Here is a 142,189-nt window from a genome sequence, read left to right as displayed (position 1 = left end):
AGCAGTAATGTGTCCTGCAATGTTACATGCACATTAGTCATACATATAATTTGGATTTTTTTTGTTTTAAAAAGCATGCGTTGTTGTATTAATAATTTTCATGACCTACAGCAGCTTGATGCTTAAAATAATATGATTAACCTTTTTAACGCATTTATACTATAAGTGTCACATTTCAGGGATAAAAACACCTCAAAACAACAATATCCAGTGAACTTCTGCGTCTGACACCAATAGTGAATTAAAGTTGACACACAGTAATCCATTAAGGCATTTCTGTGTTTAAAAACAATCATTTTCAAGTCAGTTTTGTTGTCAGAGATCTGATTTTATTTTTTAATCAGGTAACCTGAATTAGACTGATATTCAGTCATAGAGCAAATGATTATTGGTAGACAGTGACACTCGATGGAGATCAGATTAAAAAAAAAGATCTATTTTATTAAATAAATGAAATGAAAGCTGGGACATATACTGCTTGTAAATCAAACAATTTAAGACTCTTACTTTTAAAACCTTACACACATGTAGACACATATAGGAATTACAGATTAATGCATGGAAATGCAGTGATAACATCTATAATGTATATAGCAAGGGAGCTTTAAAAAGGAAAATTATCACATCACATGGCTTTTCTGTCATTGTACATAAGCAGACTGCATAGTAGCTATAATAGAAAAACAAAAACAAATAGTCAACATTTCCTTTAGTTTAGTCAGGCTGTCGCATCAAATAAAATGCTAAAAGGCGGATCTTTAAAACAGGCATCACTTGCTGCTCTCTTCGGGTTTGTTTGGAACAGACTTCTCAGGATGAACGCCAACAGCCTCATCCCAAGCTTTCCGACAAGTCCGCACAATCCACTCATGCTCCGAGTCATCTGTAGGAGGAAAAAAAACCTGACATTAGTGAGTGTTTTTTTTTTTTTTAGGGGAAATGCGGAGTAAAAGTTTTACGTTTGGCCTGTACGCAGATATACAAACCGTATTTGAAAGGAGCTGTTTTGTTTAAACTCTCTTAAAGCGTTCAAATCAAATCTCTAATAACACGTAGGCTGCATAATTAAACCACAGGTCATTCTGCATGTGAGGCTGCAGCAGTGAAGTGCCATTCAGGTCTCGGGTAAATTTGTCAAATCAAGATAAGCCTCACAATTAAGAGAAAATAACTTCTCAGAGCCACTTCAGACACCAATAAATAATAACCCCAAAAATGGACGCCATTTTTTTAAACCGAAACGACTGCCAGAGGAGCTGAGAATAAACCAGTTTTTCATTGTTAAAACTGAAACGAGTAGCTAATTGCAGGGGAAGTGAGCCGTCTCTGGAGCGCCCGCAGCTGCACGCACTTGAGCAGCACGCGGGCCTCACCCGCAGGTTCCACGGCACGCGGGACTCCTTTTGTACCGAGGAGCAGGTCTGTGGCTCTCCCGAGTGATTGTAGGTAATTGCCAGCGATGGGCGTCAACACTAACAGCCACTTCAAGTATAAAAAAACACCTCCTCCTGCTTTCTTGTCTCTCCTTTCTACCTGTTCTGAGCGCGAGGTCAATTTACCACTTCGGGCACGCGGACAGCTGCCATGCAAACATCTCAACCAGTCTTTGTGACGCAGTTGTTAGCGGAGAAGGTAATTATTGAAGCCTAGCTTACGTCGCTGCGCCATTACGTTCAACTGACCTCAATTAGCCACAAACGACAACTTGTCTTAATGATAACTAGATTGGGATATTTTCCTCTTGAGGTTGTAGCGTGTAATTCAGGATATAAGTCATAGTAATTGGCACAGGTGGCTGCTATATTCTGGAAATTTCCCTCAAAGTACAGAGAGAAAGACATGTTTGAGATTAAAGGTTTTACAATACATTTAACATAAAGACCCACCTAATGAATCTTATGATAATTTCTAACGTAATATTGCAGTTTAACTAATAAAAACAGAAATAAATAAATCAAGCAATATTGTTAATGGTTCTATTAATAAAATTAGGATATTGTCACATTTGTAAGGCATGTTTCAGGGAAAAAAATCCCAGTATCATCACCTTAATATTCAGTGAAGTGCAGCTACTACCACACTTTTTTATGAAACTGTTTTCTGGTTGACAACATCTCAAACCTGCATGGACAACCTGTACACAGGAGAGAGAGAGTGTGGAAGCGATAATGGCACCTTGTTAAAGTCTGTTTACCTTAATCCTTAAAATACACTCAGAGGGGAAAGTGTTTCCTTCCAGGCTAATGGCTGTGAACTAACACACTCACACACATGCACAGAAAAACACACACACCCACATATGAAGACAGACACTGTGGCAATAATAATTAGCGAAAGCAAAAAGCTGTTTTCTTGTATCAAAGGGATGACTGCATTCTGCTCTGTATTAAAAGAAACACTAAATCGATGACTCCCTGTGAGGATGTGACAAACTGTAAACCTGGTCCAGTGACAACCAGCCCTTTTTACATGGTGACACCAAGCTTGACTTATTCAGCTTGGGATCATATGTGCTAATATTATATAATTGTGTGGGTTTCAAGTGGAGGAAATCAAAGTTGCCTTAATTTGAAGCTGAAATAAACATTCATAAATTCATGCTTAAGTCATCTGTCTCCAATTCAGTGCAAACCGAACACCCTTGGTTTTGTTTCCTGATGACATCACAGAAAAACAGCGGGTTTCCTGTTTCTAGCTTTGAAATAGAGATAATGATCTTTGAAAATTATTAATCCATCTGTCACAGATCAAAGGATTAACATGTGAATCCTGGTTTTGTTTTTTGTCTCAAAGATGTTTAAAAAAAATGAGAGTTTCAGGAAAGGCACAGTGAGGATACATTCCACTCCCCAGGGCCCCCCGGGCTGATTTTATCTGTCTGTGAAACACCTCGGCTGGACGGGGACAAAGGGAGGGGCCGCGGTTCGGTCACCAGAGGTGTTTTCCTTGGCCCAGGAATGTTTTCAGTGTGGAGCTCTTTCTGCGCCGAGTTTCAAAGGGAAGCGGTTAGTCCAGAAACAGGAAAGTGCTACAAACAATATGGCAGCACATGGATCCTGCTGCTGCTGCTGCTGCTGCAGAGTGTTGCTGTCTGTTGCCATGAGAGAATATACACAACTGACCATGTGTGTGTTTGTTTTCACCAGAACACGCTCAATCAGTCAGTGGTGGAGATTTGATTGTGCAGATGTGGCCTATGTATCCCGCTCCTCATTCTTTTTAATTACAACTTTATAGAGTGATGCACATGTTTTACGTTTTACCTTCAATCTTAAGTAACAATCTTGATCAGGATACCAAATGAGGTCCAATTATGCGTCTGTGGAAGTTTGTGGACAGGCGGACGCAGAGTTATTTGTTGAGTATGTGATTTGTGTTTCAGATTTAACAGTAATCATCTCATTGTGTCGCAGTCTGTTGGCTTTATTTAAGCCATGCTGGTTGACTGTCACACAGTGACGGGGCAGTAAGTCGAAGCACATGTTTGTTGTAATGACCTCTCGTCACAATAAAAATGAAAATCATTGAACTTTATTTTTTAACAAGCTTTTTTTTTTGCTGTAAAAAGGAACTTAATGAAATTCAGTTCTATTTACTAGTTGAGTTTATCGTGCATTGATCGTGCTTGTGATTTTAATTCAGCAGATGTTCCTTCCTTTTTTTAACAAAGCATCAGAATCAAACTTTGTACCTGTAAGCCATCCTAATTCAATCCAAACCAGATGTAAAACCACATCTGATGCATTGACATTTTGCCTCAAAATACTGCAAAAGTTTAGCGAGCCACATCGGCTGCACAGGCCATCTTTAAAATCAGAGCGCAGCATCCTGTATGCTACTTAACAATGTCTTGTTCTTCCTCTCAGATTCCCTGGTTTACCCACCCGAGAGATGATCTAAGGAGAACCAGCAAAACCTAGTGATTAACTGCAGTCGGAATAAAGTAGAGATTCGTCTCTTACAAAGAAGGTTGGAAAGAACATCATTGAGAAACAAAGGCCCTGAATGCTCCTCAACGCGCAGCCACACACACTCAGAGAGTCCTTTCTTTCCATCGTCTGTGCATTGCATTTTTATACAAATCACCTGTCTGACTAACACACCTGAATAATTTCAAATCATAAACAATAAATCCCCCAAATATAGGTTTGGTTGATGATGTCACTCCATGCCCCTCAAAGGCGGCAAATCCTGTAAATCAGCAACAGCTTAAAGTTGGAATTCTAGATATGAAATAAAGCATGACTATGTAAATAACTGGTATTTCTTATGTTTGATTAAATAAAACAAATGTGTCAGAAAACTTCCTGGTCTTTCCCAAAAACCTCTGAGTAAAGTGAAATGTTCATGCGTGTATGCAGGACTTGCTAGTGTTGATGTGCATTAGTTCCTAAAGCGCACAGGAAGCCATTAAGAGGGTAAGCCAGTCAATTGTTATTATTCTTTGCATTACATTTATTTGGCAAGCACTTTAATCCAAGCTGGGTTTCATGTCTTGCAGTATGGATCACTGTAGAGCTGCAGGGATGTCATGAGGTGGGCGGCTCCCACTTAATAATCCCAAAGGACACACTCACTCTCACCACCTTCCATTCCCTCCTACATTTCTACACGGTGCACCAGCACTTCTGACATATCCCCGCACACACGCAGCTGACAAGAAATCGGTTCTACTCCAGAAATAATCTTTAACCTCTCGGGGAATATTAGCAACAGATCCCATTGTTTTGCTGCATGGCGCTACGCCAAGATGGATTGTTTGTCAGAGTTAGAAACGGTAACTAAGGAGGCCAGGACTTTGCAATAAGCCTGTTTTGGTTTAGCATGATGCGTATTAGCAATAATGTTCAGTTCAAGGGGGGTAAAACTTGAATCATGTGCAGTTTAAACCAGCTCCATACGCATCACTTCTGCGACGTTTCCAGATATGTGTCTCAGCTCTATCTTGTCTTACAGCCAGCAGTTGTGACTACGGCTACATGGGGAGCTCCTTCCTCTTCCCTTGCTGCAGCAAACGTCCCCTCTGGGGAGGGAGGGTCTTCCCTGTGTCCCCTAATCCTTGTGGTCCTCATCCTGGGCGGAAGCCATGAGGCAATAAATTCTGTCTTCACACCCAGTCTGACAAATGTGCCTTCACCTCCCGGGGATTGAGAAATAAATCCACACAGGATACAGGAGCATTCTTCTTGAGGAGTGTACACCAAGACGAGGGGGAGCACACATACAGGATTTAGCTACATATGCAGCATACGTCCCCATATACCTGTACATAAAGGGGAACACATCAATTAAAGAGTTCCTATTTGACCCCATATCTACTAAAATCAAAACAGTCAGAGTACTGCTGGAAAACCCCCTCTTCCTCCCTTGTTCTCTTCCTGTGTGTGTCTTTCAATTAGCTGATCAGTACCAGAGCTATTATGATGATGAACGACCTGCATCAAGGCAAAAACATATTTCTATCCTCCTCAAACACATGCTGATGACATGTGGGGAGGATGTGGATCTCCACATATGTAAATGAGATGTGTGTGCCAGTGGAACTAATCTGTGTTGTGTTGCAAGTAGCTCATCTGAATACAGATATTCTGCCCTTAAGGAGCTTGTTAGTCATACCTTATACTTCTGCCAGGAATCATATCTTGACACATGTCTGCGTTTGTAAGGTTAAAAGAGGTCAATCGAATTCACATGCACACTAGAATAGATTCAGGAATCATCAGATGAGAATCCAGCGCACTGTGCCTGATTCCTTAAAGATGAAAGAAGACAAAAGTAGCGTGATGTGATTGCTTCCTGCTTTTCCGCAAAGTTACAAGACTCCTGCAAGATTGCACAACATTGTCATGCACGGACTTCTGATTAAAGTTGTGTTTATGTACTGTGAAGCACGTGTAAAACACCCTAATGCACTGCAATAACAGAGGACTAAACCTAAGCTAGCTATGTATTCAGAACCTGCAGAGAGTCTGCTGATGTAAAATCACAGGAGACATGACGAGCAGAGGATGTCAGAATTTGGGAATTCCTATCCGGACACCTGACAGACTGCATTCGCTTCAAATCGGGAATTGGAAAAATAGACACTCGCTCAGTGGAAAAATGTGTCTTGAATTTTCCAGTTGTTTTTTTTTTTTTACCAATAACAGAAAGAAAACCTGACCGCAGCAGGCTATGGAAGCGAGCTTATCAGATGACTTGTAGCAATGATCTTCCGTCAGAGAATCCAGGGATAATCCATTTAACATCCCTCCGTAACTTCACTGTTATTAAATCCTTCCCATATGGACAAACTGTATGCGTTCAGAGATGCAGTTTTTATTAAATAGAAAAGATAAAGGCCTTTAAAAAACAATAGGCTACAAAAGCTTTGGCGTGTTTTAGTCAGGCTTTTTTTCACAACTAAGAAATGATTTTACACAGAGCTAGCATCCTGTATAACAAGTCAACAGCAGTGACTCATTCAGGACTTATTCAGCTGATTGTAAGGCTTTTCAGTCTTGAATAATGCTGATGAACAGGCCTGATTCAGTATTAAAATAAATAACACAGTGACATCTTTGATAACAGTAATTCCAACATCTACATTAACAAGGACTGAACTCGTGTTCATCGCTATATATGGAAGCACACAAACAAACCACCAGCTTGGCCATAGCTGCAATTTCATGTTCTCTGTAAATACACTGAAGCAGGCTCTGAAAACATCCTAAATAAAAAGCGGAATGATTCCTGGAACCTTTGAACAATATTGCAAAAAAGCCTGCGCTGCCTATTTTAGGCACTGCATAAATAAATTCAACATTCGGCCATCTATCAACGTCTGGGTGCGTCATTGGACGTGAAAATTTGTACCCCTAATTTGAAATGAAAATGTGTGTTTGCTCTTGACTTTCATCTTTCTAATTTGCTTTGGCAGAACAGGCTAAGATGCCTGGATATTACTCAACACTCAGATGGAGCCAATCTGGCATCAAGTGAGCAGAAACTGAAGAGAAATAGAGGAAAGATTCTGATATGATGTTATAGTTTTGTTGCTTCATATTTGGATTGTGGACTGCAGCAAATAATATCTATTTATTCACCTCACAGTAAGGACATAGTTTGCAGAATATGTCCAGGTTAGAAGCTCTCCAATATTTAGCAGCAAAGGATCACCCTTATGAAAGAAATGGGCCGGTAATATTGAGTGTCGCAGGGCTACAACAGTGAAAATAACAGGATATTTCCTGTCTCACCTGCATTCCTGATGAATCTGCCAGTGTAGGAAGTGATGACTCGGGTATTTGGGTCGTAGAAACCATCTCCACAATCGTAGCATCCATCAGGAAGGACACGTGGCGGATGCAGATCAGTGAGCTGAGATTCTCCTGTATGAACAAAACAAATGTTTAGTATCAAAGGGCAATCTTCCTGTGGTTTACAACGACTTACACAAGGCATTGTTATAAGCTAGAGGAAAGGCTATTGAACTCCAAGTGTGTGTACAAATGTTAGCCTTTTATACTACCTAAAGTCCCCTAAGTGGTGTGTCTAAATCATTTTTTCAGCTTAGCCTTTTTAAATCAGGGAGATGGATTGCAATATTTTAAAGCTAATTGATATTAGGGTGTTTGTCTGCGAGTGGGAAAGAGATGAAACCACTGGAACCCAACCAAATGAGCGAACACATCATGTGTTCCAACCTGCAGGTCTGAGTCCGTTGCACCGTTCGCTGTAGAAGCGCCTGTCGTAACCATCGCAGTAGTCCCAGCCCGTCTCCTGGTACTGCAGGCCGTCAGCAAAGGTAAACGAGCCCTTGAGAGAAAGCAAAACGATAAAACTCACTTTACAATCAAAGTTGCGAATGGCTCAATTCAGACAAATTACAAAAAACAACAACATTCTTTTCCACTAACTTCTACTGTTGTCTCTTTTACTGCTCTGACTCGTGCTCGTCAAAGCAGTAAAAGAAAAACACATTTGAAAAAACTCAATGGAAGGAATAATGCTGCTCAAGAAAATCCTCACTGTTTTCCTGACAGTTTTCCTCGGGGATATTTCTTTGGCAGAAAGTAGCTCTAGTGAAAACTGTTGAAAGCGAGGTCTCGGGGTTATGCTACTATGTATCCCAGACATGGTTTCTTGGATAGATAAGTTGCTGTTGAGGTTTTCAAATGTCGCTCTTCAGTGCTTTAAGCACCACAAAAACTTTTTAAATTATCTTCCATTGTCTTTGGGTAAAGGCAGAAGTCTTAGAGATGGAAATCTCTAAACCTCAGCAGATAAAACCAAAGATGTCTGCACAGATTTATAAACCACTGGAGGAAAGTGGAAAAATGTGCCTTTTGTATTTTGAAGTGACTCTGTGTGTGTTTGTGTGTGTGTGTGTGTGTGTGTGTGTGTGTGTGCTTCTAAGCACTGATACAAAAAAAAAAAAGCATACATCTTACAACATGTTCACTTCGGTTCTAATGATAAATGCAGAAATTATAATTTAAATAATTAAAGGGGAGGATTTCCAATTGGGACTGGTGTAATAACACGTCTTGTCTTCTTTATGGAGCAAACAAATAATTCTTTAGCTACTTAAAAATTTCCCATAAGCCCCTGCATTTAGTGCAGAAAGCACAGTATTAGAACACGTCTGGAATGCAGCCTTGTTAATGTTTTTACTTAAAGATATAATCTCGAAGATTTTCATTTAAATAAATGTCTGTTAAGTCACTATCTATCGCCGAATGAGGTAACACAATGGTGATTGAGCCTATGGCCCACTGATGAAAGCCTTTGCATTTGCAGTATTACAGACTGGGTGTCACAAGCGGTGCCCAGTTAGTGACGCGTTTTCCATCACCCAGCAGTGGTTGGTCTGCCAGAGAGGGTAGGCGGAGCTAAGCAACTGCTTTTCCGGTCTCTGCAAGTGTTGCGAGTGAACAGTAATCAACTATGGCTGAACAAACAAAGAAAAGATTGATGACTACAGATACAACTTCAAAAAGAAGTGAAAATCCAAATAAAAAGAAACAAATACGACGCTTAGATGAAGGCAAACAGTCTAAAAAGGAAAGCGACCGTCAGCGAGGAATATCAAGAGTTACAACCGTAAGGGCCATAGGTGCCGCCAAAGACAACAAAAGATCTTCAAGATTATCACTTTAAAGCTCCTTTGAGGAGTTTTTCGCTGGTTATAAAACAGACTAAAATTAATTCTGATGTCTTTGTATGACCTACAAAAGCAAACAGACCATCAGCGACAAAATTGATTATTTCTATAGAGATATTCTTAATGCCTGAAACTGCTGCCGGGGGGTAGGTGTCAGACGAAGTGATTGACTGCATGCTGCCTTTGTTTACATTTTCCAGGGCAAAAATGTAAAGTGAGTTATGCATATGACTGTTAAAGAAAGCAGGATGAGATTTTTTGTTAAAAACCACCACTTAAGCATGAACAGGACAGAATCAGCAAAGAGATAAGAATTACGGCTTTGTCCACAGGGGGCGCCAGAATCATTACAAACCAAAAGTTCCTAACAGCAGCTTTAAGTCTGCAGTAAAAACTTTTAATTTAATGTTTGTTGTTTTCAGTATCACTATATATCTCTTTTTGAAGTTTAAATATAGCAGAGCATTGAGATTAAATATATGAATGCAACATTTACTCGTAAAACATTTTCTAACACAATATTTTCTACAGTTTCTTATACATTAATTTACTTATTACTTATATTTATTAAAGCGGACTGGGAAAAACCAAGTCTTAGAGTTTAAAGGGAGAGGTGTAAGTACCAGATATTATTTCCAGAGTTTGAATTTCTGACTTTATTGGATGGTTCAGGTCTGTTTTCAATGGAAACCGTTTGTCAAGGCCTGGCATGGATGCAGGTGCAGTGTAGCCTGGCCGAGTTTAGTCATGGCTTAGAGCTGCTATCATTTCAAATGAACCGCAGCTCAAATGATGATAATAATTGGGAGTGATCGCTGTTGTGGCAAAAGCCCGTGAAAAATTGAGCATCAGAGCAGGAGAGGGTGTAGTTTCATGCAGGGAAAAAGAGAGAAACCTAATAACTGCCCCAATATTGCTGAGTGATTGCTAAAAGACACCAGATGTAATATCAGCTATAACCAATATGAAACACACAGAGTCATAAAGGTGGATGCATATATTCTGACATGCATGCAGGAACATGCCTACATACACGCAACAGATCACCTGTTTAGCTTTGCCGTTTTCCCAGGTGGCCTCATATTTACTTCCATTTGGAAAGTGTAGCACTCCTTTGCCATGGAACATCCCGTCTTTCATTTCTCCCACATACTTAGTCTCTGTGGGAAAGGTGTACTCTCCTTCTCCATCCATTCTGAATGCGAGAAAAGTCACACAGCTTGAATCAGTGGGATTTACTTACTTTTATCTTGTTATCTTTGGGATCATAAAACATACATATTCAATTACCTGCCATTTTTTCGGCCTCCTTTGTAACTACTTTCCCCGATATCCATTCTTTTCAAAATAATGGGAAAAAGCGTAAAATCATGGGTTTAATATCGACTGGGCAGCAAAATAGCAATGGCTCAGTGTACAGTCACCATGGCAACGTGGCAACACAGAGTCAAACCAGAAGCTACAACTTAAATTGTGAATTGAATTGTCAGCATAAAACGCCATGGGTCGTTCGTCGCCGTTTTGTCATTTCAAAAGTTTAAAAATAAAACGTAGTAAATCAATTAACTTCAGACTTTATAGCCCTTTAATTGCGCATGCGTCAGTGGCACCGGCTGTGGTCGCTCTACCGGCTGCGTCATCAGAACGCGCCTCCCGGCTGACAGCAGCAGGCGCAGTAAACTGACCTTCTACGCGGCCTCGTCGCTCGTCCTAGAGACGAGGACCTTGAATGTTTTTCAGCAACGGTTTTTGATTCTCTGCGTTTGTTTTATTGTACATACTCACAACCATGCCAACGCTGGAGGTTCCTACTCTGCAGGAGCTGAGTGTGGATGAGGTGAGCATCGGTTATTGTTTAACAATGAATATCATAGCCAGATAGAACATGCTTGCTAACAGCTACATGCTAGCTGCTGTTTGGTAGAAGATATCCATTCTTAGCAGTTTACTGGTTTCGGAGTGATGAAACTAAGCGAGACATACGTTGACTCCACATCCACCGGCAAATAGTTTTGAATGGAATTAAAGGGTGTGATTATTCTGGCGTTGTGATATCCGTCTTAACAAAATTAAATATCGATAGAGGAATCACAACATGTAGGATATCATCGTTTAAGTTTAAACGCTGTCTTTATAGTTCATATTACTTCCTTCATTTACCTCTGCAGTGACAGTAACTACACATTAGCTGCCACTAAAACCAGTTTATGTCAGCAGTAGTGTTATTTGGCACACTGAACTTGTCCTTGGTGTTAGCTGGCATAAGCTTGTGTCTTTCCAAAGCAAATATGTAAGCATCAATAAGCTCATTATCGAAATGCGTTCAGGTACTAGTTTTATTCTTAAAGTAGTAGCCTAATTTGAGTGTTTTTACATAATGCCTTCACCTCATAATACCAACTTGGTACCTTTGTGTGTTTGTTTGTTTATTTGTTTGGTTTTTTTATATTTCAAGTACACCTGTTTTTGTACTGCTTTTAGAAATTATGCAGGAAAACATCTAAGTATATCAATTATAATTTATGTTATTCACACATGCTCAATATTGATTGTGTGTTAGACTAGTATTTGCTTTAATGATATTTGTGAAACAATCCACGCAGTGGTAACACTCCTGTAGTTGATTATTCAAGGAATGGCAAAAAGTAAACCAAAGATAAAAAGTTGTGTTCCAAGAAAGAGCTTTGACCTCATAGATGCCTCCTAACAATCCATTTTTATTGTGTCTTTTAAGTACACAAGTTTCGTGTTCATTATGTTTCTCTCTCTTCACTTTAAATTGATCCCCAACATTTAATAAAACAAAATATTTCGCCCCTTTTAATGGAGCAAAAGTGTGTCAGGCATCACAAACATTATCATCGCCTGTACCACAAAATTAATGTTATTATAGCTTGGTTAATATATTACTTGGTAGTTAATTCTCATTGTTTACAAGTGTCTACCTCTGTCTTTTTCCAGGTCAATGTGTCATCTGCAGTTCTGAAGGCTGCTGCTCACCATTATGGCTCCCAGTGTGACAAACCCAACAAGGAGTTCATGCTCTGCCGTTGGGAGGAAAAAGACCCCAGGAAGTGTCTAGAAGAAGGAAGGAAAGTTAACGAGTGTGCACTCAACTTCTTCAGGTAACTCACATCTGGGTTTACAATATTTCTGATGCTAAATACTGCTGTTGTAAGTCGACACGACGTCTGAAACAACCATCCAAGAAGAGGTTACAAATTGTGTTTTTTTTAACAATAGAAACATTAAGGTCAGAACTTATTTGTTCTAAGAGGAAGGATGTCAAAGTCTTGCCGTTATTAAAAATAAATCCATGCGGTCAGCAGAGAGAGAAAAATTTGGGGTGAAGGTGAGTGACCATATGCATAGAAGAAGAGTGGGGTGCAAGATAACCTGTTGATTCTGGTCCAGACTTAGAAGAGTTGTTTATAATACATTAATCTGAAATGACTCTCCATGAACAATTTCTACTGAATGCACTAAACTATTGGCTCTGAGAATGAATGGAAATGTTGCATATAGTGCTCTTAATATACCAAAGTGTATCTTAATAATGGGAACACCTGAGTGACAACTAAAAGGTTTTTGAACACAAGAAGAAGGGCTTTTCTTCATGCATGAACACTCTAGTCATCGGGGTATCTAAGGACAGAACCAGACATTTATCAGTGTGATTGTTAAGCATGGTAAAGGGATGTACGGATCCAATGTCTTCATCCCCAATGCTACACAAAACCTGGGCTTTGAGTATTAGTGGTAGACAAAGTACAAAACTTCATCACTTGAGTCAAAGTATAGATACTCCTGGTCAAATATTACTTCAATACAAGTGAAAGTTGCTCAGTCAAATTATTACTTAAGTTAAAGCGCTGGAGTACTTGCTTTTAAAAATACTTAAGTATTCAATCTACTTTTTTTGTAGGCCGTGATGAAGTTTGTGCGCGGTAAACGGAGAACATTTAAAAAGATACGAATCATTCTTCATTTAAAAAACCTCAACCATGGGCTAAAGATATGGCCGTGGGTGCTCAGGTGGTGAATCGTCTTCCTTCTCTGCCGTTGCCGTCGTTACCAGCACTAAATGAACTGCTTGATGTGAGTGACGTTTGCTCTGCGTTTGCTCTACGTTCAACCATGGAGACGCGTGAGGTACAGGTACGGCAACACCACTTAGACAAACCGCACGCAAAACTACACGAACACAGTTTAATGTCTTTCGGATTTTAGAAAAGAAGAGAAAATTCATCAGCTGACTTCAGAGCAAAAGAAGCGAGTAACGAGAACATTCATAGAAATGAGTCAAAAGTACAATATTTGTCTTTCAAATGTAGTGGAGTAAAAGTGACAATACTCAAGTAAAGTACAGATACTCAAAACTTCGTTACCCCTGGTTTTAGACAATACGAAGAACCAATCCAATTTCAGTGTTTAAGTTATAAGCTGTATTCCTCTGTGTAGACCTCGGTCATTCTTGTATGTGTATGGCAACATCAGGCTTGGCTTAAACATGGCTTTCCCCTCAAAAAAAAACAACAACTTGCAGGTTGTTCAGGAATTTAAATGTCAGTTTTAAACAATGCAAGTGCATAAAATGATAAACAAAATGTAAACCACGAAGAACAAATAAGCCACAAACTAGTGCAAAGTTTAAGTTGGTTATGTTATTATTTTACAATGCAACTGGAACTCCTCAAAACATTGGCTATGCAGATACTGCACGTAGCTGTACAACTCCATGCAGATGGGGTAGCTCTCTCCTTCTTTCATCCAGTATGGCATGATTGTCATGATACCTGATCCAGCTATTGCATCAGTGCATCACAATATAAGACAACCCCTGCACTTTTTATAAGAGTTTGTGCTTTATGAGATAAAAGAGTGGATTGTAAAGGAAGTAAAAATAGCCACAACACATTACTGGTCTAACTTTGATCACATTCGCCTCTCTGGGAGGATGCTGATGTCGCATAAGCTATTTACCATCATGAAAGTCAGTTTTGTTAGAGTACTTGTCTTACAGCTGAGGGTATTTTGGGGTAATTGGTATCTTGTCAAATAAATATTTTACCCACAATGATTAGCCCCTGATGCAAATTCTTGGTAAACGCTTGTTATCTTGAAGTTGTGATTCATAAAACATGATGTTGAAAACATTTTAATATTGTTTGTTTGTGCTCCTTTAAAAAAAAAAAACTTAATGAGGACTAGAAACGGGGCTTGTTAACTTTTAACACAAATAAGGTACAGAGGCTATTGTGTCTGTGAACTTGCCCTTGGGGGCTATTTTAGGAAGTGGTCTGGGGTTTGTCACTCCTAACTGCTGCGTCTGTGTTTACTGAACGTGTTAGACCGAGCTTTGGTTGCCCATCCAGCAACTGAGGTGCTTTTGTGTGTGTTTCAAACAGATTGTGTTTCTGGACCTCTAATTCTCACGCTGACACAAACAACCAGCACGCTCGCCCCAAAGATAAACTGAGACGCATTGTGAAAAAGCAACACCTGTAATTATTCTAATGAGGAGAGATTTGAGCAAAGCTGTAATTACAGCCGGGACCTGGTTTGATTCTGAGGCGCTTGTGGCAACTGCCAGACACCTTTTAGGGAAACTTAATTGAAATGACCTGTTCGGATACTTCTGTTTATGGGAACATCAGAAAACTTTTGACTGCGTATTTTAAGTTCATATAATAAACTGTTAAAAAATTAAGTATTTCAGCTCCTGGGATTTTTAAATGTTGGCTCTATTTCCTCTCACTATTTCAAAGAGGAAGAATTCCAGCTCTTGCATACACAACCGATTTCTCTGTCCAATTTAATCTTGCTCTTGAATATTTCATTTGCACCTTGCAGGCAAATCAAGGGAAACTGTGCCGAGTCCTTCACCGAGTACTGGACCTGTCTGGATTACTCCAACTTGACGGAGCTGCGCCGGTGCCGCACACAGCAGCAGGCCTTCGACAGCTGCGTCCTTGATAAGCTCGGGTGGGAGAGACCTGAGCTGGGAGACCTGTCTAAGGTGAGGCTTGTGACGGAGCGACTGTGCGTTCACAATGTGTGCTGCTCGGTTGATGGGCTCTATTCTTGCTGATTGTGGGCTGTGCAAGAGGCTTTGATTGCATCTGCATAGAAGTCTCACTCAGCTGCGGCTTTGAGTAGAAAAATCATGTTTTTTTTGTTGCTTTTCTTTCATTAAATGTTTAAGGGGCTTTTATAACTTGCTAGCAAGCACTAATAGGGCAGCAGCAATCAAAATAAGACAAATCTTGACAATAGCATTTTGGACGTATATTTCTGTAGTCTTTCAACAGACACTTCAGAATATTTGAATCAACTCTCTGACCATTTTGCGGTCACAGGGCAGAACTGCTAATCATGGATTTAAGTCAGAGGAGCAAGGAGACAAAAGATCAGAAATCTGAATTCAGATTACAATGAAAAATGTCCTTGGTTGAGTTTCTCTCGTTGCTGAGCTCCCGAAAAATAAAGAATTTAGTTTGAGATGGAAGTACATTTTGAAAGGTGTTAAAGTTATAATCTTGAAGTTCTCTGTTTCGTTCAATTTGGCAGCACCTTATGGCGATAAAAGGCAGTTGCGGGCGCAAACGTCCCAGATAAGCAGACGTCCACGGTTGGCTCTCGTTGTAACTCTTGATTTTCCTCGCTGACGGTCGCTTTCCTTTTTAGACTGTTTGCCTTCATCTGAGCGTCGAATTTGTTTCTTTTTCTTTGGATTTTCCCTTATTTTTGAAGTTGTATCTGTAGTCATCCATCTTTTCTTTATTTGTTCAGCCATAGTAGATTACTGTTTACTCGCAACACTTGCAGAGACCGGAAAAGCAGCCGCTTAGCTCCGCCTCCCCTCTCTGGCAGACCAACCACTGCTGGCTGATGGAAAACACGTCACTAACTGGGCGCTGCTTGTGATTTTTTTTTTTCGTGAATGTCGCCGCAAACACCCAGTCTGTAATAACACTATATACTGCAAAAGCAAAGGCTTTCATCAGTACGCCATAGGCTCAATCACCATTGTGTTAGCTCATTCGGCGATAGATGGTGACTTAACAGACATTTATTTAAATGAATATCTTTGAGATTATATCTTGAAGAGGAGAGAGCCTTACATGTTCAGGCTAAGAAATATAGAGAAACAAGCATGTAAGGGACAGAGGAAGAGAATGAACCCAGAAGTCATACAGAAACAGCCAAGGAGGGAAGAAGCAGGGGAGAGGATGTGAGATCAGGTGGCTTAAGAAATACAGAGACAATGTAAGTCATGATGTAAGGGAGGGTATGCAAGAGTTAGAGGGGAATAGAGAGGAGAAATTTCATTTGTCAGGTTTCATGTCCGCTCTATTAATTTAAAGCTCAAGACGAATCAAGCCCCTTTTAAATGTTGCATCACTTAGACTGAACAGTGTGCTAAAATGCCCCTGCATGTCTGCAAATTATGTCACTGATGTTCCTTCTCCTTCGTAGGTGACCAAAGTGTCGACCCCCCGGCCGATCCCTGACAACCCCTACCACTCAAGGCCCCGTCCTGAGCCCAACCCGGCCATCGAGGGTAAACTTGAGCCTGCCAAACACGGCAGCAGGTTATTCTTCTGGACCTGGTGAGGCTGCTCCAGAAAGTCAGTCACCTTCCAAAGCCATGAGCTCTGTCCAAAACCAGTTCGACCACTTGGGTGTAAACTTTCATGTGCGCACAGGAGCATTAAGGAGGCCGGCTTCATCGCCTTTCTGTAAAGTCTGAGGGTTGTTTTTTTTGGGCAGGGCTCATGTGCTAACAGTCTCTTCATCAGCCATACCTCCAGCATCATCAAACAGCTTGATTAGGGAGGGAAGGATGGATGATTGTGTGAACAAAGTCCATAAATCCATACAGCCTTCCTGACCACTTCTGTAAATGTAACGAGTGAACAAATGCAACATACTGTTATTATTGTTGTCAAATAATAAAAAAATAAATTATACTTCTGGATTTTTATGTCTTTATTTACATCCATCAAAGTCTTCAAGCAGTTTCTTCTATATCAGCAAAGTGTTGGCAACACCAGCGTGTTTGCACATCTGTGTTTTGTCAGCGTGCGTATTGTCAGACTGATGGAGGCTGAGGTCAGAGGTCAAGGTCGAGGGTCACTACCTGCAGCCAGAGAGAGCTGCTTCTGCTTCCTCCTTTTCTCCCTGCTCACTTCCTGCCTCTGACCTGGACTGGAAGAAGACTGGAGGAGTCATTGCAGGGAGATGCACAGCAAAGTATGTTATTGCTGCCTGCACACACACACACACATACATGCTTATGAACTCGAGTGGAAGGAGATGAGGAGCCAATTGAAAGGCATGCTGGCCTGTGGAACATGGGGGACTGTGCCAATGCAAGCACAGGCACACTCACGTACCAGCGAGATCAAAGCTGAACTATCATGTGGGTGATGCATTCAAGTTACCGGGAAAGCTCAGGGAATTTTCAAGCTGTTTAAAAACTTTATCCTCCTCAACATGCTGTATTTCCATTGATGTAACAGAGACGATATTGCAAAAGCATCAAGCGGAAACTAAACCAGTAGTCCTGATTTGACTCTCTCCTCTATAACCCCTGTCATGTGTTGGATTTCTTTTAGCAATAGCAATGCAGTGATTTGACAGCTTTCTCAGACTCCAAAGCAGAGATTTGGCCCTTGGATGTTTGCATATGATGTAAAAATATCTTGTTTAAATGCACAAAAACACAGACGTGACCTATAAGTGAGGTCAACAGCTGACGATCACTATGATTAATAGATTTCTAGATGAAGCGTTGATACAATTCCAGTCGCATTTGTTTTCTATTCTGCATTTTTTCAACATTTTTCCCACAATTTTCTGCTTATCCCGCGGCATGTCGCAGCTAATTGCCAAAAACAACCATATATTTTCAGTGTGTTCAGAAGCAGACGTGAGGGTGCTTGTCTCCTTGTTTCTGAAGGGCGTCACTGACAGCAGTTGCAGAAATCCCCTTCACAAGGTGTGGTCTGGACCTGCGGCTCGCACAGGAAACGCCTGACGGACCCTCTTCTGACCTGGATGGTGGGACAAAAGGGGGGGGAGGGAAGGAGGTGTGGATGGAGGGAAACATTGAGGAGAAGAGGGTGAGGATAGACGGGAGGTGGTGAAGATGAAAATACTGAAGAAGGGCGAAGAAGGGAGAGAAATTAGAGAAGAGGTAAGGAGAAAGTGAGTTCTAAAAATGCAAGGTGAGGATTTACTTAAATGCAGACAGGGAGTGGGGGCTTTGAGGTTGTTCAGTGGCTGGCGGTGAGGCCCCCGGGCTCGTGGCAGGCCCGTCTCCATGCGACTTTCAGGAAGCAGAGGGTCATCGTTTGACACGGCACCGCCACAGGAAAACGGGCTCTGGCACAGGAAAGAAATACAATACAGTGCTTTCACAAAGCTACAGCCCGCCTGGGAGCCCGATGCGGTAAAATACTCAAACAACCCGGCTTGTTCATAACACACGACTGTCAATATTCCCATTGTTCAGTGTCAGGTTTGAGATAATAAAATGAATGTTTGAAGTAGGGATGAGCACGAGCTGTCAAAGCTGGTAGATGTTTTTTTCCATCAGTTCACGAAAGGTTGAGAGTCAACATCCAACAGTTTCAGCTTAAATTTAAGTTTTGTGGCAAAATGCATCTTTTTTAATTACAAATATATTAAAAATTACTGTCTGAAATCTCCAGAAAATGGACATTAAATTTCCACTTTCTTGAATACATTACCTGTGCATTACCTTTTAAAAGTAGCACCACAGTGCGCTTCTCCCCCACGAGACGTCTGCTGCATCCAAACATGTGGGTGCACTTGCTTTAACAAAATGTAGTGTTTGTTTTGTTTACGTTGGTGTACCTTCTTTGCCATTTCGCTCTGTGATCTTTAGACTGTACATGTCGTTGAGTGCCGCTTTCATGTCTCCTCTTATCCCCTCATACTGCACAGGGTGGCTTTGAACTGCCATGCAGGTTGCTCTATGTATAAAACACACAGCCACAAGTACCATCACCACGTCCGCAGCCACCACTCTTGGAGATTAATAATCGGAGAGCTTCAAAAGGGTAACACACTCACACACATGCATATGTTGCTTACACAGGAGACATTTGTAATATTTGTGTTTTTTGAGAAGAGCTATGGAGGCACACTTACTGAGACAGAACATCTCAGCAGAGTGAGATTTCATGGAGGCCTGTCAGGTTTTCTTATGCAAACTTTAGGTTTTATTCGGGCCCACTAACCCCCACATTTGTACATTTTGGACCCAAATTATTTTCAATTGGAAAGCATTTAAATGCTGCTTTTTCAGGAGTTGAGCGCCGGTGAAATTTGACACCTGATTTCTCGTATCAATCTTGCAAAATTTTGAGCGAACAGACAGTCTAAGTGGAATTTTGAGAAAGCAAACATATGTGTTGTACCGTGCAAATTTATGCTTTTATTGAATGTAAACTCGTCATAGAAGAGATCCAGCAGCGCATGTGTTGAATCACATATGATTGTTAAAAAAAAGTCTCTTGAATTAAGGTTTTAATTTACTGTCCTGTCCTTGAGGATATGCAACATCTCACTTTTTTCCAAAAGTTAGGGAGGATAATGACAGAAAAAAGAAATAAGGAAATAATCTTTCATTAGCATATTTATGTCTTTGAAGCTAATTTCAGCATTGCTATTACATATTTTAACCATAGACTGTATAAAAAGATGGACGACATGACAGCTCCCTTAAAGTGAAGCCAAAACATTTAGAGCGCCCCCTGCTGACTGGCTGCTGTATAAGTCATAAAACCCGCCTCCTCCATGTTAACAGATGGGACATGAGTCAAACTATAAAATCAAAATACACACCCAATACATTTTTCTCAAACATGGTTTCTGTCATTATAGCTAGTTATTATCATGCTGATTTACGTCCAGGTGTTCATTTTTCAAGTTCAAGTTTATTTTTAATTAGTGATTTGATGCTGTCAAAATGATGATTGACAGCTCTGTTGACAAATTAGGCTCCTGCAGCCAATCAGTTCTGGGTGAGCAGAGCGGAGGACGATCCGCGAGTGGAGACGTAACTAAAACAATCACTACAGTCATTGAAGTTTCCGTACCTGTGAACGTTAACCTCAGACCAACACAGAGAAGCTATTCTGCTGTTCAACACGCCGGCGTGCGGGATCCTTGCTGTGTTTTTTGGTAAGTTAAGTGTGTGTGTGTGTGTGTGTGTGTTTGGGTTAGCGGAAGTGGTTGCGGCCGCTTCACTCGCCGATCTCTACTGCGCAGACTCTGACTCCGTATGACCTAGCCATCGCAGGATGGCAGCGCCTATCACAGGGGCTATTTTGGCATCTATTTCGTACAAGGGGAGCAGATGGAGACGCGTTGTCGATCTATATATACAGTCATTGATTTTAACCAAACGTGCAGTTAAACATTTTTGTACCTCGGGGGAAGTAGTAGCAAGTTGTGAACATCTACTTTTACATAGCTAACAGTGTTAGCAAACCACATTCAACAGATACTGAGCTTTTTTAGCCCGTTTCAGTCATGTTTCTACAACTTTAAATCTAATATTCACTTTCCTTTGTTCTGTTTTTAGTTTCAGTATCTTTAAAGAGAAATATCTTACTCTGCGCCTTCTAAATGTTGGACAACAGTTCATAGCAGTACCTAACTAGCATGTTGCTAATTGTGTGTCCAGTGTTTGGCATTGGGCAGGTGACATACAGCCTTCTTTTAGAGCTTTTGCTCTGAAAACAGCCGTCTGCTTTGGCTGGAGACAATGTTAATAAGAGCACTGAGAGTGAACTAAAACATTAAAGATGATCCAGGACCACTTTACCAATTAGCTAGCTAAACAATTCGTTAGCTTGCTAAACAGGTGTACGTTAGCTGAGCTAAACAAGGCAAGCAGATAGTTAGCGAGCTAAACAAGCGCTATGTGGAGAACCTTGGTAGTGAGGTCTTGGGCAGGGCACTAGCTCACCTCCAGATTGGTAGGTAAATCGCTATCAAGGGACCTACTGTAATCAGGTTTTTGTGAGGTGAAGTGCAAAAACATTGAAGAGCAGAGACTGTGCAGTGTTTTTTGTAGTCTCAGTGTAAGGTGGGAAGTCCCTTACCTGCGACGGCCTCATTGGTCTTTACAGGCATTTTGATAAAGGTTCTCTAGGTTGTTCTGGCAAGGGCGCATTCCCATATTTATGTGTTGTACCGAATATCCCGACCGTTTGATCATTGATCGATCATTACAAACATTTAGATTTTAAAAACCCTAATATTTACATTCTTTTGTTGGGGATGGGATTTTTTTAACAATAACTCTGCTTCAAAACTTCACACACACACACACACACACACACATGGATCCTAGGTCCTCAAAGCGTGGATCTGCATGGTGACAGAGTGATGACCGTGACTTGTGTTTTGCATTCCAGCCGGACACGCTTCACAGCCGCTCTTTCACGCCGCAGTTTTGCCAAACGCCTCTGAATGCGGCGCTAAAGATAACATTTGGCAAATTTTTAAGATTTCACTCAAGGTGTTAGCTGGTCAAAGACAAGACAGAGCAGGAGAGCTCTCGCTTCATAGCACGCTAATGAAGCTCAGTCACACAATGACACACACTGACACATGTGCATGCACGTAAACACACACGGGAACACACTTGAACAAATGCATAACAAAAAACACACTTTTTATTTGAAAATTCAAAGACAGAACAATGAGTTTCTATTGTTAGATTTTGAGTTTAAATGGCTCTACCGAGACACAAAGCGGGATTTTCCGAGCTCAGCTAACTCTTCAGTCTGTTTATTCTAAGTGTTTCAAAATAAAAGTCCAGTCATTTCTTTTCGCTGCGTGTTTATTCTGTGGTATCTGAGCGAATGGACTAATGTGAAGTATGTGATGAAAAGAGACGTCTAAATGACAGCTCAGGCTGTTGTCACACAGCTTAACACTCGAGAAGTTGCGGTCTGGGAGCCTTACAGTGCACTGTTTATTCGCCTGCAGGTGTGTGTGTGCACGCATGAGTGTATATGTCTTCATTGCGGGTGTATGATGAATATAAAGTGCCTGCAGCTTTAAGTGTTTGTATGTTTGTGCGTTTGAACATGTATGTGTGAGTAAAGTGCATGCATGTGTGTGTGTATTTGGGTGTGTGTGTGTGTGTGTGTGCGGTGCTGCAGCTCCTTCTGGGCTGGCCTGTGTTTATCTTGGCCTGATCCCAGACCTTCATCACTTCTCCGCTGATAGCTCCATTCCTCCATCCCTCTGTCCCTCCGGCTATTTACAAGTCTACCGCAGACTGCCTTTCCCTGCGTGCCAACATCCAATCCTTTTTCTTCTCCTCTCTCTGCTTTCACACTGTCGTCATTTGCTTTATCTCACGCTGTGTGTAAGTGTTTCTCCTTCAAAATCCCTTCCCTGTCTTACTCTTCTTCTTCTCAGCCAAATAGACCAAATCTAGCCAAATTGGAACTTATGTGCACATCCACCCTTTACTCATTCTCTCCTCTGATTCAGTTGTTTGTGCAGGACAGTGTGTGGATTTGTCTTACCCCATGTAGAGACAAAAATTTGGCAAGCATTGTTAGAGAGAATTAATATCCTTTCATGTAACCAATTAAATACTGTATATGCCACAACACAGTTCCCATATTTAAATGATAATGTTTTGAATGATAATGTCTCAAAGAACATATTCTTTTTCCAAATTGGCAAAGAATGCACTTTTTCACTACTTTAATGCAAGTATTAGGAGTTAGGTCATTGAGTTGAGCAATAGTAGGCGCTGCCATGATATCACTGCAGGAGAAGAGGGATTGATGAGGTAATAAAATGTGGGCCAATCAAATTTCTTAAGGGGAAAAATTAATATAGAAAAAATGATGGAAATATGGCCTTTATGTTTGGTAAAAGTATTTATCTGTGGAAGGTCACAGTCTCCTCATCCCCTAACACAGATATGCGGGTTCCAGTGGAAAAATAAGTCGTATTTTGTTGTATTTTCTTTTTGTTAGTTTACCAATTTTTCCACTTCACCAAAGAATTTAAACTTTTTTTGGCAATATTTTAAATAACAGCATTTCTACTTAGTTTATTTCATGCACATTTTAAAGACAGCCATAATAGTATAGTGTGACAGTGAGCCAGCATGTACAAAAGGAGCCTCAAAGTGAAGTCGCAAGTTAAAATGCCTTCCATAAAGCATACTGATGTTAAGTAGTCGTTTTATTATGTTATTTTGAAATCCAAACTTTATTATTAATAAATCCTTATCATGGTAAAAATAAAAGATGATTGATACTTCTTGGAGTTCAGTTTGCACTAGGGCTCCAAGACTTACTCGAGCAAAACAAAGCCGCTTTCCCACTGGTCAAAAAACACGCTAACATCTGGCTTTTTTTCTTGATGGGAAAGGTTACAATCAGCCTTCAGACCCGGGTCAAATGACTCTGCAGTAGGAACACAAAACCCGCGTCAACACGCTAATCTCCGCCCCTTTTCCGGCGTGATGCTTTGCTCCGTCAGTAACTTCTGCAACTCCTTTTCGTCTCAGATAAATTTCCGCCCGTCTCCGTCCGAGCAGCGCTCGAACATCGTTAAAAATTTGTTGGCGTCGAGTTTAATACACAGACTGAATGAGTAATAGATACAAAAAGACATAACCACCGTATCATCTTCACTGTTTACTCACCCTGCCCAGGCCCGTTTGTGACGTCAGACGGTGACGCAGCAGAAAAGAGACCGACAGGAGGATACTTCACTGGCAATGGGAAAAGAGACAATCGGCATCTATAAGCGGGTCTTCCCGGGTCTGAAAAACCTGCATTAACGTGCTAATTTCTGTGGGACAAGTCTTCCCAAGGAAATTGCAAGCTCAGATGAAATTGTGATGTGGCATTAGAATGGTTCATTGTGTTAATAGGACTTTTTTTTTTACATATTACTCTTATTATTTATCATTTTTAATATGCATTGGCTTGACTCCTTAATTTTCAGGCTGTGATAGGTTGCAATGCCCTTCTGACTTTGTCTTATATACAAGGTCTTTTGCTTGTAAGGCTCGAGTCAAATCAAGCCTTTTTGGCCTCCATGTCCAAGTCTTATTTCTTCAGCTAAGGGGGAATGGTGATGCCTCTGTGCTTTATGTCTGGTAATGTACTTTTACTTTGAATTTCTAACTTCCTGAATAAAGGACGGTGATTAGATCAAGGCTCATTGTTCCCTAAATTAAACACTTTCCTTTAGAATAATGTCATAACATAACTAATATGACCCAACACGTCCAAAGAGTCACTTTTCAATTGTCACCTCTTATCTGTCTAACAGCATCAAAGAGACTTTCACTACAGTTTAATGAGCACACTCACAGTTTACACACTGAACTGCAGCCAGCAGTTAAACTCCTGCCAGTAGCCAGAGTTGACTTATTCCCATGCGCTGGGAAAGCCGCTGTCGCCCTAACGCTGTTGTGCTTGTGGTTTCTCGAGGTATACTGAAGCATTCCTCGGCCGTGCGCTCATCTAAACAAAGCTAGTTAAAGAGGACACACGGGGGCTCGGGCTGCACAGTCGTGGCGGGGCTCCTCTGGGTGGCTCCTATCTGACAGAGGGCTCACAGAGTTTTGGGTTTCCTACGCATGTCAAGGTAGGTTAGCTGTTCCCGATGTCGGGCTGCTCTGAGGCCCTGGTGGGCTATCACTCAGACTCTTTTCCTCTCCCTCCACGCCCTCCACCCACCCACCAGCTCGCCTTCGCTGACGCACAGGCCGTCTCCTGGCTGTCGTCCCGGGTTTACATGTCAGGTTTTGCCCTTTTCCCTTGTCTGTGTGTCTCAGACCTTACATCCCCTCTTTTCTTTCCACTCAGATCATGGTGTGTCAGAGTGCTCGCTTGTCATCTTTAATTTTTCTCTCCATCCTCTGCTGCATTAAAGCAAACTCCTGCTGTTCCCTAATTGTCTGCATTTCAAAATAAGAGCTGATTTTTATAGCTGTAGGTGAGGAGGCCTCATTGATTTAAGTTCTGTTTTTTTCCTGGAAACATCTTGCTTGCAGCCCAAGTTTATCTTTTCAGACTCTTGCTGTCTCCTCGTTGTCTGCATTTCAAAATAAGAGCTGTTATCATTGTCTGCATTTCAAATTAAGAGCTGATTTTATAGCTGTTGGTTTTGAGGCCTTATTGAATGATGTTTTGTTTTCTCATGGAAACATCTTTCTTGCTGCCCAGGTGTTTATGTCAGATTCTTGCTGTTCCCTAAATGTCTGCATTTCAAAATAAGAGCTTTTTTTCCCCACTGTCTGGATTTCAATTATGAGCTGACTTTATAGTTGCAGGTGCCTTGAGACCTTAATGAATAATATGTAGTTTTTTTCATGGAAACATCTTGCCTGAAGCCCTGGTCTATGTTTTCAGGCTCTTACTACTCCTTAATTGTCGGCATTTCAAAATAATATCTATTATTGTCTGCATTTCAAATTAAGAGCTGTTTTTATTGTCTGCATTTCAAAATAAGAGCTGATTTCATAACAGTGTGGAGGCCACGTTGAATTAGGTTCTTTTTTTTCCAGTGCCAACAAACAGCTTCAAGTGAGATTGGAAACAGGTGGCGACAGATTTTTTAATCATCATCAACAAGGTCAATATAGTCGTCATCATCATCATGACTGTCCAAATCAACATTGTCAACATCATCCATGTCAACATCATCAATAGCATCAATATCATCTTGCTGTTGCTTAATTGTCTGCATTCCAAAATAAGAGATGACTTCAAAGCCATCTGGTGCTGAGGCCTTACCGAGTCAAGTTTTGTTTTTTTCTTGAAACCTTCTTGCCGCCCAAGTTGATCCTTTCAGACACTTGCTGTCCCCTAATTGTCTGCATTTCAAAATAAGAGCTTCTTTCACTGTGCTTTTCAAATTAAGAGCTGACTTTATAGCCACACGTGTTGAGGCCTTATTGAATCATGTTTAGTTTTTCCTGGAAACATCTTGTTTGAAGCCCGACTATATCCGTTCAGACTCTTGCTGTTCTCTAATTGTCTGCATTTCAAAGTAAAAGCTGTTATTATTGTCTAAAATTTCAAATTAAGAGCAGATTTCATAGCAAAGGGTGTGGAGGCCATATTGAATGTTTTCATTTTTTCTTGAAACATCTTTCTTGCCACCCAGGTTTACCTTTTTAGTCTATTGCTGTTCCCTTATTGCTGCGTTTCCAAATGAGAGCTGTTTTTATTGTCTGCATTTCAAAATAAGAGCTGATTTCATAGCAATAGGTGTGGAGGCCACACAGGTTCTGTTTTTTCAGGGAAACATCTTGCTTGTTGCCCAAGTTTACCTTTTCAGACCTTTGCGGTTCCCTGTTTGTCTTTATTTCAAAATAAGAGCCATTTTCATTGTCTGCATTTCAAAATAAGAGCTGATTTCATAGCAATCAGTGTGGAGGCCATACTGAATCAGGTTCTGTTTTTTCACAGAAACATATTTAAGTTTTTTCTTTTCAGTCTCTTGCTGTCCCCAGTTGTCTGCATTTCAAAATAAGAGTCGTTTTCATTGTTTTCAAGGGCTGATTTTATAGCAATAAGCGTGGGTGCAGCCCAAGAATATATTCTCAGGGACGGTAGATCACATCGTGTATCTTGGATAAGTTTTAAAGTTAGCTTAGCTGAGGCAGCTAAAATAAAGGAAACGCCTCCTTTTCTCACCCTTCAGCCGTCTGCAGAGTTGTTTTGTTTGGGTCGCTGTGAGGTAGCGAGAAAGAGACAGTCCAGTCCTTAAATCTCACACGTCTACGCCTCAACACATAAATAATCACACCACTTCCAGGTTTACCGAGCCTGTTAGTGTCCTTCACTAAACACGCCGTGTTACAACACTGTTGCTTAATTGTGAATGCAGGCCGTTTGTGAGTCCAAACTAAAATAACTTTTTGCAGAAGGAAAATAAACGGACAGGGATTTTTCCTGAGAGGAAACCTTTAGTTTACTATATGACATGTTTCTTAATAGTGCTAAAGTGTTCAGTGTTCTTTAAATAAACAATGTGGAGTTTTGCATAGCGGGGCATGAAAGAATGCAGGAGTCTCGCTGCCCCGCTCACACATGTCAGCAATTTGGCCGCCTTGTGTATTTTGGATGTCGAAAAAAAAAGGAACATTTCAAAGTAAACGAAAGAAGGAAAGTCTTATCCGCCTGGCAGCTGCGCTCCGGACCAAATTGCTTTCAGCTGATGCGCTGCAGCTCAAACTTGCTTGGGTAATGTCAAGTGATGCATTGCAATACTGAGAAAACAACACAGACAAAAAATAAATAAGGAGGAAAAGAAAGGCTGGAAAGTTCCAGTGCTTATTCAGGCAAAGCCCACAAACCCCAACGACATGCAGACGTGCTCATGGACACTTTTTGTTTTAATTTGTAGTTTTTCTTTTTTAATTCAGTCTTTATTTAGTCGAGTTAGAAGTCAAACAGTGGAGAATTTGCATCCATGAAAACAGAAGAAAGAAGGATAAGATAACGCCCCAAAAAGAAGCTGGTTATAAGCAAAGCTGGGCATATTTGTCATCACAGTTTTCCTGGACTTGAAGATAATGATGATGATGATGATGATGATGATGATATGATTGATACCCTACATTATTGTGTAACTACATACTGGCATCAAAGCTACCTCACAAACATGTCCCGAATGCCAGAGCAAACAAGCACGCGGGGGGAAACAAATGAAGGTGCAAATCAAGCATCATGCAAGATTTGTTTTTCCTCCAGCTTGCAGGCGTGCTTCCACAAATACACAGGAATATTAAATCTTCCAGCACATCAATAACGCCCTCAAATCACAAATGCACTGAAAATATACAGCACAATTAGATGGTTTCCACGCACAAACACACGGAGGGAATAAAAGGATGTTTGAAGGCGAGGGGAGATAATTGAAGTTTCCGTGTTCAGGATCTCACATTTTCAGAAACATCTGCGCGTTTCAAGTGAAATTTTAAACACACAGGATTCTATATTTACATCTTGAGGTCGTGACATTTCCTCTGGAACGCACTTTTCATCAAACTCATTTGTAAATTTCATATCAATTTTTCACACACACGTTTTTTCCATATAATAAAGTGCCAGGGACTTTTTATATCCTCTATAATGGTTTCTCTGTTACATGTTCCCCTATATTTCCCATTCAAACAGTCCAAAAGTCCAGCAGAGTATTACTCAAGTAGTTCAGTGCTCCTTTTAAGAGCTGTGAGAAGAGATCAGCGATGATCATTTTAAAATGCTTTGAGATGCACAATCTCTTGATTAGACATGGAAATTATTAAATTATTAACCCACTGTTATGAGGAGAGAATCGATAAATATATTTGTTATGCATAAATGTTAAAGCTCAGTCTGAGCACTCCAAGTTCACCCCTTGGAAGCTATACTAACTTTTGTGGTAGATGGAGAACCTACTTCATATCACACAGGATGTCGTGATGTACTGAATATCAGCACTGCTGTGATTGGGTCGTTGGTAATCAGCTACTTTGTATGATGTACATTTATCTGTTTGTTTTAATCTATCATCAACCAGTGAAATAAGAGTCTGCTGTGTGATTCAGAGACACCAGCTTGATCAGTGTAGACGTACACGGTCTGCGGTAATGTTATTCTCTATATCAGCACTCGTGGAATCCCTCTTATCCAATCAGATTACTTTGTCAGAACTATATAAAAAAAGATAGACTTTTTTGATAATAATCACAAAAAGCCATGTCTCGAGGTATCAATATCATGTTATTACAATGTTTGTTACTGAATGTTCCCGCCTTATTAAGTATTTATAAGCAGCATGTTTATATTTAAGTAATGGTTTATTACAAACTGTTATACAGTTGTGAGCATATATGAGCAAACTATCAACAACTATTGCTCCTTCTGTAAGCATGCTTAAATGGAAGCTGATGCATATAACATGTAATGACTGCAAATATAGTGAAGCAGTTACAATACACAAAGTTCTTATATTATTTATGTCTTTCTACTATTACAATAGGCTTAATATGTCCTTACAGCAGCATACAACTACATGAGTGTGGGTTATAAACTATTTATTAAATGTCTGCACAATACTCTGCTTATAAAAGCTAAATGTGGGGAATTAATGTAAAGTGTTTCATAATAGCACTTTATACAACAGTTAGTTCAGACCAAGTAATCTGATTGGGTGAGAGGCATTAAGTGCTGATAGACAACATCACTGGGACTTTTCACTCTGTGTATCACTCAGCCAGGCAGCAGACCGTGTACATCTACACTGATCAAGCTGGAACCTCTGAATCACACAGCAGACTCTTATTTCACTGGTTGATGATAGATTAAAACAAACAGCTGATCTGTGGTAACCTGTAGACACAGAGTGCAGGAGAATGTTTGGGTTGCTTAGCAACAAAAGTCCAGTTTCAGTTAAGTGGTGGAACTAGTTGAGTTGGTGGAGCAAAAAATAATCAGTTGTTGATTATTACTGTTTGCTACTATTTTCCGCTTGTAACTGTTGTATAAAAGCAATATCACACTTGAGGATGTGATGTTATACAGAATATCAGCACGGCTGTGATTATCTGCCACCAAATCACACTCTCTTATGTGATATTGCTTAATTACTACTATTTTCCGCTTGTATAACTGTTGTATAAAAGCAATATCCCACTGCGGCCTTGTGCCTACGACCGAATTACTGTGCTGATTTTCAGTATAACATCACTCCCGCTTGTTTGATATTGTTTAAATAACATACAGGAAATCAAAATGAATTATTTTAGAAACAAGCTCACGACTAAAACGGCCAAGCCACAAGTTCCCTTGTTTTGTTTGCAAAGAGTCAGAGTGTCACTTCTGTCACTTAAAAAAAGCTTTCTGGTCAGAGACTGGTGATGACATTTGGGACATTGCAAATACACGTTGAGCATCTACACCACAACATACTCCAGACCAAGCAATCTCTTATTTCATAATGCTCTTCAGAGGAAAACACAACCTTGTTTTCTCACTGTTGTTAAATTTAAACATGAAGAAATAACTCTGCAGAAGTCTGCTTTATCTCAGTGCTCTCGCTCTGACAAAATATTTCCCCGTCCAGACTCACCACCTGCACACCCTTGACTTTTTGAGCAAAAACAACACACTGCTCTTAATTTGAAAAAGTTTTGGAAACCTCGGCCCGGGCCAGCCAAACCAACCAGAGCGCTGCGGGCTCTGTTGTGTGACAGGAACACAACAGGTTCACTCGCTTTCCCATCAGCCCCGGCTCTTGTTTACACTGTGCTGGCAGGGCGATCTGGAAGTGTTTGGCTGGGCTCCGCGCTCACTGGGAACTATCAGACGATTCACATTTTAAACTATTTTGATATCGGCTCTGTGGAGAGTTGCCGTTTCCCTGAGAACATGACTTGCCTCTGGGCTCTGGGGCCTGTTGCACCGCCAGAAGAATAAACACAGGGAGGAGGAGGAGAGAGGAGGCGGGGAAGGAGAAGAGAGGATGATGGGAAGAGAGAGAGAGAGAAGTTCTGCAGAAAAAACAAATACATTTATAAAAAAAGTATAATCACACTTTGCTGCAATATCTCATGAGTTTAAGGATGAATCCAGCGTTATCAGGCCATGTAGGAATAAATCTGGGTTCAAGATAAATGATTGGCTCATGGGTGGAATAACACAGATATACTATGAATAGAAGAGTCCATATTTGAGTAGGAGAACATGGTTGTATATTTTTAAGCAGCGAGGTTCCTGGCGAGTGAACGGTTCTTATGCAGAGGTCAAAGGTGACTGAATTAAAGGGGGAAGCTTCAGCCTGTGTTAATGAGGTGAGTTGTTAAGGTTCACCCTGCTCACGCAGCGCCTGAAGCTGTGTGTGTGTGTAACTACCTGTTATTCTTGTGCTGATACGTGGAGATGACTCAGGTGCTGGATTGTGTTACGATGTGCTTATCAATTAGAGTTTTAAAGTACTCATTTGAATACTTCTATTTAAGGCTACAGTACAGAGAGAAATATTCTACTTTCTTATTTGACTTTTCAAAATACAAAAAAATATGAGTTTTTAAAAAATGTGATGCTTCGTTATAAAATAAACTACATAAGAATATTTAAGCAGTTCACGTCATCCTCTACAATGATAGAGAACTTCTCCCATGTTAATGCATTAACCCTCCTGTCATGTTCGTTTCTCCCCCTGAAAAAGTGTTACAAAATCCATCGATGTTGTCTCCCATGTCTGAGGCATCCTCCTCTATCTCTGGTTCAACTTCAATCTCCTCTTCATCTGGTTCAAAGATTCTTCAGTCTGAAATGCGTCGTCCTCGTGGGGGCATGTGTGGATGTGGGGGTGATTTTTGACAGGGAGCACCACAGGTGTTACAAAGTTGACTACATTAGTGGTGCAAATTGTTTATGTTCCAATGCGTGGAGGATAGCATAAGGCTTTCAAATCAAATCAAATGTAAAACACAATATTTCTGATTGATGAAAGTTGTAAATCGGTCATATTTGACCCGAACACGACAGGAGGGTTAATAATAATAATTATAAAGAAATATAAAACTACTCTGATAGAGCCATTGAGCCTGAGGAGTACTTTCAGTTTGGATACGTTTAATACATTTTGCATTTACATCACATGTCTTTCATATAAATTATAATTTTCTGAAGCTCACTCCTCTTTATCCTTTTTATATTTTATAAATATATATATATTTTTGATTTCTTATTATTTTTATTTAGTTGTTTAGCAGTAACAACTATTCTTCCCGGGGTCCATACAAAACAAAACAAGACAAAACAATCAAAGATGACACCGTAGACAACCTTCAACAACAGAAAAAAAAGCCAAATAAAACACAAGAAATACATTTCATATTCATGGTGTCACCACAAGAGTAGAAGGTTATTTTTAAGTGTATGTAAATTAGTCCCACCTTCACATACAGAATGTCATACAAAATGTTTCGGCTAAACTGATTCTATAAACAGATACAAACCGACATTATTCGTAATCTGGGTGAAATGTGGTGGTGTTTTAATCCACTTCAGCATAGCCCTATACATTACAGTCCTCTGATTAAAGCTGATTACATTTGTTGAGATGCCATTTAACTTTGGTAATGATTACTGGTTATAATGTACATTGACGAAACTCATCTTTTATTCATTTCATATTCTAATTTTCTTTCCCTCTGTTTGCCAGATTCTTCACAGTTAGACTGGTAGATTCATCTTTATTTTTTGTGTCTCTTTGTCAGAGTCATACTTCAGCTAGTCACCATAAAGTATGTTGTAATGTGTATGATTTTGCATGCATTGATTAGATTTAGTCTTAATTAAGTAAGCTTTAATTGCAGCATTTATGTACCGTGTTAAGATGTTCTTCCACTGGTAGCGTATGCTTGTATGTATTTCAATATGCATGTCATTTTAATATTTGAAATCTTCTTTAAAGGTAAGGATCTATTTTCTCTGATAAAGTAAACTGACATTATGATTCCTGACAAGTAACCTTGTTTGGGGCTTTGGACTAACAACCAGTGATTCAGACAAAAACACAGCTCTCTTAAACTCCTTTGTGTTGCCTTGAAATGTGTATTAAAAGTGACACACACTCTGCTAATTGTCAGTCAGCTGCATGTCTCACTTGTGCAGCCTGTTTCCTTTTGAATCCTGATTTACATTACAGCTTCTGTAACCGACTGTGACAGTCCTGACAAAGAACCAACACTGCAACTGTTGTTTAATAAAAATTATTGTGTTGTTTCGTCCATTCCTGAGCGAGTATGCATGCATATATTGCTAATGCTAAAATGTAACGACCTCCGGCCAATCAACAGGCCCGCCTCCTCCACTCCAGGTTCCTATGACCTATTAGCCAAATGTGTTTATTCAGTGTTTAGTCACTATTAGCCTCAGTATGATCCCTGCGCTAAAGGGCTAATGGCTGAAAATTTCCCCCCTCGGCTTGACTTCACCGTAAAATAATTGATCGCATGTGAGAGCAACTGGCACGCGTTTCCTCTTGTTTTCCTAAAGAGGTGATATCATGCGGTTGGGTCGCTTGTTCGTCAGTGAGATAGCGTGATTGCTTCCGGTGCTGAAGAAAGAAAAGAAAAAGGAGAGATGGATGAGAGGGCGATGTGGTTCTCAGTGAGGCTCCGCAGCATTAAATCACACATCAAATCATCGGGTGTTATCGCGTAGAGGCCTACGAGAACCAAACTGGTCCCCGGAAAGAAGCCAAAGAAAAAACACGATTGTTTTTTTGTCATTGCATCAACAGGAAATTGTCCTTTATCAGGAAACTAAACTAAGCAGCCTAAGTTTTTCCTTTCGATAAGGTTTCAGCTGTTGGTTTTCTTTTCCTCAAACATACTACCACATGAAGGTGTGTGTGTGTGTGTGTGTGTGTGTGTGTATATTTCTCTGTCTTTTTGATGCTGTGTGTGCGTTTGTAATTATTCATTGTGTGCATCCCATGTAACACTACCCTGAGCTTGGTGCATGTGTGTGTGTGTGTGTGTGTGTGTGTGTGTGTGTGTGTGTGTCCTATACGTTACATTTACCTAAACTGCCGCTCTCTCTTTTTCCTGCTTCATTTTGACAAATTTGCGTTTCCAGGAAGCCTCTGAGGTCAGCGCAGCATCTGTTGCTACTTAGGTCCAAGATGCAGTCATGAGCATTCGCACACACACACATACACACACACACACACACACACAAATGCATACACACTTATGCATGGTGCAGGAGCTGCTTTGTATAAGTTACCGGAGAACTGAGACCCAATCAGACATGAAGGCGTGTTTAAGGTTTCCAAAGTGACTTTAAAGAGGAGTCCAGGTCTAGACCTCCAGATTTAAAGGAGAGGTTAAGAGGGTGTATGTAAAGGATATCATTATTTAAAGGGGTCTGAATAAAAGCTGTGAAATAATTTCAGCATTAAAAAATACTAACTAGTTAAATACAATAATTACTTAATTAGTTGTTATATATTTTTATAAAAAAGTCAAGGGAAGATACAAAGTAAACATGTTAGTCACATACATTAAAGGGACATGAATGCATTCAGACAGAGGGAGAGAGGAGGAGACAGGAGCTCGGTGTATCAAGTCTAAGCCTATAGCATAACTAGGGGCTGGGCCAAGCCTAAGCCAGCCCTAACTATCAGCTTTATCATAAAAGAAAGTTTTAAGCCTAGTAAGTAGAGTCTGCCTCCTGGAGCCTGACTGGTAGATGATTCCAAAGGAGGGGGCCTGATCGTTGAAGTCTTTACCCCCCCCACTACTCTGAGAGACTTCAGGTTCCACAAACAGAGCTGCATTCTGGGAGCACAATGTTCTAGAGGGGTAATAAGGCACTATGAGCTCTTTAAGATATAATGGTGCATGATAGTTGACCATATTCACAAAGCGGCCATTTTCCTCAAACATCATAATCAGGGTTTGAAGTTTAAATGCGGTTATAATGTCAAACTGCAGTGTTCCAGGTTGTGAGTCGCATATATTTTTAGTATCAGAAAAATCATTATTATTTAACCGCTTCTTTATTGATTATCAACTGAAAACTCAATGAACAGAGAAAAGGCCTGGAGGGAAATCTGGCCATATTGTAAGTTCAAACAAAAAAGGCTAAATAATAACCCATTAGCTACAGTCAGACAACATTAGCTTCACGCCGCTTCCTAGCCAGGAAGTGTTGGCACAATTAGGAAAAGCGCAATCCTAATATATGTTAGCTAACATTATGTTTGTTAGCTAACATCATGTTTGCTAAGAATTTACTTTCTAGCTAATGAATGTTAGCTAACATTATGTTTGCTAAGAATCTACTTCCTAGCTAATTAATGTTAGCTAACATAATGTTTGTTAGCTAACATAATGTTAGCTAAGAATTTACTTCCTAGCTGACCCTCTGTTGCAATGTTGAAAGCTAATATTAGCTGTTCTCTAAAGTTAGCTAACAGGTTTTCAATTATGATGTTTTACTCTAAAATATAGCGTCATGTCCCTTTAGAATAATTTTTTTTCCCTTTAGTAACCCATTTATTGGGCAGTAGCGAAATTATATCAAGGTCAGATACTCTAGACAAAGCCTATACGACATAAAGCCTTAATACATCAGTACAATATTACATTAGCATTTGAGCTCCCCACCCTGACAGTAGCTGTGTCCCAATCCTGGGGCTGCAGCCTTCAAAGGAGGCGGTCCACAGAGGATGCTCTGTTAATAGCCATTCATAGCCTGTGTAGAACGTTAAAGCCGAACTGAAATGAGACGGTCTGGTCTCTGGAGGATTTCCTGTTTGTGTCACCAGCTGTTCCTGCCGTTCCTGTTGCCTAGCAACAGGTAGCTAGCAGGCTAACTAGCTTAAGTTCACACATCGAGTGAGTTAATCTATTATTTTAAAGATATTTTTTTTCAAGAGCCCCTTTGATTTTATAAACATGTGTAACGCTAGCTATTCGATATGAGTTGAAACCAAAAACATTTAAATTTAAACGTTTGTTCCTCGGCCGCGTAAAAGTCCGTTATTTAATTTGAATTGGCACGCAATGCATCTCAGGATATGTTGGGCCGCGAAAGATGCACCCGATGGATCCTTCGCGGCCCGCAAACAGAAGACGCATTTGTCGTCCGCATCTGAAGGAACCTTCAAATTGGGACAGCCTTCGACGCGCTTCTGTGACGCAATCGGCCTTCAAATACGGCCTTTGGCGTGGCTGGTTTAGCTCAGTTGGTAGAGCAGGCGCCCCATGTATAGAGGCTGTAGTCCCGGCGCATTGACCGCAGGTTCAACTCCTGGTCTGCTGATCCATTTGGGGCATATGTCATCCCCCACTCTCTATACTCCCCACATTTCCTGTCTCTCTTCAGCTGTCCTATACAATAAAGGCAAAAAGCAAAAAAAAAATCTTTAAATACAGCCTTCGAAGGCTCCTGGATTGGGACACAACTTAGACCTCTAAAGAAAATGGAAAATGGCCACCGTGTGATGGAGAATTAAGAGCTTTGTTGGTGACAAAAATGATTTAAATTCTATACTAAATGTTACATGGAGGCAGAGCTGAGAAGCTAATGCAATGTACGTTTTGATTTTGGATGTCTCCTTTAAGCTGATCTTTTTATTGAAAATAAAATCTGTTAAATTAAAGCTCCATGACGTTTTATTGTCTTCTTAGAGTGTGTGAGTGTTTTTTCTTTTATATATCAGATTACTGTCTACTGATGCAGACAGTTGTTCATTCCTCAGAGCCCCAGCCAAAGTGAACAATACACCTGGTTTTTCGTAGGCCGCATTGGTCCGTCCACTGCATCAAACCTTCAACCTCACATGTTTAATCTGTCAGTTTTCATTCCCCTTCATTCATGTCTCTTCACCCAAAACCACATTCATGACCAAACATGGCCTGATCCCATCAAAGTGAAGCTTCAGAATACCTCAGTGAAACCCTCAGATACTTCAGCGGTACCGCAGCGATGGAAGCAGAGAAGAAGAAGTCCGTTTGACTCTGCTGGTTTCTGGATCCAGGAGACACTAACCAGACAGATGAGAGAAGCCAGACATCATAAAAGATCTGTAAAAGGGAAACTGTTTCTGTTCTTGGTTTGGTCTGAAGCCACAGGAACTGGGCTTCACAGCCAAGTCCCTGAGCAGAACCGATGTAACCTCAGCTGGTTAAATAGAAGCCAGAGCGGCAGATCGCAGAGCTCTGTCTCGGTATGCAGAGAGGTCTGGTGTCCAGAGAAACCTCATGTTTGGTTTTCACATTTATGCCATGAAGAAACGACTAAAACATACAGACTCAAATTAAGAGATTTTACTCGATATCTCCAACACAGAACAGAATATAGAGAACAATTTATCACCTGTGAACGATTGAAGTTAAAGCACTCGTAACCTGTGTTCCTCAAAGGCCTCCATTGTTGTTGTTAAATATTCTATCAAGTTATCTCATGACACTTTACATAAAGAGTAGGCCTAGACTGTACTCTTTGTAATCTATTAACAGAAACCCAACATGAATCCACCAATGAGCAAGTACTTGGCAACAGTGCCAAGAAAAACGTCTGTTAACAGGCAGAAACATCAAGCAAAACCACACTTATGGTGAACAGCCATCTGCCTAAACCGGATATAGATGAGTCACAACCCCCACCCCCCACCCCCGCATCGGATGACATATTGGTTGTTTATTTGGAGACAATCTGTCTTTGACCGTCCTGCAGCTGTAAAAACTCGCCATGTTACTAATTCCACAGCTAAAATAGCCTAAAGCTACTGCATTATGAGTAAAGTTTGATATGAAACTACTGTATATTAGTATAGCCTAGTATTCTATGCAGGGTGAGCAGCAGTCTCGTTTCACCCTGAAGGGGTTCCTCCGTTATAACAACCTGCTCACTATACGATATTCCCTTATTACACAGCTATTTACTTAATAAATAAATAATTTAATGCAATATATTCATTTGGATCTGATTTTATTAATTTAAAAATTTCTGTTTTCTGTTATTACTCACATTAAATGAGCTAAAGTAGCTGTTGTTATTCACATTAAATGAGCTAAAGTAGCTGTTGTTATTCACATTAAATGAGCTAACCTAGCTGTTATTATTCACATTAAATGAGCTAAGCTAGCTGTTATTACTCACATCAAATGGAAACATTTCCACTGATGGTGAAGTAAGACACAGTGAACGGGGCCGCAGAAAGCAGCGCAGCACCTGATTGAGGTTTTCTGTCTCGTCACTGTCAGAGTCTGTCGACATTTTCTATTCCATTCACCGTCCTTAAACCCCGCTGTATCCTGTAGGCTACTGTGTTCTGTTTAATGTTTACTTCATGTGCCGTCTTCAGTTTTGTAGATCTCTCTGTCGTAGCCTTCAGTTTTTGCATCTTATAACCTTTATTGCTTTCTCTACGTTGTTTTTTCTCTTATTTTTTTCGATCTGTGAACACACCGACGTCAAATTTACCGGACTTCTTTCAGGCCAATTGATATGATTACAGTTAGTCCTCCAGATTCTGATGAGAGCTGCATCCCTAGCAATGGTCTGTTCTTCATAGCAACGGTCTATTATTGGGAATTTGCCGCATCGTAATGCCGTAACCATTCAGAATCAAACAGCTGTGTAATAAGTGATTATAATATTGTTCTGGCATGTTTGGGGGGCCTCTATTCCTAAAATGAAATAAGAATTTATATGTTCAAGAGTTGAGTATTAGCAGGCAAACACGGTATATGAACAGTTCTGTTGTAAAGAAAAAAAAAAAACACATATAGCATGATTACAGAGTAGTTTGCCCTCATTATTGAAAGTTTGTTACCACTTCTTGTACACTTTTCCTTACTTAGATAATTGATCTTACACATTTGATAGAATAATTTTAAGCAGAATAGACTAGTGTGGTTATGATTTGATTCGGATAAAATAATAGTAAATACAGAATCGGGAAATGCTCTGAAATGGAAAAACTTGTCGAGGCCGTGAGAGGAAGTGCAGCTGAAGGTTAGTGTTTGGCTCTGGCAGATCAGCAGAAGGGGAACCAATGGGCCATCCAGGTGGGCCAACAGTCAAAGATGCATGACAACAAACCTGATGCCCCCACCCACTATATTAGAGTCCAACTCTTTCGGTGCTACTCTGAGCTGCAGAGTGAGCTCAGCTGCACAGAGAGGACATGTAAAGATGTTAAGAAGCTGTCCTGCAGGGTGGCGGACTCTCCGTGGCCTGCCGTGTTAACAGCACAGACCTGTTAGAGGAGCGAGGACCACCCCAACGCCGCTTCCCTCCACAAAACTCAACCAGATGTGTAATGAAGGCCGGTGTGCGCTTGAGGACAGTGTGAGTGTAATCATTCTCACCTGCCTGTGCCGTGTGTTGCTGATACAACCCCCTGTGCCGAGGCTAATGGATGCAACCGAGCAGTTTCTACCCGTCTCCCCCCTTTTTCTCTCCATTTTTGTCTCTCTTTTCTGCAGATCTTACATCACCTCCATTTCTGCTTTCCTTTTTCCAACTTCTATTTGCGGTGTTTTAGGCTCTCTTGCCTCAGGGCTTACATGCGGAATTCATTTTCATATTCCCTTCTCTTCCTCCCCCTGCCTTCACCTCTTGTACCCCCCCTCTTCCTCCTCCTCCTCCTCTTCATCCCCTCTTCTCTACCTTACAGCTGTTGTTTTGGATTAGTCAAATAGCTCCTGTCAGATCCAGTGATCCCTCTCCTTTGCCACCCACAGAGCTGCACTGCACACCCAGTCTCTCTCTCTTTCGAGCACGTGCACAGAAACCATATTGACGTCTTTGACAGGTGCGTGTCAAGGTGTCTGCGTGGGCGGGGCCGGGAGGTTGCGGTGGTTTCTGAGGGCTCCTCTTTCTTTTCAGGTCCAGGAAGGCGCGACGCTGCTGGTGTAGCACTCACACCTATCAGAAGAAAAAAAGGTTTGTTGTTCTAAACCGGACAAGGAGCGTCATAAATTCCCGGCATTTTACTTCCCTGGAATTCACCTCACCTTTCAACTGCTCCTCTTTTTCATCTTCTTCTTGTTTTTCAAGGAGTCTATTATTTTTTTGTGGGATTTTGACAGCTGCAGGTCTGGTCATCCATGCTGGGCGAGACGGACTGACACTGAAAAGAGTTTTGACATGATGATGGCAAGAGTAATAGTGTTATTTCAGTCATTTGGAGAAAGGGAGTTTCTGTGTGTGAGCTTATGTGTGTGTGAAAAAAAGAGAGAGAAAGAGTCCAGTTGCAAAAGCAAAGCAGAGATACGCATGGAGGCAGAGTTGGGAGAGGTGCAAAATAATTTGACAGAAACATGTCGATTCAATGACGTTGTTTCAGTGATTACAGGAAAAGGCTGCTTTTAGTTTAGAGTTTCAGTGGTACAGTGGCTGCGGTGCAAAGATAACAAAGGAGGAGCTGTCAGTGTTATGAGTGAGTGGCAGGAATCCATCTTCTCTTTACTATATTATCTCTGTTTGTTAATGTTAATTGAATGTAATGTGTCAATCAATTGGTCGTTATCCAGGCATATACAATTCATGAACAACATATAGGCTACAAAAAAAGATCAGGAGACAACATCAGACTACAAATGTCTTGTAAGAAAGTTAGCGAGTAAGGATTTGTGTATGTAGAAGTTAAAAACTGTTCACAGACCAATTAACTGCTTAAATTTTAAAATGTGTGAATTGTGACGACAAAAGCTGCACGTTAACTATTCATCACACAAACATAGGGCAAGGCTAACTGTTTGCAATCAAGCTAGCAGCTCTACGGGACCATTCTAAGACATAAGCTGTGTCTCAATTCGGGGGCTGCATCCTTCAAAGGACACAGGCTAGGAAGGATGAGTCATTCGTAGCCTGTGTAGACCACAAAGGCTACTGTTTGCGTCACCAGCTGTCCAGCAACAGGTAGCTAGCGGGCTAACTAGCTATCATAACTAATGTTGCGTAAGTTAACCTATTGTTTTCATTTATTTCAGGCCCCTTTAATTATTTTTTACATTTGTATGGCTAGCTTTTTGATTGAGTTGAAACCAGAAACTTTTACATTTAAAAGTGTATTCCTCTGCCGTTTAAGAGTCCGCCATCTCATTTGGATTGGCGTGCAGTGACTCTTGGGATATGCTGGGCCGGGATGAATGCACCTGATGGATCCTTTGTGGCTCGGGGAAAAGGAGGACACATTTGTCAGCCACATTTGAAGGAGCCATTGATGCGCCTCTATGGCGCAATCTGCCTTCAATTACATCCTTTGAAGGATGCAGGCCTGAATTGGGACACAGCAACAGTGGAAGTTTGAGCTAAATGCTAATGCTAGCATGTTAACATGCTCACAATGACGATGGCTGTGTCTGAAACTACTCACTATACAGTATAGCCTAATATACAGTATAGTGAGTTCACCATTTTTTAATGCTGTCCAAATGCCTTGTAAGGATTATTATACCCGATATAGAGAGTGCTTCATAATAAGTAATGTACAACAAATAAAAGCACTATAGGCCAACAGCATGTTTTGGATTGAAATAAAGAAAGCAGCAATGGCATAATTTTCGGAACTGAAAAAATGAATGGGAATGATTTTTTGGTCCGAACAATCCCGACATGCTAACGTTCAGCAGGTACAGTGTTGAACATGCTTGCTGTTTTTAGCTTAGCGTGCTAGCCAGGGATCACCAAATCGATTATAATTAATCCTTGCGGGAATGTCAGCAAAATTTCAAGGCAATCCATCCAATAGTTGACAAGATATTTTAGTGTAACAAGAGGGAGAGCGGGAGAGACAGATATAATACTTTGATACATCGGGCTAACATCACAGACCTCTCAGGCAGGAAACAGTATTATTTGTTTTTGGTTTTTTTCAAAGAGGCGTTCAAACCTTCATTAAAATTGTAATATTCTTTTGATTAAACTACTGCCTGCTTTGCTTTGGCCTTTACACATCAAGGATGGTAGCTGTTAGCTTCTTTTGAGCATCAATCACACACACACTTAAACACACAGTTTGATGTGGTGGCTTTAATCAGTTAAACAGCTCAGTGCTAATGAAAAGTCTTTTTATGCAGTCAGCAGACACTATTATAAAGCTATCATGGTGAGTGTGTGTGTGTGTGTGTGTGTGTGTGCTATGTTAAACATATTGAAATGACAGTTTTTCTTACTTCCTTTTCAATTCCAACTGTTTCACTCAGCTGGTCAAACTTTTTGGACATCTTTCCTCCTCCTCTTCCCCCCCCCCTTCCTTTTCCTCCTTCGCCTCCTCTCGGCCTCCTCTTTCCATCCTGCTGTTTTCTCTCCATCGTCCCCTCTGCCCTGCACTCTCCTTCAGCCGAGGACGAGATGCGACCTCTTCACAGGCTTCCTCTGTGAGACAATGGCAGGGCAAAGGAGCTGTGTGTGCAGAAAGGTGTGTGTGTGTGCATGTTTATTTGCAAATGCACTAATGTGTAGATGTTATATTAGTTATTAGCCTCCATATATGTGTTATTCCTGTATCAGATCTGTATTTATCTTTTGGTTTGGGGCATAATTTTGTCTCTTATTTATGCATTTTATATAATCGTGTGTGTGTGTGTGTGTGCGTGCGTATGTGTGTGTGAACATGTAGATTTATGATGCAGGAAACAGCGACTATGTCACTGTAAAACAATGGAAGATTCACAGCGCTATACTGCACACACACACACATGTACACACACTTTTGGCTCTTACCTCTCCTGAGACTCCACAAGGAACTCCCTTCCTGCTGCAATGTTGGCACACACACACACACACACGTAACACATCCATGAGGATAAATCTTCCACCAGTTGTGCATCCTCTTTTCAAAATAAAGTTGAGAAAGTAAGAAATAAAGCCCAAGAGCAACAGGAAACAGGAAATAAAAGTGAGAGGTCTTGCAGGTCCACGTACGAGCCATCAGATTAATGTACGAGATTACGCCTGTGAGGAGATAAGGAGAATTGTATCAGGTGTGTGTGGCCCTCACATACCAGCTCTCCTGCTTTGATAAACCGCATCATATGCAGCCATACGCTGTTATCAGCCTGGAAATCACTGCGTTATTGTTGCACAGAAAATGATAGCTTCCCAGTGTTAGCCTATAGCCTGCACACAGTGTGTAATCTCCATGAGACAATAGCCTTGAGTGCCAATGGAGGTATAACAAGCTTTCTTTCATGTGACCCCTCCCCTGGACGCACTGAAGGCCCACTTCAGACGTCGTAGCAGGCGTCCTCTACCCCCCTTGTGAATGCACACAGTCACCAGGACATAAAGGTGATATAAAATACATGAGATTATGCTCGTTTCATTGAGCTTTTCCCCCGATTCTCTTCCACAATGCAGTATCAGTCAATCACCTGCATTAAACAGCCTAAATATAGGGTGGAAGACTTGTTACGCCACTACCCACAGGCTTGTAATTGAAACTTTTCCATTCTGTTTTTTTCTCATGCTTTGGCTGCCGAGGGGAGATTGGCAGCTCTGAGTGGCCAGCAGATGAAGCGGCTGGCGCGCTAATGAATAGAACGCTGATTGCAGGATCCCCGAGATGCAAATTACCCAGCCTGCCACCCCTGACGACCGGCAATTACCGGGCCGCCGCCGCGGACGCCTCGTGCATATTCATCGCACCCGCTGGGCGTATTGATCAACAACTTACTCCGCAGGCAAGAAATGTATCATGTCGGATGCGGTGCTAAAAAACATACTTCTTTCTTTAACTGTTACCATAAACGCACAGTTACACCGAGTAGTAGCAGTTTAACGCTAGTTTAGTCAGGCTAAGGCTAATTGCTAACGTGTCACAATCGTTTCAATATAAATTCATGCTTATACTTCACCTGATTGAATGCACTTAAAGTTTCATGCCTTAATTAATAATGTATGGCTTTAATTTTGTTTAAAACTTCACAAATTAAAGTTTTACACATGAATTATGCATATCAGGATTAGCATAAGAATGAACACATTTTTAAATGTAGTTTGCGCCCCATGTGCTCATTAAGGATTAGTTCAGTTTCATTAAGATAAAAATGAATCGTTATTCTTTATAAGTCAGAATTATGTCATTATAATTAATAGGTATTCATTAGGGACCGTGGTAAAATGACAAGCATTTCTCATGCGTTCCTGCTGCTAATAATCACCTACACTAACCCGGGCAGTGTTTAACCCTCAGCTCTGACATCTGAAGTTTCCCTGTTGTAGTTTAATTTTCCTGCATGCATGTTACGGACTCCTTCCTGACAACAAACACACACCCACACACACAAACAGCGCACAGACTTCATGACATGCAATATGAATATGAAAGGGCTTCATTCAACAACAACGGAAAAACAAGAGCGCTGCCAGCGGTTAATGGGACCAGAATGAAGGAAAGCTGAGCAACATGGGATTTCGAGCGCTCTCCCTCAAAACAAACATCCAATGATCACATTAGCGGTGGATCACAGAGCTGTGTCATTATTGTCTTGTGTGTCCCGTCTGGTTTGCAGCCTCAGTCTCAGTCATTTTCATGTTTGAAAAAGAAAGATTTGACATGACAATGACAGGAACTTCCTCTCTGGAGGGTCACATTTTTCAAAATGATTGTAATTTTGTGTCCGAGCATCATTTTTGTGACAGAAAAGGCCTCTAACGCAGACAGGATTTACAGTAGCCAAATGATATTTAACATTCTTTAAACTGAATTACAAACCTAGAATCAACTTTTTTTTGTTATTTTTTCCGATATAATACTTGCTCTTTCCTCATGAAATTACCTTTTGGATTTTTTGTCACCTTTTTCCTTTTTATTTCGGATTCAAATATCACATGTAAAACAGCAGCATTCTTACAGGGAAAACTACAGACTTTACTCAGCAGATTTAGAGACCAACCAGTCAGGTCAGTTAGTTTCATCAAATACAACTATATTCATAAAAGTAGACTGACTAGATCTGTGGTTCTCAACTGGTGGGTCGGGACCCAAAAGTGGGTCGCGGAAGTGTGCTTGAAAAAAAAAAAAATTCTGCGCTTTTATTTTGAAGGACATTCCTATGAAATGCAGGCAGTAGTAGTGTAGTTTATTCACACTCCATGTATCCACTGATTGGGTAATCCCAGCTACAGCCACATTTACATTCTTGAAACTTGATGAGCCCGACAGTAGTTGCATTTATGCACTTTTTTAGTTTATTTCTGTAAAAACAAAAAAAACCTCTTAATAAAAGTTATTGTAGAGGGAACGTTTTCCTTTTCTGCACTGCCGTCTGCTTGTCATTTTGTTTGACTACTGATGTGTTAATGTTTCGTTCCGCTTCAGGTCCAAACTGCAACATTTTTCATTAAATAAATTTGAGTGTTTAAAAAATTTCACAAAATTGGGTCCAATTTGTCATGAAGGAGGTGGTGGTGGTGCGTCCTGAGGCTAGACCAAATGAGAACCATTGGACTAAGATCATATGAGAACTATATACTACAATATTAAAGGTGTTATTGGAGCACTGGTTTAGCTCAGCTGGCAGAGCAGGCGCCCCATATGTAGAGGCCACAGTCCTTGATGCACTGATTGCAGGTTCGACTCCCAGTCTACTGATCATTTGGTGCATGTCATCCCCCACATTACCTGTCTCTCTTCAGCTGTCCTATAAAAGAAAGATAATCAAAAAATGAAATAGTCCCTAAAAAATCCATGTCAAATCGTTAGTCTTTCCCTATAAATTTGCATTTTTTTATGTATTTTTTGGCCTTTTATGCCTTTATTTTGGAGAGAGAGGACAGTGTATAGTGTTGGTAACGAGGGAGATAGAGCGGGGGATGCACGCACGGCAAGGGGCCGAGGGTGGGAGTGGAACCCGGGGCCTCTGTGGACTCTGAATATGGGATGTGTGATTTAACAGCTGAGCTAAGCAAGTAACGCTCATGATAAAGCTTGGAAAAAACTCTCAATGTTACTATTTATGTTTTTAGTGGTTAAAAATTGAAGCTTATGGGCTTCATAACGAATGCGTGGGTTTCAGTTGGTCAGATTAGCTTGAGAGTGCTGTCATAATTGGCATATATCCAAAAACTGTAATTATACTTCGATTCAGACTTTTGCTTGATACTGATTGGTGCATGGATATAAAGTAGCTGACATCATCATTTCCTAAATCCAGTCCTACTGACTTCAAACCTTTGAGAAAAAAACAAGTTTGTCACCAAATTTGTCCTTTCAAATGAACAAAAATAGATCCATATATGGCAGATGGTTTAATTTCACATTGGACCCCATCACTCATAGCAGGAAGTTGATTAAGAAAATAGATCTTTAGGACCTCTGAAACATGGCGTCTCTATAAGACAGGGCCATTACATTACAGAGCAGTTATTCTATATTTTACTTTAATTTCAGTATAGTTTAAATCCTAAAAGTCTGTCAACTTCTACAACTACTGCTGATGCAAGGCCTTACTGTTACAGTGTCTCAGCTGTCAACAGGACTGCAGTTGCTCCACTAAGCAGCTCCCAAGAGCGCTGCCCTCCCTCCGTCTTCTGCTACTTCCCTGCACTGTGAACAGGATACAAGTGTGTTCCTCTAAGTTTTCCTCTTTATGAAGTGTTAAAACACACACACACGCACACACACACGCACATGCACAGACTTCTGCTCTCTCTTTCAACTTCTCATACACTCACTAGCTCTGCATATAGATCTATATCTTAAATATTACCAACCCTGCTGATAATAATCTCCACGCACACACTGAGCGGTCTGACGTGTTTCCGTCACACAAAAACAACCTGCACCCAGGCGGGAGGGGAAAAAAACAGATAGTTAGAGCAAAAGAAAGAGTGAGGGCAGGTGCTGACCTCCAGAGTTGCTCACATATGTTGTTATCTGTGTAATTATCCTGCAGCAGATTGGTATCTTCTTATCACAGAGAGGCTGGTGCACTGAAGTCCGCCCATCAAACAGCGACTCGGGGCCCAAATTGCACCAATCAGGGTCTGGAGTGGAGCGGTGCTTTGAGTTCCTTAAATTGGAGGAATAACAAATCTACTTCCATTCGTTACCTTAGATTTCAACTTTAGATGGGGAACTGTGAGAAACGAAGCAGAGGTTGGAGAAAAAAATGACCTGAAACAGCCCCCCAAAAAACAGCCTGCGGTTGAGACCACAGCTTGTTTGCATGTGCAACTTGTGGCAGTCTAAGATAACTTTTAAAGGTGTTGCGATAGCTGTGATAACTTTATTTTTTTAAGGTTATTGTATGCGGTACAACAGATGCACAGTCAAATTAAATACATGCAAAATGAAGTCAGACAGACCTCAAGGGTGGATCAAATTTCAACAAACACCTCCCTTGTATCGAGCATGCAGCATTTAAAGGCTCATACTTCTTTCATTTGCAGAAAGTAAGTTCAGATTTTCAAAATAAAATGTAAATAATAACATGCACACCTCTATTACAGTGAAGTAGAATAAGGCTATCTTGTCATTTAACTAATAATAAATAGAGAAAAGTACCAAAGAACAGAAACTCTGTTAAATAAGTATGCAAGTAAGCAGTTAACACCTTCACAAGGGCCTTTCCCACAGCCTAACAGGTGTTACTAATGATGGTAACGATGTGTGATGTCATACAGTATGACAGTGAATCAGCATGTTCAATACAAGGAAATAAAACTCATTGGAATTCGGACATCGTTACTTTTATTATCCACACCTGTGTTAAGATGTCTGTCAAGTAAAAGTACAGGTTTAATGTTCGGAATGATTCTGAAAGTAAGATCGAGGCTACATTTGTAGACCCTTTTAAGTCATTGTTACTACCTCCCATTATGGCCTTTGGAGGACGCTATCCGCTTCTCCAATGGGCCCTGGAAAACCTGCGCCAGACTACATAAAACGCATCATCTGGCGGAGGCCAGGGAGCTTGCTAAACTACACTTCCTCAATCTAGGACGCCCGTCTCCAATGTCATGTCTCGTTCAAAATCATCAGGTTTGAAATGATTTGTTAGACGATCCACCGGTCTGTACCGCTTTGAGTCATTGCCTGCAGCGAAAACAGTAGTATTTCACTCCAGCGTCTCTCGCTGGGCTGTTCCTTTCAGAGGGAGGGGCGCAATGCATGCTAGGCGTTGTAGGAATGTAGAATGGGCGAAACCACGATCTGTTTGTACAACTTTCTCCACAGCTATGGCGCCAATTTCAAATATTATTGCTTCTATCGATTACAGAGAACACCAGCTTTGACTGACAGTGTTTTTTCCAGGGGAGAATTGCTCCTTTTAATTTGTTATCAATCAATCAATTTTAGATCAGATGGTCTGTGTGGTCTAAATAAAACCGTGTTCCCAGAGGGTGACTACATTTTATTACCACAATAAGGGAATTGATGCTTTATTAACACAGCTAAGGATGTCATAATTGTCTCTGTGGAGATGCTAGCAACTTCATATGATATTAAATCTACAGTTTAATCCAAATGGACTATTTAATTTACTGCACTTATATGGTGCTTTTCTTGTCTTCTGACCTCAATGCCCTTTGCATTACGTGTCACATTCACCCTTTCACACACATTAATGGCAAAGGCTGCTATGCTAAGTGCCAACCTCCAATCAAGAACTAACTACATTCATACACCAGAGCAATTTGGGGTTCAGTGTCTTGCCCGAGGGCACTTGACACGACATGTAGACTGTAACAGTCAGGGATCGAACTGCCAACTTTGATTGGGCCGACTCTACCACTGGCCCGCCCCAGGTTGTAAGTATTCTTACTCCAAACTGTCCTGACAAACGGCCAAAGTTTGTAATGATTTTGATTCATCATTTAGAAACTGAAAGATTAAGTTGCTTTGATGAGAAAATTGTTCATCTTAAGCTAGATAAACATTTTAAAATACCATGAGAACAGGGCCATATTGAAGAAGAGGCCTTCTTGACCATTTTTTCTCAGTGGAGCTTTGCAGGCTCACAGTGAAGATGTCCACCTGTTTTCAACCTAAATCCGTCCAACTGTCTGTCCGTCTTTCAGCCTCTGTGTGTGTCTGTGTTTGTTTGTCTGCGCGTCAGTCAGCCTACATGAATCCAAGTGAGTCCTTCCAGCAGCAGAATTGTAACAGGATGCAATCACTTCAGGAGCAAGATGATCATTGAGAGGCGTCAGTCATGTTCAAGGCCAGAGCTGCGAGGATGTCGCTCAGCTTGATGCTGAAGTTTCCGTTTTTTATACCGGTTTCTAGAGGAGGTTTTTATATGTGCATCTCCTCTTCAAAGTTTTATGTTTTGTAGTGACTTCCTTCAAAGAGTCAAAGCTTATTTAAAAAATGAAAATCTGAAATGTATTTAGTTTTTACATCATCCAAAGAAGCCTTACATGCTCTGTCTTTGTGATTTAATTATTGTGATGTTATAAAAAAGACCTGACCACGCTGTTAGCCCTCTTCTGTGCTGGTGTGTGCAGTTTGCCGGCTGTGGTCACATGATCACTTGTGACAGGGGTCACGAGGGGTCAAGTGGGGTCATGAGTAGTATCCTGACATCCTGCCAGTCTAATCACCTGTTTATTTTTTTAACAAGCAAACTCTGATCCACTTTGGCGAAAGGCGAGAGAGAGCGAGAAAGTGAAAGTAAGAGGAGAGGTTGATTAGGGTTCAGCTTGATCAGGATTGATACAAAGTGCCTGTAGGACTTGTTTGTTGTTATGTCATGTCTCTTTATTAACCCCTTATTAAGAAGCAACCTGTGTCTGGATTAAGCTCTAATAAACTCTTAATTAAGTGTTAAAATCTGCCGAACTTTATCTTTAAGTCTGCTGGAGAAAGATTTCAATATACATCAGGTATTATATATGGATATAACAAAAATGTGTAAGAATAATGCACAAGAAAATGCACAGTACTGTTGGTGACATTCAGCAGCCATTAAGACACATGGAGTGTTGGGGTTGAGCAATTTTTTCCTGTGTAAAAATACTTCGATGGAGAGCTGAAATAAGCAGACAAATAATATATTGTATATTTTACACAGTCACACTGTAGATTAAAAGTTAAATGTCATTATAATATATGCGGAGCTTTATATTTTACATTGCTTTATATTAGGATTCTTACTATAACCTAAACTCATTTAAAATGACATTTTAATATACCAAGCATTAAGCGCTCCATTGAGACTACTGCAAGAGTTAGAGTAGTGCAGCTCTTTGCTGCCCTCTTTTGGTGAGTACTTGTACCTGCCTTCTGTGCACTTCACTTGTATTAACCAACTTTGACCACACAGTAGAGCTAGATTACAGCTGTAACACAGGACAACACTGGTGTATAATGTGAGACCTAATGTGAATTTCATCAGGCTCTATAGCAACATTTTAACTTCTGACTAAAGGCTGAATTTTCAATCATCAAATATAAACTGTTTTTGTTATTGTTCTTTGTTTATTTTTAATCATTTTAGGTCATCATGTAACCCACTTTAAAGATATAATCTTGAAGATTTTCATGTAAATAAAGGTATGTTAAAGCTCCTGTGAGGAGTTTTTTTTACTGGTTATGAAACAGACTGAAATTAATTCTGATTACTCTGCAAGCTACGAGCTACAAAAGCAAACCAGACCATCAGCGACAAGACTGATTATTTCTATATAGTTATTTTTAATGCCTGAAACCGCTGGGGGGTGTCAGACGAAAAGCTGCACTCATCTATATCTTTAGTTTAACAGTGGTAAAGTATGTGTGCAGTCCTCCTCGGACATACTGAGCATTTTAACATTTTTAGCTAATGTTCTGACTTTGAAGCCCACCCTCTTAAGGTCATGGATCACTCAACCCTGGCCTCTGTCAGTAAAAGCTGTAAAAACGACTTTTAGCTACCTGCACTAAACCAAATACCGAACAGACACGGTTAAAGAAGATGGTGAACGTAGCGGAGCATTTTGGACGTGGTGGAGACCCAAAACATAGCAAAAAGGAGAGAGAATATTGGACTTAAGCTCACCGGGTGATCAAGAACAAATCCCTCTACCTTTGGAGAGAGAGTAATGTGATATGATGTTATACATATACACTTTATAAGCTGTTTATACAGTATGTCATTATTCTGTTTTCTCCAAAATGTGTATCATTTTTGCCTTTATTCATAGGACAGCTGACGAGAGACAGGAAATAACGGGAGAAGAGAGTAGTGGCTGACATGTAGCAAAGGGTCAAGGGCGGGAGTCAAGCCTGCTGAAACTGCGTATTCTTTTATTCACAACCTGTTATAATCTTCTATATTTAGAACATTGTTGGTTTTATTTTTTCTCTCTTTCCTTTTTTTTTGTTTGTTTTGTTTGTTTGTCAAATGGCTTTGGGAAGTGCTCCACAAATACATTCATATTTATATAAGATGAAACAGATTTACCGCATGTCCTCCATATATTAGCTCTTTATTAGATAAGACTTTATTAGGGCGCCACAACAGTGATAACATTTTTTTTTTTCTTAACTGCGACCATTGCATGATCACTCGGCTGTCACTCTGAAATGCAACATAGTAAACTAAAGACTAATTATTGAGAAAACTGCAATGATTTTGAGGTTATCAGAGATCTGGACACCACATAATGTAATATAATAAAGACATAGCTATTCACCTTATTCTCAAGTACAACCTGCAGGACGTGCATGCAAATAGAGACATTTGCAAATCTCACTTGAATTCTCTCTCTCCTGGATTTGAATATGATAATAATGACATGCTTCAGCAGCCACAGATTATGTATATCAGACGCCGCTCTATGTTTCTATAAGACATCGCATGGACAAACTTCACTGGAGCTATTGTTACACACCAAACACTACAGTATCATGTGTGCTGTACTATAAGCACAGGAGTGTGTGTGAAGTGTGTGTATGAATAGTCAATAAATGGAAGTAAATATTGACCACAGAGGCCTCTGTAAGTTACAGACCTTTAATGTGTAATGTACACACACACTCGCACACATCTGTCAGTGTGTGTTGAGTCAATAAATGGCGGTAAACATTCGGTCAGTCTTAACTTTCCCCCACTTAGCTACAGCATCTTTAGAATCACAACTTTATTAACAACAATCTGGAAGACACAATTTAAGCTGTAATACATTTTGTGACTACATGTTAAGTGTTATGAGTAAGTAAAGTCCGTCGTGATATTCTGTCCATCCTGACCTGTTTGAACAGAGCCTTTACATCCCACTCCATGTTTGTTTCAGAGCAGGTTTTCTGTCTCCGACATGTTAAATATTTCATCACTGACAGGTAGAAGGAGGGTCCGGTTACAGCGGGATGACTGTGTGTAGGACAGGAGAGAGAGAGCTCCACCCGCACAGATACAGGCAGTGAAGGGATGGTAATGATAATGAGATATTTAATATCACAGATACACGAGAGGGCTGGCTGCAGGTGATCAGTGACGCTGCAAGATTGAAGCTGAGGCATCTCTGACTCAGTGTGGTCATTTTTTGAGCATCTAAAGCTGCACTCATCTATATCTTTAGTTTATAAATGGTAAAGTATGTGGAGTGCAAAACTGGTCTGCACTCTGCAGTTCTCCTGAGCTATACTGAGCATTTTAGCATATTTAAGCTAATGTTTTGACTTTAAGGCCCACCAGTTTAAGGTCATGGATCACTCAACTCTGGCGTCTGTCAGTAAAAGCTGTAAAAAAAACTCGACTTTTTGCTACCTGCACTAAACCAAATGACAAACAGACACAGTTAGGGATGTTGGTGAACATAGTGGAGCATTTTGTAGGAGGTGGAGACCAAAAACAGAGCAAAAATTAGAGAGAATATTGGACTTAAACACCAGCTCCACTCATGCTTTAAGACATGAAATAATAAATTGTGTCTGATTTGTTTTTTCTGCAACATACGTTAAATTACTTTGTAATAATCCTCCTTCTCCCTCATTAAAAATTACCCAATCTACGTCGTTAAGGTGATTGGCTCCTTAGGTTTGTGACGTCTCAAACCTGCCGATCTGAAAACGTGTTGTTCAGCCTGTCCTTGGTACGCTGCAGTTTAACGCAGACAGGCCCAGCCATGGAGATGACTACTGATGTTGTCCCTGATATGTCTTGTAGGGCATGAAAAACACCACATGGAGATGTTTACAAGGTTAAACACACAAACTCCCTCCCTTTGGAGTTATTTGTTGTTTGGATGTTTGGGCCGTGTTTTGCAGAATGTATGTGTAGTTTTTGTTTTTAGAGTGTTTTTTGGTCATTTTTGCCTTCATTGATAGGATAGCTGAAGAGTAGGAAATATTGGGAGAAGAGTAGGGGATGACATGCAGCAAAGGGCCAAGCAAGGGAGTCGAGCCTGCAGCTGCTGCGTCAGGGACTGTGGTCCCTGTATATGAGGTGCCTGCTCTACCAACTGAGCTAAACCAACGCCCCAGAATGTATGTGTAGTTTGACACTTAAAAGTTTCAAACATATGCATACGCTATAGGATTTTGTGACATTGCAATTAGTTACGAAAGAGTCACAGACACAAAGAATGGTCTTTTAAGTTAAGTTGGGGACACCTTGTGTCCAGTGGTTTTGAAATGAAGGTTTGTGTGTTTACAGACAGAATTTTTTGATTAATTTTATTTATTGAACTTTTTTTTAGGAGGGAAACCATATCGGACAAAAATGACTTTTTTAGAAGTTTAAAAATGATTTTATTTTGGGCCTTTATAAGATAGGACAGCTGAAGAGATACAGGAAATATGGGGAGAAGAGAGTGGGGGATGACATGCAGTGAAGAGCCGAGGGCGGGAGACGAGCCTGTGAGGCGCCGGCTTACCTCAGCGGGTAGAGCCACTGGAGGGAAAGTATTTTTTACAACAAAGGAAAGAAGGAAATTATATGTTCAGAGAAAGCTCTACAGAGGTCAGCAAACCGGAAAGACATGCTGACCAAGAAAAAATGTTTTTACATCAAAGCTGATCTTTGCAGAACAGACGACTATGTGCATTCTTTAAATAAAGAAAGAAAGCATGAGGCATCTTTGTAAATAACAGTTATTACAGTTTAATTACAACACTGGACACCTTTCTTTCTAAAGAGCCACAGGTGTAGTAAACACACCACCTGGTCAGGGCTGGCTCCTCCCACTTCCTGCATACCTGTATATAAGCTCACCTGTAGCATCAGCAGCACAGAGCCTCCTGTATTCCTCTGGACTCCACTGTGCATCTACCTGAAGACAAAAACAGGTGAGTTAGATATTCTTTTTAAAGGAAATTATTTTATTTTTTTTGCAGTTTGGTTTAAAAAAACTTAAATAATTTCCAAAAATTCTGCTTTGTTCTGTTTTTAAATTTTTTATAGTTGAGATTAAGAAAGTAAGTGAAGTGCTGATCTAAATCAAAAGTATCGTTGAGAGTAAATTTATCCTGTTTCCTTTTCACTTTCATTCAAAGTTGTCATCACAACTATTTGTCAGCTCATGACAAGATAACCTTAAAAAAAACCTGAGATGATGAAAGTCCACTTCCTGCTGAACAAAGTGTCTCCTTGTGTTGCTGGAATTCACCCGGAATATTTTCCCCGATCATTTTCCCAAAGCTCTATCTTTCATCTGAACAAGGAGCTGTCTGTCCCCCGCTGGGTGCTTTGTAGTGTTGTGGGAACGGTGTTGCGAGGATCGGGTGACAGAGAGACAGAGAGCTTCGCTTTGCTGCTAACACACAAAAGCAGGCATGCGCGACAACCTGACGCACAGAGACACAAGGACAAAGATAGACTGTTAATATGAAATGAGGTCATAACAGTGGGAAGGAAAATAATGGGGTTTAAATATCACTGAAAAATATCTTTTTAACATTGAACCCTCTAGACCGGCCAACGATTCATGATTTATCCACATTATAAGTAGTCTAAAGGAAGGCTGTTATTTTTGCAACCTCTTTTCCTCTCCTTAGTTTTTTTTTTTTGTCAAAGAAAGTGCTGTCAGGGAAGGATAAATAAAGAGTGACAGAGTAATGCAGGGAGATGATGAACAAAGACCAAAGCTACAACTACAGCAAAGACAAAGACTAAAGAGATACAGCTTAAGAGAGTGAATATATAAATAGGTTAAAGAAAAGAAAAGAGAAAGAAGAGTAAAAAAAAGGGGGCGGGCGGGGAGGGTGGGAAGGTGAGGCGGGGGGTGTGGCGGGTGTGACACTATCGGGTCAGTGCAGGCAGGGGCGGATCCATCCTTGAATTCTGATTGGCCACCCCAAGTGCCACCCCAAAATCCGAAACTATGATTGGCTATTTGCCTTGTCAGAGGCGGGACTTGTTACAATGTTACAATTACAATGTTACAATTTCATTTAGCAGACCCTTTGTCCAAAGCGACTTCAGCTGAAAGTTTATACAACACAAGCAACGATCAAGCTGTGTTAAAATCAACAATCTGGGCTGCGTTGCAACAGGTAGCTTTCTTTGTATTTCAATGTAGCACGCTTCCTTTAGTGCTTTAAATTGTCACTCTGACCACACATCCTCTGTTCGAGTCCTTAAAGAATTAAGCTTAGGAAGGGTTAATTAAATACTATTCATTTGCGTGTGTGTGGACACATACTTCATGCCACCCCTGCATAAGTCAGTGCCCTAGTTGGGCCACCCCAGTCAAAAAAGTCTGGATCCGCCCCTGGGTACAGGCAAGTCTCCAGGCGGCCCCAGACCAGCCCGCAGAGGCTGCAGTTTTTTTCTATTGTTATCCGTCTCTTTTTAGTTTCTTCTTTATTTTTTTTTTCAATATGGAAAAACAGTATGACTTATTCCCTCTTAAAAGAATTAAATGATGCAATAATAATAAAACAAACAGAAAGTAATGCAAAAAGAGAAATAGGTTACACATATCCATATACATACACACACACACAGGTGTACACACAGTATATATGAATAAGGAGGAGACCAACAAATAAGTCGTGACATAGATTTCACGACACGTTAGTATGAGCCTGTAGCAGAACCAGTTCAAAGGTTACAGCATGTCCACAGTTGCTGAATGTTTCCATGTATTCAATAAACAGCTGCCAGATCCTTAAAAATACCTCGAATCTGTTTTTTCAGCACATACTGTATGTGATTTTTCTCTAATGGCATACACCTAGATATCTCTGATATATGGAGAGCAATCCATTTTCTTGAAACAGCGAGAGCGATGTCGATGAAATTTCTAGAACTTTTATTCAACTTGTCATGTTTCAAGCGACTGATCGTAGGATCTGGTGCCGTTGGAGTATTTACAATTGTAGCCAGAGTTTCACATATATCATGCCATGTGCAATGGATCATTGAGCCCTCAGTAATGCCACATCTATTAGTTTGTTCTTGAATATATAATGCATCTTATTATCATGCTAATAGACTTTAGGAGAGTCTCCTCAGTCCTTTTGAGAGGCCCTTCTTCGACCCTGAGTCGAGCTGAACTCATTTACATCTTGAATCTACAGAGTTTAAGTTGAAGTTGACAGACTGAAGTGGCTCTGACCTTAAAATCTGTCATCTCTTTGCCTTTGTAGCGATCTATATGTACACTCATTTAGAGGCGCCTTTTGTCATTTTCAGTAGGCGCTTAGTGGTCTTGAATTTAAGGCACTTATGTTTAAGTCTGGCCAAATGCTTAGAACAAAACACATTTGCGTCAGAGCCGCAGAAGAGCTTTTCTACAGACAGATCTCATGTTACATTAGCTTTAGATGGCTGCAATAGTCTGGTTTTAAAAGAGGTTATGTATTTTCCTTGTGTAATTCAAACATCCATCCCCTGTTAAGAGCTGTGATAGATGTAACAGTTGATTCTTCTTCGCAGCTTCCCATCATGGCCTCCAGCATGTCGGTGAGGAGCTTCTCCATGAGCCGTCAGCCCTCCTTCTCCAGTCGCTCTCTGATGGACACGGGCCGCGCTCGCTCCCGGGCTTCCGTCTCGTTTGCCGCAGCCAGCCCGCTGAGCCGCTCGGCCTCCATCAGCCAGGATCTGAACGGACCGGTCAGCCTGCAGCTCAACGGACTTCACGGGAACAGCGCCAATGACAAGGAAGCCATGCAGAGTCTCAACACCCGCCTGGCAAACTACCTGGACAAGGTCAGAGCAGGAAATGAGAGGATTAGTCGCAAGCTGAATCACTTTGATATTAAAACTGTGTCTCTTTTTTCGCTTCCTCCTCCAGGTGCGTTCTCTGGAGCGCTCCAACGCCGACTTGGAGATGAAGATCAAGCAGCTGATGCTCGACCGCATTCCCAAAGGTCACGACCTCGACTCCATGATGGCACAAGCTCACGCTGTGGAGCAAGAGGTAAACGCAAAAAGCACCTTAACAAAGACAGCTCCACTCAAATAGTGTTGTATCTGTTAATCACCAGAGCTCAAGGATATGATGACTTCGGTTATTTTACATAAACAAAGTGTTGATGCAAATGTCCACTTGTGCATTATGGCAGTCAGAGGCACCAACACTTGATCTTTGTGTTAACTTGCACCAAATAGAGCAGGAGTGGAGTTAATGATTGTTTTAAAGAAATAGTTACAGTTTAATGAAGATGGAATGTGTTACCTTGTTTGATGTATCCTCCAGGTAACTACACTGTTCAGTATAAATACTGTTATTAAATAAATACAGTATGACTGTTGTACATAATAAATCAAATGTAGAACAACGTATTAATTTAGCAGACTTAGTTTAGAGACAGACTTTATCAGAAGGTTTTAATGTCTATTATAACATTGTTAACATTTGTCAGGTGAGGAAGAGGACCCTGGAAAATGCTCGTCTCATGTTGGAGATCGATAATGCAAAACTGGCTGCTGATGACTTCAGAATCAAGTGAGTGATTCATAATTATAGTATGTTTATTTTCTAACTTATACAGCCCCATGGATTGAAATCTTAGAATCTAGTCTAAATCTAGTGTTTGATTAAAGAGTAACTGCACACCTGACTGCCTGCGCAATGCTGCTGCGCACGGGTCAAGAGGAGAGACAGCAACTTGGAGCTGCTGGCACTACGATTACTCTGAGCCGCATACGTGGGAATGAATTACAATGTAATATACTTCACTGGTCTGAAAAAGACGCTAAATTTGTTGCTAGTTGCTTTTTAGAAATAAAGTCGCCAAGAGGGTCTTAATCTAGCAAGAAAATCGCTAAGATGGCAACACTGGGGGAGGGGATGTCACTGAGCTGCCGGACACACCCACCGGGTGCAGTGGGTGGAGTTATGAAGTTACTCTTTAAGGTTTTACTACATAAGCGTCATGCAGTGGAGGCCAGTTTGCCCAACTGTATGACTCCTACAGCGAGTGTTAAATGTATGTCTCATTTAAAGGGTCCATATCTTTTAAATGGATGTTCTCATACTTTGCATGGGTTTCACATTTTTGGGTGTTTACTGTTCACAGTGAAAAAGTGAAAACTGCAGTTACATTATTAAAAATGTCGATTCTGAAATTGGGCGTTCAAAACAGCTGCAGGTTTCTACGTAGAACCTTGCTTTCGCTGAAATCGACCAATCGTCATCCACCGTCATTCGCCTCAGGCTGCCTTCTTGCACTAGCTTGAAGTCAAGTCGTTGTCAAGATTTCATCTTACCATTCTGATACCTCCTGGTGATTCTGGCTCGTATATATAAGGCTGAATAACCGATCCTAGAGCAGCCATGTTTTATACAACTTTGGAGTGACAGTGCAGTGCAGCCGCTCCCCCAAGTGGGATCGCACATGTGGGGGAGGGGCTACGCGGTTACTCCAAATTCAGTCAGTCAGTCGTGGCTAAGGTCTATCCTTTGAATGACAAAACGGCTTGTTGGTTTCAGGAGGAAGGAGAGGCTCCGAAAAATACAATAGTATACAATTTTTAAAATGAAACAAGCTTCATCCAAGTGATTAGAGTAATAGAGTATTGATTGCATAAAATATGTCCCCTTTAAGTGTAACTGTAAGTCCTAGTTGTTGAGATATTTACTACATATTCTGGTTATTGTGAGAAAAATATTACATATTGTTTTCAAGTTTTCCACAGCTGAACAATTCATTTCCTTCTTTTTGCTGTTGTTTTATTCCTCTGCCAGAGTCCATAGAGATTCTTGAGTATTTTGCCCATCATTCAAAAAGCAGGACAGACCTACGGTAGATTGATACAAATGATGTTTTTCCCTTTATATATAAATGTTAACTTCTTTTCTGCAGACACATTTAAAATGTTAAATGTTTGTGTAACTGTATAAGTCACTTTATATTGCTGTTAAAAAGGAGATAAATGCTCATAAAGTGTTTGGACGTTTCCAGGTGGGAGACTGAGATGGTGATGTGTCAGTCTGTGGAGAGAGACTGTGTTGCTCTGAAAAAGGCCAAAACCGACCACGAGCAGATAATCGCCTCTCTGAGAGGAGACCTGGACAGCCTGAAAGAAGAACTTTACTTCCTGAAGAAAAACCACGATGAGGTATTTCTGTCCTTTAACTTAATCTGCCTCCTTTCATTTTTCCCCTCTTATGCAGGTTTTAAACACTCTTTTATCACATCTCCTCGGCCTCCCCTATTAGTCTACATTTCCCTGCTCTCCTTTTCCTTTTGGCCCTCTCTCTCGTTCTCCAACCTGTCCTCGCGAACAACAAGCTGTTTGATATCGCCTGACCTAATTTGCTGGACTTAAGAGGCGCTGTTAACAGCCTGAGGGGAGAGCAAAGAACATGTAGGGAGGGGGTAGGAGAGGGAGACGGGGGGTCTTATGGTTACTGCGGACAAAAGGAGCAGGTGGATCTGGTTTCCCAAACCGGCTCTGTCTGTCCAATCAGCTGATCCGAGGCGCCCGGACTACTTTCCTCTGAGGGGATGAGGAACTAAGATAAACTTACGCTCTCCCAATAAAGCAGGATTGTTCTCGTACAGCTAAAACAAGGCGTGAAGAACAATTTATAGCTGTAATTCATTGGATACATGCTTATACATACTTATTTGTCTTATTAGCCTATTTAAGGGTTTTTGTTCTGTCTGCTGTGAGAGTAAGGTCGTGATCGATTTCGACTGTAAATGCTTCTTTGTCTGCTGTCATCTACAAAATCTATGTCAGGCTTTTATTCTGAAAATACGGACTTTTCCCACACTGAAACAGAAAAGTAGCATCTCTGGGGGTTTGATGTGAACTAGGTCACAGTTTGCTCTCATGCTTCCCTTCCTAACCAAAGGTACAATGTGCATAAACTAAAGTATATAATTCAACCTCACTGTCCGACAGTGGTTTGAACATTGTGCATGCATATATATCACAAGCATTAAAACCATACGGCATCACTTAAAACAATTGGATAGTGATATTTCATGCAGTGAAGAGAGAGTGAAAGAGATCTAGGGAGCGTGCATGAATGCAGAGCAGGGGTGTAACCTGTGTGGGTAAGATGAGCGAAGCTGCATCAACTATTGATGGAGAACATCTAAATAATGAAGATGCCCTCACATTCTCTCTGCCACCCTGCGGTGTAGGATTCACTAAGCTGCTGCACAGGTGTTAAGCACATCGGCAAACAACGCCGACACGCAAGTTTAAGACACAATGAAACCATATTGTACTTCCGCCCACTGCAGGAAATGGAGCAGATGAAGTCTCGCATCGCCAGAGACGAGGTGAACGTGGAGGTGGACTCTGCCACCGGCCCCGAGCTGGGCTCCATCCTCTCCAACCTGCGCTCCCAGTATGAGGGGATCGTCAAGAAGAACAAGGACCAAGCCGACCAGTGGTACCGCAAGAAGGTGTGAGGAGACAACATTGTCCTTGTCATGCTTTAATCAGGAAGGAATCACTTCCTTTAATCAGCTGAAATAGGACACAATGTTTGCTGTATGATTTGCCTAAGAATAAAATAATAATAAATACACATTACAACTTCCAAGAGGCCAAGATGATGTGTTTAAATGTCCTGAGATATTCAAGAGAAGCAGCAAATCCTCACCTTTGAAAAGAACAAAAATATGTTCTGCTAATTTTCACCTTTTTTACATGCAAAATGAAATTATCCATCAAGATTTATACTCTTTTGGTTAAGTAGAAAATAATCTACAAGTTCTCTTCTATGTCAAATATGTTTTGGAGTCCAAACTTGTACCAAACATTTATGTCAAATGACTATAAATACGACATACAGAGAAGAAATGGCAGGCTTAGTAGCCTTTGCACAAGTCTTAAATTCATCTCATAGTGCAGTCTGTGCATAACATTTTGTGTGTGTCCTGCAGCTGGAGACTGTGCAGGACGAGGTGAAGGAGAGCAACGAGGCTCTGAGAGGAGCTCAGGGCGAGCTGGTGGAGCGTCAGCGCTTCCTGCAGAACCTGGAGGTGGAGCTGGAGAGTCTGCACAAACAGGTGAGCTGCTGCTGCTGCACCCGAGGAGTGGAGCAGTAAAAAATGAACACTCTGATCGATGGAGGATGAAGGAAAGTTATGCTTGTGGTGCCAAAAGGATTTACTGAGAGCTGTCAGAGCATGACAGGGCTGTGTGCAAATGATTTTTCTGTATTTGGAGCCGTGCAAATGAAAGGTAATGCACACAAGGCTCTGCAAACAACACAAGAATGCTCTTAGGAGATGGTTACCTTTTCACAAAGCCATGAAAAGTTAAAGAAATAAAGGTTTATAAGGGATTTGTCCAATGACAACACAGACAATCCTAACATAAGTTCAGATTCAGACCCGTTTTTTAATTTGTGCACATCCAAGTGTCTGTAATATATCAGTGTCTGGGAAGAACCATTCTGTTTTTCTATCTTTTAATCCCGTGTTGACACTAAACATGTTCTCCCACGCTGCTAAATCATGCAAGAACATATTGTATTGAGTTGCAAAATTGTATGTGGGTGAGTTTCGGTGGTGAGATGGGTAATCCTGTCTGAGAAACGGCTGTTTGTTTTGGATGCAGAGCCCTTGTCAGTTCACAGGTATTTGTTCGTAATGGTTTTGGAAGTCATTTCAGAATCAGGAGGCATTGAGGTTTGTATGGAGGTTGAAAAACCAAGACTTTTAATCCAAGCCAACCTGAATCATCACATTACTACACACTGGTTACAGACAGTGAGCACAGACACTGTGATGATGGGAAAATCACAGAATTATGAATCAATTTGGGATATTTCCTTTCACAACCACACAATGGTGATATCAGAAAGGTCACATCTCTTTTATTTTCCGTTTCCGTCCTCAGATAGCAGCGCTGGAAGGAAACCTGGGCGAGGTGGGTCAGAAATACTCCGGCGAGATGGATCGTCTGCAGACCACCCTGAACCAGCTGGAGGACGACCTCTCCCAGCTCAGGCTGGACATGCAGCGCACCAAGACCGACTACGAGCAGCTCCTCCGCATCAAGCAGAACCTGGAGATGGAGATCGCCACCTACAGGCGCCTGCTGGAGGGAGAGGACACGTGAGTTTTTACCCTCTCTTATGTAGAAATGGAATGGTTTATAGAAAAATCTGGTTTAGTACAAAATGAATTTTATGATCTGGGAATGCAGCAGCATCCCTAAAGGAAGTATGTTAGGTAAAAAACAAGCAGTTAGATGGTCATGCAGGATTTAGAAACCCCCCCCCACGTTGAATTATTAACTAAACTATCCATTGTAAAAATCCATCACAGTTAACTGACCAACTTGCAGGTTAAACTTTGAGTTACACACTGTTTCCTGTGCAGTATAAGGCGTTTAAACAAACATTTCCGAAGCACATCGCTTTTTGGTCCCCCCACCCAAAAAAAGTGGTTCATAAAATCTATCTATTCATATTTAAATCATTGTACACAAAAGGACAAAAAGGGTTTGTGCTAAAAAAATTGTTGATCTTCAACTGGCACTGTGCTGACCTCTGGGGCTGCAGCCATCTCTGTTGATCACTGCTTGAACAAAATAACTAATTACTTGAGTTTCGTTTTTGCAAAAGTGTACTCTTTAAAATTGTCAAGATGACGAAAAAAGCATATAATCGTGAGAAAACATAACTTAATGATGTACAAAAACCCAGTTTAAGATGCTGAAAGGTATCAACCTACTGCTGAAAACAGCCCAGGACCCTTGCTGTCATGTAGCAAGCAATTAAATTTAATCTAAAAATCAATAGGCTACTATTCTCACAATGTCTGCTACAGGCAACAGCATGCTAGCTCCGCCTAGCATAATAACTTGAAGCACAAGAAAAGAGCTAGCTTGGCTATATCCAAAAGAACAGAACACTGTTTTCACGTCACTTCACTGGATTTGTACAGAACGAACTAATGAAAAGAAGTAAATTAGTAAGCTTGAGAGTTGTTGGTGTGCTTGTGTTTTTTTTTTTTTGCTTTGGACAGAAGCAGGCTAGCTACTCCCCCTTGTTGAGTCTTTATGCTAGGCTAATCTAAGCTAGCTAGCTGCTCGCTCCAGCTTCATATTAACTGTACTGACAGGAGAGGTGCAACAATCTTCTCATATAACTCTTGGTTAAAAAAAGTAAATATGCGTATTTCTTTAAAATGCTTTACTATTACTTTAAATGTATTTGTCTTGGTTTTAAAAGTGAATTCTAACATGTTTACATCTGTTCCTCAGAGCTAAGGAAGTTCCCCCACCACCAAAAAGTGAGTAGCCTACTTCAATTTTTTTATTATTAATATTATTCTTATGTTTTTTAAGTAAAAGAAGGAAGCACTGGTCAATAATTCATTTTTAATTAATTTAATCACAAAGGGGAGGGGAAAACTGAGGGAGGTAAGTGTGGCTAACGCTCTAATGATGAAGGGGAGAAGCTTTTGCAAATAGCTCGCCAATGTTCATGTAGCCTGTTGCATAATAACCCAACCTTATATGGATTTAGATGTTATTTTTGAGACACTGTTGTAATGAGACTGCAGACAGAAACAGACATAATGTATATTGTAACACACACACCAAAGAGGCATGGGTCTAATGACCTGTTTCTTCGATCTCAGAAACAATGCAAACACTACTTATAACTCGGCTTCTACAGCAACAAAAGTGGGTGTGAAAACATTTATTACATGTTGTAAACGTGTCTTAATCCGGCTGACTCACACTGAGGGATTAACTGCACACAACATTAGAACACCAAAGAATAACACAGAATCAAAGACAGTGAAGTCTTTCGTGAGAAAGGGAAGTTTAAAAGTCAAAGCTGTTGTGCAAACCAAGTTAGCCAGAATTACACTAAAGTTCTTTCCCCAAAGCTGTCAAGACATGACACAGTTTGTACCAGAAGTTCTGTGTGCTACACCTTAAACTTCAACTATGCATATAATCTTTTCTCTTCTCTTGCATCTCATCCATTCTCATTTCATGTTATTTCATTTAATCTCATCTCATCTCATCTCTGTCTGAGCAGAGGAGCCTGATGTTCGCACCAGGAAGATTGTGAAGGTGGTGACTCAGACGATGATCAATGGCAAAGTGGTGGACGAATCAAGCGAGGTGGAGCAGATCGAGGAGACCAAGAAATAAACATGAGGGGGAAGTGAAGATTAAAAAAAATATACAGAAAGTTGCTGAAAATGACACAAAAAGAGAGAGTGTGTGAGAGAGAGAGATATTGACAAGATTAGAGTCTGATTATTACACATGATCTGTGAAGCATCATTTATTCTTGCAACATTATTTTGAAAATGGCATTTTGGGAATATATTTTGTGCTTTCAGAGAAATGTTTCCTTGCAGTTGACTTTTACACGACTTGAGTTACACTTTGATCAAGTGTTTGTTCCTGGAGTAAATGCCACAGCATACAGTATGTCCAGTATTGCTGTACTGTAGTTATGCGTGCTTATACTTAATTTGAATAGAGACATGCGTTTGTCTAGGTGTGTTTTGTGTGTGAGAAGCTGATTAACCATCTTTATATTGTTTTAGTAACAAAATACTGTGTAGTTAAACAAGTATTTATTTCTTAGTTTGTAAAAGTTTACTTTAGTAAATGTATCACATCTCTTCACTCCTATTACAAGAATATAATGGTATTGTCTTCGCTTTTTTGTGTTTTTACTCCGTTTAAATAAAGTTTCTTTCATCCATGCACTGCCTAAACCTGTTTTCATACAGCCTTTGATTCAGAATACATTTTGTTTTGACTTCAAACAGAAGTGAACAATTACCAATATACAAAGTCGACATTGTGGAGCTTTGAGCTAAATGCTAACATAAGTATGCAATGACAACGCTACATGCAGATGTTAAGCAGTAATATATACCGCAAGGTCCACAACTTTAATGTATAAATACGGAGATAGATCTTGCTGATATTTTTATATATTAAAAAAACCTAAATATAATTTGTTCTTTAAAAAAACATAAGTTTCATCATATTCAAAATTTACTCAATGATGTTCAAAGATGCAATGTTCACCGTTCACCTTTGCTGCTTGTCATGCAATTTGATAGGCAGCTTTCTATTGCTGCAAGTGTAATTGAATGTGTGGGACAAGATAATACGTTACTTGAGCAGTTTCTAGTCTGGAAGTTAGTACAAGTGTCGAGTCGGTTCGGAGATTTGGAATACGTTCATGCTTATCAGCTGATTATTGAACGTGTTACCTAAAGATATCAATAAGAAAGAAGGCAGAGTGGATGATGTTGGCGGCGACAATCACAGACTGCTAACTCCAGAGGATTTTAATTGCTAACATGGTGAAGAATTGTGTTGCCCACAATGGAGGATAATGAGGATGATGAGGAAGACTAGAAATAAGCTACTTCTATCGTGCTGTGTGCCTTGGGCTAACGTTAGCTATAGCTGCTAGGGAGCTGCTAGCTAGCAAGAGTGAGGTATTGCTGTTTAAGCTGAAAGTAAGCTACTTCTGTCATGTGCTGGGTGCCACTGACTAACGTTAGCTATAGCTGGTAGGCAGAGTTGGTTATTGCTGTTACCTTGGTATAGCCTAGTTTGATGAATTTGCTTTACCATAATTGTTCCACTCTAGTTATGACTGAAGTTGTTTTTGCTCACAGCTGAAGGATGTTGTTAGCCCACAGATGCTTTTTGTGGTGACTGTGATTTGGATTGTGATTGATTTAGGTTATTGTTTACTTTTTGATTTCTTCAATAGTAATGAAAAGTATTATAAGACTGGCGTTTTTAGCTCTATGACAGGAGATAAATGATGTTGAACTTAAAGCGCATAGAAAACATATAGGCCAACACACTAAATACTAGTTCATACTTGATGAAGTAGTAAGGCACACAGTAGCCTATTCGTTTTTGAATGTATTGCCATTTTCACATCAACTTTTACTTTAATTTCAACTTTTTACAACATTTTGAATATTGCAATTCTGCAGTAATCTAAGTCATTTCCTTATCTAAATGTGGTATGTTTAGTGGTATCATTTTCCCAGTTAAAAAGGATGAGGTGTGTTACTTTCAAAAGTTGTATTCACACACATATCTTCTTCAGCAAAAAAAACATCATAACATAACCTAATGATCATCATATCAGAATAATTTCATGATTTATAACAAAACAGAAAAAACATTTCCTTTACAGTGTTGTTTGTAACATTTGAAGCCTCTTTGACAGTCATTAGAACGATGGACACATCTGTTGTCATTGAGGTTAGAAGTGAAATAATATTATTATATAAATATATTTGGTCTATATAAAAAATAAAATATGACACAGTCGAAAAATAAAAGCAGTATATGTGTTAGTTATATCTCTGCGTTGAATATAAGACAATAATCTTATTCTGTTAGTTTGTTACATTAGCTCGATTTGTAGAGGCACATTTTTTTTGTCTCTGCTTCACTTGATAGAAAAAATGTGACTCTGTATCCATTGATCCCTTAATAAGCACGTCTCTCCTGAGCACACACTTTGTCTTGACATAACAGGCCCACTGTGACTTCCATCAACCCTATAATCTAAGGTCATGACCTTTTTGAATGGGGCCAACATGCTTGAAAAGTCCTCAATAACAATAAACAAAAGAAAGGGAAAGAAAATGAACATAAAGAAGAATAAAGGGAATTTCATTATAAGTTATAAGATTTGATCAGTATATACGGGAGTCCACTGAGGAGAAAAAACACACTACTGACAATAAGTTTGATGTCTTTTGTGTGTCAAAACTTTCCAAATGGGCCAAGACTTTCAGCTTTTTTTTCTAAAAGCTCTTCATTAACATTGAAACCAAGCAAAAAACTTTTGTTGCAGCAATTTGAGCTAAAACTCTCCACAGTATCAGTCAAGCAGGTTTCTGCAATTATCAGACTTGCTGTTGTTTACAGAGCAAACCTGAGGAACAGAGTGGACCAGAAGAGCACACGACAATAAGATATCAGGAGGCCCCATGAGATATCTTGACAAACAGCCAGTGCATGAGTGGCCTTAACTCAGCGAGACGGTGAGACCGGCATTTTTCAATTGATTAATAAAGAAATTATTTCTGTCCATCCTGTAGGAAATGGCGCGTTTGTCTGGCTGGAGGGACTAAACTTGAGCAGTGAAAAAGTGCTGACTCCAGCCTCAGGTTATCTTCCTGAGCGTCCTGCTGCCCCTCCCCCGACATGGTGAGACAAAGTGTTTGTTCACAGAGCAGTTAGATAGATTTGTCACGACCCCTGACAGATTCCCACTTGGACGACTCAAAAGGTCGTAAAAAACGAGACAGACTGTCAGATGAGTCAAAAGGAGAACAAACAGAGAGACAGGTAGTCAACAGGCAGATATTTGGACAAACAGACATAAATGTCTCACTCTGGTGCCCTGTGATCATAATGACAGTCATTAAACCTCAGCTGCACTCTTTATTTTATTGTCTGGCACTTCTACCCTCCTCACCAGGTGCCCATGACATGTAATATAAAGGTGTCTGGATATAAACCAAGAACACCTTCTGTACCTACTTTGGAGGGACTATTTCCCTCAGGCAGAAATGCTCCAAAAAAGACTGCGCATGTGAGCAAACATCCTAACAAGATACAGACACTCATCACTGAAATATGAAAAACTGTACTTGGGACAGATTGAATAACGTTATTTCCAGAGTCTCGTATTGACGAGGTGAACGTGGAAGTGGACTCTGCCACCGGCCCCGAGCTGGGCTCCATCCTGTCTGAACTGAGCTCCCAGTATGAGGGGATCGTCAAGAAGAACCAAGCCGACCAGTGGTACCGCAAGAAGGTGTGAGGAGAATCAACTACTGCATTGAAATAGGACAGCATATTATGATTATTGCAAAAGTGTTTCATTTTTTGAATTATTGTTTAAGTAGTGAATGTATGATGTACCCTAAATCAAAATGCAAATGTCAAATATCCCAAAGTTATTTAAAAAATGAAATAAATGCTATTTCCAGAGATGCAACAGTAGACTCAGTGACTTTTGCACAAGTCTTAAATTCATCTTAGAGTTACTTATATGCATTTTTTTTGGGTGCGTCCTGTGCAGCAGGAGACGGTGCAGAACGAGGCTCTGAGAGGAGCTCAGGAAGAGCTGGTGGCGTTTCATGCGGACTCTGGAGGTGGAGCTGGAGAGTCCGCACAAACAGGTGAGCTGCTGCTACACCTGAGGAGTGGAGCAGAAATACACCACGAACGCACTGAACACTTGTGTGAATAGAAAGCTGAAATAATGCTTGCGGTGGCAGAAGGATTTACTGAGAGCTGTTAGAGCCTGAAAGGGATGTGTGTAAGAGGTTTTTCTGTATTTGGAGCCGTGCAAACAAAATCTAATGCACAAAGGGCAGACTGAATCACGTTATTGACCAAACACAAAATTACGTTTTCTTAATTAAAAAAACAAATCAAACAAAAACATTTATTAGGATGATTTGGAGCCTTTGGTACATTTTGCGTACCACTTATTTATTAGCACCATGTGCAAATTACCTTAGCTTTCACTTTCTTGTACAATATAACTTTTCAAAATAGTCATATACAATAAGGTTTTTTATCATTGCGCTATATTTACATTTATCATCTCCAGCAATCTCAATTTTTACTACTTATTATCACTGTCAATACTGCTGTCAATGTAATTGCATCCCTACTTTCTATTCAGCTTAATCCTGTAACCCTTTGTACTATTGCTATTGTATTAGGCAATGTCTCTTTGCATGTAACATATATACACTCATACACTGTATTGCACTTGTATTTGAGCTGCTATTTTGTAATACTTGTATTTTTTACTGTCATTTTGGAGCAATCTTGCACTACAATTTCCTTCGGGTTAATAAAGTTCTAACTTATCTTTATCTTACATGCCAATGTCAAATTTATTGGACTTGATTAGATTGGATATGATTAGTTAGTCCTCCGGATTGTGTGATTAGAACCGCGTCCCTAGCAACGGTCTGTTCTTCATAACAACGGTCTGTTATCGAGACATAACAGACCTCGGAATGCCAAAATTAACCAATGAGGAACAAGTATTTAACACAGCTGTGTAATAAATATATGTATTATTTGTAGTTGAATATGCACACTTATGTGTCATTTACAACTACACAGTAACATTTATTTTCACTGTCTGTAAAATGAGACTTATTTGTTTTAATAATGTGAGCATAGTGCGCAATAGTTTTTTCACAAGCTATTTTTATTGTCTTTGACACAAACAGAAACCCAGCAAGAAAACGAGAGAGAGAGAGAGAGAGAGAGAGAGAGAGAGAGAGAGAGATGAGAAGCCGACACAGATTATTGGATTAAACGGTCGGCTGATGTTAAAAAAACAAGCACACCTCCTGATATTCTCCAAGTTCAGACGCTAAGTTCAGGCACCATTCAGAGGATCACATCTAAAAACATATCAGTCATATGTCCTTTCTTCTCTCTCTCTGTGTTGTGTGTGCGACAGAAGGTACAACAACAAAAATCCCCTCAGTCAGATCAAATCTCGTCCCCCCGACCCCACCCTGAGCCCACAACTACAAACACAATAGCACCAATTATCTCTCGGAGCTACACCCTCAACCCTTTTATTCCGCTAATGACACACTGACAATATGAATCTCTGCACTGTAAAAATAAACAACACTAACTCGTGGTAATCTCTTAAAATGTTGTACATTATATAAGTTACATCTTGCTTTAGACACTGTGATGACATCTACCATCTACAGGCAGCAGCAGCTCAGTTAGAGCACTAATAAAAACAATGAAACATGGCACAATATATATATAATAATAACAATAAGTATGAAGCTTAAGGAAAAAACTAAATAACATAAAGAAGTAAAGCTAGGATTTTTTAAAAACAAAGATATAGTGTAGCTTTAATGTTCTTCAAAGTTTGATGAGGTCTGACTGCACTCTAGTGGACAGATCTTATTATTGCAATTAACAAGTAATGTGTTTGAGCTCAGTCACTTCAGGTCCACCGTGTAAATGTTGCTAAACACAGTAACATTTTGTGTCTTAAATATTTAAATTAATGTCAGTATTTTTTTACATCATTTTAATGTGAACTTGTGTGTAATGAAATTAAATAAAATGACTTTTTTTTGGTTTTCAGTAACTATAACTCTCAGTGGCCTAACATTTGAGTTTGTGTAATAAGACTAAGGCCTCCGAACATCAGGCCACTGTTAAGCCCATTAGTGCTCAGAGCGTATTGTGTTGGGTTTGGCTGCATTCTCTTGAGCTCAGGAGGGATCACAGCCACTTAACATGGCCAGAGTGCAACTTGTTTTCAAGCCCGATCTGCTGACACAAGCGCTCATACTTTGAGCAGCTTTATTTTTTAACTATAAACATTCAAAGTGCAATTGAATGCTATTACCTTTTAGAGCACACAACATTCCCATGATACTTGGTTAGAAAAATATTTTTATTTTCACTTTCACATTTGCTTAAAATACAGCAGCATCAGTAATATATCCTTGACAAACAATAGATGTACTCAGAGTGATAGAGGGGGGAATGGATAAAAAAAAAAAGATGCAAATCCTCTCTTCTTTACTTATGTTTTGCATCTGTCCATTCATCGCACACTATCACTCTCACATGCACGCCTTCTGTCACATGATCTCTCTCATCCTCCCTCCTCTTGCTTTCTTCAAGCCGCTTCGGCTCTCTCTCACAGCGTCACACTCTCCTCTTCTCTTCACTCTTCCTCCTCAGTAGCAATCTCCAGACTGCAGAACAGGCACAAACTCTCCAGCCATGCAGATGTCTTCCTGTATCTGACGAACGGTGTGCTGCAAGGAAGGAGGCAGGCCGCGGGGGTTTCTGGCGAAGACGAGGGCGTAGCCGTCCCGGCAGCTGCCGTCTTCCCTCTGGGAGCGGCAGGCGTAGGTGATGGCGTAGTTGTCGTAGTCGGTGTCAATCACCCAGTAGTGGTCACCTGGTTGGACAGGAAGTGAGAGGTTAGCGAGCGTGGAGGGGAACGAGGAGATATAAGAGGGATGTGAGGGTGTGAGTCTGACCTCCGCTGGACAAGTAGGTGGCCAGGCCCTGGTACTCCATGAGCATCTTGCCGGGGGTGGAAGGGTCGGGGACGGTGTACTGGGCATTCATGTGAGCACACACGACCCAGAAGCTGCAAAATGATGATGTAACAGACATGTTAGCATTGTAGAAGAAATATATTATTATTACAGTGGTCTATATAGAGAATGCATACATTTGTCTTACAGCCACATGTTAAATCAGTGCATGAGCAGCACAGGGGTCCTTTGCTGCATGCTATCGAAGCACTATTCAATCTTCTTCATGCTGTTACTGATACACTCAAGTGCCTCCCGTTTATTTCACAAACGAACATTGCAGGGCTCTCAGAGTTTAAGCATGATGCACATGATTTCAACAGTATAGTCAGGAACTACAGACACAGTCCATTCATTAAGGAGGCTGATGTCACCATAGTATTTTGCTGAATTAAAGTACTACATATCTCCTGAAATAATCAATTTTATAGCAGTCTTTGTAGCTGCAAAGCCAGCAGTGTAAAACGGACTTGGCAGAAAATCAGGCCCAAGCATAAGAGCGTAATCCACGGTGTGCAGCTGCTCTGTGCATGCAGGTTCCAGACACGTGATGCAGTTTGATCCACTGTAACGGTACATCTGCGCTCTGTGGCATTTCTAATGTAACGTTACGGCTAAACAACAACTCAGAATATACGCCGCCGACAGAGAATATGGCCCAGAAGAAGAACTAGTAAAAGGACGGCACTTTATGGCCGAATTAAAGTCGAAACTCTGAATATAACCGGGTCCCGACCAGGTTAAGTTACCATGGTGATCTAGCCAGCTTCGTGCCACTTAAAACTCTGGCTTTAAACTCAACAGACCCGGGTTACCCTCTAATCTCGCTTATAGCCCTCTGGTGACCTTTACTTACAAACTGTCGCGCCAAATACTTGCATCACACACACAGATTACCCACAATCCCCTGTCAGACGCTCTTTAAGGAAACTTTAAACATTGTATAACATCGATGTGATTAAGGAAGCAGAGGCAAATAAACTTTGATAAAGACTGAAATAAAAAGTGAAGGAACAGACAATTAAACCAGACATAATTCAAATGAAAGATGAAGAAATAAACGTCTTATTCAGGAATTTTGAACCATGCATGCCTCAAATATTCTAATGATAACATGCTGTATTGTATTAATGTAGAGGCATTTGCATGCAGAATATGTCACAGTGACTCTAAACGAAGCCTTGGTGTCTTTCAGGCCAGGTCATGAGCACTTGAATCAGCTGAAGTTCTTAAATGTGTTTGTAAAAGGGAACCTAAGCCAACATTCCTGTGTAAAAACCCACCTTTCCAACCTGCATCTCCTCCTAATCCTCCATAATCCAGCAAAAACTCAGCTTGTAGCTAATGCTGCACAGAATGTGCTTCTAGGAAAGTATCCCTGCTCCTATCTTAAATCACTAGGTGGACCTGGAGCAGGACTCGGACACCTTTTTTTAACAGCTGAACCTGAAAACTGAACATTTGAGCTGCCCTAACCTCCCCAGGTCAAGAAGGTCTTTGTGACCACCTGACCCTTTGCCCTGCTCAGGTCAGGGGTTAAGATGAAGACGAGCCAGCTGGCTTTTGCTTTCTTTAAAGTGAGTTATACAATTCAGTCCTGGCTCCCCTGACTCACCCAAACAGAGTGACTCGTCCTTTGGTTAAGGCGATCATGGCGCTATCATCTTCATCGTCGTCAAGGACGCTGTACTCGGCTGAGATGTTGTCCTGCAGGAACAGGCCTTCTGGATCTTTCTTCTGCAGTGCGTACCACTTTCCTGCATACTGTCACGAAAAGGAAAGTAGTCAAAACCTAATTCACTTCATTTTTAACATGAATGCTGTTTTTTTTAATGAATTCACTCACCCTCTTGGGGTCAAAGTCCTTTTTGACTGAGAAGCTGTCAATGGAGCAGGAAAAAGAGAGACTGCGCTCTACGCAGGAGAGGAGGACTAGAAGCAGGGCCAGCTTAGAGGATCCCATTCTAAGATGAACATACGTATCAGTGTGTTAGGTACAGAGGCAGAGGAGGGCTGCTTAATGGATGCTTTGAAAAATAGTCCCAATAACCCCTCATCTAAAGTAAATACATCCACCATATTTCAAAGTAATTGATATAAGAAAAACTATATGACACCCTAAAACATGCTGGAACTAGAGAACAACATCGTATTCTGAGTTAAAACTTTTTAGACTTTGATCTAACCGTCACACAACTGTAGAGTGATCATCAAGTCAAATTTAAACATAATCTAACATACTTTGCTGATGAGTACTTGTATGAACAAATAACCACACGGCCATTAGTCCCAAAATAAGCATTCATTTTAGCATCTTACCTGTCTGAGTTTTAAGAAGCGACACTGAATTAAACCCCACAACTGCTCGTGCTTATCCACCAGATTGGGTCCTGTGTTCGTGACAGCCTTTATATACACTCTCTACAGACTAGCTTACGGCTGATTTTCATTGCTTGGAACTAAATAAGGTGCTTAAATCTAGAGGTAATCCTGTTGGGTTGAAATCCTTACTGTAATCTTCTACATTCAAACCTACCAAAGAGTTGCAATAAAAACAATTAGAGCTTTATATAACGGACAGGAAACACAATGAAGCACATGCGGACGTGTCAGTGAGCACACAGAAGCTGCATTTGACACTGTGTGAATCATAAGAGAAGCGAGAAGCGGCTAACATTTTAAGTTGTAATCATCAAAAAAGTTGGAGCTTGACCTTTGACCTCTGACGTCAGGCCTCTGGAGAACATATGTTGAGTGTAAGGTCTGAGGTAAAAGGATTAATGCAAGCCAAATTAATGGAAATGCAAAATTGCTTCTGCAGGTTATAGTGCTGTCATTTTTGGAGACAAAGCAAAACTAATACAAAGTCAGCGTCTCTTATGAAAAGAGTTTCTGATAGAAGCCACTGCTGGTTAGAAGTTTATGGTTAAACATCTACAGTGGTACGAATGGCACAAATCCGCTTAAAACTCTGGAAAATAAAATGTAAAATGAACCAACATGTTTATTTTCCTCACTTGGCATTTCTTAGCGCACATTTTTAATCAATGACTACCAAATTACAACCCATAAGCCTGAATGTTTCAAATTGTCCCATCTATTGTACTCTAAAGGAGCTTTAAAGCTACTTTGAGGAGTTTTTTTAAGGAGTTATGAAACAGACTGAAATAAATTCTGATTCCTCTATATGACCTATAAAAGCAAACCAGACCATCAGCAACAAGATTGATTTTTTCTATATAGTAATATTTAAGGCCTGAAGCCTCTGGCGGGGGGTAGGTGTCAGGTGAAGTGATTAAAGGGCCAGTTTGCCGATTTTCAAGCTCAGTCCTTTCATGCTATTATGGGGCACGAATGCCATTATGGTAGGAAAAAAAGTATAATTTGGCTCTGTTCCTTTGGAGGACGCTATCCGCTTCTCCAGTGGGCCCTGGAAAACCTCTGCGTCATCTGAGGCCAGGTCTGGTAGGACGCCGAAGATTTTTTAGACGATCCACCGGTATATTCCCGTATTTCTGATTCTGTACCGCTTTGAGCCGTTGCCTGCAGTGAAACGGTAGTATCTCACTCCAGCGTCTCTCGCTGGGCCGTTCCTTTCAGAGGGAGGGGCGCAATGCACGCTGGGTGTTGTAGGAATGTAGAATGGGCGAAACCACAAGCTGTTTGTACAACTTTCTCCACAGCTATAGTACCAATTTAAATATGATTGCTTCTATTGATTACAGAGAACACCAGCTTCAACTGATCATCACACATTGAAAGTTACTCACAGTAGATTTAAATGTAGATTAAACTACTATTACAGCCACTTACGATAGTTTAAGGACGGTTCTGCACAGTCTAAGAAGGTTTCCTACAAGGGAAAAATCTCGCGCCACTTGAGAGAGTCAATAGAAGTGGCTTCTTAGCTATTTTTGCTTCTTAAAGTTTAAGAGTCAGTGTTTAATCATGTCCTCTCAGCATGTACAGCAATAACACTGTTAGAGAAGGGCTTCTATAGCCTAAAGTGAGCGCTTTCAACACAAAACAAAGTTGAAAACCTTTCTTAATTGAAAGGTAAAAAGGTGAAGTGTAAACCACTATGATTTTAGCTTTGCACACATGAATGCAGTAACACCGACCAACAGACGCACACAAACTCTCCCTGTCCCTGCTGTGAACTCACAAACTCTCATTTCCTGGATTAACCCCCGTCACATGAGACTACTGCTGGCATAGTATACCATGTTATAACATCCAGTGTCTTCCTTTATTCTTCTTTTATACACTTTTCTTTGCTTTATTGATATGTTATATAGTCTGCTGATTTTATACACACAAAAAGGAGTCTTAGTGTCACATGCTGACTCACTCCACACTGTTGGTAAACACGTCTCCTCACTGAGGAAACAGACAGTCAAGCCAATTAGGATCTAGAATAGAATTTAAGATCCTCCTCCTCACCTTCAAAGCTCTTAATCGTCAGGCACCATCACATCTTAATGGGTTCATTGTGCACGTACACGTGTAGGACATTGTTTAGCAGAATCCAGGCCTGGTTGTGGTACTGTAAGTCAGGGTCCGGAAGGCAGACACCCTCTCTACCAGGATTGGACCAGCCCATAGTTTTGCTGCTATCGGCTTAGACTGCAGGGGGACTTGATGCACTGAGCTCCTGTCCCTCCTCCCCTCTCTCCATGGGTATGCATTCATGTCCCTCATGCATGTTATTCATTTTGTAATGGCCCTGCTTAAATCCCACTGCTACTATTACTGTTATAACCACACATACATTTATTATCATTATTATATTTTCAATTGAATACCCATCCATCCATTGTTCAGGGTCTCAGGGGGGGACTGTAGCCTATCCCAGCTGTCATTGGGTGAGAGGCGGGGTTACACCCTGGACTGAGTACCAGTCAATCACTGAGCTGACACATAGAGACAACCTTTCACGCTCACATTCACACCTACGGGCAATTTTAAAGTCAAATGAACCTAACAAGCATATCTTTGGACTGTGGGAGGAAGCCAGAGTACCCAGAGGGAACCCACGCATGATATTGGAGAAAATGCAAATTCCACACAGAAAGGCCCTTGATGTCCGAAAAGTGATTCTAACCAGGAACCTTCTAGCTGTGAGGCGACAGCGCTAACCACCTTAGTCTAGTCACTATTAATATTATAGTTGTCATTGTTATTTTTGATGTTGCTGTATGTATATGCCCCTGCTTGACTCTCTCCTGCTCCTTATAGCTGTTGTCATTTGCTTGCTCAGTGTGGACTTAGTTGTCTGTCTGCAAAAGCTACAACGGGCATGATCTTGCCCAGCTCTGTATGTGAGATGCCATTAGATTGATTTTTTTCGTGATTTGGTACCATCTATATATGAAATATAACTGATTGATTGATTCATCCACTGACTGTGCTGCTCTGTAATTCAGTAACTTGTTTAGCCTAAAATGTATCACCAACATAAACTACTAAACAAGGTTAAACCAGTATTATCATTTGTGTTGATGTAAAAGGAAAAAAGAGCTTTTCTGGTAAATTAACATAAATCGCCTAAACTTGACACAACTAAAATATACCTCCCCTGGACCGGCCTAATTGGACCAAACCATTGCAGGTGAAACTGAAACAAGAGTCAAACACAAAACAGAAACATGGAATGATAATATTTCAGAGTGGGAATCACATTGATACAAACTGACAAATATGATTATTGAAAACCTCTCCTAGCATATAACAAGAAACAATTCAAACACTGTGTCTAACTCGGCACTGGAGGCCTCACTAAGCCTAATCCCTCTCCTGGCTGCAGGAGCTGTGTGGGATTCTGGGTCAGGTGGGAAGGTATTGAGAAACCTTTCACATTGAGACTGTAAAAAAAAAAGAAGATGATTGATTGTATCTTTAAAACTATTAGATTTCAGGTCACCGGTAAGCCCAAAGGTCCAAGCCTCAGGTCATGATCGTCAGCTTGCTTTGACTGGCTGCTAACCCGCACAGACCCAGGGGAAGGGTAACAAACATTACACCCTCTGCTGGTCATCATGACGACTGTATCTACCAAAGACTGTATAAAAAGATGGACGACATGACAGCTCCCTAAAAGTGAAGCCAAAACATTTCCGGCGCCCCCTGCTGACTGGCTGCAGTATAGGTCATAAAGCCCGCCTCCTCCATGTTAACAGATGGGACATGAGTCAAACTATAAAATCAAAATACACACCCGATAAATTCATTATAATTAGTTATTACCATGCTGATTTACTTCATAGTGTTCATTTTTCTGACAAGTTTATTTTTAATGAGTTATTTGATTCTGTCAAAATGATGATTGACAGCTCTGTTGACAAATTAGGCTCCTGCAGCCAATCAGTTCTGGGTGAGCAGAGTGGAGGACGATCCGCGAGTGGAAACGTAACTAAAACAATCTCTACAGTCATTAAAGTTTCCATACCTGTGAACGTTAACCTCAGACCAACACAAAGAAGCTGTTCTGCTGTTAAACAAGCCGGCGTGCGGGATCCTCCTGTTTTTTCGGTAAGTTAAGTGTGTGTTTTGGTTAGCGGAAGTGGCTACGGCCACTTCACTCGCCGATCTCTACTGCGCAGTCTCTGGCTCCGTATGACGTCACCATCATAAGATGGCAGCGTCTATCACAGGGGCTATTTTGGCATCAATTATGTACAATGGGAGCAGATGGAGACGCGTTGTCCATCTATATATACAGTCATTGGTATCTACATGCATTTCCCCATGTACAGTACATCCCATTCCCAAAACACAGGCACATGCCCAGGTACTTGTGTTGTAGCCATATGATTTGTATACTGTTATACTCTGTTAAAAAGATACATTTCACTGTTTTTTGGACCTCAGGTTTAAAAGGTTGTGATAATTATTATAATTAAGAAATTATTTTTACTTGTTGTAAGATGGATATTCCATCCATATATTTTTCTTTGAACGAGTCCATAACGTGTCATGAGTCATTGTAGTTTAGTTATGTTGTTGTTTTGTATTTTGGTGTTTTGATATTATTTCCGGATTTCCTCGGTCACTTTGTCTCTTGTTGTCATGAGTTCTCGTTGTTTAGTCTGTATATTGTGTACCTGTCTTGGTTTAGTTGTGCATTTCATTTAGAGAATTTCCTGTTTTACTTTGTAGTCCTGTCAGTCCTGAGTTTGGTTCCTAGTGTTTCCTGTTTTATTTTGTAGTTCTTGCCCCTTGTATGTCTTGTCTTGTTTTACTTCCCTCCTTTGTTCTGTTTCCCGCTTTTCAGATTTTGTGCCCTGCCCTCATTGTGTTCACCTGTGTTAATTAGTCTCACCTGTCCCTGATTACCCTGTGTGTATTTGGTCTCTGTGTTCCTACCCTTCTGTGCCAGTTCATTTGAGTCTTTGTCTGTGACCATCCAGTATCCTTGTTTCTCATGTTTCCTGTGTGGATTTTCATCTTGGCTTTTTGTGTTTCTCCCTCGTTTTTGATTCCTGGATTCTACCAAGTAAGCCTTTTGTTTTTGCCTTGTTTTGTATCTCGTTTTATTTAAATATTTATCAAAGTCTGCATCTGGGTCCTCAACCTTCTTGTTACTACTGAAACCTTGACATAACGTTGTGTGCTTTATTTTAAATGTTCTTTACATGTACATCTGACATGTCGAATAGTTTGGCCCATGCCCATAAAGTCCTAAGAAGAGCTCTTATCCACCAACATAAGTCACAGCACCTGCATGGTTGGACCAGCAGTGTATGAGAGCTTTTATGACTACATGTGTTAACATGTGGACTGCTGCCACCTTGTGGTCAAGTTCAGCATTGCAGCTGGTATAAGTCAAGTGTAGCTGTAGAAGGACTCAAAATGCAAGTTAGCTGAGAGAAGATGGGACCTAATTACTGTTGTCAGTGACAAAATGTAATATGTAATATGTTTACAAATTACAGTCTAATATTAAACTTTAAACAACATTCAGATACTCAAATAAAAAATTGAACTGTTATTGTTCAATGTAATTGTTTCTTCTGACCCTCAAGGCGCTCCTCCCTTATGTAATTCAATTGTAATGTCATGATTTTTTTCGCCTCCCACTCTTAATTATAAAAAACAAAAAATGTCTTGGAAGGGGATTACTTCACAGCCAATATGTACATGATGAACAATTAAAGCAACCAAAAACTGTTTCAACACACATGCAGGAATTGTCGTGTTATGACAAAGCAGATAAGTTAAAGCAGCTGCAAATTGATGACATGTAGAGTACATTTTGGTGATATAGCAGGGATCAAAGTTAGCATTTAAAGATTTTTGTCATATTAAAGTACTTGCACATTTGTGCACATCCTTGTGTTTTCCAGAGGGTAAATCCTATACTAATTTTGGTGATGACCTCGCCTATGACTCCTTCTACATTGCTTTATGGACAAATATTTGGACACATGTCATTCCCATCAGCCTCAGCTGTGCCTGTTGCTAATAAGCAAATGTTGGCATACTAAAACGCCACACTTCATTGGCATTCCTGGTCAACATTCTCATCAGTATATTAGCATGTACGCATCATTTCCATCAGACAAAAAGCGTCCACATGCAGTAGCTCAGACCTCTCTACACACATACACATCAGGACGACAGGTATAATGACGCAGTGAGACGACATATCAGGACGACAGGTATAATGACGCAGTAAGACAACACATCAGGACGACAGGTATAATGACGCAGTCAGACAACACATCAGGACGACAGGTATAATGACGCAGTAAGACAACACATCAGGACGACAGGTATAATGACGCAGTAAGAGAACACATCGAGACGACAGGTATAATGACGCAGTAAGACAACACATCAAGACGACAGGTATAATGACGAAGTAAGACAACACATCGAGACGACAGGTATAATGACGAAGTAAGACAACACATCGAGACGACAGGTATAATGACGCAGTAAGACGACACAACAGGATGAGAGGTATAATGACCAAGTAAGACAACGCATCAGGACGACTGGTATAATGACGCAGTAAGACAACGCATCAGGACGACTGGTATAATGACGCAGTAAGACAACACATCAGGATGACAGGTAAGATGACGGGTATAATGACGCAGTGAGACAACACATCGGGATGACAGGTATAATGACGCAGTGAGACAACACATTGAGATGACAGGTATAATGACACAGTGAGACGACACATCAGGACGACAGGTATAATGACGCAGTAAGACAACACATCAGGACGACAGGTATAATGACGTAGTAAGACAACACAGCGGGATGACGGTTATAATGACGCAGTGAGACAACACATCAGGATGACAGGTATAATGACGCAGTGAGACAAGACATTGAGATGACAGGTATAATGACGCAGTATGACGACACATTGAGATGACAGGTATAATGACGCAATGAGACGACACATCAGGACGACAGGTATAATGACGCAGTAAGACAACACATCAGGACGACAGGTATAATGATGCAGTAAGACAACACATCAGGACGACAGGTATAATGACGCAGTAAGACAACTCATCAGGACGATAAGCATAATGACGCAGTAAGACAACTCATCAGGACGACAGGTATAATGACACATCAGGACGACAGGTATAATGACGCAGTAAGACAACTCATCAGGACGACAGGTATAATGACACATCAGGACGACAGGTATAATGACGCAAACTGTATACTATAAAAATATTCACAGTATGTGTACACACAAAATGTGTAAATATAATTGTTGGAGTTAGAAACGATGAATAACCTGAGAAAACAAAGTAGCTGCCATGTAGTGACTGATGAACGAGTTGTAGAGAAGTATTCTGATCAGATGGTGATGCTAATGTTAGAGAGTGTGACTGGATTAAGGCAGGCAAATTGTTTACACAATAATGCCCCAAGACACATTGTAGTTTATGTGTGACCACCTGAAATAGAGTTAGCGACTTAGCATGTGTGTAGCGTTTTGATAGGCCTTTTGATCTGGCCTGAAATAGCTTTTTATCGCCATTAGGTGCCGCCAAACAGAACGAAACTGAGAACTTCGAGATGATCGCTTTAAGTTGCACCAATAAAACACTGAATCCCTGTAAAAGAAATGAATACACTGGTGCTTAATCCTTCTCCCATCTGTAATAAACAGAATTGTTGGGATTGATTCCCCTTCTACATTTTAAAAGGTAAACACTTTCAATCCATCCAGATGAATATGCCCAAAATGAACTACCAGCAGAGCTTCTTGCTTTTGGCTTAATACGATCATTTATTGGAAGATTTCACCCTGTATAAAAGCCCATTTATAACAGGGTAATGAAGTAAAAACACAAATATATGCCAAATATATCCTATCCTATGTCATGCAAACGGGAGGCAGGCAGGTTGTTCATGCAAAGCCTGCATCAGTTTAGCCCAGTGTAGGCCACAGACAGTAAGTGACGTTACTGTAGAGGGAGGGCATAGACAGATTATGGTCAGACTGACGGGCCTAACAGCCTGATTGGCCTTGACCTAACACAATGCAGAGCAAGTGAACATAGCAAACTGCAGCTTCTTAAGCTTCAGCCTGATAGTGAGAGATCTCAAACAATTTACACGATTATAAGGCGAAATTATCTTTGTCACAGTCTACCCACCTGCAGATTACAACACCTGAAGCTTTGCTGAAGCAGTTACTTTGCCTTTCTTTAATCTTTTCCCCAAATCATCCTGTTAGAGATCTTTCAGACCATTTAACTAACAAACAGAACATTAACATGGGATGACTAAACATCTTCCTATGCTCCTACGAGTGCTTGCTTATTATTGATCTTAATTCTTAGATCAAAACACAACAGAAGAGCAACTTATCTCCACTTGACAAATGCAGTTCAAACATTGACACGTGTAAACAAACTGTGCCGTTACTGGTTTAAAGTTGCAGTAGAGCCTATGCTGCCCTCTTGTGGATGAAATGCCTTAATGCATAATTCACAAATGAATCAGAAATACTTTATTTGGACAATTATCTTAAAATGATGTCGAGGTAATTCTATGTTTGTCAGCACTAAGTTATTGTTATTATTCTCCATAATGTAGGACAGAAGAGTGGGACATTCTCATATGGCATTTGTGCATGAAAAATGATTAATTGCTGTGTTTCTATATTTTTTATATAAAGGATTTATGTGTATTATGAATTGTGTTATATTAAGAAGAAGCTAAAGACCTAGCTCTTTATGAACATATCTTTATATTGACCTTGTTGAAAAAACAACAACAAAAAACCCTCTGTGCACTTGAAGCTGTTTGTTGGCTCTTACTGACTTCGTTCCCTCCTGTCTTGATCGTTGCTTGTGTTGTATGAACTCTCAGATGTACGTCGCTTTGGACAAAAGCGTCTGCTAAATGAAATTGTAACATTGTAACATTGCTTCTGGTTTGAATCCGGGTCTTTGGTTCGGACGTAGAGGGCCTGTGTTTGTGTTGTTTGCATTGCACTTTTCTTGTTTTCTACCTTACTGTATATTTGTCATTGTTAAGATTTACTGATATATTTTACTGTATGCAGCCACAAAGAAGTACTTGAGTAGCACTTCACTTATTTCCAACACTTAAAATATGCTTAGACATTGTAATAAAGTGAGTAGCCCTCGTCTGAAGACATGTCAGGTGTCACATTAGATATCCATGGATTATAGATATGAACAGATTTTTAAAAATAGCTGTGGTCCTGCTGATGCTCTCAGAAGCTGGAGAGTGAACTACAGTTACAAAATGAAGTAACCAATATATATCAAGTGTACAGATTTATTTACATTTATGCTGTATGACAGCACAGAAAGAAAAGTTACACAACAATAAACACTTAAAGAAGTTAAAAAGTCAGAGTGATGTTTGTTTCCATTTCACTCAACAGTCAAAGAGGAGGGAAACTTTAAATATACATCGTCCTCCATAAAAACAAAGTGACTGTTAATATGTTCCTGCAGCCTGAGAGGAGGTGGACGCTGTTTCTGCCTGCAGGGACGCAGGGACCTCTTCATATACTTGAGGCAGGTGACATTGGGGGCACACAGGCACAGTGCAGGGGTCCTACATGTGTGAAAGCTGTGCCACCTGTCTGCACGGCACATGGCTCAGTGTGCGCCCTGGAAGGCCCCATCACAGCTGTGAACAACAAACAAAACCTCCGTCAGTCTCCTTAAACTTATATTAGTAATATTACGTTGTTTAATAATCTGTGATCTAGTAAAACATGAAGCTGTCAATCATCTTGTTTTTGATCATGAAAACTTGCTGCGTTACGTAGAAATAATGTCGTACCTTCAGTCCTGGTGGAAGCGCTCTTCCTCACCCTCTTCCTCTTTTTGCCCTAAACAACAAAAACACATTGAGCATCATGACTGTGTTTCATGTAGAGTTGTTAAAATACAGATACCAGTATCAGAAATGCCTCTGATACGTCCACAGGGTAAGTTACAGGTGAGTATGTCAGCCTATTCACTGATCCAATAACATGATTTATTAGCCCTGCATGCTTGGTATTGAAACATCTTTTTTACCAGCTGTGATGTGGGTATGTGTGTACTGATGTAAACATGTGTGACTTATATCTGAGCAGGGTATACTTACATAGTTATCACTGCTGGACCACTCGGGATACAGCAGACTGTGCTGACGTCTTTCCTCCTCGGCCAGCTCGTAATACGCGGCCTGCTCCTCCTGCGTCAGAGAGTTCCACTGTGGACGGACGACAACACGCGGTCAGAAAGCAAAAACACACACTGACAGGTAACATGATTTGTTTGCCTGCCATTGGACAATAAATTAAAAGCACAAATCACTGTAAATATGTTAAAAAAGGAAATGTAGATGTTTTTTTACACACGTACCCTCTGTCCCAGGAAGGCATTAACAACTGCGTTTCCTCTTTGGAGGATTTCAGCCGCCACGTTCGGCCTCTGCTCCCTCATAAAGAGCATGAAGGCGTTAGGAGGCTTCTTTATGTATGGCCTGTCGCTGTGCTGCGTTTCTTCACGCCGTCTCTTTCTGGAGGGGAAACAACAGGATGAGAGCTTGTGTTATCACTCTGTCAAAGTGTGAGGAAAGAGGTATTTTATTTTGAAGATACATCATATAAAACAAATTATATATGCAAATTAAAACCTATTAAATTAGACAAATATTTATGTAATAGTGACAGACACTTCAAATTGAAACGGCACTTTAAGAAAAGAAATAAATATAGGACGATTTGTAATTTGATTATAGTCTGCAGATCCTGAGCCTTTCAAAATAAAAGTCCGTTACATTTTCACTATTAACTTACCTTGACTTGGAGGTGTTGACAACAGGAGCAGCGCAGACAGAGGCAGGGAAGTCTGCTGCTGGAATCTCGTACAACACTTGTCCATTACTAGAGAGGCAGATACAAATATGAGTTGACAGAAAGAGTGTGTGTTTGTGAGTGTGCTGACACACACAGTCGCCGTGTTCGCTCCTGTGTTTGTGTGCGTTCATGTTTGTGTTACTTACAGCACTCCGACAGGTTGCAGGTTCTGCAGAAAGCCCTCAGAGAGCGTCACTGGCTCCACGTTCAACTGGAAACGCAAATACACACACAGAGAACAGGGGATGAGAAGAGCTGCAATGGTGGCATCTGTCCACCAGGTGTCAGCAGTGGCCCCAGTGCTGAGGGTCACGGAGGTCAAGAGTGAATTCATATGAAAACAGACGTTTAGCTGCAACTCCGACTTGCTGTGAAAAACTACCTGTTTTTTTTAACTGTATATTTTAGATTTAACATTAAAATTTGGTTTGGGGCTCGAGAACTGCAAGAAAGTTGCTTGTATACTAATCTAATTAAGCTGCAATAAAGTGTAAATGTAGGTTGTACTGAAACAACAGAAACCCTCTCACCCACAGATTCATCTAAAAACTTTTCATATATAATATAAGAGTGTACAGAGCCACCTCATGTTGAACTCATCCTAAAATGTGCCATTTTTCTATTGGGGTTTTGAACTGTAGAACAAAGTCAGTGTTTGTCTGTTTGTTCTCTTCCGCTGTGACTGATATTCTTCTCTAATTCTTCTCTGAAATCTACAAAACCAGTGGACAGAATGGTTTAAGTATAAGATTTGAACTGGGGTCTTACTGGTTGTGGAGGAGCAGCAGCAGCAGCAGGCTGAGTGACGGCGGCTGCTGCTGACGTTGTGGGAGCTTCATCTTCAGGAAAGTCCCAGGGCAGTTCCTGTGGCAAGAGACAGAGATGGGGGTGAAGCAGCCATAATGTTATAAAGAAAGACAATCTTTACTGTAAACTGATACAGAACACATAAAAATACAATGATGGATATCTGCTTTATAAGACTTCTTTCTAAAATGTACAGGCATTCTGGTTATTCTGTGTTTTTTACTTGTTTTTCATTTATTTAATATCTAATCTGACTTCACACAAATGTAAACAGCACAACAAACAAACAAACTTTCTTTTGATGCAGCAGTTAACTTTGTGTTGAAGAGAGGAATAATAAATATAATGTGTCATTTAACTGACATTTACCTTTTTATTGAATTTATTATAGTGTATTTATTTCATGCAATAGAAAAATAGTAATATTCTGAATGAGATGTGTTTTATTAAACTTAAATGTAGATCATAGAACTTATATTGATGTCATTATTTTAGCATGCATGACTGATATTTTTTGCATCTCAAGTACCCCCTGCTGTTCTCCAAAGTACCTCTAGAGGTTATATTACCACCGGCCTAAAGTATCCACCATTTACTGTGTTTACATGCTCATTAGTTTCCTGGTTCTGAGCCTTATCCTGGTTATGATGTGATTCAGGATGTTTACATTGTAAACTGGTTATTTATATCCCTGTAATGCAATTGCATTCCTACAATAATGGCATTCGCTCCCCGTAATAGCATGATAAGACTGAGGCTGAAACTTGAACTTTAACAATTCAGCCACTTTGTTCTGTACCAACCAATCATGTCCAAACACCTGGATAAGCTGTTTACATGTTTCTACTGAAACACTCTATAGGCAGCACATCCAGGTTTCTCTAAACCAGCTTGACCTGGTCTCTAAAACCAGGAAATGATGTTTACTCCAATTTGAACCTGTACTTGATATCTTACCTGCTCCTGGTTGTGCTCATCATCCCGACTGCACATTTGATCGGGCTCCATGATGTCCTCTTCGCAAAGTAATTCAAGAAAGGAGCGGGAACTGGCCCATGGGCCCTGCGGGTCTAACTGATCCAAATAAGTTTCAAAGGAAGCGTGGTCCTCAATCTCTCCATCCTGACTTTGTGCTGGCTGAGGGTGGGTGTTGACCTCAACCCAATCAGGGAAAGTAGGAGGTGGAGTAGATGTGGGAGGTGGAGAGTCAGCTGTGATGCCCAACATATTTAAGATGGTCTCCTCCAGAGTGGAAACCTGATAAACCAACTCCATGTCGTCGACCACTTGGTCAAACTCTACATGGTGATTCATGTTGAAGGTAGAGGTGTTTGTTGTCTCTGAACTCGTCCAGAAGAAAGACTGAATCTGGTTCTGTCTGGTGGTTACAGGACTCCTGTCACACACAGTGAGAGAAAAAGGCTTCTTTAGGGAGTCACATCATTAATTAGACATATTTAAGGATGACTTGGACTCATCGAAGTCTGCTACTTTTATGAGACAGCTAGAGTTACTTTGACAATATTCATTTTACACACAAATATATGATGAGTACGGACATGTTGATGCTTTACTCTCACTCATCACTCATAATTGGCTTCTCTGAAATGAGTACAGCTGCCCCTCACTCTTCATTATGTTGATTAACTTCTACATGTTTCTGATGGTGCGTCTTTACTTTTAGTTGAATTTACTTGTAGTATTTTTGTTACATTTTGGCATGACATCTGAAAAGGATGTAAAAATGTCTTCAGTCACCAAGTTCAGCTCGAGGCCTGAGCTTAACTTTGTGCTCCGCTTGAAGGATTTTGTCGTACAAACAACTAACAACAACTCCAGCGTAAATATTCAGCTAAAATGATCTGTGAGTGCAGAGTAATATCATCTAGATTTACATTAAAGTCTGTGACTGCATGTCAAAGTGTGACAGCAGATCTCAATTTAGTAAAGTAACCTGTGTAGATACTCACTTTACACGTTTGCAGATGATACAATTCTCTAGCTGGACTTTAAATTCTCTTCAGGTTTGGGTTTTGTTTGCTTGTTCTCGAGGTTTGTCGCTCTCCGTATGACTGTGGCTCTCTGGCTGAAGTCTTGAGGTGAACTGAGCTCTCTCTGGTCTCTCTGCTCACTAAGAAAGTTCTGTAGAATGTCTCTATTATGATGCGTGTTCCATTCTATGCTTCCATTCTATGCTTCCATTCTCATGTGTTCCAACATGGGCAGAACCAATCACTGCAGTTAACTAAAATGTTGCACTTTTAAAAAAACACATTGAAGAAACAATTCCACTAAAATAAAAGAACATTATATAAGAGTATTGACACAGAATAATCACATTAGATATCCATGGATTATAGATATGAAAAGATTTTTAAAAAGCCAAACTAGCTGTGGTCCTGCTGATGCTCTCAGAAGCTGGAGAGTGAACTACAGTTACAAAATGAAGTAACCAATATATATCAAGTGTACAGATTTATTTACATTTATGCTGTATGACAGCACAGACAGAAAAGTTACACAACAATAAACACTTAAAGAAGTTAAAAAGTCAGAGTAATGTTTTGTATTTAAATTTCACTCAACAGTCAAAGGGGAGGGAAACTTTAAATATACATCGTCCTCCATAAGTGACTGTTAATATGTTCCTGCAGCCTGAGAGGAGGTGGACGCTGTTTCTGCCTGCAGGGACGCAGGGACCTCTTCATATACTTGAGGCAGGTGACATTGGGGGCACACAGGCACAGTGCAGGGGTCCTGCATGTGTGGAAGCTGCACGAGGACAGACCTCAGGTGTTGAAACTCCATCATCGCACCTGTGTGTGTGGTCGGCGGCATTACCCAGATATATTCCTCAGGACGCATTACTGTATCGCCTGATCGGGACGAGGAGGGGTCCACTGTATCTACAACCAGTGTGGTGTGAGCATCCATCCCATGGGTTGATGAGGAGGCCTGCTCCATCACTGCTGTCTGTGTGTGTGGCAGCTGCAGGACTGGCTGCAGGGGTTGTGGCTCTGTGCCACCTGTCTGCAGAGCACATGGCTCAGTGTGCACACAAGAAGGCCCCATCACAGCTGTGAACAACAAACAAAACCTCCGTCAGTCTTGTTAAACTTTAGAAACCAAATAGTACTTTGTGTTTTATTAGTAGTATTGAATGTTTTTCTTATAAAGTAATTTTACAAATAAGTTTGTGAAATTATTGTTGTTTAACAATCTGTAATCTAATAAAAAATGTTTGCTCTAAATCATCTAGTTTTTGATCATATTTGACATAAAACTTGCTGCGATTCATTGAAATAATGTCGTACCTTAACAAACAACCACCAGAGACACTTTATAGACACACAGAAACAGGACTAGCTGATCTGTGTAACAGCCTTTACTGCATTTGTCCCATTTAAATCCTAAATTACAGCTTAAATCCATGTGACAATTGCAGCTATGCTGTCATGGATGTTGTATACTAAGAGACCACAAGAGGGGGGTAGACTACACAATAAGAATGCATTCATTGTGTTTGTAATTTGTTGATGGTAAGGCTGGATCAGACACTAAGGCCTGCACATGTGGGGCAAGGTGAGGCAGTGGGTAAGTTGACCCACCTCCTGTTGCTAGGCAACTGTGTACACGTTTTATTTTTAAAATGATAATCTTGAAATCTTGAAGATTTTCATGTAAATAAATGTCTGTTAAGTCACTATCTATCGCCAAATGAGGTAACACAATGGTGATTGAGCTTATGGCCCACTGATGAAAGCCTTTGCATTTGCAGTATATAGTATTATAATGGACTGGGTGTCTGTGGCGACTTTCGCAGAAAATATTACAAGCGGGGCCCAGTTAGTGACGCGTTTTCCATCAGCCAGCAGTGGTTGGTCTGCCAGAGAGGGTAGGCGGAGCTAAGCGGAGTAAACAGTAGTGTACTATGGCTGAACAAACAAAGAAAATAAGTGAAAATCCAAAGAAAAAGAAACTAATTTGACGCTCAGATGAAGGCAAACAGTCTTAAAAGGAAAGTGACCGTCAGCGAGGAAAATCAAAAGTTACGACCGGAGCCAACCGTGGATGTCACACATGTGACACTGTCTGGATATCTGGGAAGTGTGCTCCTGCAATTATCATTTATCACCATAGGTGCCGCCAAAGAGAATGAAACTGAGATCTTTGAGATTATAACGTTCAGCTACTTTCAGTAGGCATCCATCATTTCTTTCTGCCAGTGATAAAAAGAAACAGACAAGAGAAGGGCTTAGTATAATTTACACATTTGCATATCAGTTTAATGACTATAATGTAAAAGCAAATTAACCTAGGTCAAAATGTTGTACTTGGTGATTTGCCAACGTTTAAAACCAGGTTAACCATTTAGCTTTGATCCCCCCCCCCCCAAAATGGTTGCCATGGGGTAAAATGAGCCAAATGCTGTTGGGTAAATTAAGCTAGTTGTTCATCTTACACTATCATAGGGCAATGATGTAGCTGTAGCTACTAATCGTACAGAGCGGTAGTAGTAATGATACCATAATAATAGTCTGAATTGAAATTAAATTAGTTCACTGTAAAAGATAAAAGCTTTAAAGTAGCAAGCTACTTTAGCCGCGTAGCTTAGCTTGCTACATTTCTTTAAGGGCTAGCTTCAGTGTAGTGAAGCTTAATTTTATGTAGAGTAACTGGCGGCTTGGCTCACGACATTTCATGAGTAACTTGCCCAACACTTCAGAAAGCCCCTTTCCCACTGGTCAAAAAACCCGCGAACACCCGCTAACACCTGCTAACCTTTTAGCTTATTGGGAAAGTTTACATTCAGCATTCAGACCTGGGTCAAATGACTCTGCAGTAGACTCAGGTAATTATCACCTTAGCTCCGAATGGCAATGATGGGAACACAAAACCTGGGTCGACACTCAAATCTCCGCTATCATCTCGGCTACAAATTCGGCCCGGCTACAAATTCTGCCCGTCTCCGCTGGAACATCACTCCAAATTTGTCGGCGCCGAGTTTGATAAACAGACTGAATGAGTAATAGATACAATAAAGACCTAAACACTGTAACATCTTCACTGGCCTCCATGCTGTTTACCAAAGAGTATAATGTTAGTTCTTTGTGTGTACTATTGTTTTCTAACCCTGTTTCCGGCGCGTTTTTGATGTCAGACGGTGATGCAGCAGGAAAGAGACCGAAAGGAGTATACTTCACTGGCAATTGGAAAAGAGACAATCGGCATTTATTAGCAGGTCTTCTTGGGTCTGAAAAACCTGCGTCAAAGCGCTAATTTTGGTGGGAAAGGGGTATTTATAGCATTTGAGCTTCCCAACCTGAGTGTGATGTCAGAGCAAAATGGCCGTCGTGTAAATATGGTCCATAGTAAAGTGAGGTAGCGATAAAGAGCAATTACCCTTCAGTTCATTTTGCTTGCAAAAAAATAATGAGGGGTTTCTAGGTAAACAGCAACAACAAAAACAGGACATTGTGTTTCGTCCTTTTGGTGTTTCCAGGAGTGTCTGAGTTTTTAAAAGGGAGAGCACCTTTCTGTATGATCTAACAATAATTACAATAGTATATACTGAATGACTCTAATTAACGTTGAACAATATATGACCTGATCCTGCGGATTCCACAGAACAGAGTCATAGATGACAGACAATCACGCCCTCATGAAATCCTCTTTGAAACGACACAGCTCGGGCCGTGTCTCCACCGATCTGTTTCTATTCATTCTGCAATCTTTACCTCACCTCTCTCATCTTCTCAGCCTTGTTTTTCTCAAACCCTTGCTTTCCTCTGCTCTCTAAACACAGAAACCGCACAGTGAAACCTCAGCGAATACCTGCCACATGAGAGCATTCTCTGTCAGTCATGAATGCTGATCATCACCTTAGAGTTGGCTGTGGGGTGAACACAAAACAAACACGACAAGCTGAGAGGAGGACGAGAAAGGAAGCAGGAGGAACCACAACAAAGAGACGCTATTGACAAGACGGACAGACACAATTAGGAACTACACTACATGACCCAAAGTGTGTGGACACATACATTTGTGCTCTCTTGTTCTGTCACTGTTTCGGCCCCGTGGTTCCAGTTCTGGACAATCTTATCCTACATTATATGATTTTAAAGCAGTGTGACTTTGTGTGACAGTCTTGCTCCAAAAGGATAATTCCCAGATGCACAAGAAGAAATGGTTTTGGTGTGTAAGAAACTGACTGGCCTGCACAGATCCCTGAACTCAACCTCATCCAACACCCCTGGGATTATCTTGAACGCCGACTGTGAGCTAGGCCTTATCGTGCAACATCAGCACCTGACCTCATTACTGCTGCTCGAGCTGAATTGGAGCAAAAAAAGTCTAATCAGAAGATTAAAGGCTTTTAGAGCAGCAAAGATCACATATTTTTGTAACCCTTAGGTGTCTGAATACTTTCGACCACATAACAAGCACAAAGTAATCAAATTTAAACTATTTTATCTACACAAAGCCTTAAATGTCTCAGGATAATTGTATCACAAACAATCCTGAAACCACAGGAATGAAACTCCACCGTCTCGAGATTTGGCAGCACCTGTGGCATGCTGACGTACCCACAGAAGGCCGTACCGACCTGGCTTATTTTGGTACAGAAAAAGAGCACAAACAGGATCAGACAGACAGTTACAGATTGAGGGTTACAGATTTATGTCACCTAATACGCTGGAAGGCTGAAAGTTCCCTGAGAGAAGGGATCTAGATTTACTGGTCCGACTGGTAAGGCCGGAGGGGGGCGTAGGCTGCCTCTCAGTGCTTGACAGGTGTGGTGAGAGATGAACAAGAAAACAGTGACACACGCAGAGGAGAGAAAAGAGGGAGGAAAGGGAGAGGTGAAGCATTTGGATTGAAAGAGAAGATAAAGCAGCTTTTATATTTTTTTGCATCCATACTGACCGTGACTTCCTAGTGTGAGTACAGGCTTCACTTACACGTCTTCGTTTCAGTTTCATCATGTAAAGAAAAGAATCTTGACTTGTGCTTACATCGACAGGTGGAACTACTTTGTGGAACAGGTGGACGGTGGGAGACAGAAAGGAAGATGGCAGAGGCCCCGCAGATCGAACTCTTCGTTAAGGTAAGACCTTTAATAATTGTGATGCGTTTAATGACAGCGCGACAGAATTGGATAAAAATACAGCAATAACACATTACAATACAGTTACAGTTATTCTAACTAATATACATATATACTATATAAGTATTAGTATATATATATAAGTAAATGAGCAGTTACTCTTCTTAGACTCCGGGATTATTATCCTGTATGTTGAATGAATTTCAAAATAAAACTTTACATACATTTGAAATTATAATTATTCAGAGTCTGTTTGGTGCTGGGCTGTGATTGGTTACTCTCACTGAATCTATCTGCTCTTATTTAAGCTCAGTTTCACTGTGAAGTCTTGCTGTAAACAGTAGAAACTGAAAAGAGGCCTGTCCAGTTTGGGAAGCCTGTGTCCTGCCTCTGCGCCCACACATTGCCACAGTACAATGAGATGAAAGTAGAAGAAACATATCCTGCATAAAAGCAGAGATTAAAAACACCTTTTAAACACTGGGTTGTTTAATCTGGGTGTAATGCTGCCTCAACCTTCCATTTGAAATTCCTCAGCGATTGACTGTCAGAGCAGAGCAGGCTCGACAAGAATATCCGCGCAGCTATTCAGGTTTTGGTCTGACCCATTATATCCCTGATGCAACTTACCAGCATTTAAACTTTAATGTATGCAAAGACTTAAACGTGTATGTGTTAATAAAGTTGTGTCTGTTTGTCTGACAGGCCAGTTTTGATGCTCAGGGTGTGGGGAACTGTCCGTTCAGTCAGAGAATCTTCATGATTCTTTGGTTGAAAGGGAACAACTTTAGAATCACCACTGTGGACATGACGAGGTGAGAGGACACTTTTTCTTTTCCATCAAGTCTCATAATATGTGCATAATAAAACCTCTTGATAAAGAAATATATTTCCACTAATACAGTTTATATTCAGGAGGAAACCAACTTACCTTAAAGCTCCTGTGAGGAACTTTCGGGTTGTGTTGATTTTGGCGCCCCCTGTGGACAAAGCCGTGCCTCTTATCTCTTCTCTGATTTTGTGCTGTACATGCTTAAGTGGTGGTTTTTAACCAGACTCAAAGTGGTCCAGTGTATGCTGGTTTACTATATAATGATAAATGAATTGTAACAGCAGGCTTTAGCTGGTGATGGAAAAGTGGAATAGTTTTTTACGAGGAGGGAAGGTGCAGTGCCATGGATGCATATGAACATGAGGGAAGAGGTTCTGAATGCAGCCATGCAAGATACAAGGAGGCGGTACAGTCTGAAGAGGAAATGAAATAGTTTGACCTCTGAACCCTGAAACAATAACAATTGGAATGTATTGAAAGTAAAGAAGAAACCAGTCTCTTTATAACTCATTTATATATATTATCCTTTTAATGTTTAACCAACATTGGTTAGCTAAACCTATTTGTTCTCTGCTGTTGTGTTGTAGGACCCCGGATGTGCTGAAGGCTCTGGCTCCAGGCTCTCAGCCTCCCTTCCTCCTCTACAACGACGAGGAGGTCAAAACGGACACGAACAAGATCGAGGAGTTCCTGGAGAGGACCTTAACCCCACCACAGTAAGACGACTGCATCCAGATCGGATATGCTGTTCACTGTTGCACTTACACGCTCTCACAGCACCTTTATTCTGTCACCGGCAGGTATCCAAAATTGTGCTGTCAATGCAAAGAATCAAACGGGGCTGGAGAAGACATCTTCCGTACATTCTCGGCATACATAAAGAATCCCAACCCTGCGTATAATGAGAGTAAGACATTAGTTCAGAGTAAGTTTACTGTGTTTTCTGTTTTCAGCCGCATGATGGAGCTTGTAAAACGTTTTTTCTGCTCTTTTAGTGCGAGAGAAGAAACTTCTTTTAACTCTGGTGAAGCTGAACATCTTCCTTGAGACACCTCTCCCTCATGAGTTGGACCAGAACCCGGATGCTAAGGAGTCCTCACGCCTCTTCTTGGACGGCGACTGCCTCACCTTGGCAGACTGCAACTTGCTTCCCAAACTCAACATTGTCAAGGTGAGCAGAGAGCAGCTGTAATCAGATATATTAAGAAAAATCTATCACTGGGACGGAGATTAATTCCTGTCTAATTCCCTTCTTCTTCCAGGTGGTGTGTAAGCATTACCGTGACTTTGCCATCCCCACAGAGCTGAAAGGTCTCACACGATACCTGACTAATGCCTACAAACGAGAGGAGTTCTTTTACACCTGCCCACCTGATTCAGAGATCATCAATGCCTACCACTCTGTGGCAGTGTACCTGAACAGACAGGTGAAGAGGTAGAGATGAAGACGCGAGAACAAAGACACATTCAGAAATGTCGAGGAAACAGAAGAAAAGGTGACAAATTGCCTGAAAACTGTACATGACATTTGTTTTATTTGGGTCGAAATAGTCTGATTTTTGATATAGAAACATGCTTACAATGGCAGGTACACTAATAAACGTTCTATAAATGTATTGTTTACATTAATTTAGGCTAATATTTGAGAACTGCTACTTTAAAATGGAATCAAACTTGTATTTGTATACATTGTGTTTACTATATTGCATGCTCTGGTTGACCTGACTTAAGCCCCTGTAAGAGAGAGAAAGAGCACTGTTAATCAAAGAGAATATTTTTAAAGTTTTTTCTCGTTGTGCATGTACGTGTTGTGTCTGAAAATTTTAATAATGTTAAGTGCAATACAGGAAATCAGATAAAGTGTAGTTAAAATGGTACGTTAAAAACATTGTTTCTCTTAATTAAAATGAGTTAATAACCCGTTACATTATTTTCCACAGTCCGTCCTCTTAATGATTTTTTTGTTTTTGGATATGACGATATGTAGCCTATTTTAGTAGTGACTTAGTTATGTTTAACTTTGACATACTTTTTATTTAACTGAATAAAGAGAGGGGTGAGGAAAATGAAGAAAAAATTATTTTGTCAAATTTAAATGCTAATATAAATAAAGTAATAAATAAAGAGTGTGTTGTATGAATTTTTGAGTGAACTTCCTTCCAGTGGTGTTTATCATCAAAATGAAACAATGTACATGCAAATGGAAAATATATATCAAGATTTTTTGTTTTAATTTCTCAGCAATTTAGTTCATACCTTTCATAAAGTTGTCATCAGGGAGACCGATGATGGTTGTAACACTTTTTGTCTCAGCACCCATAACTTGCAGGATCTTTGTGTTAGAACTCTCATATTTTGAAACAAACTAACCTCATGTGTCTACTACAAATATATATAACTATATCACAGAATTCATTAATTGATGTTAAATACAAGTTCCGTTACAACCTACCGCACTACTGTGGTAAGTTGTAACACAACCTGGGGTAAGTTGTAAGAATAGAATTGAAGAATTAAAAAGTATTAGTACTAAACAAAATATAGACTTGGTCCAAAAATCTGAAATCTGAAAATTAGTGTTTTGGCTGTAAAATCTGCAAACTTTATCACACAGCAATGAGATTTAGCAAGGTCAGGAAGGAAGTGGTCATACACAAAATTAATCACATGACTCTTAGGTCATCCCTAATTGCTAAAGGTGGTACAAATATCCCTTTGTCACAACCATCCCCAGTCTCCCCTAATGATCACTTTTCTTTGTTGGTGATATTTTTCACCTGTTGGAGGGCAGAAGGACCAAAGTGAGGATAGAAATCTGTCAATTTGTGGACACACCGGAATATATGTAATGTACTTTGGTTTCCTGACCACCACCAGTGACACCGTTAAAAGCTTTACTTCTTTTGTTACAGTTTTGTGTTGTGTAGGGACACACTGATTCAAAACACCTTTGTTCCGAGATGCCTTATTGGGATATTGTAAACAGGAAGACTTAGATATGCCTGATCCGTTCCTGATTGGACCAATGCTTTGAACGGTACCAAGGCAACGGCGGTCATCAGAAGCGCTATTGGCTGACGGTAGAAAAAAGGGCGGAGCCAAGCAAGTGACAGCTTACAGAAAACTTTTGTTAGCTACCTGCTAACTTTACTCCATCGTCAGTCAAGCAGTGTTACTTTCTTGAGGGAGCGCACAAGAAATCCTCGAAAAGTAAGAATAGTGTCTTTCTTCTACATATAATTTTATAATGTTAAAGATGAAATAGAATTTGTTTATTTATAATGTACCGTAGTCAGCCAGCTGCTAGCTACTGTTGTTTTAGCTAACGTGAAGCTACAGCTAACGTTGAGACATTAGACCACTTAGGATCAATAACAGCGGAAAATTACTTTGTTGCAGGCCATTATACGAGCTTGTTGTTTGGTTGTTAACACGGAGACACGTCAGATGATCAGCTTTCTTGGCGACTGAATTTGCTGACTCTTTGTTCCTCTTTTCTTAGTCCTCTTTTCTCCTGCAGCAAGGGATCCCTCCATTAAGTTTAACCTCTCTTTTACCACTAACCTTACTGTCCCTCTGGAAACATGTCGACGTTTGGTTAGCTGGTGAGGCTTTTATACTTATTCATGTGTTACAGGATGAACAGCCATGAAGAAGCCGATGGAAACTTGTGCAAATGGCCAGGAGTAAGTTAGTAAGATTCACTTTTTCTGTCAAAATTGTGAAACAACTGGAATAAAAATGGCAATTAACAAATTCATAGGTGGTTGATTGCAACTAGTATTAAACTGACTGTCAGAGGTAGAATGTAATTGTACAGATACTAAAGTGCTGTAATAAAGTTCAAATCTGAGTTATTGGTACTTTAGATATATGTTTCATTCCCCTCCATAATTCTTCTGTCACTCCAAACAGGAAGTCGGATATTGGCCATTTCTGCCCTACAATATATGACTACTTAAGTCAGTAGTTACTTTACACATTTTTGTACAGCAGAAACAGTTAGGTTTGGTATGTGTACAGATGAAGTAAAGATGTCTCTATTCAGAGCATACTGTAAACCTCTGTATGCTGCACACCTGTGGACAAACTACAAGAAAACAAGCTTACTGAGACTACAAGTAGCTTACACTGATGCAATGAGGATTCTCCTTAAGCGACCAAGATGGTGTAGTGCAAGTGAAATGGTGCCAGCTTCACAAATAGAGGAGCTTTTCATTTTAATTGACATAAATTATTTCAATTATTCAGAGGTTTGTTCTATTTATCAGACAAAACAAGCAGCTTTAAGGTGTCTCTTATTCAAGAATATTATCTTGAAATAAATTCACTATGAAAATAATCATTGGTTACAGTCATGGTTGAAAAGTAAATGGGTAAAAAATAACTGCTTTTTTCAAGTAGCTACATCAGCAATACCCTGCTATTATATTAATTATTGAGTAATCTATAATAGTTATATATTTTTGGCTGACCGCCGGGGTCAGCCCTACACACGGATCTGTATGTGACTGACTGACTTTCAGAGCCGTATAGAGAGAGAGTTACGACATTGCAATGGCGGATCATGGCGCATATTGGACCTCCACTGACACGACTCTCTGCCTATACTGCTCTTGATACTTTGTTTGGGGAGTAGGCGGGGCTGCTCGTCCACTGTCCGCAGCACGCACTTGCTTTCAAACATGTTGTCATCGGCCTTATAAGAACAGTCCTTGTAACACATTGCCCACAAAAGCGCACATTGACCTGATGCAGTCAGCCACATACTAGGTTTTGACCTTGTCTTGTTAAACTGATAGTGATAATGACAACTTTTCTGCATTTAGGACTTTTACTTTAATACTTAAGAATACAAACAAAATACAGTGTTGTTTTAGTATGTGTACAAAAGATCTGAACAGGTTCTCCACCACTGCACACTAAATAAACTGTAAGGAATTGTGCTAACTTGTGTTGTGTTTTTAGGTGCTGAATCAATACAGCAAAAGTGACTTCACTGCACGAATACAAAAGTTTGTGGAGGAGAGGATGCAGACCACCATGGTATGGAAAAACAATTCATTGATAAATTGGGACCCTTGTGTGTATTGTATCTGCTCATAAACTTTTCAGATTAGTATAATTTGGATTGAAAGGGCACTGGATTCAGTAGACCTGGCTCTGTAAGATGTTACTATATTATAACTATGTTTAATTTTTTTGTATAATTTTAATTATTTCTGTCGAACTAAAAGAAATAAAGATTTAGTTTAGACCTGTTTATCAAATAAATAATATATAATTTAACCGTGGATCAGAGCTTTCTCCAGATTTGGGTCACTGCCTGCATAAAGCATGTTTGCATTTGTCCCAGTGCCACACAAAATCCTGTTTGCTTTCAGTTTGTAAAATAATCCTAATTCATAAAATACAATACTTGTTCTAAATAAAAAGCATTAACTGCACTGAAATCTAGCTTGTCATTGTATATATACTGTAACATTAGTGTCTCTACCAGTGTAAACACGCTTAATACTCAAAGCCTGCTTAGAATTAGTGTCTGGTGATTAACTGGAACACAACTTTGGACTTTAAAGGATAATGTTGCTAAACCAGCAGCTTAGACGCTCAGTGTTGACACTGTAATGCCTTCTCATGTGACCAAACGGATGTTGCAATGCTCTTGTCTGTCATGTAGCTCACAGGTGCTCTGATTGGAGCGGCAGTCGCTGTCTCTCTTATTGGGATTGTGGTGCTCTTCCTCTACAGGAGATTCAAGCTCGCTCGTAAGTCGTGCAGTCTCTTCCTGCACTTCATACTCATGAGTACAATAATGCTTTAATAGAATGTCTATATCTTCCTTTCAGATTTATTTAGAGAATGTGATCTTAAAGTTGCTTTTTATGCCTTTTGTTTTTGGCTGTTTTGATCAGGTGAACAGCAGCCTGGCGTGCCTCACTATCGCTTCAGAAAACGAGATAAAGTGCTCTTCTATGGAAGGAAGATCATGCGGAAGGTTTATTCTGTTTCCATTTCTGTACACAGACATTTACAATCATGGATCCTTCTCAGTATGAGAGCTGGAAGTAGCACAAATTAAATGATAAAAATGGAGGTGATAAATATGCATGTGAATTGAAAAATGAAGTGATACATTATTGAGTGATTTGATTAATTTAAAGCTGATTTGAACAGTCGTGATTTAATGAAAGCAGAGCCATGGTTCATCATTTCACCCGTCCTACATTCATCATTAATCAGGAATTAATCAGGAGAGGGGCCTCAGGGTTGGAAGTAATGCTTGTGATTGAAAAATTAAGCGGTTAAAATTCATATGAATTGAGTGATAAATTATCAAGTGATAATCGATAGATAATCACTACTGTCTACCATTTATCATTCACAACAACCAGATCCGATTTATCGTTTGCAGTGCGCAGTGTTTGTTACTGAAGCCCAAAGTGTCAATCAAAAGCCACGGCCACTGAAACCGATCAAGTTTTTGGCTTTCGACTAGCAGGCCTGGTCTGCTCTTTCATCTTGACGTGGCAACGGTCCAGTCCATAGAGGGAGGGGAGAGAAGTTGTTCAGCGCATGGCGAAGGCACTACTGTAGGCAGAAAATTTTGAATCAAACCGTCCACTCTGTGGGCGTGTTCTTTTTTTTTTTTAAGGCGGAAGTAACAAAAATTGCGTGCTGTAAACGATAAATGTCAGTTGGGTGTTGAGTGATGAATGGTAGATAGCAGACAGTAGTGATTATTAAATCACTTGATAATTTATCACTCTATTTTTTTAGTTCACATGCATGTTATCGCCGATGTTATTAATTCTATTTTTGGCTGACTGACGGGGTCAGCCTTACACAGGGGTCAGTATGTAACTGACTGACTGAGTGGGTGGGTGAGTGACAGTACTTTCAGAGCTGTAGAGAGAGAGAGAGAGTTGCGACATCGCAATTGCAGATATTGCAGCATAGTGGACCTCCACGGATGCGACTCTCTGTCTATACGGCTCTGGATACTTTGTTCGGGGAGTAGGTGGGGCTGCTCCTCCGCTGCTCGTACGCTGTCCTCACCTACGTCCGCAGCGTGCACCTGCTTTCAAACACGTTGTCATCGGCCTCATAAGGACAGTCTTTGTAACACATTGCCCACAAAAGCCAACTGACCTGATGCGGTCAGCCACATACCAGGTTTTGAATTTTGTTGTGTTGTGAATGATAAATAATGACTTTGAGACAAGTAAAATGATGGAACATGGCTGTATTTTAATCAAATCACGACTATTTTAATCAAATCACCTATTCATTTGCCACTTCATTTGTCAATTCACATGCATTTTCATCACCTCTGCTTTTATTATTTAATTTTTGTTACTTCCACCCCTCCTATCTCAGTACTATTTATTTGGTAAATAGCCTTTTAAATATATTCAGGGCAAAAGTTATGCTGTCTAAATTTGGAATATCTATATTTCCATGCATCAAGCTAAATGGTATCATCGCTCCCAAACAGTGTGTTTGTCTATTGTTGCACTGCTACATGAGACATACTCCACTAGCAATAGAACCATACTTCTGAAGTATATTTTTTGACTGCAGTAAAGAACCTTTTAAATCCTCTGTATGTTTATTTTTCTAAGGTCCAGACTCTGTCCTCCATTCCTCCTACCTCCTCTACCTCGGTGTCAAAGCAACCACAGCGCATTCGCAAAAGAACCAAAGTTCTAAGCATAGCTCGCAAGTATGCTCCATTCTTTTTTTATATTCTGTGTTTGCACCTGGTACCTTGAAACAATTCCACAGATAAGTCTTAGCCTTGTGGATCGATTAAAAGAATTAGATTTGTTTGCCTTTTTTAACAGAATCCTGAGAATCCGTAAAGACCCTCCCACCCTGCAGCCAAAGGAACCTCCTCCCTCCCTGCTGGAGGCCGACCTGACAGAGTTCGATGTGCAGAGTTCAAACCTGCCCTCAGAGGTCCTCTACATGCTGAAGAACGTCAGGTAGACAAATACATACCACTTTTTCTTCAGATTCAGGATACCTAATGCATGTTTTGGTTTTCACAAAGTGCATTCATCTTGTTGTAGGGTCTTAGGTCATTTTGAGAAGCCCCTGTTCCTCGAGCTGTGTCGCCATATGGTGTTCATCGAGCTGCAGGAGGGTGAAGGTCTTTTTAGGCCGGGAGACGATGATGATAGCATCTACGTGGTCCAGGACGGACGACTCGAGCTCTCCATCCAGGAGAACGTAGGTGTACAGCATGTAGAATGTTTTTTGTATACTTTACTGTGTGTTAGGATTCCTTTAATGCGTACTCCATTCTCCAACACCCATTTGCATAGCACATGTAAAATATGGACACAAGAGGGCAGTAATGCGACACAACAAAAACAAAAGGATAAGATGCCTCTCCAAATCTTCATCTATATTTAAATGTGTTTTCTTTCTGCTGCTGGCTTCTGTCTATATGTAGAAATCATGAGTCTTACTGTACTTCTCCTTATGGTCCCTAATCCACATAGTGTGTCTTTAAAGGTGCAAAAAACATGGGGCCATGCAGTAAAGTTTAAATATACACTGTTTCCATGTTGTTGTGTTAAGTAGTTTTTTCCTATTATTAAGGATGGTACTGAACCAATCGTGAAGGACGTGCACCCAGGGGACAGCGTCCACAGCCTGCTCAGTATTCTGGACATCATCACAGTGAGCTCCTTATTTCTCCTCCATCTGCACATCAGAGTTACTTCACTGCTTCTGTCCTCGTTTGCCTCGTGATCCGTTTGTGTTTCAGTTTGTCGTCTCCTCTCAGTTGTTCACATTTCCACGAAGGCTTCTCTTGTTCAGACGAGATTCTTTTTGTACTTCCTGTTCAACTCAATTTGTTTATCCATTACCCTGATCTTCCTGTGTGCCAAGTAATTAATTTAGGTAATTTGTCCAGCTGCATGCGCTGGTTTGTTCATCCATCCAGCTCAATGAAAGCTGTATCAGGGCTTCGGGGCACTTGTGATGGTTGGGAATGAGTATTTAATTCATCCACATATTGAAGTTTCAAAACAATTCTGTAAAACAAATCTGTTCAGAACAGTTTGTACTTACCTAAACTTGTTTATTCAAACCCTGAAATTCAGAAAAAGCAAGAAATCACAGCTTTGTAAAACATTTGAAGATCTTAAAATATATACTTGATACAGTTTATGGTACAAAAAGTCAATTACTACGAACTTTGTTGGCACATCGACAGGGATTTTACAATTCAATGAAACAGGAAATGGACACATTTATTTTAGCTATGTGTATCTTAAAAGCTATTGTTAAGATAATCTCTATGTACAGATTCTACATAGAAATGTCAAACCATAGAAATGTAGAATCTGTAGGCAGAGATGTGGATTTTAGGGATGGCAAGTCTTCTGCTTTGTGTTTGTGGTCCGAGTAATATTGACCAATCACATAACAGCAGGCTGCGGTGTATGCAGAAAAAACAGTCCGCGTGGACAGTGAAGGCAGGAATGTCATGCGCAGCAATGACATCCCAGCTCCCATAAGCGGCTATGTGATGATGATTTAGCTTCTCATTAATCTCTATAAAGAGACATCTGCATGTTGTTCAGCGAACAATCCGTTTTACATCTAAAATTCAACTTAAGATAAATTTGCTTGATTTTGTGTCATGAAAGCCGTTCAGCGTTCAGATTTCCCGACTTCCTCGAATGCATCAGATCGATCCAACCTCCGTTCAACAAACAAGCATTTAAAAAGTAGTTTTCTTCTCCTCTCGAGGACAGACTTTACAAAGCGTCATTTTTACTTTTTACTAATCTGAATCATGATGTTATAATTTCGGGCAAAGGCAAGACCCGTTAATTAAAGTAAATCACAAGAAAAAGTGGTTCTTCTTCGGGTTCATACCGCTGTAGTTAGCCAGAGTGAAGCCTCCGTGTAACCGACTATTTACAGTGAAACTGAGACTCACCACAAACAGACGAATGGGCGCTCCTCCGGGAGTGAGGGGCTTTCAGTTTGTGTTGATTTTGGCGCCCCCTGTGGACAAAGCCGTACCTCTTATCTCTTTGCTGATTTTGTCCTGTACATGCTTATGTGGTGGTTTTGACAAAAAAAACCTTACCCTGCTTTCTTTAACAATCGTATGTATCACTCACTTTAATATTTGCCCAGAAAATGTAATCAAAGGCAGCGTGCAGTTAATTATTAATTATCATGCTAATTTCAAGCTTCATATTTCACTCTGTGATACCTTTGGAGTAGCTTAGCATAATTTACAGTTAAAAAACTGTTTCTCACACTTGTGCTCTGTGCAGGCTCTCATACAGCCTCTGCCTGAAACCACTTAGTCAGCTCTGTCCTTTTAAGAAACGCCGCCCCTACAAGCTCACTTTCTTCTGATTGGCCAGCTCTCCAGCACTTTGTGACATCATAAAGTGCAGCGTGTAGAAAAAACTGTGTGAAACCTGGCGTTCACAGCAGCCTGCAGTCTGAGCTGAAAGCCTGGGGATTACTCCAACATACTTTTACCTACAGATTTGAAACTTCACCCACGTTTAGTCTGGACATCCAACATTGTAACATTATATATATATATATGTCTTAAAATGTGAAACAGCATAATATTCCCTCTTTAATTATATATATATTTTTTTAACTGTTTTGCCTTTGTCAGGGTTATCCAGCTCCATATAAGACTGTCTCTGCACGGGCTGCAACCCGCTCCACCATCTTACGTTTACCTGCATCAGCCTTTGAGTCTGTGTTTAAGAAATATCCAGAAACACTTGTTCGTGTCATCCAGGTAACAGATTGTCTGACAGTTAATGTACAGTGTGTAGTGTTTGTTTTCTGGAACGCATCATAAATTGAAACGTAATCATTTTGATCTAATTTGGGTGTAAGTACATCTGCTGTTTAATATGTTCTGCTCTGTTTACCTCAGTGTGTGATTCTGTGTGTGTTGCAGATAATCATGGTGCGCCTCCAAAGAGTCACCTTCTTGGCGTTACATAACTATCTGGGCCTCACAACTGAGCTCTTCAATCCGGTAGGAGGGAAATTAATTAGTGCTCACACGTTTGTGTGTATACAGACACACAGTCATGCAGAGAGGCTGCTTATGAATTTGTACATAAACAGGCACAGGGAGACACATACACAAGGTCACACACATGCGAGTTAATTTCACACAACATTAAGCACAGTATCATAACTCGGTCCTTCATAAAGCTCAGGGAAACAGAAGAGAAATGAATGCAAGCTACCTCACAAAAACAGGAGGGCTGTTACCTTTAACCCCAGCTCGCCTTTGACTTGATTACACCACAATTTTTCCTTGAATTACTTATTTATAAAAGAAATATGTGACTTCACCAGTTCTTGAAGGATTAAAAAAAAAGTATTTATTATTTCAGGCATAAAAAATCTCATAAGTTGTAAAGGTGTAAAGTACTGAAATCACTCAAAAAGTACTTAAAGTAAAAGTTTCTTTCCCACCCCGCTGATTTTTACTAATGTTGCCATGGTTACTTTACACATTCACCCTATGCAATGAACTGAAAAGGAAGAGAGAAAATAATAGCACAGTTGGAACAATGTAAAGGCTTATGTAGTTAAAGTAATAGATGTTCCAACTAATGCCTAGAACGGCTTCATAAAGCAGAGTTATGAAAGCTTATTGTGTATCTGTAGCCCTCAGCTCCCAGTTAAAATGAAACTTTACCTTCAAACCTGGGCTCTATGTTTACATGTTTTGGTGTCAAAATGACGACAGATGGACCTTTTGTCAAAGATTAAGATCCTTTGTTTCACTAGAAACAGCACTCTTCATAGACACCAGACTCCATTGACAAAAACACTAATTTTACCATGCAGAACACGGGAGTTGCTGATGGTCTACCGTTGACTTGATTGGTTAGTTCGTTTGTGTTATTGTGTGGTGTTTTAAAGGGTTAGTTCACTTCCGAACTAACATGTGTTACGACGTGTAACGAGGCAGAGGTAGACCAGAAAGTCCCGTGTTCTGCGAGGTAAAATGACTGTTTTTGTTAATGGAGTCTGGTGGCTTTGAAGAGAGCGATCTAACGGCTGTTTGTGGTTAAACAAAAAACTTTGTTTTGGCTCGATGCATGACACTTTGATCTGATTAGCCTGTTTTTGATGCAATGCATTTAATTACTGTCTGGTCCAAGACACTTTTTCTTTCTAGCTAGCAATATCAATATTCAATAGATAGAATAGTAGATCAATATTTTACTCAGTAACGGATGGATGTACAAATGTAGCTAATCACTTTACTTAATTTAAAACATACTTAAGTAAAAATAAAATTACTGACAGCTATTACAACGTAATTTGTTACTTCCACCTCTGCTGAAGTTAATACTACAACTACTATAATATCAATAAGGTGATCACCAGTAGCCTAACAAAAATCAAACCTCTATATGGTCAGTATTTGTGCAGTGCTCTGACCCACACTGGATATTTTACTGTTGTTTTTCTATTTGCAAAAACCTAGCTATTGATTGCTGAGTGTTATTTCCCCTGTGCTTCAAATCAAGTATGAATAAAATATTTCTGGGTATGTGTTTACTGATTTATTTTGTTTGCTGTCTGACAGGAGAGTCAGGCTGTGCCCTTGTCTAATATAAACAGCATGATGGCAGAGGCCAACTCTGGGAAGACGACCCGTCGTTTGCACTTCCAGGACGAGTTACCTGCCGGGACCATGGAGAGCCCCACAGAGACAGGTCACACACACACAACTTTCTCAACATACACTAAACACACATTTAAAATGTCGCTTTCTGTTGTTTTGAGACTGATCCAACGCTGACACTTCACTTTACAATAAACAGATGGTGGGAAGGACAGCCCTTCAAACAGCCACAGGAAGCTGCGATCCACATCGATGCCAACTGACTGCGCAGGTGGGTCACAGCCTTGGACTTGAGCGATCACCAAATGGCATTTTTATGTATTACTTTCCTGCACGGACATAAATTTGGAAGCAAGGACACACACATACACACAGACGTTTATCAACTCATAACCCTCCTCCTTTGTCCTGAGCTGCAGGTATCGACCTGAACATGGCTTGTGAACGAGCCAGAGTCACGATAGAAGAGGCTCCGCCCAGTCCAGTCATCCCTACCAAAGTAAGACTCTCCTCCTCTTCCATGTCACCTCTTTCCATTGAAGCACAGGATGCCTTTGAAGGACACCATATCCCAGCATCCTTTGCAGCTTCTGCCACATTCTTCCACATTTAGTCCCTCTCTGGTTTCTGTCTTTGCAGTCCAGTCTGAAGAAAAGTGTGACGATGCAGCACACGCCCTCTGAGGTGTTTCACTACACGGACAGTGGGGGGCACTGTGAAGCCATCCACCTCAGTAAGAGCGGCACAATCCTCCAGGCTGCTAAGAGGGACCTGCTGGGAATCATCCAGCTGCAGGTGAGAGGCAGAAAATGAGAGTCCACTGATATATTTGGAAAGATTAGCCGGCAGGTGTGATATATTACCGGAGCTTAGTGACTTTTGTCTCTTGTGGAGATATACATAACATAGTTCTTTTTCTGTTACAGGACCCCACTCTACTCGAGGGCAGAGTGACCCTCCATCAAGTCAAAGCTGGTTCTGTGGTGGCTCGCCAGGGAGACCAGGTTAGAGCAACAGCTAACAAAGCAGGGTGTAAGGGTGACAGACCGGGTTCACTGGAAGAACCTCGAGTCTTTTATGTGTTTCTTTTTCGCTTTGTGATGACCTCCATCAACAAGAAAAACTCTAATTGCATTTATTTATTGTATTTAATCACCGTATTAAAAAAGGTTTTTTATATAGCTCTGTTCTGTTGCTAGATAAAAGGAACTCTGAACTAAGTGGCCCTCAGCCGCTCACAGAGGACCACGACCTGATCTGGGCAACACAAAAACATGAAATAATCTATTGTATGCTCAAGGCAGTTTGTTGGGTCCAGCAAGTTTTGATATAGCTTTAAGCCCATAAGCACACCTGTACCTTTCCATTCACCTTGTGACTGCCACGTGTGTCTTCTCCTCTCCTCTCGTTGCTTCAGGAGGTGAGCATCCAGTTTGTCATCTCTGGCCTCCTCCATGTTTACCAGCGGATGATCGACCGTGAAGAGGAGACGCGTCTGTTCGTGACGCACCCAGGAGAGCTTGTCGGTCAACTCGCCGTCCTGACCGGAGAGCCGCTCATATTCACCGTTCGAGCCCAGCGGGACTGCAGCTTCCTCTCCATATCCAAGAGCCACTTCTATGAGTCAGTCACACAAACACATTTGGCATGCATCCGTCTGTAGGGAAACGTGTACTCTAGATATGTAGACTTCTGTGCTGCCTCCCAAACACAGAGAACCTTTATGTATCTAAGATACAGTGTGGTTTCAAGGGCTGTAAGCCAAAGTGTGTGGCAGATACAGCAGTTGTAAAACCTTAATTTTCAACAATATTTAGATGAACTGAGGGCCAATTGGACCATCTAAAGGGTGCAGGTGCAGGTTCTTGCTTCGGTTTTCATGTCCAATGTAAAAAGGAGCTTGACGTATCTTGAATTAAATACATTAAAAATTTAGATTTAAAAGCTGTTTAACCACATGTATCATGTGAAAGGTACCAGAGTCAGATCCTTCTCTGCTAAGCAGTGCTATACACTAATCTGGGAAATGCCATTACTGCTGTGGCATCTCCCTACAACATCTAGAATGCAAGACGTCCTCAGAAGTGAACTATTTTCTACCTTTACTGCTACTTTCTTTGTAACTTTACTTTTGACAGCGCTGTAAAGGACATCGTGAAGAACCTGTGGAGTCATTGGCTGCTCTTACAGTAGTCAAACTGTAACTGTAGAAAAAAAGTGCACAATGCACAAGCCTTTACATCATGAAGAGTCCCCATGTATGAGGCTGGATGAGAATATTATAATCATTATATTATTATTATTATTACAGAAATTTTGCCCCTGTCTGAGTGCCAGATGTTTAATCATTACAGACCAGTTGTATTATTAATAGAAAATATGAGCTTAATGAATATCTTTAAAAAACCTATTTGCCAATGTTACTAGTTTGTGATGATTAAATGCAGCTTGTAATGAATTAGAATAGCATTATATTACAAAGCACTTCATCACAAATATGTGACAGATGGTCGAGTTTTTTCTCTATTTCTCCGTTATGTCATCAGGCTGTTGTTGTAACCGATGTCTGTTATGTAAAATCTAAATAATGTTTAGATGGCCTGATTAAGGTACCTTCATCAGTAACTGAAGGCAGCTGTATAACATCTTTATTAGCTATGCTGCTGTGACAGTCAGCAGGCAGCAGCAGACACTTAGTTGCCATCACAGTCATGGCGGCACACACAAATTGGTCACCGGATTAGTCTATATAGCTTTTAGCTAGTTAGCTTTTAGCAAGACTAGTTATTTTTTTCCTCCGCATCATTTAAGATTCAGCTTCTGTCCTATTAATGTGATACAAAACACTCTATTACTAAAATGCTGGAGCATCAAAATGAATTTCTTATTTAAATAAAGCAGAAAAAAGTTTATAAACTGGGTTTAGCAAAGTTTTTCTATTAACCTTAACTAGCTGGTCAACCAGCTTATTGCTTTTTACCTCTATCTTCTATGTGAATGCTGTTTTTGTCCCAAAAGAAAATGACACATTTATATGGTTTATAATTTTTATATGTTAAAGGTATAATAAGTATTTGCATTTTGTCAACAACACATTCAAACTGGGCCCCTCCTCCTGGGCTCTTTGTCACCAGAAGCTCACTCTCACACGCTTGTGCGAGAACACGCCCACCCCACCGAGCTAACACTGACAGCATCACGGTTACCTTTGCATGCTAACCGGCGGTTAGTTTTGCGCTATCATGCTAACCGCCGTTTAGCTTGTCCTAGCCGGTTTGAGGGACCTACCTGGCCAACAGAAAAAAGGCCAACTCTGCATCGCTCTTTCGCCATGTTCGCCAGTCTGAATGGGGCCCAGTTGCTTATTTGAATCACTCCCACACTCACCTATACGCTGTGATTGGCTCAGGGAACCACAACAGCGCCCCTCCTGAAAATGTCCCGTGCAAAGCAAAACAACAGAATAGATGCAGAGGGAAGGGTCTCACACATTCACCAACACACATGTATAGAGGCCCAGTGATGATTTTATATTTGTAAAAGTCTATATTTTATTTTTCTTAGAATGGTTTGTTTCTGTTTCTTTAACCTCATTCTTCTGTGTGTTTCGTCTGTTCCTCAGGATAATGCGAGTGGAGCCAAATGTTGTGCTGAATGTGGCTCACACAGTGGTGAGGAGGATGTCCTCTTTCGTCAGACAGATAGACTTTGCTCTTGACTGGATGGCTGTGGAAGCTGGCAGGGCGGTCTACAGGTATGCTTCTCATAATCTGTTATTTGGTGCATGAATCAAAAGCTTCTTTCCTTATTTGCAGTGATATAATTATCTGTATATTTTCCAGGCAGGGAGAGAAATCAGACAGTACTTTCATAGTGCTGAGTGGTCGACTGCGCTCTGTCATCATGAAGGAGGACGGCAAGAAGGAGCTGATAGGAGAGTACGGACGCGGCGACCTGATTGGAGTGGTAAGGGTCATGATGGTGTAGCTGAAAAGCTATGAATATCTACTATGTGTGCTAACAATTCTTCACTTCTAGTATCCTCATCAATATCAATGACAGGATAAATAGTTCTGAGCCAAACTTACAGATTAAATATGCATGAGGAAAATAGTTTATTTCATTCACAGCAGTAAATCATCACATTAATACATTAATAGCACATTCACTGTCAGTAAGTGCTATTGAGACAGACGCTGCCAGTATGCTCCTCAAATGCGCGAACACACGACTACTTTCACTGCTAGTGAATACAAACTCAACTAAGGACATCTTATGAATATTAAGGTGGGAAAGTAACTTCACACTAGCTGCAAGCCAGCTGAATTTAAGTTAAACAAGATAACACTAAGGGCAGAATTCACTCAGAATAAATGGCCGCTGATCATTTGCCCCCGCTATCTGCTCCGTCTCAAGGTCCGACTCACAAAACAAATTGCACTGATGATATTCAAGCGCAAACACGCCCATAAGGTTTTACAGATCCGTGCAGTTAGCTCTTGTTTTGCGTCTGATTGTGGAGAAGAGCTGTCTGCACCTCCACTTTCTGCTGCGCGGAGCTGCGCTCTCAGGCATCAGTTGAGCGCACACTGATGGACCTCATCTCCATGCAATTATCGATGATGAGCAGGGAGAGGAGGGCGCAGCTCTTTGAACAGTTTATTGTAAAATCCAGACTCGACAGGTGTTTACTTGTTTAACTATTCAAGCGGAGCTCTATTTTTTAAACGGGCGCTCAACAGCAGCTCATCCATGTGATAATCCCTGTCATGCGTAACGGCTCCAAAGTGTGCACCTGTGCTGGGGTTAGCCTCGCACAGCCTCGGACTGATTGGTCGCCCGATTATAATGATAATGACAATATATTATTAACAGATTGTTTTTACAGACACATTTTTTGATAACACAAAAGGTTGAACTGTCGTCATGATCACTGGAAACTCAGAGCGTGACAGCTCTTATAACACTGCGCCGCAGTTCCACCCACTCTCTGCAGACGGTCATATTTTCACTCTAGCTGCGCGGTGCTGTTAGTGCTGGCGTTTGTGAATTGGGTGGTTTTTGCCACAAGGCTAATTTGCATAGAAAGTGGCTAAATTGCATAGAAAGGGGCTAAATTTGCCCCGAATGTTTGCATAATGAATCTTAAAATACGCGCAAACCGGAGCACAGAGACGCTGTTTGCTCTGCAGCGCACTTGACAGTGCATTCAACCCTCTGCGTGTGCTCGGAGAATGAGGCGGAGTCTTTTTGTGTCATTTGCACAGGTTTTGCGGCCGCAAAAGCTGTGCATATCCTTTAGCGAATTCCCCCCCTTAATCTTTATTATCGTTATGAACTTTGTGTCCTCATGTCTTTGTATCTCAATAGAAAGATAAACAAGTTCCCTTTCAGACAGTTAAGCCCATACCGTGAACCCTTACATATTAAATCTAGTTTTATCCTTCTGTTGAAATGCAATCATGAAAAAAACACGCATTGTCTCACAGATGCATGCACCAGCTTGACTCCCCACTCTGCCATATGAAATGTGGATATATATACACATTACATTTGCTTCTAATCTCAGTTGACTGAAGTAAATTCACGACCTGTTAAAATAGTCAGAATACATTTACTAAGAATAAAAAGCTACGTAAAGCAAAGTCTCTTTGTGACACTTCACCCGCCATCCCATTGGCTGGTGCTGCTCGCCTCTGCCACGATGCTTCTAATAATACCTGGGTTGACGGATGCTATGGTTACTGTTACCCGCAGAAGGAGAGCAGTTGTTGCAGCTCCTGTGATGGAGGGAATAAGGTTGTAATTGTTATCGTTCTGGGACATATTTAGCACGGCTGTGTTGACGTCAGCTCTGTGTGATGAGATGAAGAGATCTTATTTATACCTTTTGTTGTTGTTAATATCAGTTCCAATGATGTTGATTCTTGTTTTTCAATGTAGTGAGTCACTGGGGCCCACAGATTGTGGTCTGAGTGGGTCCCTGGGAAATTGAATGGGTCCCAAATATTATTTTTGTTTGTTGAGAAAATTAACGGATATGTTCAAAATGTATCGGAAATTAAAAGAATAAAATTCCAAATCTGAAAAGTTGCTGTCACATTTGCATGACATACAAAATTCAAATATAATAGTGTTTCCGTAGCAACATAAATAGCACCAAAATGAGTGTAACACAAAAACACAAAAGTAGGAGCAAAAAGAGAGGTAATCTTTCTTGTTTTTAGTTTCCCTCCTTCACACAGTGCTTACAGAAAATGGTCACTAAACTCACACCGCCTCATTTGACACACTCTTAAGAGTAATGAAAGGCTTAATGAGGAGGGGGTTCCACATAAAATATTCACTCTTAATCATCACTCATAATCCAATTGAAGTGTGAGCCGGTGTTTGTATCCGCAGAGGATCTGCCCTTCGTCTGTGTTTCTATTGTTCTTATTATTCTGCTGTTTTTGGAGCATTTCTGAACGTCCATTGCTATGAAGTGGTCTGGAGCTCAGCCAACTGTCTGCAGGTCGGGAATAAATCAAAACGTAGCACCAAGGTGACATGCCTGTCTCTCTGCTCTGCTCTATCTGTCTGCAACAGACACTATTGTAGCTTTTTCATCTTTATGAGACGTGAAAGGGACTTCACAAAACGTCTTTATTTGCCGCTCTGTGAGTGAGAACAGTCCGCTGGGCCGTTGCTCTACAAGAGCACCAGTTGTGACGGAGGGCGGAGCAGACGGACATACACGCAGTCTGTTTTTATAGGCTGAAGTCGCGCCTCATCCTGCAAACTCCTGTACCTTCCTGCGGGGTTGCACGGAGGTGTAGACGTGTTAGCTTGTTGTTTAGAGCGTAACTGCTATGAAACTATCTGAAAATAAATCTTAAAGCTCAAAGTTACAGTACCTTTCGTAACTATTGAACCTAAAACTAAGAGAGACTGTGCACGCGGGATCTCGTCTGCGCTGATTAGATGCGCAGAGGGTTGAAACAGCGGCGCTCTGACAACAAGGTTTGTTTTGCTGATTACTGTGATTTTAACACGAGTTTATAGTTGACGATGTATTGTTCTGTTTGGGGAAAGATGAGGTGCTTCCCTGGGACGCATGGATAGTGAGTTTACTGCGTTTAGATTTTTAGCTAGCAACATCACTGAAGTGCTATAAAGAAAAGTTAGAAAGCCCAACAGTTAAGTGCTGTGTTCCCCAAAGTATCGTTATGTAAAAGTGAATATTTATTTGGTAGTACATGAGTGTTTAAGATGGATTTGTTTTTTTCCTTCTTCATGAATCCCTTGTTTCTCTGCAGGTTGAGGCCCTGACACATCAGAACAGAGCCACCACAGTGCACGCTGTTCGAGACTCCGAGCTGGCTAAGTTACCAGAGGGAGCTCTCAGCTCCATCAAAAGGAAGTTCCCTCAGGTACCTTTAATTGTTAAATTATATCCAGCTGATACAAAATCGTACATTTTGGGGGGAAAGAGCATGTTTATAGTGATTTCCAAAAAGTCAGCTTTAAAGTGGAGTAGATTGAATTGAGCTCCTTATTATGAACTTTTGAATAATTCCTGAAATGTCTGCTCCTCTCAGGTTGTCACCAGGTTGATCCACTTATTAGGACAGAAGATTCTCCAGCAGGTCAATGGTCCCCTCACAGGTGTGTGTCTGTCTACATGTCTTGCTAGTGCTTAAAGTGGCCCAACTGTTGTGAGACTTACTGTTAAAAACAGATTTTTAATAAGATTATTTTAATCCCCTAGCTCGCAGTTTGGCTCTCCACACGCCTGGCAGCAAGTGGGACGCAGGGAACCAAGCCTCCAACCTCTCTACTGTGACAGTCCTGCCCGTATCAGAAGATGTCCCTCTCACTGCCTTCACCCTGGAGCTGCAGCACGCACTCACTGCAATAGGTATGATTTGATAAATAAATAACGGACAATTTTCTTAAGTGGATGTTTCACTGCCATCCTCAAAAGCGCCGTCAGAGCTCGGGGTCAAGGACGCTTCAGGTCCTAGATGGCCTTTGAACACATCTGTCAACCTTCTGAGACACAACCTGTACTCTCTGTCTGCATCGTTACCATGTCTGATGTGTCTGGGCATCTGGTATAATAGGAACTCCTTGTAGGTAACTGCTCTAGCTCTCGCCCTTCCTTTGTGTTGACTGTAACTGCTCTTATCTGCCACATACAGGTCCCACTCTGCTGCTGACCAGTGATATCATTAAACAGCGACTTGGAGCTGCAGCACTTGACAGGTTTGTTTTGTGGCAGACTGAAAATTTGCATGTATGCTCTCAAAATACACAATAGAAGTTATGTCTCACTTAAATCTACCTCTAAAGCGTTGTCCTAGGGTGTGTCCTACCCGCCTTTTCCTGTTAAAACGACACATATACGATAAGGCACCTTGTCTTTTCCTCTGTCATACCCCTGGTTGGTTCATGTAATGTTTTCTTTGGGCTTTCCATCTCTCTTACTCGCTTATTAAATTCATCTCAAGTATGCTTTCTTGGCACTAAAGGAAAAAATGGATCGACCGTGTGCTGCCAACTAGGAAATGCCGCCTGTCATTAATGGACTCCTTTCCTCTTCAGTGTGCATGAGTACCGTCTGTCCAGCTGGCTGGGCCAACAGGAGGACATCCATCGCATAGTTCTCTACCAGACCGACTACACGCTGACCCCTTGGACACAGCGGTGCATCCGTCAGGCCGACTGCATCATCATTGTGGGACTGGGAGAGCAGGACCCTGCTGTTGGGGAGGTGAGGAGTTGGTGGTGGGATACAGGTGGAGAAACATGAGAGGAGAATCAGTAGAAAAGTGGCCATTGGTGTAGGATTTATTGATTGGTCATTTTTATATTCTAAAAAGCATCAGAAAATTTAAAACAAAAATGCCAATCACAAGTTTCTAAAGTTAAATGTGACAGCTTCAGATTGATTGTTGTGCAAAACTCATACGTATATACCTATATACGTATTTTAACTCAATTTACACTGATATCAAAATGTGAAAGGGTACCCATAGGTACACTTAGAAAGGAATCTTCCTAACGTGAAATGTTTTGCATGTTTACATAATAAAAGAGGGGGATTATGCTAATTTTAAGCTTCATATTTCACTCTGTGATACCTGTGGAGTAGCTTAGCATAATTTACAGTAAAAAAAAAAATCCTCATTGTTCTCACACTGGTGCTCTGTGCGGGCCCTCATACAGCCTCTACCCCTTTAAGAAACCCTGCCCCTCCATGCCCTCTTTCTTCTGATTGGCCAGCTCTCTGAAGCCTGCTGAAGCTTGTGACGTCACAAAGTGCAGCGTGTTGAAAAAAACTGTGAGAAGCCTGGGGATTACTCCAACATACTTTTACCTGCAGATTTGAAACTTCACCCACGTTTAGTCTGGACATCCAACATTGTAACATTATATATATGTCTTAAAATGTAAAACAGCATTATACCCCCTCTTTAACATAAATGCAACAACATGACAAACTGTATATCCCCTTTAGAAGTTGATATGGCATTGTGTTAGCAAACTGTCCCCTATTCAAACATCCGGTGCAACATTATCATTCATTTTGGGTGTTTTCTGGCCACTTTGTGATTCAAAATCAAATTTTTTTTAAAGGGCCAGTTCACCGATTTTCAGCCTCAGTCCTATCATGCTATTATGGGGAGCTAATGCCATTATGGTAGAAAAAAATGCAATATGGCTCTGTGTCTATGGAGGACGCTATCCGCTTCTCCAATGGGCCCTAAAAAACCTCCACCAGACTACGTAAAATGCATCATCTGGCGGAGGCCAGGGAGCTTGCTAAATTACACTTCCTCAATCTAGGACACCCGTCTCCGATGTCATGTCTCGTTCAAAATCATCAGGTTTGAAATGTAGACTGCAGACCTGAACATTTTTAGATGAACCACCGGTATATTCTCGTCGTATTTCAGATTCTGTACCAATGTCCTTGACTGGAAAACTGTAGTATTTCACTCCAGTGTCTCTCGCTGGGCCGTTCCTTTCAGAGGGAGGGGCACAATCCATGCTAGGTGTTGTATGAATGAAGAATGGGTGAAACCGCGAGCTGCAACTTCCTCCACTCTCCACTCTCCGCTTTTTCCAGGGGCCAACTGCTCCTTTAAGCTTTTACTTATTGTATCAACTCTTGTTTTTGGAAAGACCATCTTCTTCAGCTGATATATGCTCCACTAATGTTCACTAGCTTGTCGCTAACCGTCTCTCTCTGCAGTTTGGTGCTGAGCAGGTTGTAAAACCCAACAATGTATTTATCCGTCTTAATACTTTCTGACCCGCGTGTCTCTGGCTCTGAGCCCACTGGTTCTTCAATTAAATGCTTTAAAAACAGTCTGAATGTCATTTTAAAGACCCTGTGCACCCTGCGCTTCCACTTCTGTGTCCGCTCAGACCGCTTCTCTCCCTCGCCCTTCTGTTGGTTGTGTTATATCTACTGAGGCAGAACACAGTCATTATTGTTTGTTATTATCTGTACATTTAGAGACATCATTCCCAGCATGGCTCGCTTCAACTGTCTTATCAGGCGGACTCTTGTGTGGCTTTTTAATTTCCTTTCCTCAAACTGTTGAGCACTTTAGCTTTAAGCCGATGTAAACAGAAGTAATTATTGCTTTTCTTTAAGATTTGTTCAGCTCGTGAGTATTTACTGCTACAGTGTGGTGTATTTGGGATTGAGTCAATATAAACCCCAGTGCCCATGTCCATCTGAGTGATGGAACATGTCACCCAGAGCTACACCGTGACTTATTGATGTGTTTTAGCTCCACAGTGGAGCTCTGTGTCACAGAGGGAAAAAACTACTGATATATCCGGCTTTGGAGATTGGATCAGACTTTGTTGATTTTTCTCTCCAGAGAAATCATCACAGAAATTATAATTAACTAAGCTTTTGCTCAATCTGCTCCCTCTGAGTGGAGAATTCACCAAAATCTTTTAGTGCACAGGCTGTGAAATGTTTGTATTTGACCCTTGGGCGTTAAGGGCATATAAGCAAAGGGTTAATGGATGTTGTGGGAGAGAAAGGAGATGACGTCCAGCTGATGAAGGAAAGGTAATTGCCTTCAAAAGGGGAAAAATGGGCCCGGAGAAAAAGTAAGGAATGTAACCCCATTTAACAGGAGATGGTGGGAGAAATGGATCAATATTTGCTCGGGCTCAGAATGAGTCATAGCTCTGGGTTGATTTTATCTTTCAGGTCACACGCACACAGACACCCTTTCACCTTGCACACACGCTGAACCCTTTTGCAGAGAGCCTGTTGACTGAGTGGCACATATGACCTTCCTCTTAGACTATTAAGCCCCCCTCTTCTTTTCTTTCAACAGAGCCTCATCTTGGAAATTGCTCTCAAAAACATGAGAATGAGAAAAATGAAAGTGTAATAATAACTCACCTCTAAAATAACCTTCCTATTCTTCTCTTATTGCTCATTTTACTGCCTATTATTCATACAAAATACACAATTATATGTGAAGCGCTAAACTGTAATTATTATATCCTGTCAAAATAAAAGCCCCTCTACAATTGATCCTTGATTTGTCACTAAAAACACATGAAATCATTTCCAACAAGCAACATATAATCTCAATCACATCGCCCAGACAAGAGCTGATCCTGTGCTCACTTCAACCTCAAGCGCTCACCAGTTTGCAGTGTTTTTCTGGGCTAACACTCTAAATTCTGTGAGCGCCACTCTGACGAAAGCGAGTGTTATGAAATAATCTGAAACATCTGCGCTTGATGTCTCCCCTCTAGCTGGAGCGTATGTTGGAAGGAAGTGCGGTGCGTGCCCAGAAGCAGCTGGTGCTGCTGCACAGAGAAGACGGCCCCCCACCCAAAGGAACTGTAGACTGGCTTAACATGCGAAGCTGGATCTCCAGACACCTCCACCTGTCTTGTCCCCGTAGGGTCTTCTCTAAGAGGAGCCTGCCCAAACTGGTAGGAGTGGATAATTCAGCCAGAGTGTTTTTCTCGTATGCAGATCAAAGCTCCTTCCTTTGCCCTCGTCTGGCTCTAACTCTCCCTCAAATTTAATATTTTCAGCATCACTACATTTTTCTTCATCCTCTCACTCTTCCCTTTTCTCATCTTTGTCAGTTGGAGCTGTATCAACGCGTGTTCGAGAAGCCAGCAGACCGTCACTCAGACTTCTCCCGCCTGGCTCGGGTCCTTACAGGAAATGCTATTGCCCTTATTCTTGGAGGAGGAGGGGCCAGGTAAAGCCATCCCACTATCTGTCTTTCCCAGCTCAATTAGTTAATGTCATAATATCCTCTAATCAAGCACATTAACTTTAGTTTAGCCTTACTGCTAGTTAGGTATATCTGTGTCTTCGGATGTTTATGTCTCCACGCTCCTGTTCAGGGGCTGTTCCCAGGTGGGAATACTGCGAGCTTTGTGCGAGTCTGGCATCCCGGTGGACCTCGTTGGTGGCACCTCTATAGGATCCCTGATGGGGGCGCTATATGCAGAGGACCGCAGCCACAGCCGAATGAGGATGAGGGCCAAAGAGTGGGCAATGGTGAGAGTCAGAGAAACATCCATCCATTATCTGCACTACTTATCCTGTTCAGGGTCGCGGGGGGGCTGGAGCCTGTTCCAGCTGTCATTGGGCGAGAGGCGGGGTACACCCTGGACTGATCGCCAGTCAATCACAGGGCTGACACATAGAGACAGACAACCACTCACACTCAGACATACAGGTCATTTGAGAGTCACTAAGTAACCTAACAAGCATGTCTTTGGACTGTGGGAGGAAGCCGGAGTACCCGGAGTGAACCCAAGCATGCACGGGGAGAACATGCAAACTCCACACAAAAAAGAACTGGGATTAAAACCAGGAACCTTCTAGCTGTGAGGCGATCAGCGCTAATCGCTGCACTGCCATGCAGCCTCAAAGAAGCACTAGTCTTTAATAATGCCAAATATGAGAGTCAATGATAATCTGATCAGCTTTAGATCAAATAGGTGATTTTATCCCACATATCATCAAACAACCAAATTTCTGTGAGCTTTGTTTTCAGCAAGCGGACACTATAGATGCGTCAGTAAATAAATGCACAAAAATGGCGACGACAAACAAAGCTCCTGGACAGATTTGAAACAAAGACGTTCTGAAACTTAAAGGGATAGTTTGGATTTTTTTAAGTGAGGTTTTATGAGGTACTCATCAATAGTAAGTGTCCTATGTAAAATGGGATACGTTGGGTAGTATGTGGGGGTGGTGCTGGTAGGTGAAATCGGCATTCACCCAAGGGTGTCTGTCAAAACACAAATGATGAAGCTCTGGGATGGTCAGTGGTGTTCTCTTGTTGGACTTTTTATCTGTTTACTGATTGATTTACAATAATTTCGAAGAATCGAGTGGATGGTCTGATGTGGCTGCCGATGTAGTCCTGGCTCCACGTGAATGGCGCCTCAATTTGTAACCCCACATGTAATCCCCTAGCCATTTAAACACAAGAACTACAAATACCAAGTAAATCCTGTACGCTACACATTGGGGCCTTTTTAACATATTGCATATAATAGATAACAGTCAGAGAGAAGCCTGCCAGAGTTCCTACATAGAAGCTAAGTGAAGCACCGCTGCAGATGGGGGCAGGAGTACTTCGTACTTGAGCAGCTTAAAAAAGTCCTACATATAAATAAACATGTCATTTTAAGTGTTCATGTTCACGGTGGGGACTAGAGGACTATTATGCCGTATGTCAGCTGTTTGGGTCAGAAAGTGCAGCGGCTAGCACAGGCTGAAATCAAACTAGTGGCCTTAAAGGGACAGAACTATCCCTTTAAGGTCATTAGGCCAGCAGGACAGCCCTACCTACTGTTTTCTACGACCTGTGTTTAATTAAAGTCATATTATCATGTATCATGACCTTGATCAAACATCTGCAGCGTGTTACATAACATCTGCTGTCTGCCGAGCCTGGAGAGACGACCCACAACTGTGTTTTCTCTGGTGCGTTTTTAATTATGTGTAAAAATAATGGTGTAAAACAAATAGTTTAAGTGAGATCATTTAGGAGATAAACATTATTATGAAAGGAGAAAACTGCTTCCTCCTGCTCCTGTTTCTCTTGCAGAGAGAATAATTTTCAGGCGGTTTCAGCTCCCTGCTCGTCAGTCTGTCCTTGTGAAGGTGATTCTTTCCAACAGCACGTTTTTGAAATTTTAATGCAGTTCGGACCTGTTTTCTACTTTTGATGTAATTAACCGCGCTGTGCTGATTAACCATCAGAAGTAATGGTCGGCGTTGCACCTACAGCCCTGGATGTGTTGCATACTGATCTCTTGAACTGAGCCTTTTCTAGCTGAAGTATGAAACTCAACTGTATGTGTTTAATACTGAGACTAACCATGACAGCTAATTTGAGACATCTGCTCAGTGTCCAGGTCTGTAGGCTGAGCATGTGGTACGATTTGTCTTCCTGAAGTGTATACAGCCCCTCCTCTGCCGGCTCTGTCCTTGGTCCTGAAACGTCTATGTAGAAGCAGCTGTCTGGGTTGCTGCTCCTTCGTTTTGAATTAGAATAACAGCAGTTGTGATGAAAGATTTGTCCTTAACAAATCAAGCAAACTGTCTGAATATGGAGGCTTTTATGGGGATTGGGTTTTAGATTATTTAAATGACCAAGAAAAGGTTGTGTACAGACCAGGAGGAATGGAAATGAGTTAAAAGAACCTTCATCCACAGCATCTAATTTCATCTAAATCAAGCAGATCTTTTAATTCAACCAATTAGTTTTAAGGGATTTACTCTGCTTTTTACTCCTTGCAGTCATGGAGAGGAAACTTTACCTTTCTTTTCCCTGTTTCTCTCTATAGGAAATGACATCAGTGTTTAAGAAGGTCCTGGATTTGACGTACCCCGTCACCTCCATGTTCTCTGGCGCTGCCTTCAACTCCAGCATCAGCAATGTCTTCAAGAGCAAACAGATTGAGGTGAGTGAGATGAGGTCACCCGGGCAAGAAGAGAGCACATTAATGGAAATTAATTACCGTAAAATCTGGATAATAAGTTGCACCGGAATATAAGACGTCTCTTTTTGGGGGTATCCGTGAGGGAAAAAGGTTTTCTATAGCTATTTACTAATAAAAACTTGTATAGAAGTTATTTCAACACTGTTTTAATTTATTTTCATGTATAACACATAAAAAAAATAACACACACAAGTTACAGCCGACCATCTGTTTTTGCCATTCTGAATTGCAATCCTGCTAGCTACCGGTGCTGTAGCTAGCAGGTAACGTTGAGTGTTGTGAGGGTGGCGGCTGCACTGGCGATCATGACGCTGCATGTCAAACAGCGAGGAAAATAGCACTGCTGCGTAATGTAAATAGGAGATGTTGTAGCGGCTTGGACACGGACACAGTTAAATGCAGAGGTGTGACGTCACCACTTAACAACCGGATAGCGGCATCACGGGTAAAATACCGTAACACCATAAAATACCTCTCTCTGCATTTTATACTGGTATATTGGGCGCACCGATATAGGATGCTGCCCACTTTTTAGATGACAATTTTTTGATTGAAAGTGCGTCTTATACACTGAGGTTTACGGTAGTTTAAGCAGATCAACATCTTGAAATATCGGTTGGTGGTGCAGGATATGTAGATGTTTCATGTGAGCCTCATGTGTTATGATGTAACCTGTTTGTGTGTGCAGGACCTTTGGATCCCGTATTTCAATATCACAACTGACATCACAGCGTCAGCCATGAGAGTGCACACTGACGGTAGGTACAGCGTTCTGTTTTTGATCCTTTTATTCCTGAGTTTGATGCAGCCTCTGTCCTCATCTGTGGTCTGACCCTGTAATTAGTCCCATTGATGCGTTTGATTTTCTGTCAGTTCAGGTCGGTTGCTTTAAATTAAATGCAAACTGCTTAAACGACATAAAACTTAAAGAGCTGTCCGCTTGCTGTTTGAGGTTCCCTGTGGCGGTACGTCCGTGCCAGCATGTCTCTGTCAGGCTATCTTCCTCCTCTCTGCGACCCCAAAGATGGACACCTGCTGATGGATGGTGGCTACATCAACAACCTGCCAGGTTTGTCAAACTCAGCCTTTCTCTCGGCTGAATGATTTATTCCACAAAGTTGTCTTCTTCTCCTGTCCTCAACTTTCCTCCTGTTTCCGCGTCTTCCCCCAGCTGATGTGGCGCGCTCCATGGGGGCCAAAGTGGTGATAGCTATCGACGTGGGCAGCCGGGATGAAACCAACCTCACTAATTACGGCGACTCGCTCTCCGGCTGGTGGCTGCTATGGAAACGCCTCAACCCCCTCGCTGAGAAAGTAAAGGTAATGGATTGATTAATCCTGAAGACACAACAGTGGATGTGCGAGGATGTGTAAAAGTAAATGAGTCCTATGAATAACAATGAGGATATTCTTGGAGGTGTTTTTTTTCCCAGTGATGCATATGTTCATTATCTCATTTCACTCGTGGTCTAAGGTGTTGAACATGGCGGAGATTCAGACTCGGCTGGCCTACGTGTGCTGCGTGAGGCAGCTGGAGTCTGTGAAGAACAGTGACTACTGCGAGTACATCAGACCTCCAATCGACAGATACAGGACTCTGGAGTTTGGCAAGTTTGATGAGATCGCTGTAAGTTTGAGAGAGGTGTTTCTATCCTTTCTAAGGTTTTGTTTTCCTCTCAGCTCTTTGTTTTTTCCCTGCTTATGAGTCACCATATAAATATTGATTGCAGTAAGAAACATCAGACAAATCCCCACAAGTTATTCTGCAGAACTATCATGTTTCACATTTTATATTGATATTAACATGAGAGCATTTCTGTGTTTGGTAACGTAGGAGGTGGGATACCAGCACGGAAAGACTGTGTTTGACGTGTGGAGTCGCAGCGGAGTGGTGGAGAAAATGATGAAAGACAGACACCAGGAGGAGTTCTACAACACCCAAAGCAAGAACAATGTAAGGATGGTGGGAGGGGAGAGCATGTGGGAAGGCGGTACAACATATGATAAGAGGTGATCAGAGCAGTGTTACAACTGAGGCTGAATTTTGCAACAAAACTGGGCGGTGATAAATGAGCTCACATCGACATTATCTTAGAAGCCGCTGTGCATTAGTGCCCATCTGTGCTAAAACAAGCAATTTAGCCTCCCCAAATCAATTAGTTCACATCTGTCTTTAATACAATGTTTTGTTAAAACAATTTTTTTATACTCCTGTAATTAAAAACTCACTGAAATCCTTACTGAAAATATAGAATTGAATTGTAACAAATTTTAGTCTTAGATTTTATAGGATTCACAATTAGAATCCCTATGATAAATCTCACATATCACTAAGTAGGGCTGTACGATATACCGTTTAGCAATTGTGATTGTGCGCATGCGCAACAGTCACATTGCAGGATGTGCGATTGTGAAGCAAATCAAGCTGCTACTTTTTTGTTGCTCGGTTCAAGACAAAAACTTGCCAGTTTCTCTATACAGGAAAAATCCGTCTGCTATCACATTAGTGCAGCTCGTCATCGGAGCACATAGTGAACTGTGTGTCACCTGCTTGTAAACTGTAAACAAGCACACGACGCTGCTGCTGTCACAGATCATGTCGGCGGGATGATCGAGGCAGACGCTCCGTTACGCGAGGTGGCTTATAAGTGTCAGCGGCACCTCGTCCTGGTGCTGGTTAACGCAGTGGCTACATAAACTGATTGTTCAAAGGCGGAAGTGCCGTTGGGGTGTTTACTTTTAGCAGCTACACGTGTAAGCACACACACGGTGTGAGGTTGTGTGTGCCAACAGGAAGTAGGAGACAGTCAGCTTTCATTTCAAAAAGTCACTTGGCCGATCACGCTGATTAAACATACATTTGAACACCGTTAGAAATGGTTGATGACAAACTGTGCAGTAACATAACTACAGCCCACAAGTCTGTTTGTATTATTGTTTTGTTTTGTTAGAAGAAAATAGACTTAAAAGTTTCAAATGATAAAATAAGTATGATAGCTAATAGTTTATATGGACATGAAAACAGCATTCATCTGCTATAATTCCCTGTATTTTTTATTAGTTTTTTCCAATATGGTGCAGCCCTATCACCAATGAGCCTTACCTGTAACTGAAACTGCATACGACACATTATCAAATGGAAAGCAGCAAAGCCAGCCATTAAAACAAAATATATCATGGTAATGTGTCAAAAGTTGAATTACCCTTTTAAACTGAAAGAAAGTTTAGGTTATGTCATGATGAGTATAAACAGTAAGCTAGTAGCTCATCTTCTAATTGATGAGTTTACTTACCTAAAAAGTCTAAAGTTATCTGTAAGAAAGAGTTTGCATTATATTGGTTCCATCTCCTCTTATTGTTATTGTTATTTTCAGCTGCATTGAGTTGGCAGCAGCGCCATGTTGAAGGCCTTGAGCTACACTGCTGTTGAGTAATAACATTCAAACTATGCATCTGGCTGTGTTGAAAGTAAACAGATTTACAGTTCACTGGTCATGTCAAGGAAAGACAAAGGACAGAACAGAGCAAAAGAGGAGAGAGAAAGATTAACAGATGAGATATTTAGCTCAAATCTAAGTTCCAACATGAGGAGGATGAAGGGGATAAAACAGGGTTGATACTGGAAGCACTTTTAACACTTAATACAAAGCAACAAACTAACAAATGACTCTGAGCATTTGTGGAGAGAAAGAACAACAGAGCTGGAGTCGTGGTTCATGAATCTAAACTATAAATATGTCCTATTTTCTTCCTTTATAACGGTAACCATCCCACATAGGCAGTTAATGAGAGCCTTTCTATTTTCAGGGTGCAACTCTCAGGGGAAATTATGCATCTCTTCCCGTGATAGATTCTTAAATACAGTGGTATGTTCAGTGGTGTCGCACGAAATGCTGAACAAAGAGAAAGACAAACTGGTGGCAGAGATTTCTCAGCAACAGGAGGGGGAGTGTGTGCGGCTAAAGGGAGGAAGTAATTAAGGAAATGAGAGTAGTTAAGGTTCAGAAAAGGCAGCTTAAGACACAAGCAGTCTCTGATCATTAAATGGTTAAATACAGTTGTTTGTCCCCAACCAATCGTACAACAGCCTGGATTTGTTGTAGATGTTTGATAGAGAAGTAAAAATATAGCAACAATTCCTGTAATGTGGGGCTGTCAGTCTTATGTGGAACGATTCTGAATCTCAGTATCGCCTGCGTGAGAAATCAGGACGCTTTCACACTCCATCATTATGTTTTCACCAGCGTACATAAGAAGGAATACAGAAAAGCTTTCTGACAGATAAGGTGCTGAAACCTGGCAGCTGGTTAAAATAGAGCTCAATAAATACACCGATCAGCCATAACATCATGACCACTGACAGGTGAAGTGAATAACATTGATTATCTCGATACAATGGCACCTGTCAGTGGTGGGATATGTTAGGCAGCAAGGGAACATTCTGTCCTCCAAGTTGACGGGTTGGAAGCAGGAAAAATGTGTGAGGATGTGACAAGAGCCAAATTGTGATGGCTAGACGACTGGGTCAGAGCATCTCCAAAACTGCAGCGCCTGTGGGGTGTTCCCGGTCTGCTGCTGTCAGGACCTACCAAAAGTGGACCGGCGACAGGGTCATGGGCAACCAATGCTTATTGATGTGTGTGAGGAGTGAAGGCTGTCCCATCCAACAGAAGAGCGACTGAAGTTTGTTGAGTATGGGGCTGAATAGCCGCAGACCTGTCAGAGTGCCCGTGCTGTCCCCTGTCCACCACCGAAAGCACCTACAGTGAGCATCAGAACTTGACCACAAAGCAATGGAAGAAGGCGGCCTGGTTTGATGGATCACGTTTTCTTTTACATCATATGGATGGCCAGGTGCGTGTGCGTCTCTTACCTGGGGAAGACATGGCACCAGGATGCACTATGGGAAGAAGGCAAGCCAGCGGAGGTGGTGTGATGCTTTGGACAATGTCCTGCTGGGAAACCTTTGGTCCTGTCATTCATGTGGATGTTACTTTGCCGCGAACCACCTACCTAAACAAGTACAGTACTTGGGGTGCAGACCAAGTACACCCCTTCATGGTAACAGTATTCCCTAATAGCAGTGGCCTCTTTCAGCAGGATAATGCGCCCTGCCTCACTGAAAACATCGTTCAGGAATGGTTTGAGGCACAGGACAACAAGTTCAGGGTGTAGACTTGGCCTCCAAATTCCCCAGATCTCAATCCAATCGAGCATCTATGGGATGTGCGGGACAAACAAGTCCGATCCGTGGAGGCCCCACCTCGTGACTTACAGGACTTAAAGGATCTGCTGCTAACGTCTTGGTGCCAGATACCTCAGCACACCTTCAGAGGTCTAGTGGAGTCCATGCCTCGACTTGTCAGGGTTGTTTCGGCGGCAAAAGGGGGACCTACAAAATGTTAGGCAGATGGTCATAATGTTATGGCTGATTTGGTGTAAATTAGTTTAACCCACCAGATTAAAATGGACCAAAGTCCTGCACAGGTTCAGTTTATTATGATCTCTTCTTTAATGTGTGCATGTTTGTGTGGGTGTGTTTCAGGTGGTGACGTGCCCCAACGCTTCCTTTACCGACCTGGCGGAAATTGTGTCCCGCATCGAGCCCGTCAAACCTCCTCTGGTGGATGGTAAAACTACCGACACACACTCAAACACTCACTTTGAGCCACACACACGATATGCACTCTAAGTGTTTCTCCTCCATGTTTGTCTTTGTTGTGCTCGCTCTTATTGGTTTTGTGGTGGGTTTTCTCTGTCTGTATCCCAATAGCAGAATTATTTAAGTGCAAACGTATACTGCAACCACTGATGTTTCTCTTATTCCTTCTCTTCTTTCTGTTTATAACCCATTTGTTATCTATGGCTCATCAAACTGCCCTGTTTGACACCTCACAGTGCTGCACAATTTTTTACTTCTCTGACTCACCCACCTGCACACCCACTTTCTTTTGTCACCTCTTCGACACACCACATATTCCAACTTACTCACCCACGATGTGCTTCTTTGCTTTTCTGTCCTCCACCCTTTCCCTCCATCAGAAGAGTCAGACTACCACACTGACTATGAGGAGGAGGCACTGGAGAGCGCTCTGTCTGACATGGAGCTATACAATCAATGCTACGGAGAGCACACTGAAGGGGAGGAGACGGCTGACACGGTGTGAACCACTGGTGATAATGGCGGACACGCTGGGGGGGGTTTCTTCTATTAAGTACAGCACTTTAGTTTCTTTGGGAAAGTCAAGAGTGTCTTGTTGGCTGTTGTACAACAATAGATTAGAGTTCATACTGGAGCCAGGCCAATCCATGCACTAAAAGTGATCAATAATACCATAAATTATAGTCTCAGATTAATTAGAGGACACTGTAGGGCTTTCTAATTAAACTTAATGATATGTTTAAATTGTAAGAGCTAAAGCCTGAGAATGTAGTCGGGACGTTACATGACTCTAAAATACGGACATTTTCTCTAGGAAGGTCAAGCCTTCGATTAAGCCTCAAATATGGTTTTCCACATCAGACATAAAAAAGAAACATTTGTATATTCTAGTCCATTAAAGCTCCTGTGAGGAACTCTCATTTCGTGTTTAGCGACCCCTGTGGACAAATCAGTACATCATATCTCTTTGCTGATCTTGTCCTGTACATTTGTTCTTGTAGCTCATATAGAGACATCAGTATTAATCTCCAGACCTCAGAACCCATTGGATATAGTCTGTCAATGATGCAAGCTGTGTCCAGGGGCTGCAGCCTTTAAGAGGCCGTATTTGAAGGCCGATTGCGTCGCAGTGGCTAGTCGAAGGCTGTCCCAATTTGAAGGGTCCTTCAGAGACGGCCGACAAATCCTCCTTTTCTCGGGCTGCGATGGAACCATCAGGTGCATCCTTCACGGCCCAACGTATCCAGAGATTCATTGCGCGCCAATTGAAACGAGATGGCGGACTCTTGCGTGGCCCGGGAATACACTTTTAAATGTAAAAGTTTTTGGTTCCAACTCAATCAAATAGATAGCTTTACACATGTTTAATAAAACTATCAATTATCTTTAAAATAACAGGTTAACTTACTCGACGTCAGTTATGCTATCTAGTTAGCCGGCTAGCTACCTGATGCTAGGCAACAGGAGCGGCGTTTAGTGACGCAAGGGTAAAGGCGGAAACAACTGGTGACACAAACAGGAAATTAGACTCATTTCAGTTCGGCTTTAACTACATAGGCTATGAATGACACATCCTCCGTGGACCCTCTTCTTCGAAGGCTGCAGCGGTAGCTTCTGAGGACAACAGTGAACATGTCGGGCGTGCCTGGTTTAGCCAGCTGTTAGAAATAAACGACTTCCAGCCAAGACTTCCTTCTCAGCGTTCTGTATTGTTTACAGTCCAGTTAGCAACTTGAGATGCGACTGCGTGTTCAGATCAAAAGTGAAGCGAATTTCGCCGGCGTCATTTCATGGTTCATTAAATCTCCCGGAGGAGCGCCCGTTCACCTGTTTGTGGTGAGTCTCAGTTTCAATGTAAATAGTCAGTTACACAGAGGCTGCACTCTGGCTAACTACAGCGGTATGAACCTGAAAAAGAAACCGTGATTTGCTTTAATTAACAGGTCTTCATTTTGCAGAAATTTCAACATCATGATGCAGATTTGTTACATGTTATAATGCAAGCTTTGTCAAGCCTGTCCTCAAGAGGAGAAGAAAACTACTTTTAAAATGCTTGTTTGTTGAACGGAGGTCGGATCGATCTGATGCATTCGAGGAAGTCAGGAAATCTGAACGCTGAACAGCTTTCGTGACACAGCGTCAAGCAAATATGTCTCAAGTTGATTTTTTTATCTAGAACAGGTTGTTAGCTGTTAGCATCAGATGTCTGTTTATGGAGATTAATAAGAAGCTAAATTGTTGTCAGATAGCAGCTGATGGGAGCTGGGATGGTATTACTGCGCATTACGTTCCGCCTGCTTTTGCTTTCCACACAGACTGTTTTTCCTGCGTACGCCGCAGCCTGCTGATACGTGATTAGTCAAAACTACTCGGACTACAAGCGTACTTCAAACGGAAAGCAGAACACTTTCTGTACTAAAAATCCACAGCCCTAGAGATTTATCTGTTTCTATTTTATAACCAGCTAAAATTCCTCACAGGAGCTTGACAGATTTAGGTCTACATGAATCACTATGTTAATAGTTCCTACAAAGATATTGTGATAAGTCTTAAAAAGAACCACAAGGGTTGAGTGGACTGGTGCAGAGTGTGTCAGCTTAATTAAAAGAAAAGCTGTGTTAGTCTGTTTAAACTGGAATTTATTCAAACACATGTCTCAGACTTAATCCATCAGCTGATAATGCACATCTGTTACAAGTACTACAGACACAAAGTGGAGTAAAGAGATAATTAGTGAGAATGGATTGGAGGTGTCCAGCTCAGGTTGTTAAAGAAAGAATTAAAGCAAAGCCTTTATTTAACTGGAAGTTTAGAGTCAGTGACTTTAAAGATCTGAAGAGCAAGAGGGCCAGTTCTCATCAGAACAGATTGGAGATTGCTAAAGGATGGACATTTTTTGAACTCCATTTTTTGCCTCAAATCCATTTAAAACGTTCATTTGGAAGTATTAATCAGATAATTATAAATTGAACTGCTCATCTCTTCACTAATAACTTCTTAAAATTTCTGGTTCTCAGGATGAAGAGCTGGAAGGACGACCTGCACGCCACATTACCTCACTCACCAGCAGCCGCCCTCAGTCTCTAACCGCCTCTGACAGTCCACAGCACCTGTCTACAAACCAGGAAGTCCTTTCCAAACAGTCCGTTGAGTGACGAGCCGCTTCATGAACTCTGCCCCAACAGGTCATCACTATTCAACCTGCCTGTCTTAGTCACATTTTACCCTCCCGGCCGTCACACACACACGACTCCAAACGTGTCCCCCGACCCCGACACTGTCAGCGTCACTGATTAGCATTTTGCCCTCCTAACTTAGCCTCGTTAACCGTGTGAATGACGTCACAAACGGACAGGGAAAAAAAGCATATACAAGCAGATAGTATGAAATGTACTCATTTGCAAGTCCTATGCATTCCTATTATACAATAGCAGCCGCTGCAATCGTTTCTCATATTGAGATAATTAAATCACTTCTTGTAGCTTTACATAAATCACACCCGTCCAGTGGAAGACAAGAAGGTAGGAGAGGTGAGAAGATATTATTTCCATGAAATATTTATTGCATGAACAAAAGTATAAAATACAAATATTGGTTAATTACACTAAGGAAACAGACTAGAGGAGTTATGACCAGATTTAACTCTTCTCTACTTCTCTATTATCTACAGATGCAGATAGTTTTGATGTATCTATTTCTCAGATTTCCGCCAAACATAAAACATCAACATAAAGTTACATTATTGTTTATAGTTTCTGACATTTTGGCAAATGTTTTTATTTTCACATATGCCTGATTACACCTCTACAGGCCTTTAAAATAGATCCTTCAAATAGAAGACTGTCATTGGGCCAGATTTACTAGAAAGTAGATCCATTGCTAACCATTAAGAGTGAGGCCCGTGGATTTTCCTCAGTACCTGCGGTAGGGTTTCTGAGAGATGATGTTAAAGGTGGGGTATTGTGTTAATTTCAAGCTTCATATTTCACTCTGTGATACCTGTGGAGTAGCTTAGCATAATTTCCAATTAAAAAAACAGTTTCTCACACTGGTGCTCTGTGCAGGCCCTCGTACAGCCTCTGCCTGAAACGACTCAAGTCAGCTCCGTCCCTTTAAGAAACCCCGCCCCTACAAGCCGGCTTTCTTCTGATTGGCCGGCTTTCAGACTGAGCTGAGAAGCCCGGGGATTACTCCAACATACTTTTACCTACAGATTTGAGACTTCACCCACGTTTAGTCTGGACATCCAACATTGTAACATTATATATTTGTCTTAACATTTGAAACGGCATAATACCCCCTCTTTAAAATATTAGCGCTCTCGTGTAGTTGGATGCGGCAGAAATCTCTGATATTTCGATACAAATAAAACCACAACTATCTAAATAACTATATACAACTATAGGCAAGCATGCCAATACAACTACTCTGCTATAAAATCAAACTTCATGGAGCTTTTTGGTTAATTTAACTATATTTGTATGACTGAGCTCGGACTGAAGGGTAGTATTGTGCTGGACAACATAATACTGATGGGTTTCTGAGTTTCTGACTGTTTGTGCCTCTTATTTACTCACAAGGCAGAAGCAGAATATTAGTAACACCTCTCAATAATAATGCTGTCCAGCACATCTCACCACTATCTATGACCTCAGTGCTAAAACATCCTTTTTTTAACACGGCGATCATTGAAACAGTGTACTGGATTGCATCAGATTGTTCAGATGTACACAATAAAGTGGACACTTTCTTTTTAAGCTAATAACCCTTTCAATAAGAATATGCAGTTTACATTGTTGTATTATGTTACTACCCTTGATGTTTTGTACACTTGCTCTTTGTAATGATCCTCACCAACGCTTGCTTTTCCAAACAAGACTCATTTAAAAACCAAGCAGTGCGCTGTGTGTCTGAGGCTGTCGGCTCCGTTCTGTCGGACCCATCGTACCAGGACATGGAGGGAGGTAATGATAGCAATCCACTTCAAAGCGCTACTTTCCCTCTCAGCTGGCGAGTCCGTCCCCACCCCATCTGTTTTCTGGCTTGAATCTATCAGACGCCGAGTGAGCAGCAGACAGTTTGGATCTGTTGGCTGAACTCTGGAGCTCTGCTCGTCTCAGTGCAGTTTATGCACAGGAGTTATTTGCAGCAGCAGCAGCAGGGCGGCTTCCACAGGAACATGTAATGCAAGTTTTTTGGCATGTTAAGACGAGCTTTTTTATTTCAGTGTTTCATATTTTAGTTCTCAATCTATACCACTGAAGCTGTAGAAGGTTTCATGAAGACGCAACAGCTTGACAATCATTCCAGAGATGCAATGCAATGTACAGTTACACTAACAAATCACTTTATAGCCTTGTTAACATGCCTCTCTGTATGGACGTAAACCTTTGTGTAGAGCTAACTTAATCTCAATCACAGCTAGGACTTTGACTAACAATTATTTGTACAATCGATTAGTTTTATGATTATATTTCTGTTTAATTAACAGATTAATCTTTTGATCTGTATAATGTCTGTAAACGGTAAACGATGGATATCAGAATAACCCACAATGATGTTTTTAAATCAAACTTTTTGTCTCACCAACTGTCAAAAATCCAAAGATGTGCAGACGTAAAGTGAAGTACAAAAACTCATCTATCAAATGTTTGGCATTTTTGCTCAATAGATGGCTTAAGACATCTAATTATGAACTTAGTTTGTCATTAGCTTTTTTTTTCATCAACTGGCTTCTTGTTGCCTTAATTGTCCTAACAATACAACTAAAGAAACATTTGTGATAAGGATGCCTTAAATTAGCTTTTGAAAGAGCTGTGACCGAGCCAACAAATGATGTTATAGCAACATATTTTTGGCACTTTCTTGTTACATACCTCCCAGCACAAACATTGAAATACCTATATGCATGCATTAGCTAGTACCACCAATGTATCAGTCAGGCCCAATGACTGTATATAGATGGGCGACGGTTTGAAGCCAAAATAGCCCCCGCGTGACATGCGCCGACATTTTGCGATGGTGACGTCATTTGGAGCCAGAGCTGCGCAGTAGAGATCTGCGGGTGGAGCCGCCGTAGCCACTTCCGCTAACCAAAACACACACTTAACTTACTGAAAAAAACAGCAAAGATCCCACCTGTGGCGCATTTAACAGCAGAACAGCTTCTTGTGTTGATCTGAAGCAGATGTTCACAGATATGGAAACTTAATTGACTGCAGTGATTGTTTTAGTTACTAATCCGGAACAGATCGGCTGCAGGAGGCGTATTTGTCAACAGAGCTGTCAATCGTCATTTTTGAAGCATCAAATAATTTCAGTAAACTTGTCAGAATAATGACATAAATCAGCATGATAAGAACTAACTATAATTGTTGACAGAAACTATGTTTGACAAAAATGACATCTGTTAACATGGAGGAGGCGGGCTTTATGCCCTATACTGCAGCCAGTCAGCAGGGGGCGCTCGAAATGTTTTGGCTTCACTTTTAGGGACTTTTTAGTCGTCCAGCTTTTTATGGAGTCTATAGTCAGGCTCTCATCTTTAGAGTATCAATGCAATTTACTGTAGTTTTATTTCCTACCTGATTTGTACAGCACCCTGTATGAAGCTCATACTGGTGCTACAGTGCCTGCAGCCTTACATAAGGAGACAGTAGGAAGGACTCTGTGATAAACCATTGGGATCCCATATGGTGTTAGTAAAATGAATCTGGATGCAGAAAGTGAGAGCAAAGCAGAGATAGGAAAAACTTTGTGATTTACCCCTGAGGTTTTTTGTACCGTTTCTTTTTTTTTAATGTGCTTTTGGGTTGTTTCCAAAAACTGAGCACAATGAATTGATGTTGTCTGGCAGAATGAATGTTTCTCTTCTTTATTAAATGGGACGTTGTAATGGATGAAGGGCTTGTGTAATGTGTGGAACTGTGCCACAAAGTAAATGTAACAAAGGCTCAGATGACGCAATGGAAAAACAACCACTTGTGTCCTGATTCTGGCACACATTTAGATTATTCAAGTACAATGATGAGTGAAGTTTACTGTATGATATCTATTACTTGTCTATATATTTATGCTATTTGATAAATGTCTTTTTGATAATCAGCTGTTACTAATAAACACTGTTTGTTGTTGTATTCTAGGTGTCTTTCTTTCTTTTTAACTGGCCATCTGGTTATGAAATTAGCTGTAGGAAAAACCGTGACCATTTGAGGGCTACAACCAGCAATTATCTCCATCTTTAATTGATGAGCGCATTATAATTTCAATGAATCGTTTGCTCTATGAATGAATAGTGGAAGCTCAAGGTGTTTGCAGAATGCTCGTTCCATAAACACAAATGTACATATTTGAGAAGCTGGAAGCAGAAATGTTCATCGGATGAATGACTTGAAAGATGAGTCATTTGTTGAAATTGCTGCAGACTAAATATTGGTCAAATAATTGATTAATCAGCTGATTGTTTCTGCGATATGCTGACATGGTGACAGTGCTCAGCAGAGATGACAGACTCAGAGGGAAGTTTTACTTCAGTGCACACCAGGCTCATAAATCTGCTCAGTGCTGCTGCCTGCAGGCGTCTCTAAATGAGGTCGGAACTTAACACGCACCTAAGTACGTAAAGCATCATTAAGACAATCAATGAAATATCAACTAATGAAGAAGAGTTCTGTTGGGTGGCTCTGTTGTTAAATGCGCTTTAGTTGGAGGAACACAGAAGTCAGTAGGTTAGTAGCACAAGCAAGGCTGCTGACAGGGGGGACAAACAGGTATGTTGTCCTGGGCCCTCTAATTTAAAAAAAAAAAAAATCAAATTTATATATCATTTGTGAGACTCATAAAAGCTGGATAACTTTTGTATTTTACAATTTTCCATGAATGAGTGATGGTCAACAATTTTCTCTCACCTATTGTGTATAAAATGGTTTGGTCTGACTGGTTGCCATAACAACGTAAATGTTTCGGGCCTAAAGGCTAGCTAGTGAAGTGTCAAGATGGCCAGTCATCAAAAATCGGGTGCTCAGAAAACAAAAGAAAAGAAAAGAAAAGCGAAAAACAACAAAATGAGTTTAACACCGGCAGCACGACACCATAAGGTAGGGCTTTGATGGAATTATTTGTGTATCATCGTTGTGACATTTATTTAGTATTCCTGATAGACGGACACACTGGCTGCACTTTGGATAGGCTGTTATTTTGATTCATTGTATTTCTGATTGTGATGTGTGCGCACAGTTAAAAGGCATAGGCTGTTTGCACTTCTCTTTGCGGCTGCACTTAATATTATTAACTTTATGTTGTGATAGCCATTTCGTCCGAAACAGTACCAATGCACAGGTGTCTGATTTGGCATAACATGTTCACTTGTCCTTTTGGATGGGGCGCTGTCCGGTGCTGCCGGGTGCTGAAGTCTCTCACTTGAAACTTTAGCTATTTTGTTGAATAACCTTAGGACAAGTTAAATTATTATAACTGTACCAGAGCTGTTGCTGAATAAACCAACTTGCTTATAAAGTAGCTCTCATGAGAATCGATTATTTGAAATGAATATTTAAAAAATCCTGGCGCTGTATGTTGCTGTAACTGCATTAGGGAGGCACAGGGGATGGAGTTACTGAGGGAGGCGTGGCCCTCTTCCTGAACCTATGTTATAATAACTTCATAAACCTCGAGCAGAACCAGAGTCATTGGTGAACAGCCATCTGCCTCGACTGGATGGATGGATAGAGAAAGTGGGAGGATAGAGGAAGATGGAGTAACAGAGAAGTTCCTTCAAATATGTTATTTAAAGGTGGTGAATTGTGCAAATATAGCGTATATTCTATCGATACCAATATTGATTTTTAGGTGAGAAGTCCTTAAATGGATAAATTACATTTGAAATCGACCCTACCTGCAGCGACATATAGCCATAGCTTCCGTGCTTCGGGTCTCTAAACACCAGAGCCGTGCTGACTGTCCACTGTGTAGTACACTTACGATTGTATCTCATACAACCCCACCTCAAACAAACCGAACTGTCCCTTTAAAGGATTTTTAGTGGACTGAAAAGATGAGAGTATGAGGCCGTTCAAGAGAAAAAAGTACAGTATAGTGTAGAGCAGATTTCTTTTGGCCTTTTTCCCCTTATAATCATCCCGGGACCCATTAGATTTATCGGTGGACGCCTTTGGGGTGTCCCGAGGGTGGGAACCTCGCCCTTTCAGTGCATAAAGCACAAATACATGAAGATGATAAATGAGATGGTGAATGTGGTTCATTGGGGTGGCTTGTTACTTAATTGCTCAGGATCACATGTACATAGGTAATATTTTATAATATTGTGAAACCTTGCCCTGCATAGGACTGATTATCTGACCAGTATGTGTCCTGATTTTGGCCTGCTGCATTCTGGGATAACTCCACCCAAACCAGAGGCAATGAATAAGTAAAGATGCTGGATGGATGCAACGAGTAGCCTACATTTGGGTAAGTGAATGTTCAGGAAAACCAGGATTTTCAGACCACATTTGTGTTATTTTAAGCAGAAGGGAGAGCGCAAAAGAAAACAGATGATCATAAATGAGGAGCCATCACACCTGTGGGCCTGTTTACTACCCGTACGCACACATGCAGAGATGTATCACACATACGAAAGCATGATTAATCCCACCTTATTGATGTGTCCTATAATGAGCTTTTTCAATCTCCCACCTCCCCCGGGGAACGCAGACTTGCATCAGCTAATTAATGAGCGCGCAGGGGGGAATTTAGGTCACGCGAGGGGCCGGGCGATGAGAACGAGGGGGGAATAAGTGGCATCGGCCTCGATCGATACATCACACAAGGCGGAAAAATGGTGTGAATGAGTGCTGGCTTCTAGGATATTAGAGTCTTTTGAGTGTTGACAGTGAACAAGAGGTGCCACAGTGCTGCTGTGCGGGCCGATGATGACCCCACTCTGGACTGAATTACTGTGACAGGCAGCGGGGGATTTGGAGAACCATTGACGGGAAAATGAGGCACATAAAGGGGGAGACAAGGGGAAGTTTGCGCCCTCAAACAGACGGACAGTTTGATTTATAGAAGGTCATAAGGAACAGACCGGGCCTCATATTGCACGTCTCTCTCTTTCCTTCCACACAGAGCTGCTCCCTTTTCATCCTCGTTTCATTGCCTCTCATTCTTCTTCCCTTCCTGCCTGCGGGCTTTTAGAAAACGGGGACAAAAGGACTTAAACAGGTAAGTGGGTCACACTTTTTGTTACTGTAGTGAAGGTGCGTCAGTGACGTGAGGATACAAAAATAGAGTGTCAACACAAAGAAAGGGTCCCGTACAAAAATGTATTAGCGTCACTAACTGATCCTAAAAATGTGAGTTTTCCAAAAACAACTTACGTCAAAATCATGACATGAAGCTGAACAGAAAATACGTAACTCTTATAGTTGTAGTTTGCCAAAATTATTCACAAAAATTTTGTAATTTTGAAATCTTATTTAAGGATGAATCTCACTGACCTCGGTGATCATTGGGGATTTTAATATACAGTATATATACTGTATGTGTATGTTAATGATATACCCCAGGAACTATTGGATATGTGTTGGGGTTCTTCTAGCATCGTCCTCAAGTGCACACTAGCGCTTATTAGCACATGTTAGCATGCTAACAAGGTAAAACTGCTGATTATGGTAAATATTATATCTGATATAGCTTGGCAGCATTATTACTGTGCGCATGTTACCATGCTGATGTTTGCATTTAGCCCAAAGCACCCATAGTGCCCACCTTAAAGGAGTGCTCTGCTGTTTTGCCTGCTTTTATCTTTCTATTTTATTTACCTTATACACTAAGAGAGGTTACCTTAGTAGCAGTTAGTGTTTTTTTTTTATTATTCCCACTTCCCAACTTAAAGCTTGTTTCTGTGTTTAACATAATAATCTCAAAGATTTTCATTTAGATAAATGTCTGTTAAGTCACTATCTATCGCCGAATGAGGTAACACAAAGGTGATTGAGCCCATGGCCCACTGATGAAAGCCTTTGAATTTGCAGTATATTATGGACTGGGTGTCTGTGGCAACTTTTGCAGGAAAAATCACAAGCGGCGCCCAGTTAGTGACGCGTTTTCCATCAGCCAGCAGTGGTTGGTCTGCCAGAGAGGGTAGGCGGAGCTAAGCAGCTGCTTTTCCGGTCTCTGCAAGTGTTGCGAGTAAACAGTAATCTACTATGGCTGAACAAACAAAGAAAAGATCGATGAAAATCCAAAAACGCTCAGATGAAGGCAAACATTCTAAAGAGGAAAGCGACCGTCAGCGAGGAAAATCAACAGTTACAACCGGAGCCAACCGTGGACGTCACACATGCAACACTGTTTGGATATCTGGGAAGTGTGCTCCTGCAATTACCGTTTATCGCCATAGGAGCCGCCAAACAAAACAAAACTGAGATCTTCGAGATTATTACTTAAAGGCTGGAACTCTATCCAGGAAGGAGGGTCGTAAGCTGGTTCGAGCCGGACCTCAGATCGTCGAGTAACCGCTCCATCTCCACGGTTTAGTGTTATCTGCACCTTTCACTTTTTTCACTTTAGAAAAAAAAAATCTGCCCTGTTTTTCTGAATTAACGACATAATTATCTCTGAATTCTGAGAAAAGTTTTCATAAAAGAATAAAGATGGGCTCTGCTTTTCTGAATTAGTGATAGCAGATCAGAATAGGCTTTCCGTCTAAACAACCGTGAAGTCCTGAGGTGCCTGCGTAGACTCAACAAAACTAACAACAATACCGTCTTTATTACTTAAAGCTCCTGTGAAGAGTTTTTCGCTGGTTATGAAACAGACTAAAATTAATTCTGATGCCTCTATATGACCTACAAAAGCAAACCAGGCCATCAGCGACAAGATTGATTATTTCTATATAGTCTGAAACTGCTGGCGGGGGGTAGGTGTCAGACGAGGTGATTAACTGCACGCTGCCTTTGTTTACATTTTCCAGGCTGAGTTTTAAAGTGAGTGATACATATGACTGTTAACGAAAGCAGGATGATTTTTTGTTGAAAAAAACACCTCTTAAGCATGTACAGGACAAAATCAGCAAAGAGGTAAGAGGTACGGCTTTGTCCACAGGGGGCGCCAAAATCAACAAACTGAAAGTTCCTCACAGGAGCTTTAAAGACACGAATATCTCCCAGTGTCTCAATCAGACAGGATTGAACTCGATATGCTGGACATGCCTGCTTTTATAAAATCGATTTTTTGTGTAATCGAGCCATCATTGCAGGGGGACACATTTATTATACTGTTCACATGCTGTATCCACAATCCTTTGCAGGTGCTGGGTGACATTTATTTGTCTGCATAAGACAAAGTGTACCAAAGCACTGCTGTTTCAATCCCAGCTCTTCTCTTCTTCTAAACAATTACGCAACATTTTGACCCGACACTGAACCGCCCAGAGGAGGACCATTTCAGGCTGAAACATTTCCTTTAATAATTAAAGAAAAGAGAGGCTGTCTGACTTCTTTTTTTCTGAGTAAGACTCCTAACAAAACATGTCTTGGATGTGTGGGCTCAGGTCGGACTACACTTGGGATTTTTCTCCAGCTGAAATCATTCTGCTGCAGTCACTTCTCTTCCCCTCCCCGGAGTTCAGACCTCTGTCAGCCTGCAGCTACGACCACTTGTGTAAACCGTTCCCTCGCTATATGTCTCTGCCATCTATAGCGTGAGACATGTGCTCTGTGCTCCAGGATGCTTCCTGGAATCACATCCATCAAATGCTTTTCATTAACCGCAGCACGAGTCTCGCTGGAGGTAAGAGTGTGCCCACGGCTGCAGAGTGATTTTTAGGACAGTCTCTCGGGGGAAGTGCTTTATTGCAAACAGTCTGTTCTGTGTGTGTTTTTGTGTGCTTGTGCTTGCAGGTTAGCGCTGATGCAAATTGAATACTTTGAAGAGGATATGTTTACATGCTGTTTGATGCAGTCATGACACTGAAGCTAAGCTTGGGCAGAGTGAGACTTGTCAGCACCTTTACATATTATGGAGAATTATTTAGAAATATAATAATACAATTAAATTCTTCTAAGTGCTGTGCAAACCAGGAAGTTGTCTCTAATGAAAATAAGAAAGCTCAGTGGTAGAGTGGGTCTTCCATCAGCCGGAAGGTTGGCGGTTCGATCCCCTGCTCCTGCAGTCTACATGTGTCCTTGGGCAAGACACTGAACCCCAGATTGGTCCCAAAAGAATAGCCACCGGTGCATGTGGTTAGCTAGATCCTGATTGGAGACTGACGCCTCTGCCATCAGTGTATGATTGTGTGTGTGAAAGGGTGAATGTCACATGTAGTGTAAAAGCTCTTTGAGTGGTTGCTCTATGAGAAGTCTGTTCACTATTTAATATCAGTTTTTTTCCTGAATGCTACTGACTGTTTTGAAAATATTTCCTCGGGGTCAAAAGGTTCAGCAGCCATAGAGGAAGCAGTCTCAGATTAATTATCCAATCACTGTAATTAAGCAGCTTTTCTTCCCTTTGTGTCAAAACACTGCAAATAAAATTACAATGAGAACTTAGAAAAGGATGTAGATCCAGATTCATTAGATGGTTACTTAAAAAAACCATACACATAAACATAGTAGCTCTGACATCCTAGAAACCCATTTGGGTAAATCCAGTGACTTAAAGATGGGCAACGTGTCTCCATCTGCTCTCATTTTATAGAATTGAAGCTAAAACAGCCCCCGTGATAGGTGCTGACATCTTGCGATGATGATGTAATTTGGAGCCAGAGTCTGCGCAGCAGAGATTGGTGGGTGGAGCCGCTGTATCCACTTCAGCTTACCAAAACACACACACTTAACGTAGCGAGAACAAGACTAGGTCAAAACCTAGTATGTATCTGACCACATTAAGTCAATGTGTGCTTTTTGCTGCGGATGTAGGTGAGGACAGCGGACGAGCGGAGGAGCGGAGGAGGAGCAGCCCCGCCTACTCCCTGAACAAAGTATCCAGAGCCGTATAGACAGAGAGTCAAATAGAGAGTCCAATATGCTCCATGATCCGACATTGCTATCTTTGATATCTTTACATTTATGGAGCGACGTCTTTTGAGCTAGTTCAGGCAGGCAACTCGAGCTGCACTGATTTCACCCCTCATTCTGGCGCTCTATTTAACCCTCCTGTCGTGTTCGTTTCTCCCCCCTTACTTTGGTGTTCCCGATCAGATTTGACCGGTCTGTTTTAACTGCTCTTACATGAACACAAAAACCATCAATCATGACCAAACACCTTTTTAAGCTGTAAACAATGTCTCAGACTAGTGGTTAGCATGAATAACTGCAGTGTATATACAAAGAATAGACATTGAAAATCCATCGATGTTGTCTTCCATTTCTGAGACATCCTCTATCTCTAGTTCAACTTCGATTTCCTCATCTGGTTCAAAAAATTGGTTCAGTTGTTCAGTCTGAAATGTGTGGTTCACATGATATTTATGATAGACGAAAGTTGTAAATCGGTCAGATTTGACCTGAACACGACAGGAGGGTTACGCTGAATGATTTCCGCTCTCTCCCTCTGCTCTGCCATTGCCACCGCTGCCCTGCACCAGTACTGCGCTGACACTCTCAGCCCCACCACCAACCCCAGCGTCCACCTGCAGGCTCCGGCCTGAGGGGTTTAAGATACTATGTCATCACTCCTCAAATTTCTACATGTTAAATGAATCTGCGAGGACTGATGAGGTCGGAGCCTAGACGCCAAACACAAGCTATGCTCTGCTGCGGCAATACATAAATAAAGTGCTGAAAAACTCACCGGGCTTTCCCCCCTTTTGTCCTATATTACAGATTTAACGATTAATCAATAATGACAATAACCAGCGGCTGCTATAATCACGTTTATCTCTCTCCCATCCTTCCTGTTTTTCTTCACTGCAAACATTCCAATAAAGCCAAAAATCCGCTTCAGGCTTTAAGCAGAAGCAAATGCAAAGCGGATTACAGTGTGCTGCTGTGAGAGGCAAACCAGTGCTACCCAGAGGCCTGAATTTAAATATCCAGAAAAATAATCACACATGGTGACTTCAGCTTTTATCGTATCACTTAAAGAAACTAAACGCTGGGCAGATTGTCTTTATGTCAGAAAATGCAGGTTCAGTGGAGGATAAACAGCTTGCCTCGTCAGCTCCAGGCTCAGTAGGGTCCAGTAATTTACTGTTTCCTTTATCTCTAAATTTTTCCTTTTTATTGTCTTGGTTTCAATCCGTCTCAGTGTGAGTCAGGTGATCACTGCCGCAGGCCTGCACGGGGGTCGGAGCGATAAGGAGAAAATGAGATTGTTTGTTGTAGAGGAGGAGACGCGATCAACGTGAGGCTGCTGCTTCCAGGTTTTCTCTCGTATGTGGGGCCACAGAGGTGATGATTCATGTTCAGCTTTACATAACACATTTTACCTCTCAGACGTTTACAGTAAATGTGATAGAAGTCCTATCTGTGAACAGCCTTCTGCAAACACTACTGAAGCACTCATTTACATAACAGTTCAATCTGTGCACGACTGAACTGCTCTCATATACATTGGGCCGCTTTAACACCTCCACATAGCTGAAAAAGCA

The 142,189-nt window shown here is 41.0% G+C and overlaps 6 protein-coding genes across 7 annotated transcripts; 4 read left to right on the top strand and 2 right to left on the bottom strand.

Annotated features, from left to right (window-relative positions):
• Positions 1 to 770: 770 nt before the first annotated feature.
• On the bottom strand, positions 771 to 10,482 carry morn5 (MORN repeat containing 5). The gene is made up of 5 exons (XM_069673909.1): positions 10,436 to 10,482; positions 10,193 to 10,340; positions 7,686 to 7,797; positions 7,239 to 7,370; positions 771 to 883 (listed from the first exon to the last, which is right to left on the bottom strand). Exons 1-5 carry the CDS (start codon positions 10,480 to 10,482, stop codon positions 771 to 773), a joined length of 552 nt encoding a protein of 183 aa, XP_069530010.1.
• Positions 10,483 to 10,806: 324 nt separating this feature from the next.
• ndufa8 (NADH:ubiquinone oxidoreductase subunit A8) lies at positions 10,807 to 17,118 on the top strand. The gene is made up of 4 exons (XM_069673579.1): positions 10,807 to 10,982; positions 12,107 to 12,270; positions 14,999 to 15,164; positions 16,625 to 17,118. The coding sequence occupies exons 1-4, from the start codon at positions 10,935 to 10,937 to the stop codon at positions 16,760 to 16,762; spliced, it is 516 nt and encodes a 171-aa protein (XP_069529680.1). The 5' UTR covers positions 10,807 to 10,934; the 3' UTR covers positions 16,763 to 17,118.
• Positions 17,119 to 53,890: 36,772 nt separating this feature from the next.
• Positions 53,891 to 64,700, top strand: LOC138602102 (keratin, type I cytoskeletal 18). Its single transcript, XM_069673492.1, has 10 exons — positions 53,891 to 53,923; positions 56,517 to 56,789; positions 56,875 to 57,000; positions 57,446 to 57,528; positions 58,988 to 59,144; positions 60,284 to 60,448; positions 60,932 to 61,057; positions 61,893 to 62,110; positions 63,264 to 63,292; positions 64,054 to 64,700. The coding sequence occupies exons 2-10, from the start codon at positions 56,526 to 56,528 to the stop codon at positions 64,167 to 64,169; spliced, it is 1,284 nt and encodes a 427-aa protein (XP_069529593.1). The 5' UTR covers positions 53,891 to 53,923; positions 56,517 to 56,525; the 3' UTR covers positions 64,170 to 64,700.
• Positions 64,701 to 70,780: 6,080 nt separating this feature from the next.
• Positions 70,781 to 73,112, bottom strand: LOC138602376 (purpurin-like). Its single transcript, XM_069673851.1, has 4 exons — positions 72,996 to 73,112; positions 72,765 to 72,913; positions 71,090 to 71,202; positions 70,781 to 71,007 (listed from the first exon to the last, which is right to left on the bottom strand). Exons 1-4 carry the CDS (start codon positions 73,110 to 73,112, stop codon positions 70,781 to 70,783), a joined length of 606 nt encoding a protein of 201 aa, XP_069529952.1.
• Positions 73,113 to 92,077: 18,965 nt separating this feature from the next.
• Positions 92,078 to 95,383, top strand: clic3 (chloride intracellular channel 3). The gene is made up of 7 exons (XM_069672987.1): positions 92,078 to 92,269; positions 92,353 to 92,436; positions 93,142 to 93,251; positions 93,856 to 93,984; positions 94,069 to 94,175; positions 94,264 to 94,439; positions 94,531 to 95,383. Exons 2-7 carry the CDS (start codon positions 92,401 to 92,403, stop codon positions 94,705 to 94,707), a joined length of 735 nt encoding a protein of 244 aa, XP_069529088.1. The 5' UTR covers positions 92,078 to 92,269; positions 92,353 to 92,400; the 3' UTR covers positions 94,708 to 95,383.
• Positions 95,384 to 96,424: 1,041 nt separating this feature from the next.
• LOC138601782 (patatin-like phospholipase domain-containing protein 7) lies at positions 96,425 to 133,733 on the top strand. Of its 2 annotated transcripts, XM_069672984.1 has the most exons (36): positions 96,425 to 96,478; positions 96,906 to 96,954; positions 98,237 to 98,314; positions 98,949 to 99,036; positions 99,184 to 99,266; positions 100,894 to 100,994; positions 101,116 to 101,256; positions 101,344 to 101,503; positions 101,879 to 101,959; positions 103,938 to 104,066; positions 104,232 to 104,312; positions 105,888 to 106,017; positions 106,126 to 106,197; positions 106,346 to 106,425; positions 106,566 to 106,721; positions 106,853 to 106,930; positions 107,344 to 107,549; positions 109,549 to 109,680; positions 109,769 to 109,892; positions 113,225 to 113,338; positions 113,507 to 113,573; positions 113,677 to 113,826; positions 114,110 to 114,173; positions 114,513 to 114,681; positions 117,708 to 117,890; positions 118,050 to 118,168; positions 118,317 to 118,473; positions 120,780 to 120,896; positions 121,624 to 121,693; positions 121,888 to 122,004; positions 122,107 to 122,255; positions 122,410 to 122,562; positions 122,770 to 122,889; positions 126,481 to 126,565; positions 126,978 to 127,096; positions 129,615 to 133,733. In XM_069672984.1, the coding sequence occupies exons 2-36, from the start codon at positions 96,907 to 96,909 to the stop codon at positions 129,750 to 129,752; spliced, it is 4,059 nt and encodes a 1,352-aa protein (XP_069529085.1). In that variant the 5' UTR covers positions 96,425 to 96,478; position 96,906; the 3' UTR covers positions 129,753 to 133,733. The 2 variants fall into 2 exon arrangements, with proteins under 2 accessions (XP_069529085.1, XP_069529086.1); XM_069672985.1 differs by lacking the exon at positions 126,978 to 127,096 and having other exon boundaries at positions 129,615 to 129,674.
• The last annotated feature ends 8,456 nt before the right edge of the window (positions 133,734 to 142,189 follow it).

This window comes from Semicossyphus pulcher, unplaced genomic scaffold, assembly GCF_022749685.1.
Source record: "Semicossyphus pulcher isolate SPU_LCO1_2020_fin unplaced genomic scaffold, fSemPul1.0.p SCAF_22, whole genome shotgun sequence".
NCBI classification, from domain to species: Eukaryota; Metazoa; Chordata; class Actinopteri; order Labriformes; family Labridae; genus Semicossyphus; species Semicossyphus pulcher.
This window is presented reverse-complemented; position numbering and strand designations above follow the sequence as displayed.

Excerpts from the sequence above, each read along its gene's own strand:
- morn5 (XM_069673909.1), bottom strand. The coding sequence starts at position 10,482 with ATGGATATCGGGGAAAGTAGTTACAAAGGAGGCCGAAAAAATGGCAG. Across the intron at positions 10,341-10,435 it reads GGAGGCCGAAAAAATGGCAG|AATGGATGGAGAAGGAGAGT; the intron begins GTAATTGAATAT and ends TCTCGCATTCAG. Across the intron at positions 7,798-10,192 it reads AAAACGGCAAAGCTAAACAG|GGCTCGTTTACCTTTGCTGA; the intron begins GTGATCTGTTGC and ends CTTTCTCTCAAG.
- ndufa8 (XM_069673579.1), top strand. The coding sequence starts at position 10,935 with ATGCCAACGCTGGAGGTTCCTACTCTGCAGGAGCTGAGTGTGGATGAG. Across the intron at positions 10,983-12,106 it reads AGGAGCTGAGTGTGGATGAG|GTCAATGTGTCATCTGCAGT; the intron begins GTGAGCATCGGT and ends GTCTTTTTCCAG. Across the intron at positions 12,271-14,998 it reads TGTGCACTCAACTTCTTCAG|GCAAATCAAGGGAAACTGTG; the intron begins GTAACTCACATC and ends TGCACCTTGCAG.
- LOC138602102 (XM_069673492.1), top strand. The coding sequence starts at position 56,526 with ATGGCCTCCAGCATGTCGGTGAGGAGCTTCTCCATGAGCCGTCAGCCC. Across the intron at positions 57,001-57,445 it reads CTCACGCTGTGGAGCAAGAG|GTGAGGAAGAGGACCCTGGA; the intron begins GTAAACGCAAAA and ends AACATTTGTCAG. Across the intron at positions 63,293-64,053 it reads AGTTCCCCCACCACCAAAAA|AGGAGCCTGATGTTCGCACC; the intron begins GTGAGTAGCCTA and ends CTGTCTGAGCAG.
- LOC138602376 (XM_069673851.1), bottom strand. The coding sequence starts at position 73,112 with ATGGGATCCTCTAAGCTGGCCCTGCTTCTAGTCCTCCTCTCCTGCGTA. Across the intron at positions 71,203-72,764 it reads GGACGAGTCACTCTGTTTGG|CTTCTGGGTCGTGTGTGCTC; the intron begins GTGAGTCAGGGG and ends ATCATTTTGCAG. Across the intron at positions 71,008-71,089 it reads CACCTACTTGTCCAGCGGAG|GTGACCACTACTGGGTGATT; the intron begins GTCAGACTCACA and ends CTGTCCAACCAG.
- clic3 (XM_069672987.1), top strand. The coding sequence starts at position 92,401 with ATGGCAGAGGCCCCGCAGATCGAACTCTTCGTTAAG. Across the intron at positions 92,437-93,141 it reads AGATCGAACTCTTCGTTAAG|GCCAGTTTTGATGCTCAGGG; the intron begins GTAAGACCTTTA and ends TTTGTCTGACAG. Across the intron at positions 93,252-93,855 it reads ACCACTGTGGACATGACGAG|GACCCCGGATGTGCTGAAGG; the intron begins GTGAGAGGACAC and ends GTTGTGTTGTAG.
- LOC138601782 (XM_069672984.1), top strand. The coding sequence starts at position 96,907 with ATGAACAGCCATGAAGAAGCCGATGGAAACTTGTGCAAATGGCCAGGA. Across the intron at positions 104,067-104,231 it reads CACTTGTTCGTGTCATCCAG|ATAATCATGGTGCGCCTCCA; the intron begins GTAACAGATTGT and ends TGTGTGTTGCAG. Across the intron at positions 113,827-114,109 it reads GCACGCACTCACTGCAATAG|GTCCCACTCTGCTGCTGACC; the intron begins GTATGATTTGAT and ends TGCCACATACAG.